We start from the raw sequence: 118,321 nt of genomic DNA on the forward strand, positions 1-118,321 counted from the left end.
CGACACCCATTGTGGTGCAAAAATTGACCGGGTGGCAAATAAACAAACGAAGCGAAAACCTGGCGCAGCCTGTCTGCATGCTCCTACACATATATACATGCAAGTACATATATTTGCTTGCTGTGTGTTGTTGCTTGCGCTTGCCTGTAGGTTTTCGCGGAACTTGGAACTTTTCTCCCATTCAATAAATCATTTATGAAATATGACTTTATTCATTATTTGATTTAATTTCTTCCCTTTTTCATAATTTTTTGTAGTCTTAATTGTTGTTGCTACCTCGTATGCATTTAGAAATGGAAAAATATACTTGTTGTCTTGCATATTTGTATGCCACATGAAGCTTCAACAACTAGACCGCTGTGCGCGCCACTTTGTGCAACGACTGTTTGGCGGCTTGGCTCGCTCCAGTTGCGGTTAACGCTCATTACGTTTGATTTCTTTAGCTTTTGAGTAATGCGAACAGTTGTTGTTGTTGTATCACTAAATTTGTGTATGGAATACACACGGTTACTGCTGTCTTTTTGAGTCTACTTAAAGCTTAGTTAGTTTAATTAACTAAAACAGAAATTAATGGAAGCGAAGTGCTTGTCTGGAAAAGATGTATGCAACAACAATAGCGATTGACGCGTAAAATGAATTAAACAAGTAATGTTTATTAAAAACAAAAATATATATATTTTTTTTGTAAAATATGTAAAGTATACACTATGCGATCAAAGTATTTGGCTCTTTGCTTGAGCGGTGTTTTAGGTAACCCGAGTGCGTAGCGTCTTCAGTCTCGCGGGACCGTGCATTAGTGCCCAATTCAGTTGATTAAACATTAATGTGACTCTAGCAACGGTAACCAAAAAACTATAAAGAACGGTAACATCAACTGCACGGAAGCTGCAATACCCTTCACAGGTGCATTTTCTATAGCTTTAAAGAGTATATAAGCGTCTTTATCTTGATTTTCAACGATCAGTTTGTATGGCACTTATAACCTATAGTAGATATACTATGTATATAGACAAATGAGCAGCTTCTTGAAGAGAAAAAGACGTGTGCAAAATTTCAGATCGATATCTCAAAAATTTGAGGAACTAGTTCACGTTTATACATACATAACGACTTACTGACATGGCTAAATCGACACAGCTAGTCACGCTGATTTTTTATATACATATTTTATTGGGTCTCAGATGTTTTCTTGTGACTGTTACAGACATCGTGGCACACTTAATATAGCCTGTTCAGCAGCGCTCAGAAATAATATGGTGCCTTGCGGTTTCTACTATATGCAAAGTTCGAAATTTTCTAACCATTTCATAATATACGAGTACATATGCATATCCCGGGGAGAACAAAATTTGAAACACATTTACCAACGCTACCTCTAAAACGAAGAAAGTTATAAATTTCGATAATCAATAATATTCAGTTTCTGTAACTTATTAAAAGTTCGAAAATTTGTGTAGCACTTTTAGTTTGCCGATTAAATAAAAAGTTAAGAGGCGAATACTTTTGTACACAAGTGTATACTTTTCCGGATGATGCTTAATGTACCACATTTGTAGCTCCTTTGTGTAGATTCACTCATACTTGTACATAAACTAAAATATTCGACTTGAAAATAAATGCATGCTCAAGCACTTAAGTTTAGTATCTAAGACACTTACAATTGGCATAAATTTGTCATAAAATAATCTATTAGCATTTAATGTTTGCAGTGATGATTTATCCAATCATTATAAAGAAGCAACATCAATGTCTAATAATTTTACAGATTTATGGTTTGATCTTCACAAATGCTTCTTCTTCTTCCACTTCTTATGAGAAATTGCCTGACTTAAATTGCTCAGGTTAGAGCTTTAGCCTTTCGCAAACGAAATTTACTAGTTACTGAAGGATAATAACCAAAAATCCGTTAAAATATTCTTGGATATCACTTAGGGGAGTTCGGATTATCGAAATTCACCTGAAAAAGCTGATTTAGATGTAGCGACATTTTCATGCTAACGACATCAGGATTAAATTGGAAATAGTAGACTGCTTTTTGTGGGGGGACATCTAGTCCATAGACCATTAAACAGTCTTTAATTAAAGCTTAAGCTGCTTACGTAGGTTGCGTTTTATTTTTCGAGATTGATGAACTTTAATAAATTTTTGGCGATGAAGTTCTATCAAGGAACAGTGTTTATTGATGGTATGGTGAATTCAATCGAGATCCTAGATCACTGCAAGACGATTTTCGATAAGGTCGAGCAAAATCAGTGGGAACAGCATATATGCAATAATGCATGAATATTTGTTTGTAAAAAAAGTTTGTTCACCTTGGATTCCATACAATTTGTCAAAGGTTCGTGTTGTTTGGTCGAGAGAAATGTTAAAAAGATATGATAGCGGTGCTTTGAAACACCTTTATGACATCGTGACAAGTGGTGTATCGTGGATTTACGCGTAAGAGCCCGAAAGTAAACAGCGGTCGATTGTTTGGGTGTTTCCAGGTGAGCCTAATCCAACAAAAGTTGTTCGCGCATGAAGCACTTCCAAGCAAAGGGTTGCCTGTTTTTTTGGAAAAACTAGAGATGTCGCAACTATACCACTAGATCGACGCAGAACAGTAAGTTATAAGTGGTACAGAATCATTTATGTGATATTTTGTCTTTTAAGAAATCAGGAAAACCAACCGCCGAAGACCAATCTCTCTTCACCACGACAATGCGAGCTCTTATTCACCGACAGCCGTAGTTTTGAGAACTAAAAACATTGATTGACACCGTGTAGTCCTGACTTGGCACTAAATTACTTATTTTTATTAACGTACGTAAAATATAAACTAGGCAGTTGATGCGCTCAGAACTCATGTTTTGGAGCTGCTTCAATCAGAGTGGCAAAAGTGCTTCGACAATCGGTTCAAATACATAAAAAATTGTATAGATCTTAGTGGAGAATATTTTTAAAAACAATAAAGCGATTTTAATATTTGTTTTTGTTCTTTAATCTGGAAATATAAAATGCAACCCTGGTATTAGATTTATTCGAGTTTTTTAAGTGATGGACTTAAGAAAACTGAATGTATGGTGTTATCTCATAACTTAAATATCTTGAAGAGAACCTGCAGAGCTATATAAGATAAATAAATGTTAAGTTAATAATGAAAAAATCTTAAATATTATTTATACTAATGTATTTGTTTAGATTTTAGAAAAATTCATAACAAACATCTTATTAAGTAGCTACACCCACAAGCAAACCTAACCACATTGCTTCAGGATGCGCTATGATCAATGCGATCAATGGCTAAGCTACAGCCTATAAGTGCCAACTATGACCACAGCGTGAATATTGCCATTACATGGTCATTACAGAAATGTTATTACGATTATTGGCATTATTATTATTACTATTTGTTTTAGCCTGCGGCAGGTTGACTACGCGATCACTTGATCGCTGCGATCGTTCTCAGTCATAACTTCAAATATGCTTAAAGCTCGAACAAAACTGCGCCAAATTGTTGTTGTATGTGGTTAGTCGTCGAGCGTTTGCGGAAATATGTTGCTACAACTGTAGGCATAGAAAAAATCGCAAAATAAAATGTATATTAAACACATAGTCTAACTTTAAATGTGGCTAAGCGCCAAGTACTTGAGACCGACAGACGGACCGATAGACGCAGCCAAACACCATTGTGGCGATCACCGATCGTGGCTTAGAGATCGCAACGCGTACTGAACGCTCTTGTACACAAGTAGACTGCCCTTATTGTGGCGGAGTGGTGCAACTGCTCTGGTTGTTCACCAAAAGGTGCGATGGCAGGCTGTGAATGGATTGAATTCTACCCCACAAATCCATCAATATATCGCGTGGCGGCAGTGGAAGTGCTGCGATGTTGGAGGTGTTGTTGGATTCGAAGGTTGTAGCGCCTAAACAACTACCACAAAAACGTCTCTACCATATTCCACTTCAAATATGTGCTTCATCTCCGCCTACATTGTAGCACAAAAATATGAAGCAAAGAAAAAATCAAATAGATCTTGCAAGCATTTTTTCTTTGCTTCGTTGGTTTGCGAAGACTACATTGTCTAGCCGGTCGACTGGGTGCTGGAGCGCAGCAAATACTTCATACCTCTATTGATCGATAGACAGCGTACAGCTAGAAATTGTATTGTGTCTTGCCGGCGCAGCATTTTCTCGTTACGATTAGCCAACTGCTTTCATTGTTTGTTATTGTTTGCGCAAATATTGAGGTTATGCTTTGATTTTTCTTGTTCAATGTTGTTTTATATTCTTTGCTGTTGTTATTGTAATGTTCAGCATTCGCTAGTTATAGCGATTATTTGTTGCTTTATTTATTTTATGCTTTCTTGCTTTGTGTTTTTGTTGTGCTGTTTTGGTTTCCACCCACTAAATACAGTTCATAAATCATCGCGATAACAAATTACCGCTTCCAATGGCGCATTCGGTATTTAGGTACTGGTAACTAACTACTCGATAACCAGTGGTTAAACTCTTCCAGTTAGTGGGCAAAATAGGCGCTATGTCGATTAGCTGCACGACGCGACGCCATGGCGGCTACGGTGGGTCATAAAAGAAATTAAAGTGAGTAAAATTAAGAAGTCTTTAACAGATTTAAGAGAACCATATTTTCCTATAGTACTATAACAAGTTCGCTTAGAACATTGCGTGCACCTGGTGCCTTACAATTTTTATATAAAATGATCGTCATCTGTGATCGCCGGAACCAACTGGTTGCTTGAGATGATCACCTTGAGTATGAATAATTTTTAAAGGGAGTAGCTTTTCAATACTCTACTTTTTAAAGACCAGGATTGAGCCTTGAGCTCTCCAGCATTTATTTGGCACCTTTTAGACCAAAGACCCTGAATAACTGCTTGCGACCGCTGTTATTGACAGACTGGTTAGATTTGATAAAACTTTCGTTCTCCTCGATTCTGTTGCCCACATGCGATCTACTCTTAGTCAGGTAGCATTACAGATTTTCAGGCGAAAGCTCAAACCGAAGAGGAAGGATAAACTTTTCAGGTGAACCATACATTTTTTAAGCAAAGCTATTTTTATCAATTGCTCTTTCCTTTCCGATCCTTGTTAAGTTGAGATGAAAGCAAATTGCTTCCTCAGAGAACTTTCGATGTAGTATTTATATATATATTGTATGGGAATTCGGTCGTGAAAGCATAATTTTGGAAACTCGTTGCTCAATTGCTAAAATTTGAGAAAGCTACTTTAATTTCTTTTTTAAAGAGATTAAATTTTATTTAAAAAAAAACTCTCTTTTTTTTTAAGGCTTCTGAGAGATGGTACTGACTTATATTATAAAAGACTAAAGGAGTAATTTAAGTATGAACCATTCTTAAATATGTCACTGTATCTCGTTGCTCTTCTTCGTATAGACTTAAGTTAAATATTTAGAATTGGAAGTTGTGATAGATCAATCTAATTTGCGCAAAACAGACACACAAGCTGAGTGAAAACAATGTTTTGGTCAGCAGTTAGAAGCAAACGAGCTTACAGAGAAAGCAACACGAAGGATGACGAAGCAAATTGGTATATGTAGCTCCAAATATAATATAAACCACTAAGCATAGAATATATCAATACAAATTGCTGTTAAGTATGAGCAAACTCTGTAAGTATACACTTCAAGTTTCAACTGGCGCGCGATTGACGTCTATCGCTTGGCCGTTTGGCTTCGGACGCACGATCAGTTCCTCTATTAAATTCGCAGTCAGTTGGTCAAAGAGTGTATCCGCTTATAGAATCTACACTGCGTACGCGGCAGACATACGAGACTGAGACTGAGACTGGCCGGTCAACACGACCCGGCGTGAGCCTCTAATACCAGCAATGCCAATTCGTAGCCAGTTAGACGGCTGGTCAGCGATTAATTTACTGATCAGCTAACGCTTAGAAGGCACCAGCTGAGATGCGGCGATGTTCGCACAGCTTTTGTGTAGAAGTGAGCGCCAGCGCTTAGACAAGACCACAATAACATACATAACATGCTGTTGTTGTAAGTGTGCCTGCTGTCCGGTAAACAAACTTACAATTTGGATTGAATTTATTTGTGCACAAACACGACTGGCCCCCGCTAACGCATGTAGGACTCCAAAGCTTTCAGCTTCACAGCTTCTTTTGCGTTGCGCTGGTGCATTGCTGTTATATTCGGCGTGTCGGTGCACGCTTCTACATTGAGATCTTCATTTCGCGATCTCTATGAGAACATCTTCCCCGTGCCGGCTTGTAAGCAGAGAGCGCGCGCCGAAGCGGTCAATCGATTGCTTGACCCCGAAGGCCATATTGTGCAATGTGTACGAAGCAGTTGCTGCTTGTTCTGCCGCCGTCGTTGCTTCGTCTGATATGCGCTCATTTGGACCGCGCTTAAATGCAGAGTGGATTTGTATGCTGCATTTAAACAGTGATTGATTTTGCATTGAGTTTTTTATTTAATTTGTTGTGGCTTTTCTTTATACTCGTACATTTTATCGCTTGATTATTTTTGTGAACTTTCCTCTGGTTCAAGTTTCTCGTACTACTTTTGCTTTTAGTTTGTGTGAAATCATTTCTTTCTATTTCGCTATTCTGCAGTAAACGTTATTAATTTCATTTGTGATGATCCAGTCAAACGGCGAGGGCATCGGCAGCGACATCAATCCTCGTTGCAGTCCCGAGCTCGCATCTCTCATTAGCTGCTGCATTTATCTTTTAATAAAGTTCAAAGTCAATAAATTTTGGCTAAATCAATATTTGATTTATAATTTAGTGTAGTCAAAGGTCGCTGGCGTTATGTTACTATGAATATGTGTGAATGTGTAGAAATTGTGAATATGATTAGATATATATTTTTGGGTGCTAGCAGCGAAAAATACTTGAGGAGAGTTAAATTATGGAGAATACATACAAGTTCTCGAAATATAGTGTAATTAAGCTAATCTGCTAATCAGCTAACATAAGCAAAGGATCTTAGCGAAGCGCTTAAAAAAGCTTTTAGAACTTTCGATAATTTTCATATCTGAGCGCATGCATACTTTGAAAAAATTGTTACTTCTTTACACTCTTGCAACTCTTTCCAAAGTGATTCGCGGCCAGTTTGTCATTAAGACTTTGTTGTGGCTTTAGTTTTATAAATAATTTTGGTTTTCCTCTATTGTTTCTCTATTGATGTGAGATATAACTCTTCGAAATGTCTCAATAATTTTTAGCGCGAATACCATACTGCTTTTTCTTGGTATATTTCTGCATAGATAATACAACAAGCTTACCCGTAATTTCTATATAATTTCTATATTATAATTGTACTATATTACAACTCTGTTGCCTGAGGTTCCAAAATTAATTTCTAAATTAAGAAATTATATTTAATATAATACTGTGATTTTAGTTTCGAAGTAATTTGATTTGAACTGAGATTATTAATAGTCACGAATGCAATTTGTATGTATATACTTATTATACTTGATATTAAAACCTAAAACGGATATGGTTAGTACTTATGTCGCTGCTTATGGTTCGGTCTTCGAGACCACAGTTCGCCGACATTCCATTTCTCTACAATAGAAGAATTCTTAGTTCGTGGTCTGGCACAGCAAACATAGATATTTTAGACCACTTACGGAATACAGTCTTTAAACATCACGATCCAGATTGTCACAAATTGAGTTTGATTAGCATAATCGGTTTTCTCGAGAGAAAAAGAGAGGAGTTGAGGTGAATTTAAAAACGGTTAACATCTTCCTTCTCAGGAATATGTCTTCTAAATCTCTAACAGTATTGGAGAAAAATATTCTTTAAGTATCTCTACATATTTCTTAAAAATCGTTTTAAATGAGTGAATTCAGCTCAGTATCTGTAAAAACTTGAATAAAGAACAAAGTTATCAAACAAGTTATCAGTTGGATTATAGGTACTTTAAATTAAGTCACTTGTCCACACTGCGTAATGAAGAATTGCAAAGCGGCAATTTCTTTTTTGTTACTATTTATCTTCGTCAATAAACTTGTTTCTCTTATGGCAATGCATTAAAAATTTACATAATAACAGATTTTTAAATTTATCAACGGCTTTCAAGCATACACGTGGATTTATATGCACACACACATATGTAGATATGTACATATATATAACTCAAGGCAACAGCTTACAGGTGACTCCAGTTATTGCCTGTGAGTGTTCGCTTTCAAGTGGTTGGGTTCATAATAAAAACCTGTAAACGCGGAAGCTGTGAGACTAATGACTGCAAATAACGATTATTAAACTGACGGCTGCATAAAGGGAGACACTGCGTAGAATTGGAAAATTCCAATGATGCTTAAAAAGGAAACACTATTTTTTGGTACATTTTGTGAAGCTGTAGAAGGCGAGATGGTGCTAAGATAAGCTATCAAAGAGCACATAAAGCGACACAAATGAGAATGGTTTTTCCAAAAGGTATCGAGTAATGCTGGAGCTTAGAATTATGATGTTACATCGAAGCTAGCTTTACTATACTTGTTTGGGAATAATCAAATTTCCTATGTTTTCAAAGATAAAATCAAATTATTTCTGGTAACAGAGCCTACAATTAGCGAGAACTTGGAAAGTGTCGAATCGAACAAGCAATTGGCATAAAAAGTCATATTGCTAATATTCAAGTAGTAAAACGAACGTAAAATATCTCAGTATTCTAGGTACAGGAAAGTTGGTTAATGCTTAAAAAATAAGGAAAATCAAGTTCAAATTGTATACGTTATAAAAGATTTCTATGTATTTTTCAAAAAAAAGAGGGCAGATCAGAGCAAGGTCTTTGCGTTCATATATTTTTCTGAGAAAATATCAGTATTCAGTTTTTTAATTTCGTTGTCATTACAAGTAGAATTGAATTCGACGGGGAATCCTGTAATAGCTTTCGAAGGGCCTAGTATATTTTGATATTTTGTCATGTTGGGCAAAGATGTACATGTGTCGAGAGACTTTAACGTTGCATTCGGAACAACTTATTAGCATCTTTCCTATTAGAATTTTTATTAAGGCCCCTGTTAAAGTCAACCCCTTAGCAATTGGTGTCGAAAGACTGTATGAAAAGGTTAAATAGAATGAGTATCTGAATGAGTGGGGAAAGCGGTCAAAATAGCTTATTAAGTTTAAGAGCCCACAGATACGTACATACATATGCGAAGGTAAATACCAGTAATTCTTTATTGGGAATCTTCAAGTACACTTCCAAAAAAGTGTCTTACCGGAGTGTACTAGATGTTTGAAAGCCAATGCGGTGGAATCTTCGATATATCTATTTTCTGAATGTAAAATCACTGACATTTTGTTGAGTTCAGAGGTCAGTGGCTTACCCAATAATAGCTCTAAATTTTTTGTACGGAAAAATCAATAAATAAAATTTATAAGTTCAGTTAGCTTCCTTTATTTCCAAAATACTATAAGTCTGCTGAAGACAAGTATAAAGAGATAATGAGCAAACTTTCTCGAAATTGATACCTAAATTCGTTCTGATAAAAAAAAAATGTACTTCAAGTCTCATTTGCAAACGATCTACTATCAAAACTATGTATGGATAACCTGTTGACATTGATCCTCTGGTGTGTGGCACACGTTTAACACGCCGCCTGTTTATATGTCACTAAACATTAATGTCAGCAACAAGCAGCAGAGTTGTACCCACACAAGAAGCGTCTGCGTTGCGAGGGAGTTGCGGTTAGCACATACTTGTATGTATATATATATTATAGCAACATACCTTTTATTGTTGTTGTGAAATATGATCTGGATATGAGTGAGGTGCTTGTTGTTTTGTCATTTGACTCACCGCAACGCACACGCGCCGCCGACAAACAGACAAGTGGCGAGATTATATAAAAGCGGCATAGTGAGGTTATGATGCAGTGTGGGGCGATGCTTTGCGCTTTATACATATGCTTACGCTTAATTTAACCGATTAAAGGAGCAAAACTGCCAGCAGAAGAACAAGAAGAAGAATGTGATCTTCACATATGAATATTAATGCAATAATAAAATAAACAACAACAACTTTAAATCAATTGTATGTATAAGCTGCAAAGGCTTTTAGTTTCATATACATGCATGTAGTATTCTTCTTCTTCTTCGCCTTCTATTACCAGCACACTGCGGTTAGCGGTCACAGCTCTATGCTTTCCCCTCACTTTAACTTGCAACATTCACTTTGCGCTCGCCACCGCTGCTGATACGTGTGTGGGCGATAATAGCGCCTGGCGCTTACTGAACTGCCACTGCCTTCAGTGTTAAGGATTTCTTTGAATTTATCGTGCGCTTTTTTTCACACCGCTGTAAGTGGCGCGCGAAATTGATATTCATGGCTCTCAATTGTCGGCCGCCCACACACGTTGCTGCTGTCAGCGTTATTCCTATGTAGTTGTTACTGATGTGGTTAGACATGCCGGGCAAGTAGCCATTGTCTGCTGTTGCTGTTGACAAGCTTTTGCGCCTTCAATTTGATCGGCTGTCAATCATTGCGTGCCATGTAATTGACCTGATTACTGGTCGATACTTGAATTATTTAAAGTGACTTTTACGGCGTTTCAAGGTTGTCGAAGCAACAGTTTCTTGTGTGTGATCGAATTTCGTGGTCATTGTAAATGTTCAATTCAAATTGTAGCGGAAGTGAAACCGTGTGGTTTGTGGTAGAGTTTTTGTTGAATGTGTAGGATAAAATACCTCTGAAGAAAAAGGATTCACAAGGAAGAAAATAAGAAGTATTTCTTTTTGAATGTGGGCAATTGTGTATCAGAAAATTATATACGAGGTGTGTTCAAAGAAAAAGGTGAATTTTAATTTTTCGCGGGCTGTAATTCGATTATCTATACACATATTCGATTAGTAGTTTCGATTAGTAGTATTTTTTTTAAAACAAAAAAGGTTAGTCAGGTTCTTGTGTGCTCAACGATTTTTGATTTTTGAAGTAAATAGATCAAAGAATATGTATTAAATTTTGCGTTAAAAATGGAATAAAGTGCTCCAAGACACTTGAAATGTTGACTGTGGCATTCGGTGAGTCCACTTTGTCTCAAAAAAGTATTTATAAGTGTTCGAGAAGATGTTGATGACGATGAGCATCTTGGAGGTGCGAATACGACAACAAGTGAAGAAAATATCGAAACAGTGAAAAATATTGTTCTTGAAAATCGTCGAATCACTATTCGGAAAGTTGCAGAGAACGTTGGCATACTAATCGGCTCATGTCATTAGTTTTTCTCGAATGTTTTAGATATTAAACGTGTGGCAACGAAATTTGTTCGGAAATTACTTAATTCTTTCCTATTCCCAAAACCGAAGCAACCACTGAAGGGAAAGCATTTTGCCACAATTGAAGAGATCAAGTCGGAATCGAAGAAAGAGCGAATTTAAGAAGTGCTTCGAGGATTTTCCAATCGTTTACACAAGTGTATTATATCCAAGAGGGATTACTTTAAGGGGGACAAAATACATATTGATGAATAAATAATAATATTTCAAAAAAAATCAAAATTTAGCTTTTCCTTTGAGCACACTTCGTATTAAGTTAGGATTAGCCGTATTTGAGATGGAGTTTCGGTTTGGCGGGCAAAATCGTAAAGTATTGTAATAAACGTAAGGAAAAATATTTATATTGACATTTTTATAATATCTAATAGACAAATAGTTCCATTGTAACGAAGTATTGATGTTAGTTTTGTACATGTTTACTATGTTATTCTCCCTGTCTTCTAGAAGACTTCAATAGCTGAGTACGCGGATTTATATAAATATATATAAAACTAAGCTTTATGTAGATCTTTCTTTGATTAAAATTTTACTGTAATCAAAAATTTTTTTTGTCTCGTTGGAAGTCATGCTTTTACATATAGGATTACCAGATATCCTTGTCTCGCCAAACTTGATATGGGCGTTTAAAAATTATTTTTATAATACTAATACAACTTTAGACTTCGATGCAAGCATGGCTTCCCTTTACCGTTACGGGTTAACGTTTTTTATGGTCTCTCTTGATTAAAAGAGTGTTCTCCGGAGCGAGTTTTTGATCAGCAAAAATATAAAAAACCTTCGGAAATTTAACAAATCTTGAATGACTATGAACCCCTCTCAAAATTCTGCCACAATTAGGGTTTAAGATACGGTGCAATATCAAAGGTCACACACCTATAAATTGTAGGCTTTATTTCTTGTGAATGGTACTCTCTTACAGATGGTACTCTTTTTCGGCAATTTTTTTAATTGAAAAATATATTACCTTTCTTTATATACCATAAATGTAGGTTAGTCCTTTTAAATGTTGTATTTGTATGTACATATGTATATGACTTGATTATTTTAGATATATTTGGTTTTACAAGGCGCTAGTATCGAAAACCTGTACACCGAACCTCTCAATTTCCAGCGCCTAAGTACTAGGACAGTCAAAGAAGAAATCGTATGTACATAATCCTTGCCGCAAGTATTTATATGTAAATGGTTCAATGCCGCAAGCCGAATATATTACACTTACACACACACATATAAATGCAAAGCATCGACAGCAGCGACAGTTGTTGCAACTTCATGAGAGTTGCGTGCAAAAATGTATTGACATACACCACAAACAACAATAATAACAACAAATATTATGAAAAAAAAGTTGTAAAAATGTTTATCTGGTAATGCAACAAGGGCACAAAGAAAATTACGATAATGCCGGAAAGTGGAAGAAGAAGTGAAAGAACGAAAAAAGAGGCTCAGACGAATAGTTAAGGGAAAAGCGAATAAGGTTCTACGGATGCATGTTCAATACCAAAGTCACATCGATGTGGCAACAATTTTGGAAGCACTTTAGCGTAGCAGATGCATGTGGTTGTACATATGTATGTCTGATATTGGTACATATATACATATGTATGTATGCCTTTATGTGTATACATTTATGTACACATACTATTTGTACCATGACTGCCAGCAGGAGCAACACAGCCGATGCGCCATGCTGTTGTCGCTGTTTCTGAGCGCATAATTCAAAAACAACTCTGACATTTAATGTTTAATGTGGAATACGATTGGCGGAGAGAAGCTGTGCACAGCCGTATGGTACATAATTCACTAGGAAACAAGAAATGGTGGAAATTTGTATATACTTATTATATATATGTACACAGGTATGTATAAATAAATATATATATATATATTGCCAAAATCGTGGAGAGGGAGTTATTATTGTAAAAATTTCCTTCAAACAAAAAATGTTACATACGACTGCACCGTTCACAGGTGCATTTCTTAGAGCAAAAAATGGTACAAAAGATCCTTATCCTGATTTTAATCGATCGATTTGTATAGCGCTATATGCTATAGTGGTTCGATTTAAACAATGTTTCAAGTTTTTAACAATTTTTTGGCAATAATTTATGCTAAATCTCGTGAAGATGGTTTCTTAAAACAAAAAAGTTTTCCATACAAGACTTCATATTGAGCGGTTAGTTATTATGACAGCTATATGCTATTGTGGTTCGATCTAAAAAAAAAATTTGGAGATTATAGCGCTGTTTTAGACTATAACATGTGCCAAATATCGTGAAGATATCTTGTATTTGAGAACAAGGACTTGACTTTGACCAAACAGTTTGTATGGCAGCTTTATACCATAGTGCTCCGTTTTCGGCGGTTCTGACAAATGTGCCGCTTCTTGGGGATCAATAGACGTGTACCAAAGATTTCAGATATATATCTATATATTCGATTGAACTCTAACCAAATATTAACTACAATATTTTTTTCAGTTTTACTTATTTTATTAGGTGGCAAACTATTGTATGCACATATGTCTAGCCTACTCTAATATTTACTCGAAACCTTTTTTTCTTTTTTAATATTTTTTGTTGCGTTATACTTTTTCGAAATGTGGCAACTCATTTCCAAAATGTATTAATTTATATTAATTATTTTCAAAAATGCTTTTCGTTTGTAACGTAAAATTATTAAAAGAAAAGTGGAAGAAATATACGATAATATAAGGAAAGACTTCCTCTCTTGTTCTGCATCTTTGTTTCTAATTTTTTCTCGCATAAACTCGACACTTTTTAAGCGGTAGCTATAGACGAGATTGTATAATCATATACATGTCCGCTTATAGAAATCTTCACATATGTTACATATACATTTTATATATTAATATTCAGATTTTTGAACTTCTTGCAATGGAAGCCTGCACATAAAATAATATATAATACATAGTTTAATTAAATTTGCTTATATTATTAAAAATGCTTTTCTCATATAGGGTGAATATAGATGTTTAATATAATCTCATTATGTTAATAGTATTCAATTGGAATGTTGTTGCCACAAGCAGAAATCTACTTAATTATGCATAATATGTATAAGCGATAAGGGCATATCATCAGCACTGGATCAGTTTCAAATTAGGCAAATAACTTCCTTTACATGTAATTATATGCATTAATGTTTATCGTTAATAGAAATCTTGGTGTGAACAAGACAAATCGACATTTTCAGTTAATGTGAAATAACAAATACATACACGCATTTTGATCCACAGTACCGTTTACAAGAACAGGTAACAGGTAAGGCATATACGTAAGCATGTATGTAGTTATGTAAAGGCATATTTAGATCTTTAATTACAAATTCAGCCAACACCCTAGCTGCAACTTCGAGTATATTGTAGTACACAAAATGCTTTCAAGCGAAAAATCTGATAATATAAAGTTTAGACTGTGGAAAAAGGATTACAATAACATACAAATGGGCTTTTATATGCTAAGCGGGTATTAGTGAAGTGCAGTGAAAACACTAAAATTTATTGAATGGAAAGAATACTGAATACACTAAGAAAGGTGAAGATGAGGTGAGGAATAAAACTTTTGAATTAAAAAAAAAGTATGTATAATATTTATGAGACTTTATATCGAAGATAGGTAGATAGATACATAGGTATAATTCCAAAAATAAGAAAATAAACCATGTAACTGACCTCCAGAGCATATTTAATTTGTATGAGAGCTTTTGAGTCATCTTCTTACGTTATAAACCTTAGATAATTATGTATCTTGTTCCAGTCTGTTAGCCAGAAATTTCGATGCGGATTGTGAATTTGCCTATAATTGGCCCAAAGTTAGGTTCTTCGTACACCTCGGATGTTAAAATTACATAGTTTAATGAGGATAAGACTCGTAGATGCCTTCCCAGTACTGTTAGAAATAATATTGGATATATCTATCTACCTATATCTTATTAGTAAATTGTATTTCTTGAATCGAATATAATTCTTTTGCGGTGGCAAACGCAGCATATAATTCTCACCGCAAGAAATCAACATTGTTGGCGAACCGTTTTCTTTTACTGGAAGGATGCCATCGACATCAGTAAGACTTCAATGAAGATCGATGAACCCTTATTCAAGATTTTCATAAAGTTTAGTTACCGTACCTCGCATAAGTGCTGCGCAAACTTGAAAGTCAAAATTTAATATACCCTTCACAGGTTATGTAGCTAAATATGTATGCATGTACATACATATGTATTTTTTTTTATAATCCAAATTAAAGCTTCAGCTTCGCTCTTCCATTTTGCAAAATATTTAAGCCGCTTGTAAATGGTTCTATCTGAAATTTGTTACATGCTAAACTAGCAAATGGATGACGAGGTGAGGCATGTCGCAGGAGCTGAGTTACATTAAATGTGCAATAAATCGCATACTTTATCAAAAGGAAACATGGAAAAAGTGAAAAACATCAAAATAAATGCACATACTAACATAAATTTGTATGTACATACAAACATGGACTCATGTCAAAACGACAAAGCAGACGAAAAAATAACACGAAATATCAATATTTACTTTTCAACCGTTGGCTGTCGTCAGAGCGTCGCTGTATCCGACATTGGTGCACGCCGCCATTACCACCACCACGAATGCCACTAACAACAACTGCAGCCGAACTACTGAAGCGTGATTTATTGCGAGCGAGATGCAAATGCCGAGATAAACTAATAAAAGTTAAGCTTGAAAAATTTTTAATTACACCGTAATTAATTAGTAGACCGGCGGGGCATAAGTCGGACGGTGCGGCGAATGCAGAAAAAACAAAAGTAACCAACAAAAATAATGCAAGTAGCGGCCATACATGAAAAACAGACTTCAACGATATCAACATCACATACCGATTTTTTGTTGTTACTAAAGCTTTTGTTGTTGGTTTTCTGTTACTTCCGCAGCCGTTCATTACTGCCAGCAGCAAAGCGGAAGCCACGCCCACGTGCTGTTTGTGGCGAATATATTGAGGCGCTTGGCAAAAAGTAAGTGTGAAAGAGATAGCGGAATAACAGTTCTGTTTTCGAAAACTTCCTGCTGAGCGCGTTTTGTAACCTGCTGAGCGCCAGCGTAAACTTGTAAGAGAGCGCGCTTGTATAAGCATCACTAGAATAGCTTCCATAATTGGTCGATTGCTTTAGTGCGACTATAATGTTACGCGCGAAACGAAATGAGCAACGGAACAGTGTTGTATTTGCCGTTGACGCCTCTTCAGGCGCGTTTCAACGCATTGCCATCTCACTTGTGTACACGTTGATTGCTATCCGTTAGTTAATTGCACTCTACCAACCATTTGCACTCAATCGCTGTACCGTAGTGAGAACGCGGCGCCTGATAGATCTATGGGAAATATACACCAAAATGACTCAGCCAGGCTTTGGAGTCCTGCCTGAAGTAACGCATTGCCTTGCAGACGCGCTCGCGCACACCCACTCAAGCCGCGCTGCCACTGGAATCGACACTTCCAATACTCAATTGTGTTAGCTGCTGTTGTTGTTGTTGTTGTTAGCCACTACTTTCTGTCTCGCGGTTTTTCGGTTACGTTGGTTTTTTTTTTGGCCAACACACAGGACTGGTTTTTTCTAATTGCTCAGTTCTTGTTGGATTCTCGAAGAGTTCGTATTGTTCGCCTGTTTAGCCAGCACCAGATCGTTTGTTTGTTTGCTGGCGTCACGCTAACGAGTCCGTGTGTTGTTTATGCGGTGAGTGCGCGCATCGAAACGACAGCCAGCACACATTTGTGCCGCTTTAAAGTTTGTAGAAATCGTGCGTCTCAATGCCAGCGGCTCATCGGCCGTCGATTAGCTGTTGTTTGTTGCAAGTTTCAAAAAACAAAAAGGAAGCTTGCCGGTTGCATATGTTGCTGCCGCTGCAGTCACTGACGCCGCTGTCGTTTTGCGGTCACTTTTTTGTTTTGTTCGAGGCGGCGGTTGTCGTTCGCGTCCAGTAACGCGTTGTTGCGTGTTGTTACATATTATTGCATTGTCATATGTTTCGATGCTTTTCGTGTTTTTTTTGTAATTTTTTTCCACTTGCGCTTAATGCGTTGGCACGCAATGTGTTAGACGGTAAATAGTAGTGCAAAAAACGTGTGATAAGGATAAATTAAAAATGAATACAAAATAATAACACGTAAACGCGGAGTGAAATCAAGCGAAAATATAAACAAATGTAATAATTAAAGATAACAATGCGTAAATGTGCAGTATCAAAGCTAAATGTGACAATAAATTATTGGAAAATAATAACACGCAACATTTCGTTTGTATTGGCGACAAGTAAAAGAGTGCAATAAATAAATATGTAACAAGTAATTGAACGTAATGTAATCCATGTTATGGAATATAATTAAACGGTAAAATATACAAAATATAATGTATTTTTATAACGAGAGTAGAAAAGATAAATTTGGGGAAAACATTTAAGTTTGTTAATAAAAAAAAAAAAAAAAATGTTTGATGTTATAAATTCGAGAAAATCGCATTTTTTATCGCAAAGATACTAAACAATTCACATACATACATACATACAATATGTACATGCATATATGTACATATGTATAGACAAATATAACTAAGAAAAATAGCTGTAAATATTGCTATTTTATACAATAAATGCCATTACAAATATAATTATATATCTACGGAAATATATCATGACGATAAAATGCAACATTTTTCACATTTCTACATACATACATATCTATATAAAAATATATAAACATATACATATGAACATATATTATTAGTAATTCATTGGTGAACAATATTATATTGTCTAAATAAAAACGAGTTTATTTCACATATCCGATGTTGTTGTTAGAAAACGTCTAAATAAACAATTTTCTGAACAAATTTACAATTCCTGTAAGAAGCAATTATAAGATACAAATAATATATATAGTAATGCATAATAAAATAAAAAAATATAAATTATGATTTATCAACTTTATTCTGCGATTTTATATACAAAATGTATACAAATTAAAAAAACGTTAACTTCGTTTGCGAACCTATATTACCCTTCACAAATAAAAAAGTTTTTCATACAAGGACTTGGTTTTGATCGGTCAGTTTGTATGGCAGCTATAGTGGTCCGATATTGACGGTTTTTTGGGGAGAAAAAGACCTGTGCAAAATTTCAAATCAACATCTCAAAAAATGAGCGGCTAACTAGTTCACGTATATATAGACGGGCGGACAGACCGCCAGACAGACGGACATGGCTAAATCGACTCAGCTCGTCATGTTGATCATGTATAAATATATGTATTTTATATGGTCCGACGCTTCCTTCTAGGTATTACACACTTCGTGGCAGCTTCATGGTATACAAATCAGATATAACCGAGTTTTGGCAAAAGCATAAAAAGATTCGAGCAAGTTGTTTGCTTGTAAAAACAAGATAAAAATTAGTCAGCAGTACAGGTTGACAACAAAAATTAAATTATAGCAAACAAAAATAAAATAAAATAAAATTTCGGTATTTAAAGGGATCAAAGAAGAAATACTCAAAACCTCTTACAAGGCGAGCGCCAAAAATTGCTAAGAGTACGTGATTACTACCTAATAGATTGGGGGTTTGAATGACTAATCTAAATTTATATAAAACGCAATTTATAAGATGAGGTCACTTCTTTCATCATAAAACTTCTCTACCTTTAGGAGGCAAGGAACTTCATTTGGCAAATAATATCATGACATATTCCACAAATAAAAGTGTTATTTAGAGATCAAATATGTTTTTTTTTATTATGCATATGAAATAATTAATTATAATTTTGATAATCAGAGTAGATGTAAAAAAAATGCTAGAAACCTATTTATGAATCATCTTTTCGAATAGAGTAAAAATAAGTTTTGGTTTTGCAAGTCATTCCACTTAAATTCCAATTAGCCGTCGGCCGCCTTGGTCACATCTTCTTGAATCGGATATAATAAACTGCTGTTAAGATGATAAAAATGTTGTGTATGTATTTTCTCGGTACATGCATATATGTGTGTGTACACAAGGGTTGCAAATAATGCATTAAAAACAAAATTGTATAAACATTTGCACTAAATTTTGTTTTGTTTTGTAATCCCAAATACGGGATTTGCGGGTTTCTACTGGAAAAAACAAAATTTACTTCTATATACTAAAATAAAAAAAGATTTGCAATTCAAATCATCGGATTGAAAAAAAAATGTTTAATCTCTTTTTATCTCAAGCATATAATTAAAAACTAAAAAATAATATATTTTCGAATTAAAATTTCTTCGCGTTCATTCAAATCAAAAAAAAAATATTTTTAATCGCAATATCGGGATTTAAAAAATTAAAATCCAATTTTTAATCCCAACATTATATAAAATAAGAATTTAATATTTAGCACAAAATTTTTTAATTAAAAAATTCACAACCCTGGCGTACACCACTATGTGACACCGCGTCTTAGTTTAAATATCATATGTGTATACGGGTCATACTGCGTATTAGGTGTGCACCTGACACACTGAAAGCACAATGGGCCTCTTAAAGGACCAATTACAATTTATCGGTACAAAATGTTTTTCTCAATTTTACTGGTAGGCATTCATTTATTTCATACATTATGAACAGAAAATATTGTTCAAACACCAAGAAGTGGTCTATCTCAAAAATTTCAAAAATTAATTTGCTAATAGCAATAAACCATAACCTAAAACTTGTATAAAATTGCAATGAAGCAGGATATGACATTTTTCAGATATTAAATTTTAATAATTTGTATATACATACATACGTATTTATGTACACATGTATGTATGTGGAATTCAAATTTTAACGGTAAAAAAGGTGAATTAAGCAGAGAAAATATTTTATAATTCGCAGGTATAAATGTTTCCTTAATTTGCCGTAATTTGAAAATTAAAAATAAAATCTAGTTTTCACTAAAATATTCCCAACATTTTGCTTAAATTCCCGCCGTCGGTGTTGCTACATGCACCTAAAGCACAGTTAAATATATTTTCAATTGTTCTAGGTATCAAAAACACACACATACAAAGATACAGTAGCAGTAGTAGCATTAGTAACAGTATTTATTGTACGCTTTAACCACCCCCGCACCACACCCTTATTTAAAGTTAAAGAAAAACGACCAACATTTATTCCAATGGCGCGGGCGAACTCACTCATTTCATTCACTCAAATCTGCGCGGCGCTTAGTCACTCAATTTTTGTTTTTATAGTTGTTTATTGGTGGCGCGCATGCCACCTACCAGCTAACGGTTTGCAACACACGCATACAGCAACGCTGGCAATCAAACACACTGGCAATCGTGCAAATCGCGCATTTTTCGCGTTTCTTTCTCGTTTCAATTGTAGTTGTTGTTATTATTGTGTGATTGTTGTTGCGCGGTGGAGTCGCGAAACGATTTCGATTCGATTCGATTCGACGACTGCTGTGTGCAGCCGCGACCGCTGCCGCTGCCGCCAGGCGTATGCCGCACGGCCAGGCCAGACCGCTTTTGTGTATTCGTTTCACACGCGTCAGACAGACCGCAAGTGCTGCGTGTCACGGCTGCCACACGCAAGAAAAATCAAAAGGAATTGCTACCAAACAATAACAACAATAAAAAAAATAAATAAGCGAAAAAGAAGAAAAGAAAAAACTGAATGAAAATAAAAAATAAAATTGGAATATACAATGCTGGTTCAATGGCAACAACAAAAATGTGTACAAAAACAACTGGAGCAATGTATAGTTAGAAAATAAAATGAAAATGCGAGCACACAAAAATATAACTGCAAATTTGTCGAGAAAAGAAATTGGTGCGAAAAAGTGCGAACACGCTTTTAAGCGACCGGGCGCCACGCTATAACAACAACAGCAGTTAACAACAATATTGACAATAAATTTGTATCTAAATGTGCACCAATAACGCAATCATCAACTGTGGTACACCATGTGTGTTTGTAAGAGCCTGTGTGCGTGCGTGTGTGTACGCCTGTGATTTATTTACAATTCCGCTGCGTGAAAAAGCGCTAAACAATAAGAAATAAATTAAAGCGCTGCAATATATTTTATGAATATTTATTAGCGAAGTGCAAGAACTCGAAAAATTATGAAATTGTTTGTGTGACAGCATATTCAAATTATTATTATAAATTAAATTTATTTAGCGAATAAACTTATTTTTGCTCTCTAGTCGATTTACCCGTCGGTAGAGTAGTATTGAAAATAGTGTGCTTCTTTGCAGGCAGTGAATTCTGCAGCAAAATGTGGCAGCTATTTTTTCTAGTTTCGCAATCAGCTAAGCTATATACATACATTTCTTTAAAGTGTTTTTTCTTAAAATTTTGTCTGACTCATTATTTTTTCATGTACGTTTTTGAGCATAATTTAAACTTGTTTATCGACAAGTTTTTGCTACGGGAATATAAAAATGTAATATCTTTATAACATTGAAAGTGAAATCATGTTCTGACGTCCTAAATATGTATATTTCAATTTAAATATTTAATATAATTTTATGTCCGATCGCTTACAAGGTTTTAGTTGAACTATTTTAACCGACTAAGTCGACTTGTAAACTTTTTGTCTGTCAGAATTGTAAAATACTTCTTTGCAAAAAGGCTAAAGGTTGTGTTGGAACTTAGCCTGTATTATTTTTATCCTAAAAATAATATAATCAAAAATAAGGGTTTTGAATTTTAAACAATATTTCGTACATTTTTATGGATAATAATATAAGATAAGTAATAGTAAACTGCAACGTATACAATTATAAAGAAAAATATTTTTTTTAGAATTATTAATGTTGCTTACTAACTTATGATACAAATTGAAAATTAATACAAAAAAAGATCATAATTACCTTATAAAATTTTGCCTTATGGGATGGAAATAACGTGTGAGGTGCTTTAAAGTTGGACTTAAACCAATATAATCAAAATTTTAAATTAACTTTTTAAAAAAATTAAGTTTGGAAGGTGTTTTATAATTAAACCAAAATTAATAATATCATAATTGTTGTAATTATACATAAACTATTTTTTTTAGTTTTATTTAAAAATTTAATTTTTCAAAAAACAAAAAATTTGGAAAAATATTGAGGTATACATTTTTTTGCTTTGATTTCTTTAAATTTTTTTAAACACTCTCCGGTTATTGTAGAAAAATATATTTTTTTTTGGAAATTTAGTGGGTGGAAAACTGAAAAAAAATTTCGAAACCGATGATATTTAGTTTCTAGCTATATATTATCTCAAAAAGTCAAAATATGAAATCTCAAAACACAGCCGCCGTTAAAGAAATGAGAAACAGTCTGTAGGAATAAAAAATCGTAAGAAAAAGTTTACATTTAGCATAAAAATTAAAAAACGCATAAATCGAAAAGGGTAAAATATTTTTTTTCCATATAGGTATATTATTGCTTTATTGAATTTTACTTGTCACTGAAATATTGTATTAGCGTCAAAACATACAGACTGATGCAGTTATGTTTTCTATTTATTAACCCATATTACCTCAAAGTAATAATCTTAAAAATATATTAACTCAAAACTTTAAAATGTTTTGAAAAAAAAATTCTGAAAAGTTTCAAAATCTTTTACATTTTTGCTTTTCATTGCATTACTTTGCAATGTTTTTTTTTTAAGTTAATTAATTTTTAAACAATACTCAAAAATTCCAGTAAATTCCAACAATTTATAATGACTTACTAATTAAATGCGAAGCAACAACAACAACTAGAAAATCGACAGCAAGTAAAAAAGACTGTAAAAAATATATAAAATCAATGAATATCAACCAATAAATCGTAGCCAATAAATAAAAGTTCAACACAGCAAAATAAATACATACATGTACAAAGTGATATGACAACAACAACAAATGAGATATATCTGTATGCCCAAAAAGTATTGAAAAATCACTTGCTAAGCGAATGTAGCTAAAAGCAGATTGCAACTGTAGATATAGCAAAAAAAAGGCGTCGTAACAAAAACAACAACAACCGCTAACAATACTAAAGCAACTGCTGAAAAAAGGCAGCCTTAGAAGCTGCAAAGTGTATTGGGTCGCGAGCTTATCTCTCAATAAGCAACATAAAGAGTAAAAAAACAAAGAAAACACACATAAATTGCCTCAAAGACACAGCCAACAATAAAACAGTGAATTTGAAGTGTGCGTGGAAGCAGAGCTTGCGGGAAGGTGAGACTTTGCAATTGCACCTTTTTCCGCTGTTGAAGCATCAACAGCAGAAGTGGTAGCAAACGCCGCCGCGCCTTTTTAAGAGGCGCTTGGGATCTGCAGCTACGCAGCGAGAACGCAGTCAAAACGGCGACCATAACGAATTCCTCGGCGTTAGCGATGAGCCAACTGGGCACCGTCTACGCGACAAAGCGTAGGCGACGCAATGGCAAAAGGTGAGTGGAGAAGCAAATCAGCTTACCATACATACTTATGTTTGGGTATATGAAATTTAGGAAGAAGAAAAAATAATTTAGATTTTCGTAAGACCTTTAGTTAGCTATAGTTATTAGAAAATAATAGCAAAACTTTAATATTTGCAACAATTTTAAAATACGTTAAATATACACAATAATTTTTTCAAGTGTAACTGACATTTTTTTTGCATATTTTTCATTGTATTTATAATTTTTTTTTGTTTTTTTTTTTAGCGTTTTCGCACTTGAAAGTGAAAAAATTAAAAAAAAAAAAAATTAATTTTAAGTTCAAATTTGTTTACAAAAGTTCCAAGTTTTCTTCCAAATCAAACAAATATAAGTATTTTGAAAATAAATATCTGCTTAATTGCAGATTAATCTTAAATGTTTTTAATCCTTTTTAATTTTTATAAAAAAAATGAATCTAATTTTGTTTTTAATAGAAATATTTAAAATAATTTTTATATTCTTCCGTTCACATGAAAATAATGTAATTAATTTGATATATTTTCTGTCTTTGAGTATTGCTTTCCATTGAGCATATATGTATGTATGTATGTTTTCTGCGCTAAAAATTATATTTTGTATTCGAACTTTATATAATATATAATATTAAGTTTGCCATGAAGTTTGTAATAAACAGTAGAGAACGTCGGATACCCTATAAAGTCTATACGAGTATATAAATGATCAGTGGGACGAGCTGAGCCGATTTAGCCATGTCGTCTGTCTGTATATACAGGAATTAGTGCCTCAGTTTTTCATATATCGTTCTGGTTTTTCCGTAGGAAGCTGCTAATTTGTCGGAACCACCAATATCGGACCAATATAGGTTATAGCTGCCATACAAACTCACCTATTAAAGTCAAGTCCTTGTTTGGAAAACTTTTTTATTTGACGAGATTATTGTCAAGAGACAACGATGCAATCTCCGTACAAATTATTCAGATCGCACCATTAAAGCATATAGCTGCCATACAAACTCACAGATCAACATCAAGTTACATATTGCATAAAATATATTCTTTTCTTATTAAGTAACCTTGATTCGACTTGTAGGTTGTTTATATCAAACCAAGTGGCTAAAAAGCACTGTTTTCTTATTTTATTTCGAAATTTGATGATTTAATGATTTGGAAAACTATTTTATTAAATTATAAATTGCGTTAGTTTCGCATTTTATCTTCATTTAAATACCATTTCTTTTTCAAAAAATAATTTAATACACTTTTTTGAAGCTGCTCTTTGTACAAGTTGCAATATCATAAACTTGAACAACAGATCACATGCATTCAATCAAGATAACTTCTGCATTACGAGTACAAGCACTTGCTTGATTTCACGCGCTTGATTGCTGGGAAGTGCGTGTGCGATGCTGCCGCTGTAGATAGACTCCGCCTTTATCTTATATTGATTTCAATCCGCGAGCAATTTTCATTTGACGGCCTTCTCGTTGCTTCTGGATGCTTCCGGCGCTAAGTGGCATGCCACCCGCTGCTTGCAACACCAACTATCAATCTACAACGCCTTCGTAATTGCAACTGATTGCAAAAAACAATCAAGACTTAGCATGAAAGAGTTGTTGCTTGAAGCGAGGCACAGCAAACGCTTAGCAGCGCGTACAGCAGCCGCTGTTGCCAACAAATTCTCACGTGGCGTGGCGTGGCTTTGACTGATTGCTGTATTTATTGGCAAATGTTTTGTTCGCTGTTTTTGCTGTTGTTGTTGCATAGATTGTATGGTGTTTTTATTTTGGCGCTCTGTCATTATTGGCGCGTAATGAGCGTTTAATAAATGGTAGCCATTTTCACGCTACCCACACTCGCGCTGCGCAGGAGCGGTTTTTTGTAAAAGTCCGCGATGTGCGTGTGTGTGTGCGTGTGATTAAGTCAACCTTTCCACTTGCTGGCAACGCATTAACACCCGCTTAATTGTATGCAATAAAAAAACTAGAAAATAAACGTTAAATTCGGCTGCACCGAAGCTATAATACCCTTCACAGCTGCATTTCTTATAGCATAAAAGGGTATAAAAAGATATTTATCTATTTATATTTATATATATATATATTTTGATCATCCGGTTTGTATGTAGCTGCCATAGTGATGCTATAGTGATCCCAACCGAACTATTTTTTTGGACATTGTACCGTTGTCTAAGATGACAATGTTTATCAATTTTCGTGAAGATACCTTGTCATATAGGAAAGTTTTTCATATAAGCACTTGATTCCGATCGTTCAGTTTGTTTGGCAGCTATATGCTACAGTGGTCCGATATCGACGGTTCTTACAAATAAGCAGTTTCTTGAGGAGAAACTAAAATGTGCAAAGTTTTAGAACGCCATCTCAAAAACAGTTTGTCACGCTGATCATTTATATAAATATACATATGTATGTATGTATGTTCTTTATAAGGTTTCCGACGTTTCCTTGTGGGTGTTACAAAATTCAAGGCAAACTTAATATACCTTGTTCGGGGTATAAAAATAAGTGGAAATGAATTTGGGGGTTTGGTATTAATACAAAAACAAGAACCAAAGCAACAACAACAGCGCATATTGTAAAGGATACAATATGTAAGCCTGTAGGCAAGCGCCTTTTATAAAAAATTGAAACTTTTTTATTTATAGTGTTGTTTTTGTTATCGTCCATATGTTTAATGATGTGTGATTGTTTTTGTGACAGTATTCATTTGTTTGATTTGCTAACAGCCTGGCTGATGGCTCGCTCGCCAAATTGCCTGGCAAATAGCCGCTACTGGGCGCTGCATTGTTCTCTCACTTGTAGTGGTTCCTGTTGTTGTGCCATATCTCATCTGCTCTGCCCAATGGGAGATTTTGTTTGCTGTCAGTTGACGCCACTTGAGATTTGTTTTGACTTTTCTGTTTGCAAGCTCATAAGTGCTGATTATTTAATATACACCGACAAAACCTTTATTTATGGTACATTTGAGTAGTTATGAATTAAGTTACGAACTGAAATTGATTATTTTTCATGTTTTGTGTTGACTTCAGCTTAGCTGGTGGCAAATGTTATTCATTTTTCTCCTTAATGGCTTCTTTAGTAGTCTGATCGCTCCCAGTGTGACCCGCTGACTAACTTCCTTTGTTAATATTTGCAGTATACTAGAAATAACTTTATTTATCGAATTTCTGGGATATTTTTTTTCTTTTGATACTTGCTTTTGCTATAATTTGCCTAATCCCCTATCTTGGATATCAGTTTTTGCATAATGATTTCCTGTATAGCACCCAATGAATTTTCCGTATCCGAATATCAATAATTTTAGCTTAAATTTTGGAGTTTTGAATAGTTGTAAATGTATGTCAGGTTGCATAAAGATCGTCGGGCTACTTTAAGTCTCTAGATTACTTTCAAATAGAGACTAAAAGTTGTGCGCGAACAGTAGATCTAAAACTCTACGCTTTCGGTATTCGTTGAAGTTTAAGTTTGCTGACTCTTGGAACTTCAGAAACGAATTTTGAATCCATTTAATCCATAGATATTATGTTCTATACCGAATGTTGCTTACAAATTTATCATAACCTATGAATTGAATTGCTTAGTGAGAAAACTATTATTTTTTTATTTCCGATAATCATAGTATAATATAACAATTGTATAAGAAGGTTTCACGTGAAAATATGAGTTCTGATAGAACTTTGAAGGTTCCCCCTTCTAAAAATTAAACTAAGAGTTTTTCTTATATTTGTATGCTGAACAGGGTGTATTAAGGTTACCACGATGTTTGTTACACCCAAAGAGAAACGTCGGAGAGCCTATAAAATATATATGTACATCTGTATAAATGACCAGCGTGACCAGCTGAGTCGATTTAGCTATATCCGACTGTCTGTATACAGAAAAACTAGTCCCTCAGTTTTTGAGATATTGATCTGAAATTCTGCTAACGTCCTTTTCTTACCAAGAAGCTACTCATTTGTCAGAACCTCTGATATCGGCCTATACTATAACTGTAGCATATAGCTGCCATACAACATGAATTATCAAAATCAAGTTTTTGTAAGGAAAAAACCGAGACTTACAAAGAGAAAATAAATATTGAAGGGGTTTGCGTTTTTATCACACGATTATGAATTTTGTATTGATGGTATAATCCATTATAAATCCAAGAAACAAGCACTTTTAATAGTGGAATTATTGAACTTGAAATGCAAAAATCTCAAAAACCATAAGTCAGCGGGAACTAAATGTATATACTTTCTTAATCTGTAGAACCACCATTCGCACATACTCATTTCAGCACGAAATTCGGAGATTGCTATTCCAAAATTTACCCAGGAAAAATTTCACAAGATATCTTCGCAAAATTTGGCATAAAATATTTTCTAAGGTGACGCTATAATATCCGAATAATTTTTTCAGATCGGACCACTATAGAATATAGGTGCCATATAAATTAAATTATTAAATCAAACTGAATTATCAATATCAAGTTCCTGTTTGGAAAACTTTTTTTGTAGAGATATCTTCTCGAAACTTGACATGAACTGTTGTTCACGGAAGCGGTACAATCTCCGAACAAATTGTTCAGATGGAGCAACTATAGCATAGTGAGTATTATAGCTGTCAAGGGTATTATAACTTCGGTGCAGCCGATGTTAACGTTTTTTCTTAATTTATGAGTATTTTATTGCTAAAATAATCGAAATTGAAATACATAAAAATTTCTTATAACCGGACCAAATATTTTTTTGATTTTAAGATCTGTAAAGTTTGAGGTTTAACAAAGGATTATGATTGAAATATAGTATCTTGGTTGCTGATTGTGAATGGTCGATTGTTTGAGAAAAAGAGTAAGCGTCAAGAGAAAGTTATTTTTGCAAAATTTTATATCCTGGAGCTATTTCAGCAGACGTTCTGAGTGCAAATTTCGGTGCCAATAATTTCGACTTTCAAAAAAAAAACATAAAAAAAAAATAAAAATATTAAATTATTGACTGATGTGCATTTAGGTCCGAGTATGGATGACTAAATAGCATCAAGTATGTAACTTAAGTGAACATTAAAGAATGTTCATCGCATTCCATACACGTCTCAAGGCATTAAATATTATAATTTTATAAGTTATTAGTTCTCTTGTGAACGCCAGACGTAAGATGTATATATACAAGAGTGTTTTCGTACAATTTTCCAGACTTATCAGCAGCTTGGCATCTGCCTCAAAGAACCCTCTCACTACATTTGTATGTATGTATATGTGTATTTATTTACTGAATATACAAAGTAGGCGAGTAGCCAACTTCTTCATTTAACCACACAACCACTAACCCTACTTTTGCTACTTGAGCAGCGACGATTTATGACTAAAATATGATATTAACGTTACAGCGCCTTTAAATATGCAATGCACTCACCATTAAACGATTTTCTTACTTCCTCTTCGCTCTCCTGCTTAACTATGCAACTGAAGCGCGTAATTGCGCGGCGAATAATCAACGAAAAAATTTGTTACAACAACAGTAATGAGAGATATTAATATAAACAAATAACAGCAACAGCAACAACAACAACAAGCTGCAGTAAAAACAACAACAAAAACTTTGCATATTTAATTAGCGCAAATATCGTTGCACAGTGTCGACGACAACAGCAGGTGTGTGGATTGGCGGAAAACTCCGCGGCATATCTACAAGCGGTTGGCAAAAACAATGCCACGCTGCACTTGCTTGCCGCCGCTCGTCACTCAACTCGCAATTATGTCAATAATCATTCTGGAGTGATCTACAAGCATCTGAAATGCAGCAGCGAGTAAAAATGGTTAATTTCCCGTTTCTCTTGTTGTTGCATACTTTGTTGCATTCAACGTGCGCGACAAGCGTAGCGCTGTATCGGCACAGTATGTACTTTGTGCTGCCACCTAAACGCTGAGTTTTAATAAAGCGCACTTGTTGTTTTCGTTTTTGATCCCAACGCGTTCGCAATTAGCTGCCATTGCGGCGGTAGGGGGAACCCGTCGTCGCGGCGTGTTTTTGTTTTTGTGTGCAAAAATGAGCGCGCACACATTTTTGCGAAAATTATGGTCAGTGAGCTCCGCTGTTGTTAATGCGCCACTGCATAATTTTTATGGATAATTTTTCACCTTGATGACTTCAATGTGTATGCGGTTTCCAGAGCGAGTATAAAGTAAAAAAAGTATTTACTTCGATTGTGTGAACAAAGCATATACAATATATATAATGTTTAAGTTATATGTAAATTTTTGTTTTAATTTTCTTTAAAAAAAATTTGTATACAAATTTTCCAAAAAATTAATGATATATATTTTTCATATAAAGGTGAATAAAATGCAGTAAACGATAAAAATATCTACAAGAGAATCCGCAGCTTTCTTTCTTTTGTACCGTCATTAATAAAGATAGTTGATCAGATTGTTGAATTTCTTCCTTTTTCGTTAGGTCTAAAACAACCAAAATAAACGGATACCTAGATGGCGCTGTTAACTTTATACGAATTACTTTATTTAATGAAACGATCTCAATTAGTTTTTATACACATTATAAAACTTAAAAACATATATATTATAAAACGAAAAAAAAATGTTCTTCGATGTTTAAATATGAACAAGAAATGTTACGAATCGAACAAGATGCTTTTATAACGCAATTAAATTGGCAAAAAAATTAGAGATATCCTAAAACAACCGTTTCATGAGATATTTTGTCCCATTTTTCTTTTAACTTTGTATATATTTCCACTGGTACCTCCTTTTTGTTAAATTATTATACATATATCATAAGAAAAGTTTAAAAAAAAAAATATTATTATAAAATAAACTGTATACGCGATCAATATTTTAATATTTGTATCGAAGGCCTTTGTTGGGTACCACGTACGCAATTATCTACACGATCTATGTAGATGTATGTTTATATATATGTTAGTCCACGTATGCAAGTTCGCCATGCTTGAGTGACGCAAAATTAGCCCACATACACCCGAGACACAAATAGCGTATGAGAGAACTTGCAGTGTCACCAAACCGGCGGCCTGCAATACTACTCCATAATTAAATGCTGCACACACCAGGCAGGCAACACATTCCCTTGCAATGCACATACATACATATGTATGTACATATTACCTATTTTCCTCTAACCTCCAACTGTTGGGTATCATTCACCATATCAATATCGCTCTGCTGACCGCTAGCGCTTTTGTTCGCTGCTTGTTGTTTTTGTTGTTATGTCTTTTTTTTTGCCACCATTACCGTCAGCATTGATGTGTGGCATCCACAATGACACTTCTATTCTAAATTTATGATAACTACAAAAAATGTTAAAACAAAAACAAAAAATATAAAAATAAATTGCATCAAAAAGAAACACAACAAAAAAATCGCAACGCTCGGTGTACGCTTTTGAAGCGCGGCCATTTGATAAGATCGATTGTTGTTGCGCAGTTATTGAAAGGGGTCGGGGGCTCTGAAGTGTTGTGAATATGCATACATTTGTAGGTGCTTTTAATACTTAAATGATAGATGACAGATATGCTTATAAAAATATGGCTACATTTAATTGTGTTTATTGTACAAAAACGATGGTATAGAGTGATTGTCCCTGGGTCACAAACCTTTTGACGACTTGACACACATATGCGCTATTATTGTTATGTTAAGTACTTTTCGTAATTATAAGAAAGCGATGGAAATGAAGTAGGAACAGACCAGTATTATTAATTTATTTCTGATTTTTTCGCTATATAATTTTTAAATATTATTCCGAGGCTAAATTGTGTTAAAAAAGGTTTATTTATCAGAGAAATGCTACTGTCAAAAAAAACTGCTTCAATTCGCCTAAGTGAAGTGAGAATGGCAAATCGAATATACAACTGGTAGAAGTCGCATAAATTGGCATAATTCATTGAAGGTGTAAGCAATTGTTGTGTTCAGCTTGTTAAATTTGTCGTTGCCTTCTTATAACAATTTTCCGATAGCAGATTCGAGTATAAAATCAGAGACTCCATCGTACAACATTCCTCGTCGTATCAGGGAAATGTGATTCCTATCTGCTCTCTTATGTACATCGGGTTATTAAACACTCTTAGAGGGTAGAAATAGATCGCATCGTAATATTCTAACCTCAAATTAAACAAGTTTCAGTTTTTTTTTGTTGAAAGTGTTTAGATTTTTTGTGTAACATAGGTTTGTAAGCACATTTGTTCAAAATAATAAATTATAATACCTAAAAAATAATAAATACTTAGCATTGCTTCATATCTAGGCCTTAGTATTATATGACAAATAAAGTGCTTTGGTTAAGTATATACACCTATATCTTTAAAATTATATACCAAGGTTCGAATATTACATTTTTAAATTTTCGTGATAATTTTGCATACACATGAACATAGGTGTCTGCCAAGAAACACTTATGCTCAACGAGAGTGTACGCTTCTGAAATTGAAATTTCAACAACTTAAAAAAAAAAAATTTCAAGTTCTAATAAAATATTCGCACGCAAACGCATCAAGGGAGCTGTAGAGCGGGTGGAAGAGCTGTGGAGCCGCAAGGTATTAAGCAGCAGGTAGTATTTAAAATAGTTTGTAGCAATAAAATTGAACGCAGTTAAGCTGACAAGCATAATAGCAAAAAAGCGACAACAATAAAAACTACGCAATCGTGGGAGGAATAAGCTTACACTAACATTTTGCACTGTCTTACCTTGCCTTGGTCGCAAGTGTTACTCACAACCGTTTTCCAAGGAGCTGAATGAAGCACACATCAACTTGAGAGAGTGTGCGTGTTACGCTGAAACATTAAGAAATTTAAGAGTGAATGTACATATGTATGTACTCGTATATAGATGAGTATTTAGCGCTTTGTTGCATGTGCGTGCTGCTTGCCGTTGGTGTGCAACACTTGCTTGCAACAATTTCTACTCGATTTTATTGCTTTTCTCTGCTGTGCGACTGAGGGGTAAGACAGAGTCTAAGCATATAAATTCTAGTATTATATAACTGTGTTGTACTCTTACATATGTAAGTACATAAGTACATAAGTACATATGTGCATATTTGTATATAGAACACTTGTATATAAGCGTATTTTGAGCTCCCTTTCAACAAGTAGATACTTAATTTGGTTTAATTTTTGTTCTTGTTTTTTGCTTTTTCCAATGGCACTCTCTGCCGTTTCGCTCTGCTGTCTTTAATGCTTTTCGCCGTTTAGCAAATTTGTTCGCAATTTTCATTGGTTTTTATTGCAAGCGCACTTTTTGAAGTGTAGTACCCTATTTTCAGAAATTTATGGAGCTTTAAATGTAAAATTATTACGACCGTGCAAGCTATAAAGTTCTACTCGACTATGCATTTAATTGTGGGAAGTAAATTTTTAAAGAAAAAACGATTTTTTCTGGATCTGGGAAAAATTTTGAACTCAATGAAAAAAAAAACCTTTTGAATTGAAAAACTCATAGTTTTGTAGGAAATTTACAGCTCTACAAAAATGGTTTCTCATAAAAAAAAAATGTTTTCTTCAGTAAATTTCCTATGAAACTGTAAGTATTGCAATACGTCAAACTTCAACAACAAAACCTATGAACCAAAATATTTTTTCAAGTAGTTGGAAGCGAACTATGATTTTTTTATCGAATAATAGGAAAAAAATAGAATACTGTAACGCGGAGGACTTTCCCGTTACAATTAAGAACTCATATTTGGAGAGATTTTCGTAGCGCTGTCTAATAACTTATTTTTCAGAGTACCAAGCGCACCCTCATGCCTATTTATTTAGTCTCCTGATTTTAAATTTTGGTTTCCAATTTGATTGAATTGGTTTGATCGTATGCAATTTATGTCGAATTTTTTTGTCTAGAAATCCACAAAACGGTAGACGATAAAGTGCGTAAATTGTAATGGGGTGATAATTTGGTATAAAGATTTATTGGGCTTAGGGCGAGGATAAATATCATTTTGGTAGCATTTAAATTATCGTATGGAGTTTTCCACACTAACACTGTTATTCCGTCCATTTCTTTTAAGCTATATTTATATTCTATGTTGAGCTTCATTTAAGTAATATTAAGGATTTAATTAATTGGAGACATTTTGAAAGCTTTATTCGAAATAATATCGGTTGCTGTGGATGATTTAAGTAATTATTCAATTAATTGATACATAAAAAATACCCTTATTTGATGTTCTTTTAGTGCTGTATTTTCTCGTATTTGATTTTATTAGAAAAATTTGTTTAAAAGGACCTCAAAAACGCTACCGCTTAGGAGTTTTTGAGTAACACAAAGGACGAATTTCTGTTCAAGCGAGATTCATCGAGTTTGGATCAACTCCCACGACCTAACCTGACCCAGAAAGTGGTTTTTATTAGAATGTAAGGTATTTTTTCATATTATCTGAACAAAAGTAATGTACATATATGTTATTTATACTATCAAGAATGTAGAAGTCGCAACAAACATAAACCTTACTGATTGTTAAAAAAAAATTTCTCCCGTCAGAATTTTTTTTTAATTTTTTGGGTTTTTTTCGAGTTACAGTCGAAATAAGATTTCCTTCTTATTATTTGAAATAAAAAAGAGAAGAGTGTGACATAAGAAGGTAGGTTTATACCAAATTTCATGAAAGAAAAAACATTTTTGTCCAAGATAAAAACAAATAACTCTAAAATATGATTTTTGAATTCTTCCCACAAACTTTGAAGTTATGTGAGAAAAGTCTTTTAACCAAAGTTATAGATATTTTCATTACCTATATCCTTACCTATCTTTATATCATTACCTATATCTTTGCCATATGAATTTTTTCTATAGGACTTGTAGTTTTAAACCCTTAAAAATTCATCTACGCACCTCCCCATCCTCCTCCCGACCACAGATTGCCAGTAAATTATATTTCTTTTCAATTTTGTTCTATTATTTGTTTTTTCCAATGGGTTTCAACCTACTAGAATTTCTTTCACTTTTAAACATTTCCAAAGGCTTCTGCACTGTTCTACAAGTATACCATATATAGGTATGTATATTATCCATATTTTTAATTCCAATAATATTCCAAATTATATCTATGTTATAGGAAAATATGTGTACCAAAAAGTATTTGTAAAACTGTAGTGGCTCACGAGTTTTCTAAATTTTATAGAAAACTTTTAAATATATTTCCAAATAGGCTCCAAGCGACCGCACCAATTATATATGAATTCGAAAAATCGATAAATTTTCGAAATTATACAACAAGTTGCTGAAAATTTAAATTGTTTACATAAACGTTCTTTTCAAAAAATTCTTACGAAATCTTTTAAAAGTGAGGAAGTTTGCCTTTATCGAATAATATTAGATTTCCCCCCTAAATGCGAAGAGAAAGTCGGACAAAACTTAACAACGCTATAATTTCCATATTAAATATTCATTTGGGTATGTGGTGTTCTAATCTGCTACGTTATGCGAGGTCACCCAGTCAACTTTGGAATACTAAAGCAAGTAAACTAAGCAAAATAAATCGTAAATCGCTCATTTGCTAAACGGAAAATAAAGAAAGCTGAGAAGCATTAACACAAAGCGGAGATAAATACAGTAAATAGACGTAAAGTTCCCCCATCTTAAATGAAACACAAACAATAGCATTGGTAGCTTACAGTTAGGCACACATACAGTTAAGCATACTCCATCCACCGAATGCTGCCCGAATGGAATGCAGTTTGTTTGAATGCATTGCAGTTTTGTGGTAAATTGCTGGTGGTGCGGAAGTGGCGCCTCAACGGCATTGGAAGTTTATATAGCAGACCACTTTGTATTGAATGTGTACTGGCTGGTGGGGAGACGGCTGGTGCAGGCATCAGACACTAGACAGGCTTCGATACGCCGCATTACGCAACGGTGTTAATTACCAACCGAACTAACTAACAACTGCCACTAAGCTGAAATAGCCAACTTAAAGTGAAGGCAAACAACAAAAGCAAAAAAGATAATGTAAATAGTAATGAAATCGGAAAAATTGTAGGAAAGCATAAGCAGATAGCGGTTGAAGGCGGCCGCAACGGGGCGACAGCTGCTATTAAACGCTGGCGTATTTTCATAGCAAATAAGCTTGCAAAGGCACATATATGTTTAGGTATATGTATGTATACCATGGCTGTATGGCTTACAAACTCAAGCGAAATCCACTTTTTAGCTAAAACAAAATTTACTTATTTACATACGTATATACAAGTATGGTATACTTAGCCGCCTCCAAGCCGTCGCGTCGTCATTGTTTGCGCTCTCCTGCTCTCCTGCATTTCACACCTGTTTAGTGTGGGTGTATACGAGCGCATAAGCATTTCAGCTGTCTTTCACCGTATTGTTGCTATTGTTGTAAGCCATTGTGAAAGCAGGACAGCCCGTCAAGCCGTCAAGCTGGCAGACCTTCGTTGGGGTCTAAACGCTGTGTCAGTCAAATGTAGTGAAGTGACTTTGGATTAATGAACCATTTTGTTTGCAACGGATTAGCGCCAGGTGTGGTTTGGCGGTGCGGTGGTGTATTGTTTTGGGTCGATTCGCGGGTGGGTCAGTGATTGAGACAAAAACCGTGCCAGAATAGGGGTGAAAGTGAAAGGATATGCAACTCATAAAAAAGTGCTGAGCGGTGTAGTGGTGTCTTATGGTGTATTCAGGGATTAAGTTAATTACAGTGGGGAGAAATCGTTTAAAATTAGAAAATCGAAGACAGTTTAGAAATTGTAGTATTAAAATACATCAAGCGTGACTTTTAAAGATTTTATTTAACTTCCTGAAGGAAATAAAGTGTTTAAAGAAGCGAAATACGAGACGGTCTGAAAAGTACTTAGTCAACAAAAAAAAACGGCAAGTTTTAGAAAATTTCTATTTATTTCTCAACAAACTCAGATCCAACTTTTTTGATCCGTTTCAAAAAATACGTTTACTGAAGTTCTACAAAGTTGGTCTTCTGCAAATTTCTGCTCGACTATGAATGACGTTTTTATGTTTAGCATCAAAAAAAAAAATGTCGTACCGAGCCAAATCTGAAAAACACTGCCGATGTGGCAGCAGTACGCAAGCTTGTTTAACCAATTACGCCTTAGTTACAGCGGAGGTTGTCATGGTTGAATATCACTTTTATCTTCGTTAATTGGGTCTATAATTCGGCGTCGAATCATCGCAATAATTCGGAATAGTAGACACCTGTGAGCATTTTTTGTTATCTTCCCAAAGCAGTGGTTATGGAGTCCAACTTATGAATCTCTGGAAACGGTGGCTGTCACTTTTCAGACTGATAGCACAGTCCGCGCCTTCTTTTAAGCAGGTTCGCCGGAGGAAGTCCACTGTTTTGACTCTTTCTTAATCTCTGGTGTGCCCCAATTGATACCATGTTTTGCCTCGGTCACGAAACGACGCAGAAATTCCAGCAGTATATATCCTGCATCACATATGACCTCATAGCCTCTTTCGGGCCACCCCAGTTAAAAACCAATTGTCGTCACGTTGAAAGTTGTTGAACCAAATTTCGACAACTGTCATCAAAAAAGGTAAATTCGATATTCAAAATTCGAAACACTGTTCCTTACTAGATTTTAAGTTAAATTCTGCAAAATTTGTAAATATGTATGCCTTTAGATATACTGTTAATATATTGAGCATTAAATTCGGAGCGTACAAGGTACTTAGCACATGTCAATAGACTTGATGATGAAAAAATGCTCGAATTAAGTAAAAAACAATGTAATTTAACAACAAAGGCGAAAAATTCTATAAAATAAGTGGAATTTCATTTGAAAAACGATTATAAAAATAATAACTAAAAATAAATAGTAAGTTACCTAATGATAATAAAATACTTAAGATAAAAGGAATTTTTATTACGCACATAAAACAGTTGACGTTTCACATTTGAATGTCACTTAATTAACGGTAAAACAACAAATGCGCTATAATCGCGAAAATGAGATAGAAAGTGCACGTTTTACTAGCTGTAGGGTAGCCACAACTGACGCGCGGACCGTAATGTACATATACACATATACTGCTATAAAACTGTATCATAGCTAAATGGTCAGTATCTATAGTCAAATATCTCACGAGCGACTATAATTAACTAAAATTCCATTTGACCCTAGTCACTCGGTGAAAATTTTTAATAAACCATTTTTAACCCCCTCTAACACTAAAAATGCAGTGGTGAAGGCTTTGTGGAAAATTAAAATTGAATTGCTTGCGTAATGGACTCAAGAATATGACAGAGTATCCTGCGCGTTGTTGGAAAAATAAATTGCAAAGCAACTAATGAACTTATGCTTGAACTTACATACATATGTATGTGTGTACTCATGGTTAACGACAGCATAAAGGACTTAACGGAAATTCCACCACCAAGCAGCCTCACTCGCCCTCCATTGAAGGGGTATTGCCTTCGCTCGATTGCTCGTACTTCAAATTGTTTTTAGGTGTGTTGCAAGTAATGTTGGCCCTTTTCTCATTGTTGCTGGTCATTTTTTGGTTAGCAATAAAAGAACGTAACAAAACGAAAACTGAAATTCGTAGCACAAAAATAACAGCTTTAACAGTATTAATACACATTGTAGATACACACATATATGTAAATATATATTTCGATATATTTCTTATTTTTCACACTGACCTTACTGGCGTTGTTGTGCTGTTGGGAAAATTTATTACAACACTTCGAGTGCAATATGGCATCTGGCCGCTCGACCGCACTCAGTCGCATATAGCAGTGTACACCTAACCATATACGTATACGTGCATATGTACATACATACACACATTTCTACATATGTACTGAGCACCTAATTAGCCTTTGCCTCTGCGTCCAGTTCCATCGTTCATACCCACCATCCATCTGTTGTTCTGCAGTTTGCGGTTTATCGGCCGCTGATCCTTTCATGCCTACCATACGACTGCAAATACCGACAGACCTACATACTCGTATACTCTGTCATTTTGTTGATGAATTGATTAGGTAAATTATTTACGTTCGCCAAGTGAGACTAATTATTTTCTCATATGTCTGTATATATGTGTGTGGTGTAGTTTAATTTTAATTATGGGTATTTCTAATGAAATCGAGTGGTGTTTTATACAGGGATATTAAAAAGCTGAATGAAATCGAGTTAAATATTTAATTATTTTTATTAAATATTTATATAACTTTTTGTTGTGTTCTAGACATAGTAGTAATATTAGTAACATCGGTTCATCTTTGGGTATTATGTAAGCGAATTAATGTAATTTTGAATTGTTGAGCTCAAAAGTCTTTGAAATTTATACAACTCAACCATGCCATACCCATCCAATAGTTCTGACATATACTTACTTAATAAATTAAACACTATTTTAATTTCGAACATAATTTTTTTTTATTAGTTTACTATTTACTACTATATTAATTTTTTCGTTCATTTTTTGTCACTAAACGATTTATATTGCAAAAATTGCAATTAAAACATCGATAAAATTTTACCGCGAAAACAATGATTTGTATCGATAAATTTACTTGTTAAATTATTGATTGATTGATATTGACTAATAACGTAGTACCGTACCGTGAAAAAACAATGTTGTTTTTATCAATAAATTTACTTGATACATACATTATCGATTAATAATATTGTTTTATTCCGCAAAAATTGCAACTAAAAAATCGGTGAAATTTTACTACGAAAAATCAATTATTTGCACCGATAAATTTACTTGCAATATTACCGATTAGCTAATATGGTTTTATGTATACTGTAAAAATTACAACTAAAAAATCTAAATAAAAATAAACGATATTTATCGAAATTTTTTTGCTGTTATCGATTATTTAATATCGAAAGAATATCTAATTTAAAAACAAATTACAAATTAACAAACATTTTAATGGAGGGTTTTTTTTTAATTCTCCTGATTAAATCAATTTAATTTTAATAAAATGTACACATAACCATTTAGGCACGCAACCTAACCCATTGTATTTTTTTTTGTAAATATTTATATGAAATGATAGTGAAAAACTCGTAAGGTATAAGAATATCTGCTGAAAAATTACCTTCCTGCCACAAAATAGTTATTAAAAATGCATAATACTTCAATTCAACGTTAATTAAACTTTTTTACTAATACATATTTCATTTATTTTTATGACACATGAGAAAAGTTGCGCATTTATGAGCTTTCGCCGAAAGAATGTTTTTGCAATAAAAAGTTGGCAAAATTCACAAATATTTCTGTGACAATTTTGTCAAAGCTTCATATAATAAGACAGTTGAAAAGAAATAAAAAAGTAAATGATTGGCTTTGGTAATAAATCATGGTGAAATACTCAAATGTCAAATTCAAGTTTCAATGGAATTTTACTCATTTAATTGCCTACAAAATAAGTTACATTGTAAATAAGAAAAGTATATAGATAGGTATATATATACATTACTATAAAATTTACTGCTTCAGAATACCAACTCATATTGATATTTTGGCGTTACCACTGATGAGAAGTTCATAATTTTTGATACTGTCATTGAGGACAAGACTTTAAGTTCGTCTTTCTGGTATTTACATATATACATAGTTACTTACCTATGTATATACATACATACATATATACAGCTAAATAGTTGGTTATTTCTTTAACATTGTTGGCATAACTTACTATCTGTTTTGTTGTTATTGTTCTTGCTGCTGCTAATATTGTATTCATTACAGTTTATTATGAGTTTAATATAAGCATTTGTTGTTGTTGTATTATGATTTTATAGGCCGCTGCTTTTGAAAAGTTACCGCCAACAATATACACTATGTGGTTGCTTTTGTCATTGTTGTTGTAGTATTTGATTTGTCATTGTCTAGCAAAACTTTGCGAAAAGTGAAGGCAAACACACACACACACACGCATGCATATAAAAGTTATAAAATAACTACGACAACTATGCTAAAATCTAGTACATAAATATGTAAATATGTTTGTAATAAATGAAAAAAAAATACAGCACAAAAACATAAATATTGTCGTAACGACTCGCTGCTTTGCCCAAACACTGCGAACATACATACATACATACATAATATACTTATTTTGTATATATATGTAAATAAGTGTGTCTGTATGTCAGTTGGAAGCGATAACAACAACCAATAACCACGTGTGCATTGTCAACAACATCGGCAACAACAATAATTTAAGCATACATACATACACGGGTAGGAAAAAAAACAATAGCTCGGAATAGTAAATGCCAACGCGACTCATTTATTTTATCGATTAAACATTCGCGGATTTTGCGTTGTATACGTCGTCATTGCTGACTTATTCGACGCTGTCGGAACACACACACACATATACACACAAACACATACCCACACACGAGCCAACAGATAGTCGTCACCCACCAATAGTTTGACGCGCCGCCTGTTCTCCATACTTTATTCCTGCTGGCATTAGCAATGCGCGCTCTCAGACAGGCGGGGCGTTAACGGTATATTAACTGAGCGTCTATTTTTTGTCTTTCATACATATCTTAATTATAAATCGAAAAATATGATAAATATGGCAGAAAAGTATGGTGAAATTAGGAGCTATAAACTTTAAATATATATTGCTCATATTTATTCAAAATACTATATATTGTATATATATAAGATATACATATAAAAATTGATAGTATATAAAAATATTTGACATTTAGACAGAACACAAACAAAAAATGTAAATTTTCCTTAATGCTTATAAATTACAAATACGAGGCTAATTAAAAAATCGATTCTTCAGCATTTTGTGCCCAAAAATAAGAAACCGCAGAAACATAGAAAAGAACTTTTACTGACGTTATATGAAAATATTTTAAGGTTATGTTAAAACTTGCAAAATTGTTATCCTTGATGATCTTATGACTTCTTCCAATTTTTTGTGAAGTTTTTCGAATCCCGAGCAGCGCTTCACTATGCGCCTCCTAGCCTATGTTTGCTGACAAAAAATAAGCGAAAATTTTTTATCTACACATCGTATTTGCAATTGCTCTATGTTTAGTGAACAATTTCATGGTAACTGATCTTCTTGTTGTTAAATCTTCTTTACAAATAGGTTTAATTATTTTCTTTCGCTTCCAAATTTACACGGCTATTGCACTCGTTATTCTGCTAGTCTTTTATGACTTAGGAAGATCGTAATGTGTTGTGATGCTTTCAAATGCACTGAACGTACACATGTGTAAACATATGTATATTCAAATACACGCTTTAAACAATGCCTAGTCCGGTGGTTCCATAGGAGAGTACGAGTTTAAGTGTAATGTAGCAGATTGGAGATTTGCTCTATGGCTCTGTATGATTTACCTTGCAATAAGCAAAATCTAAAAATTTAGAAAGTATTTTCCGGAGCTTAAACTAGGTCTTGCGAATTCAGACAGTTTGGAATCGCTAGAGAACTTGTATGAAAGGTCTCTCATACCTGAAATCCATTTGGGAATACAAAACCATTTTCTAACAAGAAATCCAATTTTCCAAATACTTTTTATAAGCCTCGGCTGGTACGGACTTCAGCGAATTTAATTTCTTCGTCTTCAGCTCATGTTTAGTGCGCCAGAAAGTTAAGAAGATAGTTTTTGACGTCATAGTACCCGCAGCTGCATTGTCAAGCATATATTATATCTCCTAGCATTGACACGCTTCGATTTGACGCAGTTTAAATGAATTAGTTCGGGTCATATTTGATCAGGTGGCGGAAGTTTAAAAAGTCACTTCTACATGTTTAGATCTATCAACAAAGCGATGAAGCCGCTATCATTCTCTTTTATTTGACATTGATAATGCCTAATTGTCTCTAACTTCAGCCTGTACAACTCGCGCTTTTTCAGCTGATATTCCAAGCTAAGCAAGAGAGTAGAGAATGTCTTCGAACTTTTGCTACCTTACCGTGACATTCTGCCTTTTTCAACTAGAGTTGAGTTTTTAGTCAGCGGATTACAATTTTAACTTATATATAATATGATTCGGCTCAAAATACTCGAACTTTGACTAACACATCCTTTGCCGATTAATACTTTCTACGTTTCTACTTTATTTGCCTTTTCGCATCCATCTCACTAATGAGCAAATTCAGTACCTCTACACTGATATTTGCATTATCTAACAACTCTACCGCCAGCTAAATTCCCTTTTTTTAGAACATTAGGTAAGAGAGATATATCTACAACTACAACAAATGCTGACCCGACACGTCATTAGTCAATCAGTCGGCATTGTTGGTCAAAAGAACACACCGCATTCACAGCCATCGTTGGTAATGTAGCACACCAAATTCAAGGCGCAAGCGTAGAGCGCAACACCAACTTAAGTCAAAGCACAACGAGTCAGAGCCTCTTAAATGAAGTAAAGTTAAAAGCTAAGCGCCATTTAAGCGGCTGTCAGCGGCCGACAAACAATTAACAGCTACCGTTGCGTCGATGCGCGGTTCGCCCTAAGCCAGTTATGCTACAACGTATCCCTTCGTTTGTTTTTATTGTATGTGCATATGTATGGCTTGGTTTTGACTTGTTTCGATAACTGACATTTCGTTTCCTCCGCCGTGAGCTTGAGAATGTTACGGCTGTGATTTAGTGACTCGAAAGTTTGGTCGATTTCTTTGTTGACACGTTTTTGTTGACTTTTTTGCGTTGCTGTTCCATTTTCGTAAAATTTCATATTCCAAAAGCACTTGAGTTGCACTTTAATCACAAAATGAACTTAATGCGTTCACGCATACGCTCCGTGCCGCAGCAAATAATACAACATGTGCAAATAAAATACAATAATAAAAACAAAACGCATACTTGATATTGATATTTATTGGAGTAAAGTGACATTCTTACAACTTGAAGGCATTTAAGAGCGCCAAGCTGTTAAAATTAACGACTTAGCTGCCGGCAATATCTTCACTCACTCGTCGTCGAAAAAGTGTGGTTATGTTAATCGAAGGCGAGGCAATGTTGACGGTTTTGCGCAGTGTTTTTTATCGGACTTATTCGAAATGAACTTGTCGTATCTTTAAAACTTGATAGCAATATGGAACTTTTTTACATTAATATGGACTGTTTTTCTTGACTCTTCTTCAAACTAGCGGTGCTGAAAGCAAAGATAGGGTTTACATTGTGAATATTTGTTGCTATAAAAGCTGATTTTCATAGATCCACTTGTGACTCAACGTGTTCTATCGTCAGCAGTTAAAGAGCAAGTCAAAGTTTTGTCGCGGAGAGCCTTAAAAACCACTAAAAACGAATGTTAAGAAACGAGTTTCAAGAAAACTGATGAGTAAGTGCGCTTCTTTAATATTCATTTTAGCTTTTTAAAGAAGTAGGCATAGTTTTGAAGTTAGTTGAGGACATGCGGACCTCAATTGAGCTCTTGGTAGTTGGTTCTTCCTGTGGAGTTCTTGATAAAAAATCTTTCGACATAAATATGTTTCGAACCCATGAAATGTGTTTTTGTTCATTATAGTAAAAGTTGCGGTATATGAGTTGTCTCAAAAACGATTTCTTGTTAACGGATAAGTTTTAATTCCGCTAAACAATCTCACATTAAAAAATAAAAATATATTCATTCAAGAAGTGTACAATAACTGCACTGGGGAATCATTTATTTGGCTCAACCATAGGTTGAGGTTTGTCATTTTCTGTTTGCTCCTCTAAACTTTCATCGGAATATACCGTATGAACTACCTTTTCGAAAATATATGTTTACTGATCCCGTAAAGACTTACTGATACATCTGATTCAACACAGACGGTTCTATGTATGATAAACATCCGGATTTTCATTCCCCTGAGTACTGTCTATTAGACAGCATTCACCCAGACTATTTGGGGAATGTTTTATACCTCTATAATAACAAAAATATACCAAATCAAGCTCTTGTTGATGCTGAAGGATGTAATGTTTTCAACTTCAGACACGACGAAGCCTCATTTCATAGTGTTCTTCTTCACTTGGAGTTATTTTTATAGTTTGTCGTTATAAAAAAAAACGCATTCATTTTCCAACTTTTGATAGCGCTCGACACGAAAGCAAGTAAATTTCTTTTCAGCAAGCCCAAATCAAGCACAAATTTTAAAACTTTTAAGGAATTCTATTATTGACCAGTTTTTAGAGATTATTATTTTTCATACCACTCTATTGAGCCTAATATTAACATTAAAAGATCCGAAAATCTCCATTTTGAAACACTGTGCCACATGTCGCTACCGAAACGTTTAATGCAAATGCAGTAAAATTGTCAACTCAATCGATGGACAGTGGATGGCTCTGGACGAAAACATTGGCGGCCATGCAGTACCTTAAGCTACACATATACATATACATGCTGAGGTTCGTGTAAGTTTCGAGCATCATCCATAAGAGGCCTAAAAGCCCGATACGAATGTGTAGAAAAAAGATCATGGGAAACATTTTTCTGGCAAGGGCGGCTGCTGCGGCGAGGGGCGTTACTTGCGCATGCGCTTCGCTAAACTTGAGTAGATACACCGCTTTTTATTGTTGTTGCAAGTTTAGCTAGTTGTGCCTGCATTGTCATTGTTGCATGCATTAAAATGCGAATGTGGCAAGAATGTGCGTCACTATCGCAAACAGTAGCGACCTTTTCGATTAAACTGCAAAATACCATTTATTGTACGACATTTTATTGCTGTTGTTGTGATTGTTATGGTTATTGTTATTGTGACTTAATTCATTGTTGTTGGCTATAGTGCAATTGTTATTGTTAGTGGTGTTGTTGTTGTTGCCGTAGCGATTTAAAAAGTCACCTTCGTGCCAAAAGTGTCAGCGATAACAAAACGGCTGCTGATAGGAGTCATCGTCGCGCGACTAAAGGTTCAGCGATTGGCGCGGCGATTGAGTTGGCGGCGTGACTTAGGTGCGGCGACTTAAGCGCACGCACACACAGGCGAATTGCATGCACTTTTGCATATGTACTTTGTTTCTTGTATGTTTGTGTGTGTATGTGTGTGCATGAAAATGTGACAACGTCAGGCCAGATTGGCTGCTTGCTGGGTCGGCGGTGGTTGGCTGATCAGCGACTCGCATATACATACATACGTACAAATACCTGCAGTGGCGGATACGGATGCGGATGATGCTTGGCCGCAAATTGAGTTGTCAATGTCGCATTTGCATTTTGTTAATGACACGAAAGAAAACAAAAACAGCAGCAGCTAGTGAAGGCAATAAAAGTGATGGGTTAATGTTGCAACAACAATGCGTTAAAAACTGAGATTTGTGGCTTGTAGAAAGAAATTGTATGTACATAGAAGTAATATTACTTAAAAGTATTGAGTTGCGAAAAATTTTGAAGTTTTTTAAAACACGATTTGTAATTCATTGGAGTACTTAGATTTTTGAACTAATGTAAATTTTAAAAAAAATTTCCGCTAACAATTTTAGAAATTTTTTAACTTTTTGTGGTCTTAGAAAGAGATCTACATCATAAGTTTATTTCAATTAATATAACAAGTATATCGAGCGAAGTTAACGATCTTCTATTCTGAGGTGTTTTGCACTTTGAAAAATTAAAAAATAAAAATAAAGTCTATTTCTCATATAATCGAAATTTAAACTTTTAAATTAATAAGTTTGTGAGTAACGAAGGGAAAAAGTTTGAATTAAAAAGCAAGAATAACAAGTCTTAATTTACTATGCGAATTTGTTGAGAATTGAAAACAAAGCAAAGCGGCTTAAAAAAATTGTAATCCCAAAAACCGGATTAAACATTTTTTTAATACATTTGTTAAGAAATGAAACCACTTATATGTATATAATCCTAAAGACCAGATTAAAAAAATTTCCGCACACCGAATTTATACAAATAAATTTTTAATCCCAACCACCGGATTGAAAAATAATAAAGAAACATTTTAATCTCAAGCATATAATTAAAAATTAAAAAAAATTTTGTTTTAGAATTAACATTTTTTCAAGTGCATTCTAATCAAACAATTATGTTTTCAATTTTCAATTTTTAATCTCAAACATCTTGGATTTAATAAAAAAAAAAAATTTTTAATCCAAAATTTTTGAATTAAAAAATTCGTAACCCTGTTGAAAAATAAAATGCATTTACTCTGCTTAAATATTTCGAAAATTATTATTAAATTTTTAATCAAAAGAGGCAATTTTATGAAACGTTGCCTACATTTTGGCGCAAAGCCAAAACAATTACATAAATATTCTCTAGAAATGGCAAATTTTATAATAATAATAATTCTGTTAGCACTTTTACACTTATATAGGTATACCTCAATAAACCACTGCCTATTTGGATATTTTTTATATAAGATTATAAATTTAAATGTATGTCATAATTTTTTTTTAATTCTGGATATGCAATTGAATGAATTGCTGGATTTTGAAAGTGAACAAATCACCGCACAATTTCAGCCCTCGAAAACCCGAATAAATAGATGATTATTCTTGACGTATCGCACAATATGGAAATTCCATATGAGCCTAAATGTAGGTAAAATCATTACCTAACTAAAAATGCTTATCATAACTAAAAATGCTTTCATAAGACGCCAAAAATAATTTATCTTAACATTATTTCAACTTAATTAATTAAATTGGAATACATTCTAACAGGGTTTTATTGATCAAAACAAAAAAAGTAGATATATATTTTTATTTGTAGATCCTTAATGTTACATTTATTGCTTCCTTCTTCATTCATTATTGCTGGTCTTGTATCTTGCAGTAGCCACGTGACGAAGGTGCGACAGTTTGTTGCAACAACGCATTTGCATAATAATTGCATGCCAACATGGCTACGCCGCTCCCATCGATTGCATAGGGATTTCGTTTGGATAAAATCAATTTTGAATTGATTTTAAATTTAAATAACCGTTGTTCAAATAAACCGTTGTTAAGTGTTAATGACGATAAGAAAAATTTGCAAAATCGCTAAATAAAGGAGCGGTAAAAACCAAACGAATGTATGCAGCGGATAAGTCAACAACAACAAGCAACAAATGTATTGTAAATGTGGCAATTTGCGAAATGTTGGCAATGTGGCATGCAACATTCAAAACACAAAAACAAATTACAAGAATGAAATATACAAATATATATGTGTATAGATATACATACATATGTGTGTGTGCCTGTCTGTCATGGCGTTAGAAATACGTTAAAAAGTAACGCCGTTACACATGTCCATATCCACAACTGCAATGAGTAGCCAAATGCTCGTTGCTTGAATGGCTGAGCAAATGGTCATATGCATGAATGAAATGCCGCCGCACTATTGAACGCCCACTTGCCTCAAGGAGCGCTGTCGCTATCTAATAGTCCGTTTCGTCACTTGCACTCTTGAGTTGTGTGCGCGTGTGTATGTGCGTGTGCTTTATGCGCCATTTTTTTATAAACAAATGACACGCAATTCCACTTTGAGTCACTTGCTGACATGCCTGCGTGTGTGTTGCTGTTGTTATTGTTTTCAATGGCGTCACTGAATGTCATTGCTATGGTCGAAATGTTTGATTCTTTGCATGCCAAACAGTTAAGTTCGTAAGTTACGACGTCAGAGCGGCAATGGGCTTTCACCTGGAATGTGTCGCTATGTGGCAGTGAATGAGTCAAGTTTTTCTGCAGTCAAGCATTTGTCTAAAGCGGTTTCCTGAGCGTTGATTAACTGTCAAAAATTATGAACTTCCGCTATGTAGCTGTTTCACACATAGATCGCTTGATTTGTGCGAATAAATTTTTAATAAAAGTTGATCAGAAGAAAATTGGTAGAAAAAAAATAATTTTTTTTTTTACATTTCGCCTTCCGGATTTCTCTAGGCAGTTCCGAAAACCATACTTATTTAATTGTGTGATAATGGAATAAGTGACACCGACTTCTCAGACAATTCAAAAGAGTTCGCCATTTCGTCGATTTTCAATACACTATAGACCACCGGTCGGGACTTTACTCAAGTAAATTTCTATGTTTCGAATAGAAACCAGCAGCTTGAAAAATATTTATAGAGTAGAGAAAACTTTGTTTTTCATTTAGCGGATGTTAGTGGGGTTATGTTGAAAAAAATTTTATTTTTAAAGCATAGATTATATGTTTCATTTACAATACCTTGTTAGGTATTTAATGTTAAGGCAAAAAAGCATAAAGACCATAAGAATTATGAAAGTCATTAAAGTCATAGTTTGGATTTAAAACTCGTATTTATATATGTATACAGGCTATTCAAATTAAACTTCAAATACTCACAGCTGATATTATTTGCCTAATTGTTATAAACCTGACCTAGTAAACTGTAAAAGAAAAGTCAGCAATTGAAAAAAATCGAATTATGTACAATAGCTGTAAATACTATATACATATATGTACATATATCCTGATGTTTAGCACGCTGCTAATTAAAACACACGCACGCGCGCCAACATAAACATGCGATGAACAGGACACACACACATATGTATATATGAAAATAAACCTCACTTAAGTTGTGTGCATTTAATCACGCACTAGTGCATACATGTAAATATAATAAATGCTCTAAATACATACATACATAGATATGTACAAATATATATTATATATCAATACACATGCACATAAAAATGCAACACTTAAATCCCACCAAGCCTTGGACTTAATAAATTGCGGAAATTATATATATATGTATACATATATATGTATGTACCTATAAATACTTATATATATAGCATATATAGTATGTGTATGTAGTACATATATAGATGGCAATAATGATAGAGTGAATGAATTGTAAAATTAACGGGTCAAATTGCGTTAAAAACAAGAAAATACATTAAATTCGGCTGCATCGAAGCTATGATACCCTCAACAGTTGCATTTCTTATAACATAAAAGAGTATAAAAATAATTTTAACTAGATTTTGATCGATCAGCTTGTATGGCAGTTATGTGCAGTTGTATTCCGATTCAAATATGTATATTCGGAGATTGTAGCCTTGCCTTCTTCAATAATACATGCCAAATTTCATATAGCTATTTTGTTAAATAAAAAGTTTTCCATACTTAATTTTGATTGCTGAGTTTGTATGGCTGAGGGAATAGTTCGTATATATACAGACAGACAGACATGGCTACAACGACTCAGCTCGTCAAGATGATCAGTTATATTAGTATGTAAATATATATTTTATAAGGTCTCCGACGTTTACTGCTAGGAACTTAATAAACCCTATTGAGGGTATAAAAAGTATTGTAGTATATTTGTATAAAAGCGCCAAAAAATTGTATTGAAGACTAAAACAAATTCACATGTATGTACAGCGCTCGTCTAACTGCGCCTGCGTGTGTACTTCAACGCGTTTTGTGTTTTTATGTGTGCGTGTGAGTGCGTAATGTTTAGTTTTCAAGCAATAGCGTAAAAATTAAAAAAAATTAACAATAACAAACTAATAGCAGTCACTGTGATTTTTCATTGTTGTTTTTGTGTTTTGCTTTTTTGCCAACTTCAGTTACTCTGATTTTTTCGGACACGCTACTTTGCGTTTCGACTGTAAAACACCCATTGACTGGCGTTGTCTAGGCCAAGTTGGCAATACCAAGCTCGTTACCGTTCGGACAGACAGACAAGCCGCTTACATACACACATACACTCACCAATAGCACGAGGCATGCAATTTACATAGCTATGTAGCGGCCATTAAAGTCATTGCACGCACGTGCTTCGTGGCAGACGCGCCTCCGCATGCGTGTGCACCTACACATACATATAAAAGTAAGCATATATATATATGTATATAAGTATGCCTGAGTATTTGGGTGCGCTGGCGTGCAGACACCTTTTCGTGCATTTGTATGCATATGCGTGTATGCATGTGTGTTCGTGTTTGTGCGTGTCCACCTGCATGAAAGCGAAACTGCAATCTAACCTTAAAAAAAGTACTCACGAATGCATGCAAAATGCAGAAATACGGTCAGGTGTATGTGTTGGGAAATGGTAAAAATAAGTAACGGAAGTGCCTAAACTGCAATCGAATTACTGTTATTGAAAACAAATGCGGTCACGGACACTAGCTTAACCAAGGCAGTCTTAACAGTAAACAACTGAAGGGAAACGCACAAATATTGAATTGATTTAGTTGTTGTTTTTTTCTTTAATATCATTATTGAAATTGATGCGGAAATCTATATGACCTTTAGTTTTAATTTGAATTCGCTTCAAGTGCATTTATAATCGAATCTTTAAATGGTTTTATCGTTGCTGATGAACTTTAGTTTCTTTTCTTTTGAATATTTCACTTTCCGCAAAGTCGCAAGGTGGCGCTGTTGGCAAAAAACTGTTGCAGTATTCAAATTTACAGAACTGCCAACATATTCTGCTAAAAAACATCTAATAATTTAAGCAAGGAGATCTAAACGTGACTTAAATTCCAAAAAGTTACGCTTTCGAGAGTGCTTTGTTTATATTTTTATTGTTTTCAGATTCTCTCTTTTAAGCTATTGCATAGTTTCTATCGCGGGCTTTGAGCATGGCGACTGAATCAGCAAATTCCGTTACGGAAATAAACCTTACACGATTACAAAGTATGCGCAAAATGTTTGCATACTTTTAGGCGTATTTTCTCATATCTCAAGCGAAACAAATCAATCGAAGAGACAACAGGGCGATTCAAAAATAACAATATTTAAGATACACTTTTTTAATGGCAAATAAAAATATAGAATTTAATAATAATTTAATTAATAAAAATTACATATTAATAAAAATTAAATCATTCATTATTCGGAGTCATAATATTAGTAACATTATTATTATTTTGGTAAATAGCTACCCCACCTTTTGGAACAGTATCTCGTTTGACTTGAACAATACAACTGAAATTAGGTATTTCAATCGGATTATCAATGGTAATAAATTTTCACTTATCTTGGCTGGCGATCTCAACATCAATTTCGCTTATAAATTATCAGAGCGGTTGACAATTTTTCATTCGGAAAAATTTAATCTGAAAATGAATTATGTTCTACAAGACTCCACAATAAAATATGGCACCACCATTGACGCGGTGTTTTCCAGATATTTAGAGTATTAAAAGTCTCAGACTTATGTTTCTTATTTTAGTTTCCATAAACCAATAGTTTCAATGACAAAAATTCCTGAATAACCTACTTGTATTGTATGATAATAAAAAGATTTTAAGCAATATTAACTTTTCATTTATTCAATAAAAGAAAAAAATGGTTTTTTCTTATCGGTCACCATGCTCAAAAAGTGTAACTTGAAATAATATCAAAGAAAAAACTTGAATTAATATCAAAGAAAAAAATTAAAATACTAAAAACTAACTTACTACATAAAATTAATTATAATTGATGATGGGTGTTCTACCAAGAATAGCAGAAATAAAACGTATGACAGTTTCGTTTCGTTAAATTAAGGCAGCATTTGTGTCTATCATTCTTGGTACTGCAATCTTAAACCCTTGATTTTTAACTCCAGAATCTAGGAGATGTTCGAAAAGTCTTAATTGTCGGCTGAGAAATGCAAAACAGCGCTTTTTAACTCCAGTGTCTAGATGAGGCTTTTTAGAACTCTATAGAGTTCGAAAAGTCTTAATTGTTGAATGAGAGTCTAAACCCTTATGTATTAGATGCATTACCGATTACAAGAATGTGCTAAAATATTGTTAAGCTATACTTTTCTATTTTTATGAATCATATTTAAAATTATATATTTGATTCGACTATATGAATCTATAGAGTTCTTACTCATTAAATAATTAAAAAATTAAATCGAGTGGTGTCAAAACGCTCGTCCTATATGTTAGATCAATATCGATCCGTGTGCTTTGGTTTTTCCAAAAAGCTCTTCGGTGATCAATAACTCTTGTGCCATTTAAACTGTATATAGCGCAATAGTCCACAAATTAACGTTGAAAACCGCATCTCAGCAGTGCCATTAAATCTCCCGGTTGTTTTCTTACTTGTCCATGAATTGTGATGGAGTTCTCAATTTTCGTTAATAACTAATAAATCACTATGTCTGTCACAGGTTCTTGAAATTGACTGGTTATCGTGTAAGCCCTTATATTATATACGAAAGAGTATAATAACAACACATTTATACATACTTGTATATTTACTATGCGCTTGGAACTTTGCTGAAAGCATGGCCGAGCTTCTTCATCTCTTTGTGGCACAACATTCGGATACTATCTGACAGTTAAGACTACTGCAAGTTAAAAAGTGTTAATGATGGATTTTGTAGAGACAACTTTTCATACCAGACTTTTCCGGTCAGTACCGAACGAAGAATGCGAGTGCTTTGAACAAATAAAAGTGAATTTCAGTTAATATTTATTTAATTGACCAAAATAGAATGCGTATTTTGAATGTCTTTATAGTTCATCAAGTCAAAATTCGTCTTACAGACAATATAACAGTACAAATCAAATAAAACTTCCAGTTCTTCTGCCGTTTTCGTTATTTTATGGTATTTCACTCTGCATAAATTACACCGCATAAAATCATCAAAAATGCGTAGCTTTTTGGTAAAAAAAAATTCCGCGAATCGCTTTCAAGTGCCGAATTTTATTGTGCGTGTCATAAAATCTGCCGAAAAAATTATAAAGCAATTTGAGTGCTAATATTCGTTAGCACACAAACACATACGCATATGCATATATATGAATATGTATATAGATGCATAAATGTCTGTGCCGGTCCGCTATAAAGCACCAAAACCACTTTGCTTCAATTATATGCCATAAACACTATAATAACGTCTATCTGCATTAGACCAAATTGTTCAGCTTAACTTTGAATTAAATACCAAGATTTTTATAAACATACACATAAGCACATAATAAATGCATAAATATGACTATAAAAATAGCGGTCATAGATGCATTTAAAGGAAGGAGTGAAACTGAGCACCTCTACTAATGGGCAATATATGTTTATAAATAGTAAAATAATAAAAATTATTAGTAGTACTAATAATTCATATTATTAAAGATATTTTTTTAAACATAAGATATTGAATTAAATCGGGAAATAAATATATATATTAGCCTGTACCACTGCAGTTCAAAAATGAAAACAAATTGCCACGCAACACCTCAGCTAGAATAACTTATCGAAAAACTAAAATCTTTTCATCAAAATTTCGGTAATTACAATCGTATTTTCCAACTTTATAATGTAGAATTTATACTTTTTATTATAAAAGTTGATTGTTCTTAATTTTACGAAAGATTAAAACAAGCTCTGCAACTGTTGGCTTGTTTGGGCCTCGGGCAAATGGTAATTTCGTCAGATTACTAAGTTTAGTTTAGGTTATGTAGTTGATTCTCCCCATATTTCATTTGAATAATTGCGCTTTTATTCTTTGTGATGCTAAAAATTCTTGTAACAGTGTATATTTTTATAGATAGAGACAGTCCCATATATGGAAAACTATTTATAGTTGTAGGCGAAACAAGCACCTATTTTAATCATTGCCTTCCCAAAAAAAAAAAGGAAGAGGTTTCATTTAATGATTCAACAGACAACACAACATTTCTTTCACACAAGACAAAACTCTGATCCTTTTAGACATACGAGTATGTGCCTTATCCCTCTTCTGAATCTGCATCGAACTTTAGGATATTTTACAGGGTGGAACTCTGATACACCATTATTGATTTATCATCACCAAGTCGAAAGGCTGATTTTTTATTACACTAACAGAAAAAGTTTAAAGACCATTGAAACTGTTAAATTAAAAAAAAATAAAAATTATGTTTTCAACAGTGAAGTGTTCTTAGTTTGAACACTTTTCAAGTTGTATCTTCACGGTAAACTAAGTTTAAATCTTCGACTTTTTCAAAACAGTATAATCCCAGCAGATTCAACCTAGTAGTCTAGGTCCTAGGTAGTCAGAACATAATAACGTCTTACGTAAACGTAAGAAATTCGTATTTTTCCCGAAACTATTTGACTACAATAACAACAAATGAGATAAGTTTTAATTGAGGACTACTACTACCTCAAAAACCTTTCGAATTTTCGAAAACTTGCTGCTTTAAGGTTATAATGGCTCTAGACACAAGCACTGTGAATATAAATTATATACAAAATTTGTGAAAAGATAAATAAATTTGTTTAGCACCAAAATAGACGTCATCAATAAAGTATTGAAAAGCACAATTTGTTTTTGCAAAATTTTGTTTCTATTTTTGTCAATATGCATAGATTAATTCCCGCTAGACCTTAACATAAATACGAGTATATTCAGTCGTTTGGTCGCTCCGGACTGCAGTCGTTTTTAGGAGTGTCTTGCTCACTTAATACGCCATTTAAACCTTTTTCTGTGACTGTGTATTTGTAGTCATGTAAAAATGATATCATTACAATCAGACAAAAGCGCTACAACCTGAAACATTATATTATATTAATATCTCTATATAAGTACTCATACATATAAAAACTCACACACATACACATTTGCGCGCTCGCTCGCCTATTTTTAGTCACTTCGCCAAGTAATTTCTCTAAAAGCAAATCATTTTATTATGGTCAGCAAAAGCGGCGAAACAAAATGGAAAAATTAAACCAACAACAGACAAGAGAAGCAACCAACAGCAGTTGTTGTTGTTGTAAATAGCTAGCGGAAAAGTGGGAAAAAGCGCAGAGTTGGGTATATCACTCGGTCCACAAAATGAAAGCAAAGAATTTAAGAAATTCACTATTTTGTAGCACAAATTGAAAATGGAGAAAAGCAAAAGTAAAAACAACAAAAAAAAAGATATGGCAGAGAAATAATATTATTTTACTTCATTACCCCCGGCAGCTACTTCGGTGGGCCATGTAAAGGCGCTGCCAGGCGGACGCGCTCCAAATGGCAAATGGATTGGCTGCCTGACTGGCGGTGTGCTGCAGTGAGTAGACAAGCAGTTTACCGTTTACCAGCAGACACATAAACATATGTACATACTTGTGTATGAGGGTACCATGTGGCGCAGATCCACGCTGGCAATATCCTTGCAAGCTATTTCTGCTTCATTTCCACTTTTTTATTCAACTGAATTTTTTTAAATATCTTATATATCCACCACATAAATATTTAGTAGCAAGTTGTGGCTACAAAAAAATACATACAGTTTCGCAAGCTGCTTCTTCAAATTATTTTGTGATTGTAACTTGTGCACTTCCCCGCACAAAGCACTCTGACTGACATTCTTTATGAAATTCGCTCACCGCAGAGTCCTTAAGTGACAGGCAGCGTTGTTGTTACCTACATATTCACCAAAATGTACATTTATTTTCGGTATACATAAAGTTTTTCATTAATATATATGCATATACATAAGTAGAGGTGAAGCTTTAGGGATTTTGAGTATTTAAAGTTTATTGTAATATCAAATAAAATTTTGCACAATAAAACACTTGTCAGGATCAAAGCATGCCAATAATGTCTACACAATACAATCGGATTATTGAAAATAAATATGTATATTGTATATATCAACAAGTCAAAACACCACCTATGACAGATGAAGATTTTAGTGGTTTACTTACATATGAACTAGCTGGCTATTATAGCTTGGCCTAATTAAATAAAGGTAGAATACCACATAGTTTAACGAGATCTCCACATACTCCATCAATTTGAATTCAGTTACTTATATAACTTAGTTTTCAATTTCATAAAAGAGTAGAGTTCAAGCAAAGCGACTGGAAAAAATTATTCGAAGACTGCTACTCTCGTCAGTAGATTCCTTGCAAAAAAAGTCCTTGAAGTTCCAAACAGCTATAACACGATTACAATGCTTTCCACTTTAAAAATAGTATCGTTAAAGCATATTTTTCAAGATCTTTTTTTATTTCATACTTACATATTATATATCTTTATGAGCGTATACTTGTATAATAAGAATATTTTTTTTGTAAGTATAATAACTAGAGAATGAATTACAGCGTTTTGTGTCCTTCAATTTCGACATTCTTGTACGATTTCTTTGTTTGGCGCTTACAAACAATTCCACATTGTATTTTTCAACTTTTTTCTCCATTCATTTTTAGTGCAGTTTTCGGTTGTTGTTACTTACTATCCTTCCTTAGTTGCTGCATACATTGTTGTTGTTTTTGTTGTAGTTGCCGTCGAACTTTTATAGATAATAAGAAAATTATACATTTTATACAACCCCCGAAATAAAAATGAGCCGCAATATTCTCGACTTGTTTTTATTGTTGTTGTTGTTTTTCTTTCATTTCTGCCATTATTGTTGTTTTTGTAAAGCAAACCTTAATTTAGTAGTAAATTATTTATGCCGCAGACTGCAGTAACGGTGCCACACAACGTTGTCGAATGAGCGGATTGTGACGAGTAGGAGCGAGAATTAGGGTGTGAGCCACGGCTCAATGGCGGTTTTGGTTTCGAAATGCAGTCGAAATTATTAACGGTAATATTTTTGAGGAGTGCCTGGCAGTTTGGGAAATAAATATATGATTATTGGACATGTGTTAGGATATTAGGGAAGAAGGCTGAGTATTATTGAATATAAAAAAAGTATATATTATATTTTTATACTTGCTAAGGTTCAGTCGTATCAGAATAGACAGTTTCAAATATTTGTTATGATTTAAAGTTGTAACGAATTTTATACCAAATTTGAGACATTTCCACTGTTTTGCTATGATAATTCATATATTTTCGAAAAATACCGTTCTAAGAGCGTTCACCAAATATGCTTGTAACAATTGTAGTAGTACCTAGATAATCGATTGTCAGAAATAATGAAATAGGTAGTGGAAGTTATTGTAGTATACACACTAAGGTCTGTTCCAAAATAGCAATAAGGTTAATTCAAAAGAAAAAAGAAAAAATATGTACCATAGCTTTCGAAAATGTAAATATTAAGCGGAAATTTCTAAATCCGGATATCTTAAATAATTACAAAATCGGTCATCAACCGAAAATTCATGTAACCCAGCTTTTATCCAACTTTATCCGAGTAACGGATGTTCGAATATGTGTATAGTTCTACTATATTTTCAATAAAATTTTTTCTTTTATGCGAAATTCCATTAAGATATCTCAAACTTAACTCGGGCACAATGTGTTAACGAGTGAGCATACGGCTTTGTTTTATATCGATTAGCATAGAACGTCAACCAATCACATACATACATATGTAGCTATAAGAAGAGCGAAAACACTTCTCCATATAAATTAGGAAACGTAAAGTACACATAACTCTTAAGTTCTACCTTACTTCTGTTAAGCTCACATCACAACAACCGGCTGTATTTGGCACATATTGAATTCTCTCAATTAGCTAACGGTTTCATTGCCGATTCTCCAACAGCTGATGACCTACAATTACCATTTAACTTCGCTTTTGCTCCGCTATAATTCTCTCTTATTATTTATGTACCATATATGAATATGTTTTCATACAAGCATTTGTTTGTGGCTGTGTGTGCATGTGTATGTTAGAATTCCCAGCTCTTCTGTCTTGCTTCTTCACTGAAATTATCTAATCTCGTCTTTCGCCCATTCATTTGCCAATTATTGTCTTTTACCTCACTTTAGTGCAACTAAGTATCAATTTTGCATTTGTTTTAATCTTTATGACTTCGTGGCGAAAATACATTAATTCTACGAATCTTTCTCTTTCCGAACTCTAAAATTACAGTTGATCTTGCTGCAATGCTATTAATTTTTATTCGATCACGTTTTTTCATTTAATTAAATAAATTGCATTGATTTGTTACTTTCTTGAAACAAAAATTTTTTTATTACTCCGTTTTGTATGCGTCTGTGTCTACATACTTATATGCATACATGTCTGTGGTGGTTCGAATTCTCTGCAGTATGGATGTACATATGAATGCGTGTATGCGCATTCCAACATACACAATTTCTCTTGATATATTCTGCATACCGTCCTAATTATAAGGTAATCATTGCTAAAGAACAATTTTCGAGTAAATATTTTAGTTAAATAACTGTATGAATCATATATATGTATATATAATATGTATCTAAATACAGTACAAGGTATAAATTTTGGTAATGCATGAACATATAGTCATTTTAAAAGCTACATACGTATGTACTTGAGTAAAAGTACAGTTTTGTGGTCACGGTAACTATAAATTTTATTTAAATTGGTTGTATAAATATATTTTAAAATACTAAAGTTCGGAAATTTCGTATAATGGCTCAAGTCGATATTATAGGTCGGAGAACGTCATAGCTTCTGGTGAATTTTGCAAAACTGACTAAAAACTCTATTTTTGATTTGATGACTTCATAGTCATATAAAAATACTATAACAATTTTTAAAAAAATTCTTAATGCAAAATTATTATAAAAATGAAGTGATTTTTTTGAAAACTTTTGGTCCTTATTGGGCAAACACTAAAATCATTGACATAAATCTATTTTAAGTAATAAAAATAATTCAAAATCGCACGAAAGTTTTCAATAACCTCGGGATGCCAATAAACCAAGCTCTGACTAACATCAGTATTATTTCCCAAAATAATGGGATGCAATCAATAGAATTTTTGTATACATAGATCACTTCATATAAGTTTTCTCGAAATAATCATAACGGTAGACACGTTATGCGTAAGAGGCACTATCCCAGATTCCATCAAATATACAGGTTTTGCTCACTGTCTTATTACATTGCAAGTATTATATTGAAAATTGAAAAGTACTACCGAAATAAAAAACAATCGCAGCTCTACGACCACTTCAGTCATTGCATTTAAATTTTTTTTATTTCAAGATTATATGTAGTTTCCAGCTACTTTTTTGTGCCAATACTCCGCTCATTATTCTCGAGCTCATGTATTTCAGTTGAATTCAATAAAAATGGGCATGTAGATACCTTATTAAAGTGGTATAACTTTTTGCTATTCTATTCCTATTTTATGCCAGTTTATGAGATTTATACCAGTTGTTTGTTCGATTCAGTTTATAGCTGGGAGCAAAAGTTGAAGCATATTTTTTTTTAATAAAAATAAACAATATAATTCATATATGGAAGTCCTTCTCACAATAGCAGAAGGCAAAATTTTAAATTATTGTTATTCAAATCTTTATTATGCGTATTTGATATTTTTTATCAGTTTACGGCACTACAATCAAAAATCTATTTTTTACAAAAACAATGAAGAAAAACAACAGTAAAATACAATTCTTAAATGCAAGAAAGAAGTCAGGAGGTAATTTTTCGATTTCATTCGTGAACTACTACATTGCTCCTACTTAAAAAGACCGCAATTACGGTTGGCATAAAATATTTATAAGTTATCTGACTTATAAATTTACAAAAACATGCACATGGCTATATACATTTTATATATTCATATATGTATGTAAGTATGTATATGTGCCGCTGTACAACAATTTTTCTTCCCCGAAATTACCGTTTCTCACATTTTGCCTCATTAAAGTTTTTCTTTCGTTTTCTTTTCCGCTTTCGGTTTTGGCATTGCTTTTGTCGTTGTACCAGAGCTGACTTCCAAGTTGTCTATCTGTCTATTGATTTCACACAGTGAGCATTGTTTTTGTGCAAAACTCATTGCCAACGGTCGGATAGCAGCGCTTGCTCAGCGGAATCTCACACAACTCCTAATTTTTTTGTTATATTTTTTTGTTTTTGTATCAAACTCTCTTATTTTCGTTATTCATTTTCTTAGCGATTTTCTCCCACCAGTTAATGTGTCGACTCCTCGGCTAACGTCGTCTTCTTATGATTTTGCTACGTTGTTTTCGCTTGTTTATGCCACAGGCAGCACCTCACCTCCCCCACCTACATTTGTAATTATGGGATCAAGTGGGCATGGCTAATCGATTTTAACCCCTGGCTGTGCCTTATGTGGCTACATTCCGTTTTGGCTCGGTCAACTGAATATCTTTTGAATGTGTTGTTGTTGTTTGTACGTTTGCTATGCTCTGTAGTTACGCATTGAAAAATAAATGCTGCCCCTGCCAAGGGTGGTTCAGTCAATACCTGCGATTTACAGAAATTAAAATCCCCTTATCCCTGCTTTACAAGCTGGTTCACAAGTAGCGAAACAATCAGCCAACCACAAGCTCTATATACACGCTTGGCACCAACTATGCGCCGTCTGTACTGTGTGTCAAGACAGACTGACCTCTTTTCCCGCAGGCGCGTAATCGATGAAGATAATAAATGCTATTATTAATTATGTATGCTACTCATCCTTGCTGCAACCCTCCCCCCACCGCACTTCTGTTGCTCGGCTTGACCATATTGCCCGCGTCATCTGCAAGCAGCCCAACTTCCTATTCTATTCTCAATACAGCGTTTAATCGAGTGCAATGACGCAAAGTGATTCCACTAATCAAATTCAACCGTGTGTGTGTTTTTCCCATCGAAAATTTCCAGTTTTAATTTTGGGTGCTCATACGTACCTACATGTTTGTTGATAAGACAGCTGTGAGTTGCCTAATTTTTCTTTAGGATATTTATAATTGCCAAACCCTTAACAAATATTTTTACCACGTAATGCTTTAATTTCATTGTTTGCTTTTAAAAGTCTTTTTAAACATTTTCGAATTTACCCACATACATTATTGACGATTTCAATTATCAATTCCCAGCAACGTCGAGGAAGTAAGGCATTATACTTGTAGTAGAAAGTTTTGGATTTCGATATTCTCTACATGTCCCTAATTTGTAAGTTGTTGTTTTGATTTGTTCGAATAACTGATTATGTAATTGATTTAATATTCTTTTCCATAATTAATTTATGCTCTCTCTTTGTACTTTGCTTACAGTTTAAAGCCACCGCCCAAGGATGGCGTCACCAAAAGTAATCCATCGAAACGCCATCGCGAACGTCTCAACGCCGAATTGGATTTGCTGGCCTCGCTGCTGCCATTCGAACAGAATATTCTCAGCAAATTGGATCGACTGAGCATTTTAAGGCTGTCTGTTAGTTATTTAAGAACAAAAAGTTACTTTCAAGGTAAGGCGTGTTATTCTTAATTAAACTTGAGTAAAATTTTGCCAATTAAAATCCTTAGCCCCTTGGTTGTCAAACAAAGTGTATTTGTTATTGGTATTTAGAGAGATATGGTCGGCGATTGCATAAAAGCCTTAATGCAATTCTTCATTTTAAGTCGTTGAATTCTAAATTTAGCGAGTATTTTTCTGCTGCTCTCTGACAAGAGATTGTGGCAGTCAGTCAATCGTTTTACTTGTAGTTGTTCCTAGTCTTCAGAAGTAAAAACAATTCCAATTAAAGAGAGCATTTGTTTAAACTCCCTTGAGAATTTATCGGGTTGTTCTCTGGTTTCTACTTTTAAAATATGAAATTATTAAAAAGGACCTTAGAATTTTTCCAAAGTTTCGAATTTATTTTATGCTGGGTGTTTTTTTATAGTTTAATAAACTTTTTAGGCTGTTCAAGCTTTTTAATGTTAAGTTTTATAACTTCTCTAATTTTAAGGATTTTTTCAATAAATAAATTTTTTGCAATGTAGGTTTCGAATTTTGCAACATTAAAAAGTCTTAGCGATATATAACAAATTTTCAGCCTCAAGTTATATTTCATAACAATTAGTTTTATTTTGTAGATATTTTTCTTGTTTTAACAGAAAATTTGTTGAGCTTTTTGAATTTCGATCAAAAATTTCCAAATTTCGAATCGGAACTCTCACTAAACATTTTGTAAGCAATCTGAGGATTTCGAATATGTCAAATCCAATTCTTGTACTTTCTTTTTATCACAAATATCTCAGCTTGACCTTTTAAAGCGTTAATAATTATTTTTCAATTCAAAAACCTTTAAGTTCCAGTATGTAAATATGTGATCTCTAATACTTTTACTTTCAAAAAGAATGGCCTACAAAATTGAGAGTTATCTAACTGTTACGTTTTTTCTGTAAGCTTTTAAGGGAACTTTAATAAAAAGACCCTTAACAGGACTGCAGCATATGTAAGTTTGGTAAAGAATTTATAAGAAAGTCGAACTCACATTTTCGGTCGAAGCCGATACTCTTTCAAATATAAACCTAATTAACCTGATTCTCCAATAAAATATTATATATATGTATGTATATTAGGCTCAAAAAACTACATTACGCTTGTACAGATTAGCTACATAAAAGTCACACAAACACTTTGACCTCTGACCAGCTGGCCACCAGAGGTCATTCACATACACGTTCTGGACCATTAACTCTTTCCCAGAGTGGTAAGCAACGACAAGGAGTAAATGTTTAAAAACACAAAGCAAACAAACAAACAAATAGATAATAACAAACTACCCGAAGCAAAAGGGGAAAAGTGGATGGAAATGTATACTGTTAGAGGATAATACACATGGCACAGGAACACTTAGCGACCGAACAACACACGCCTCGACACAAGCAAACAAACAAAGGATACAGAACAACTGACAAGGCAACAACAATGCAGATGAGAATTAAAAACAGGGGCATGGCGCGTGGCGAACACATTAAAATCGTATCAGAATTGTAAATATTTAGACTATTGTCGGTCCATCTACCAGTCGACCGGCTGCTTACTATGCTAACTGTGTAGGTTAGGGTTGCAGGTTACATGCGTGGGTGCGAATTCCAAAGGATCGCTTCAAAGTATATGGAAAATGTGCTACACTGAATTCCGGTTTTAAGTTAATGAAGTTATGTAGTAAATTAAGGAAACATTAAGCGGTCAAGATCGAAAAGGACGCAAGTTGTGTAGTGACGAAGTGAAGCAAAGGAAGCGCTAAGAATGTGAAATGTGTGATGACATTTTTTTTTTGGTTTGTTTTAAAAATGTTTTCCTATAATTTTTATTGACTTTGAAAATTAAGCGGCACGCAGGCGCCACGTGCCGGAGATTTGCTGGACTGTAAGCGTAAGTGCAGCGGGGCACAGCGACAGGATGTGCGACAGCAATTACCGAAAAAGGACAAACCTGTGCAAAAACAAAAGCAACAACAGCCGCTATGTATGTATTAGTGACAGGCTTCGACGAGCGCACGCACGATTGACCGCTAATTGTCAAAATATTTGTTCGACAAGGCACAAATGGTCAGCGATGATCGGGGGGATTCGTACGTTTGAGCGCTACAATTGCAAATAAAATGCCATTCGTGTCATCAATAAGCTGTTTTCTTTTACTTTTTGGGGGTTTTACATACTCTTATACTTTTTTTTTATTGTTTGTATTGGCAAAGCCGCTACACGGCACGTGATCGCGTAATTTATTAAAGCGACGTCGGCAGCAACGTTGACGGCGTCATTATTCTCTCAACGCGCAAGCACTTCATTTACTTGGTTGACATTCAATTTGCTGCAGCGTACGCTCCTCCAGCGAAACTTTTCGAGACTCACACCACTTTACACATAGCTTTAATCTTTCAACGCCCCCACCTGCCATCCTCCAGCTATTGTCCGCCATTGCAGTGCTATTGAGCTATTAAGTTGTCAATAAGGATTTGTTTTGGCCTCCGATATTGGGTGTTTGTGTGTTGCCAGCGAAAGGGTTGAGCTGAAATATTGAAATTAATACCAGTAAAGCTGCTTTGACCGACTCTGTGACTCTGTTACTGGTCATAAGCCATTTACCGTGTATTTGTATTAGCAATTTGAGTTTCTTGAGTTGATTTATTTGCTCGAATGTAATTAATCTGAAAAGCAATGTAATTAATTGAATTACTGTCTGTTTGCAATTGATTGAATGAATATTGTGATGTATGTACATACGTACTTACATATGTATGTATATAATGATACATAGAGGAGAACATCATGTCAATGTAAGAAGTAGAGCTTCTATAAAACTTAAATTATATCTTCATTCAATAACAGAACCTTGTAGACATTTCAATTAATCCATGATTTTTCAATCCGATCTTATAAGGAAATAAAAAAATTTACCCATTTCATAGTTTTATCGAAATTATGGTAATTAATTTAAAATTTTATTCTCGTCTTTCAACAATATTTTACCTCCCCATGCAACCTCGATATATGTTTTCTGGTATATCCTTGTACCCATTCAACAGTTCGGTTCTTGACTGATAAAACTCGTGTAGGATATTAGTAGTTGACGTTGTTTGGAAGAAAATGAGTTGGAAACATCTCAAAACTACCTGCTCCGATGTTCAGCTTTTGCGATACCACAGTTGCCATTACTGGTATCTAATTATTTTAGATATTTAGATGAATTGCCTTGATTTAAAAGCAATCATTTAAACTGATTTGTGATGGGTTGAAAGCACTTTGTCGACGCAAGAGGATTTATATTCATATTATACTCACATGGACTGGCATAAACAAGTGGAAATAAAATGGCAAGCACATTTTTACAATTTTGGTACTCTCTTGTATTGTCTACCACTGGGTAACGGCGCTTTCACTTGTAAATTTTTTACTAGTAAGTGGAGTTAGAAGATAGCAAGCAAGCAATAAAGTAACGATTCGAAGACGATCCTATGTGTAATATACATATGTACGAATTATTGAATCAATGCCATAATATGTTTCAAATAATTTTCAATTACTAGCATATCAATACCATGCATTTGGAATACTCACACATTGAGCAAGGCTGACTCATTTAATCGAAGACAAGAATAAAACATTTAAATGTAAATATATTATTCAAACGAACTTTCATTGAGTTCCACACGTGGCAAAAAGTTCACGGATTAACATTATACCGAATCATACCACGACCGAATTGGCGAGAGTTGTAAGGGAAAGAAAGAGAGTAAGAAAGGTGTAAATGTTAGAATAGACGGCAAGGGCGTACAAAAACAAAGGTGTGCTATAGTTATCCTTGCTCCTTTGTGGGCATTCACGCGCTCGTAAATATAATATGTGTAGGTATATATGTGCATGTATGTATGTCGATATTGTATGTATGAAGATATGTATGTATGTGCTTTATAAACTTTGTATCGAAATAAAAAAATATATACAAAATAAAATCGTAACAAATTTCGGGAAAATAGGAAAAGAAGCGAAAATAAGTGTGTGACAGCAGCGTAGTAAATCAACGAAAAGACAAAAATAAAAACCTTATAGGAAATTAAATATGTAGATCCATGTCGAATTGGGAAAACTAACGCTTACACATACATACATGCATATGTACGCTTGTGTATGTGTGCCGGTGAATCCTGCGAATGGAGGTAAAGCATATGTTTTCTCAAGAGAACCTTATTGACGCGACGCGACTGTGCTGATATTGTTTGTAGCTGTTTATTACTATTCTAGCTACACATATACCTACCCATTGGTGCATACAAACGTAGTACATACATACATATACTTGACGCTACAAAGCTAGTTCGTACAATATGAATTAAAAGGTAAGGCCAAACGCAAAGGTTGAGTGGGTACATACTTACATACAGACACATGCATAAGTAAGTTTGTCTGCATGTATGTATAAATGTGCAGTTAAGCGTCCGTTTTGTTAGCCAGCTGCTTGATTAGCCCCATGGGTTGGGCGCTTGGTTGAATGACTGACTGAAAATTTAGTAAATATGTATTATTATGTATAATATGGTATATGTACACATGTGTGCTTAGCTAAACATGTATGTATGCATGTGTGAGAAACGCTTTTGTTTGCGCGAAAAGGCGCTATTTAGCATTAGACGACACAAAAGGACGAGGTTTGCAGCAGTGCAAGCGCTAAAACACACACACTTATTTATTTGTATTTAAAACTATGTACATATGTTTATGTGTACATAACTGTTTATCTATATGCATTTATATTAGTAAGTAAGCGAGTATTTTTATTACACACGAGTTTAACACACCGAGGGCAATGACTCGCGCCACTTGGCCACACTGCAGCGACCGACTCATTCCAAATTTCCATGCGTTGCCAACAACTTTTGCTTTTAAATTAACAATGGAATTAAATGTGTAGTTTTGTGCTTTATATGTACACTTTAATATGCATAAGAAGTGCTGAAATTTATATTGATTGGCAAAATAAGAAAAAGTTTTAGATAAATATATTTGACAAAAGGGAAAGACTGTTATTGTTGTCTTTCAATTTTGTCAAATATATATACTGAACAATAATACTACTGATGACCGATGATGATGAAATCTGCTTAAACTAGGAGAAAAACCGCAGTTGTCGACTGAAAAGTACTAATATGGAAGAGTGCTCACGTTTTATAGATTTACTTATATGGTTTAACTAAATAAATTCATATTAAACTTTAACTAAATTAAATTCGATAACTATTATAATATTACTCTTCACAGGTTCAAGTCTTCTTACAAGAACTTGATTTTGATCGCTCGGTATGTATGGCAGGTATTTTCTATAATAGTTCGATCTTAACAATTTGCTCGGAGATTGTACTATTGCTTTTTACATCAATCTATGCGAAATTTTGAAAAGATATCTTATCAAGAAAAAAAGTTTTCTATACAAAAATATGATTTTTGAGACTAGTTCGCGTTTATACAGACAGACGAATATGGCTAAATCGAATCAGCTTGTCACGCTAATTATTTTAATATACATTTTATAGGGTCTCGGATGTTTCCTTTTGGTTGTTACCCTCTTCAGGGTATAAATATTATAAAAAATTTCAGCAAGTTAGAAGTGACATGGCTTTAAGCGAACGAAGTGATCTTCAAAGCAACTTTTAGCAACGTGCTCTCTTATTTTTTAGGAAGTCTGAAACCGTTAAAATACCCGATTAACCGACTTTTTGTTGCATTTTACAGCTTAACGACCTAATACCGAAAGTTCTATTTTCTTTTATCTCTCTTCGAAAGTTTATTATTGGCCTATTCATAAAATGCAACAATTTGATACTCAATATTAGTGCAACTTTTTGTTGTAGTTGTTATGGCGACATAAGACATTGCTCAAATTATTTTAAAAATAAGTTGATAGTACTCTGCCTTATAAAGAACCGTTATTCCGGTTATGTAGATTCGACTATTGTAGGTAGGCTAGTTTATATCTAGCGTCGTTTAGTGAAGGAGATATCTTATTGTTCTTTATTTAAGGTGCATTTTCAGCTCCCTTTTATTTGAAGAGAATCGTAAAGAAGTCTGAGTATTGTGCATCCTTCATATTTTGGTCCATTCAATTTCACGAGCAGCGTTATAAATTTACTTTTACCTAACTTAATTTATCAATTTTTCAAAAAGTATATTTTTTTCGGCCACAAGTATAAATTACTAGATTTCTCCAACATTTTCCGGTTAGTATTTAAACTGTGTATTCGACGCCCAAAAACTTTTGTCGATAGGTAATAACGGCTTAGCTTAAAATTTAGTACGCCATTGTCAGTTTACGAGTTGATTTTTGCATTCAAAATCTTGACTTAGATCTATAGACACTCAAATTTTTGTAGCTGAACTTTAAATCTGTTGAAAGCTGAATAAACAAATTTTTGGAAACACTTTTCTGATTTCGACCGACCTACATATGTGGTTATGCCATGAAATCATAGAAATATAGTCATTTAAATTGCCGCGCTTCCTAAAGTATGCTTCAAGGCTGGAACATGGAATATACTGAGTCCAATGAACTTTAATATATTCCGAAAATCAACTTATATAGTTTAATTATTAAACCGCGACAACATTGCATATTTTTAATGAGAACTAAAACAGACAACAGTAGTTGAAATTAAGTGATTACCATAGTCCAAGGTCTCAAGGGATCTGCAGATATTTCAACTATTATAATGCCATTTGGCTTGTAATTTCTTGCAACCAACAACAAAAATTCAAAGTAATTGTAATCAAAGAAGATTGCGGAAGCAATTTGTGCTGAATGACGATGTCAACGAGAAACCAGTGTTGCCAAGCACCGCAATGAATGCCTTGTAATTACGACGATGGCGGTTGTTTGTGGCATTTTGTTGTTTGGTACATTGCTTGTTGTTCGGGGACTTTTAAAAGTGCATCTTGTCAAGCAGATATGTTTGCAAATTATGTTATTAAAAAAATATCAAGAGTAAAGGAAGAAAATATAATTGAGAAGTAACGAAATTATAGAATGAGCCAAAAAGAAGAGGTGGAGAGAAGATGACAGATAAAGCGAGAGGTGACAGAGCCGTAGAAAAGAACAATCTCAGCCGGTTTCTTTTAATTAGTGCTAACATTTTAAGCGTGTTAAGTTTGTTCTTTTAAAATAAGTGCCCAACACGTATTTTCTGTGACAACAAGTTTCTAAGAGTACAATGCTGCCACACTTTTGCACAAGGTGTTGTTATTTTTGTTACGTTTTTATGTCAAATATTAGTAAATACTTATTTCCTTAAAAGAGAAAAGGCATGACAAGTCAAGAAGTTTAGCGTGCAACAGAATGTGGCATGCAACATATTGTGGCAAGAGTGTAAAATCAATGTAAAAGCGCGGAAATTAATTTTACTTTCACATGAAACACGTTCACACATGCAAAAAAAGTATAATTCCGAGCAATAGCAACAACAGCAATATAGATTTTGTGTATTTTTCGGAATCCGCGCAAGGTCATGTGTGGTCAGGTATGGCGGCAGGTTTGAGACTAAATTTAGACCTCACACACAGCCGTTGCGGTTAAAGCGTTAACTATTTCGTAAAGAAATGGAGGCCAGCACTGAATGAGTGACTGCCTAACCGAAGAATATCGAAACACCGCACAGACATCTGCGTGTTTTCAGTTATTATTGTGGCGTTGTGTTGCTGTTTCACTCTCAGCACGCGGTAATTTGCCATTATTGGTGTTTATGCTGTTGCAACAATATGCAGCTCCTATGTTATATGCATATTCTTACGTATATTTACGTATATGTGTGTAACTACCTAACCTATAAACACGTCAGAGTTTTCGCAAAGCCGCGCGAGCTTTCGTGCGTTAGTTAAATTAACCGCTAGCAGGCGACGCGACGCGACGTGCCACACCGCCTGATTTGTAGTACCGTTGTCTGCGGCCTGCTACCGTTTTGCTCTACAATTCCATCACCCAACTCTGTGCGAGCTTTAGTAGGTCTGGATTTATACGTTTGGTTGTTGTTGTTTTCCTTTTGTAGGTTAGGGCTACCGGAGCGGCCTATATGCATGTCAGTTGGTCGCGCTGCTTGCAACTCTAACACTTTCCATTTTACCGCCACCCGCCGCATCATGCACCAATACACATGTAGCGTTCGTCAGCTGTTTATGCCGTGCTTTGACATGCAGATATATACACATATACATGCATATGCAAATATGTATCTGCATATATGCAATTTGTTGCTCCCCTCCCCTTGCGAAGTATGTACATAAGTATGTATGTGTGTAGTGCGCCCCCAAAAAGTGGGCGCATCATTAACGAAAGCATGGCATAGCTATCAATCTGTTGTTGAATTGTGTTTGTGTGCGGGCGCGTTTAAAGACAATGTCCGTCCGTTACGGCGGCGATTGTTGTTTGGGTCACGCTATAGCGCGTGTCTTGCGTGACTTACGTATGACGTATGACGTACGTGGGTATATGCAATAATAATGCTGCAGTGCAACAGTGCTATTACAACAACAAAAAAGTAAGAACAACAATAACAATGCAGGGTCAAAAAAGGCTGCGGTTCGGCAACAAATGCCAATAATAATGGCGTTAATGATATTGACATGCAAACATGCCGCATTAACGATTATGTAGTTATGCGGTCATAGTTCTATACATATGTATAAGTAACTGTAAATCTATGAAAAAAAATTATTTTTTTCAATTATAATACTAATGTGAACGAGAAATGTTGCAAAAAGCAGTGTCTTCTGACGCGAGAGCACTTAGGTTATCTTCAATTGAATGCTGTTCGCTGCTTACAACATAAATGTTGCAGTATACAGTAAACTCACTTTAACGGAGACTACGATAAATGTAGTGATTTTTAATACTTTTTAATAGATATGGACATTTTTAACTTTCCTTTGGTCTATCGAGCTCATTTCAATAAGAAATAATAAAAATGTTGAAGTCTACAGTAAACACACATTAAACGAAATTACGAAATACTTGTATGTATTGATTTTGAATACTTTTTGATTTATATTAACAGTTCTTTGGCCTTTCGAACTCATTTGGTTCACCAAAATTGTAAGAAAAAAGTAAGGGTTAAAGGCAAGATGTAAAACAATTGTGTGCTATTTTATAAGCTTAGTCTGTACTGTATAGTATAATGCTATAGTTGTAGAAAACATCTCTCAAATAGTTTTGATGAGTGCTGCCTAGTCGACAGTCCTTGGACGGTTAAAAAATCGCATATTTTACAGTTACATAGGTCTGACTGTCGGTAAAACGTTATAGTGTTCTGGATATTTGGCTATACAAAATTTGACTCATACAAACATAAGGTGTTGCTTTATCGCCGTTTTTTTTGTCTTCTAAACTCGCTATAACTATCTAAGTCCAACTGAGAGAAGAAAACTTTTAAAACGAATATATTCGTTTCAAAACCGCTGGTATAGGTGCTTTTAGTGCCAAACGTGTTCGACTGAAATTCCTAGCCAGTTATTCTAAACATACCGACATACATAATAAACCATTGTTTTATGTATTCTAGGGTATTACTGTCATGACAAAAAACTTTTCATTAGTCAGGAATTGTCAGGAAATAATCTAATTTGTGATACTATAAACTACTTGTATGCTCTCTAAAGCAAAGGTGGACGTGTTATTTGATCTGTTTCACCCAATAACCTAGGGTGATGTTAAATTACAAAGCGCGGAGGGAAGCTGGAAAAGTACAAGTTCATAATCGCATACAAATTAAGCTTCAAAATATTAGCGACCATTTATGCTAGAGTTATAAGCTTCCCTAAGTGATAAGATGCCGGTCTAGTTTTTGAATTACATTCGAAAAATTAATATCAAATCAAAATAATATTACGCTGCACCCCATTTTCTTTGCTTCAAGACATTGCTTCTTCTCCCTCATCCCTTCGACGGAAGTGTGTGCATCGAATGAAAGCTTTTCAAGCTTACTTTCTCAAATGGCGCTACAGCTCAAATAGATGAAAACACCCTTAGTTGTGGCCGCCCTTCCAGCTTATTGCTCAAATAGTTTTTATCGCTTTCTTTTGCAATGTATTTTCTTGCAGCCATCTTCTTCTTTCATATCTGCCAACGCCATTAAGCTGGGAGAAACATATCTGTATACATAAGAAAGGAAAAATAAGGTATATAACGGATTCGCTAATGGCTGCGTTTATGCTGCAGGCGAAATTAAACGAGTTGGAGGTTATGTCGTGTTAGTAGAAGTTTTTGGATGTACATATACATATATGCTATATTATGTACTTTAGTATATAAAACATTTTTTATAGAAGTTGTGATTGCTGTACACAAAATATGGCGGTTATTTTCCAATTCAATTGTGGCAAAAATGTTTAGAGTTGCTTTGCTGACTTTTTGGGAATTCCATAGATGAATAAAAAACAAGGCTATCATATCGCTTGATTTTTCGGTTTAATTTTTTTAAAATTTTTGTGAAAACCACCTCCTTACTGAAAACTAAATATCGCTGATAGCGATTTAATAATATAAGCGAATAAATATAAAGCTAGAAAATAATGTAATAACAACAAAAAACGCAAAAACATAATTCCTTTATAACTCTTCACAGTTCATAAGTAGCAACAAAATGGCAATTTCTATTTGCTCACCTTTCTACCGACTATCAGTGTAACATATTATATAACGCCCAGTGGGAAAGTTCCGCTAAACGTTTGGGTGGGAGTGGAAAATAGCCAAATTGCCCATTTGGGAATAAGTAACAACCGCTAGGGGATGGTGTTGGGTAAGACAACAGAGATGGAGAGAAAAGCAGTTTAGTGATAGAGAAAAGTATTTGGCAAAGAGAGTGCAATAAATATTATACTTTGTATTTCTTTGTCTCTGCAGTAAACTGTAAGACATTAAATTTCCATTACGAGCATACAACTTTGTTATCCTTTAAATTTTTGTTATTTAAGCATATAGTTCTACAAATATTGAAATAAAAATTATTTTGACTGATTTTATACACTTAAAATACATTGGAATAAAATCTAACTTACCTTGCTTTTATCTTAAAAGCCGAGATATACATTAGCCGAGATATATGTAAAAGCCGAGATATACATTAGAATAAAAATGCTAATTTATATAAACCGTTAAATATATTATAATTACAATAAATTAAAATTCCGCAGCACAATAACTCTGTAACAAAATAAGTTAAATCAGTTAATAAAAGTTTCGAAAAATTTACACTGGGCTCTAATAGCGTTACAGCACCTAACACATACTAAATTATTTGAGATATCTCAATCATATTTTACGAAAGTTGTTCCCTGTAACTTCTTATATTATTATTATGAAGAGAAAAATGGCGAAATCAGTTGATAACCAAAAAATAATACCAGAAAGCTGAACACTGTATACTTGAACTAAGGGTGTATCACTGCCGACTTTTAGGTTTCGCAAACTACTATATCGGCTAAAATTAAATGTGGCATTAAAAATTGTCAAAGTTGTCTTTAAAATGAACCAAAGCCTATAAGAACACGGGACAACGCCAAAAATATGTGAATCCGTTCTATATCTGCTCTCGGCCTCATTAAACCAAACATAATAATCTCCTACTCTTCGCTTTACTTTATACGCTCTATATGGATTAACAAGTCAGTTATCTTCGTAAAATGCAGTGAGAATTCTTCGCTTATTGCTTCATACCAAAATTCGATCCACATCTCACTCATGTCTCCATATACCGAATATCTCCTTACACAAGTAGCATAAGCACTCTTTGGTATCTCTGCAGTGTTTGTTGTTTTGCCATTAGTTTTTGTTTTTTTTTGTGTCTTTTACTTTTATTGCCATTAATTTTTTGCTATTATTGTTTTTGCTTTTGACCCTGACTTGCGCAGTTTTTCGTTTAGCAGCGAAAATACATAGTATTAGTCGTTGAAAATTTCTCTATACGCCAGCGAATTCAGCTATTCTCGCAACTATTGCTATTGCATACATATATATTTTGGACATATATACAGAAAAAAGTATATATAAAGGTAAATGTATATACTATGGAGTATATATATACATGCATATTGTAAAGTACACGATTTTTTTACCTTCATCTATTCAGTATTTTTTGCACATTTCTATGCTGCATACGATTTCGCCCTCATGAATATTCGAATCTTTTTACTCATATATGTGTTTATACTATATATGTATATATGTACATATTCATTCACACATATATATGCACAACGGAAATACGTTTTTTTAGCATGCTTAGTTTCTCAGGAGAAAAAATAAGCAACTGCGACAAACGCCTCCTTAAAAAATTTAACTGTTATCAACCGTTTTTGGCTTAGCAAAAATAATGAGCGGCCGATTATGGATACAGGACTTTGAGAGTTTCAAACTCCCTAATAATTAATTCTGATATGTTTTTTGAGTGGTGAATATGGGTCTTCGTTGAATTTCGTAGGTTTAAAAATTAGGCAATACTCGTAAAATGGAATAAATCAAAACAAACATAATTCAAAACATAAGATCGATAGGACTTATCCAAGTATATTTATTACTTCTGTTACTCTGAATAGAACTCAATAATGTTGACACTATTTGAGAGGAAGAAAGTAGCAGTATATCTGCTTAGATGATATTACCGGATTTATACGAACTCATAGTTTAGGCTTTTCAATAGGACTTTTTAAAATCCCTTACACTCATACCTTGTCGTTCTTAGGCACTTTCTTCGCCTTCCAGTGTAACAAGTCAATCCTACAAGCAATTCCTTAGCGTGTGTACAAAGCTGTTTATACTATTTTATTTTCAAATCATGGTAAATTATTGAACTTTTCTAAAGCTTTCGAATTTCTCTCTCAAAACAAAAATAAATGAAATTCTTGCAAGTATTCTTTAATTGATATGAAACTTCACACTAATTGAGTGATTAGCAAAACAATAATTGTCTGGCGAGAAAAAAAACAACCACCTGCTTATATGTCTAGCTCATCATCCTTTTACGCACACCCGCCGCCGCTCTTTTGCACGCACACGCAACTGCTCATCAATAACGCCCTGAGACATTTATAATTGTATAATATTCGCAATCGAACTCAATTTAATTGATGAGTTTAGCAATTAAGTGCAAAATATTTGCTTTTAACCGCAATTTAACCTATGACCTCAGCGCCACCTAACTGGTCATTACATGCGTTTGCATATATGTATGTATGCTAGTAGGCTTATATGTGTGTTTGTGTCTATGTGTGATGGGTTATGCGCACTTGTAAGAGTATTTTATTTTCAAAACACTTAAATAATTGTGTTTGTTGTTGCATTGCAGTGGTAATTTTAGTGTTTTGTGTACAATGTAAGATAGCATTTACAAATAGTTGCTTTAATAATTTATTTCGACACGCAATTGCATTTAAAATGTTATTATTCATGTTATTCATAGCCTACTTGTATCTAAATGACGAATTTGAGTGTATAAAAGTGACATATTAAAGGTGATTTACTAAAAAGAATGTGGGGTTTTTTCAGTGAAAATATTTAGTATTTTTCAAATAAATTACTTGTGCTGGAATTATTAATTCTGAAATTTATCAGTCCAGTTGTGTTGAATTTGAAAATATTGTGTTAATATTTTTTAACTTTCATAGGTTTACCATTTAGTTTAAGTGTGTACGACACATTAACGAAAATTTTAAATTTACTTAATATAGTTTCAATAATTAAAAATATGAAAAAAAATATCCAGCAGCTTTCGTAACAAAGGTTATATACATAACTTTTTGGCAATATATATATAAGTAGCTTAAGTCAACTTTCGTCAAAGACCACCTTGAGTTCATCTGACAAATTTCTTCAAGACTCAACTTTTTATCTCATCTATCAATTCATCAATTTCATCTTAAATAATACCCTAACATCGTTAGATTCAAATTACGGCAAAACAGAGTTAGAGGATTTATTCAAACATTCATTAAAATGTATAATACAAATAAAGCTTAAGTTCATTTAAGCTATTTTAATGCACTGTAGAAAAAGATCTTTTATCAATGCCAGTGTGTCCTTGTAACATGTCTTCTTGTGATTTTCAGTAGGACCACTACTTCTCAGGAAGAGATAGACTAGTTATAGAGATCCTGATTCGTTCAATTATCTGCAAGATCGCAAGTTAAACTCTCACATATCCTACTTCCTGAGAATTTTTTTACGTTAACTAAAAGCATTTGAGAGAGTAAAAGTTAAAATAAAATTAAAAATAAGTTTGAAGCACCTCAATGTACATATGTATGTGTATAATTTATGACGCAATACATTGCTTTTAAATCTCAAATCTTCTCGCATATGCTAATTAGCTAATTAAATGGTTAATTAAAAGTGTAAGGGCTCGTTAAAATGTAATAATTATGAAAAAATTAAAAAGGAAAATGTTTCATATAAATATATAGGACTATATGTATGAACATGCAAAACTAAAACATATATTTTTCAACTCTAACAAATGGAGACAAAAACACGAAAATCCTTGCAGCTAAATTTACACTTGGTGACAGTATCATTTCATATATATACAGGTTGGTTGAAAAGTGTATGCGCGCGAAATAAAAAAATACTTTTTTTTTGGTATGAAATATTTTTTTTGTTCAATATAATCTCCCTTAACTTCAATACACGTATACCACTGATCCACCAATAATTTTATGTCATCCCTATAATGACTTGTCGGAAGCGCTGCAAAATACCCGCCTACGGCTGTAATAGCTTCTTCATTCGCCGAAAAACCGAAGCCCACGGAATTATTTCAGGTTTCTGAAGAGGTAGTAGTCGTTGGGCGCCAAATTTGGCGAATACGGTGAAGGCTCAAGCAATTCGTACTTTAATTCGTTGAATTTTGTCATTGTTAAAACACCTTTGTGAGCAGATGAAAAATGATTTGTTTGTGCTGCAAACCAGGTCTTTTCACACGAAATTTTTCATCCAGCTGTTCTGCAATAATATTCAGGGTTGATTATTTTACCTTTTTGCAGATAATCAATCAACAAAATTCATTTTGCATCCCAAAAAACCTGATAACCCTAACCTTCTTTGCTGATCGTTGTGACTTCACCTACTTTGGAGCTGAACAACCAGCTTCAGTCCACTGTAAACGTTCTTGTTACAATTTATGATCATGGTGGTCGCTCCAAGGCTCATCCATAGTTATAAAACAACGCAAGTAATCGGTTAAAATGCTCCCAATTATGCTGAGAAATTTGTTTTCGATCCAGTTTTTTTTAATTGTTAACGTGAGCGGCACCAACTTTTCTAACAAAAAAGATTTTTCATATCTAATTCTCCATGTTAAATATGACATACTTGTTCGTCTGAGATGCCTATGGCGTTAACAATTTCACGCTTAGTAAAACTTGGATCTTCACTAACAATATTTTAAAACCTTTTAAAACAAAGTATCTAATCACTGAACGATATTCATTTTTTCCCATATTAAAAACATTCTCTGACACGTCAACTTCAAATGACTTGTAAACAAATTTGGTGCTAGTAGTGCTATTTCTTGCTGAGCACTACTTAATTTTCAACCAACCTGTATATATATACGCATGTGTCTATGTTCTCTGTTTGAGTAAACACATATACGATTGCATTCAAGCATTCACGCTAAAGACTCTGCGGTAAATCTCCGTGCTTGACCAACGGCTAAGCATGAATTACGCAGAGATTTGCTGCGCCTTTTAGTTTATTAAATACGTACACAGCCATATACATAGATAAATATAAACAAAAGTATCGCGTTGATGTCGACTAAAGTGCGGTCTACTTAAGTAAAAAGTATTTTAATGAGTTTGTGCACGTAAAATAATAAAATAAGCGCAGAGACGGAAAGAGGTATGAAAGTGTATGAATATATTAATATGTATGTTTGTGTGGGTGAATAATCCCTCAAAATATAAGAGTGTAATAAAACTAGAAACAAAAAATCAAAAGCCGCTTTGTGGTGAATGCAGCGACAATAAGAAATGAAATGGTAGCGAAGATTTTTTGGGAATTAAATTTAATGTCGCGCTTATTAAATTATGAATAATTACATGACAGCGTGGCAGTGCTAATGCAATGGCGCACATGTACAAGTGTACGTATAATTTTTATAGTTTACTGCCGAAACACGCACATTTTTAAAGTAATGCAATTCAGAAATAATAAATTACTGGTAGAAATAGCGAAAAATATCTGTTTGTATATTTGTAGTCATATATAGGTTATAAATTGGTGCTTTGTATTATTATAACCCAAATTTTGAAGAATTATATTGAGTAATAATTCTAAAATTTATGGTCTTCTTATCCTGAATCATTATTATAAGTGAAACAATATTTATAACCATTCTTATACTCATACTCATATTTTTTAATATAGTTATACATTGTCACACTCATGTTTATTTTCATATTAAAATTCATATTTGTGTTCAATAAATACTCATATTTATATATGTAACCAATTCTGAACTCATACTCCTTTTTAACTTGGTGTTAAATACGTAGTAATATTCAAATTACTACTCATATATATTTACAATATAACCATTTCTATACGTATTCATACTTATTTTCACATTAGCATTCCAATTATTGAAATATATGCTTATTGAAATATATGCTTAAAATAATACTCATTTTCATATTTATAATATTTTTTTTACTTATAATCATACTCAATATTATTCTCGTACTTCTACTCATACCTATTTTCATACACATACATATTTGTATATAACATATATACATATTAATAATCGTATTCATGTTTATAATATTAACCATTTTTATATTCATACTCCTCTTACACGCACTCATAATCATATTAATTTTTCCTTTAAAGTATGTTCTCATATTGAATGCAAATTCATAATCATAACTACTGTTTTAGACATACATACATAAAAAATAGTACTCATATTCATATCTAAACTTGTACTCTACATATATACCGGTGATTTCTTATGTTTATGCATATTTTTTATACGTATATAAACTTAAATACTCATATGCATATTCATATATACATGAGTACATATATTCGCCCATTTAATCAGATTCAGATTCATAATTATATTCATACATTGTATATTCATATACTAAAAAAGACATTAGTTTGTAATACATATACATACCCATATATATATAAAAAGCAGATATATATATTTTAATAAAATGGCATTCCCATTCCAACACTTAATTTTCGCTTCCCCATGCTTAGCCACGGCGTATGAGTGCTCTTAATGAGTTTGAAAAATTATGAAATTACGTATACGCACCGTCGAGCCGCGGTGAACTTAACTACATATGTATATGGCATACGTCAATTAATTGCGTTTAGGGGCACGAATGCGTGTTTGTGTGCGAGTTTAGTGTGGGCGACGCCTTGGCATGACCGCTATTTGTTTTATCGCACTTTCGCTAAAATGAACCACAACAACAACAGCAAACAAATTTTCGTAACAAGAACAACACTGTACAGGTGGCCATATATTAAAAATACACCCCATCACGGGCCATTGTTTGCGTTGCGCACATTTTGTTAATTTGATAAAAACCAACAACACCTGAGATTAGAAAAACGCCAACTAAATCAGCCAAGCAACTAACTTAAAAAAAAAACAACAACAGAAACAAAAATAGTATAATAACAACAACAGCAGTTTTCCACTTTTTCAGTCGCTAATTGAAATAAAAGCCCGACAATGGCGTCGCCAGAGTGCGCCTGGAAAGCTTTGTTTTTCTTTTGGTAATTTTTCGGTTGTTTGTGGTAAAATGTATATTTTGTGTTTGGAGCGTATTAAAATTCGTTTGTGGTTGCTGAACTCATTGTGATTTCAAGTGTAAACCATTTAACTTATATGAATAATATGTTCTGAAGGTGTGCGAAAGCGAGACTCAGCTTATGCTCGTGCTCATGGTCAGCCGGGCTTCTACTTGCCGCTATGAAAGTGGAATTTTTGCATACTTATTTTTTGTTGATAAGCCGATTGTAATGGACTCGAGTTGGCAGCCATTTGTAATTTGAGCATTTAATTTCTCACCGGAATGCAAGGTGAAGCCATTGATGCGTAGGGAAAAGTAAAACAATCTAAAATCTGCGGTTAATTAAATTTTCGATATAAATTTCTATAGTTCTTGAAGATATACAGGGCAGCCAAACTATTTTTGGAAAACCAATTATATTTAAGTTTTTAGTAAATCTGTTAGAGATATTTCCTCTCAAAAAACCCTACCTGTTCTTGCCGTTTCAGGTATTGAAGAAAAATCGGCAACGACCATGGTTAGTGTTTTGTGTAATAATTCGACTAAAGTACGACTTATCGATTGAGGTTATGTAAGCTCATAAAAATATATATAAAAAAAAAAATATATATATATAGGATTTTTAGTAAAGTTTATGCTGATTTAACACTTCAAGTATTAATCTATAATTTCATTCCAGTTGCCATGTATCCCAACCAGTGTAAAGCAACACCCTATATTTATTCAAGCACTTCCTTCGAATTGTTAATTAAATATTTTCTAAAACTTTCGAACTCTGCGACTTCAAGCTCACTTCCTGTAGGTACCGACGATCGCTCATGCATGAACCGTTAGAATTTTTCATATTTTTACAACTGCTTGCAGCTTAGAGTAAATTATTTCATAGAATTCTGACATTTTTTTGCGTTTTTGGTTGAATTACTGATAGTGATCATAATTTATGACAAACAACCCTCGAAATGTGAGCCGATAAGAAGTGCGCGAATATGAAATGAAAGTAGTGGGTAAATAGAACGAACGAATAGCGAGTAATAAATGCGCTGCTATGAAAAAATTACCAAAAAAAAATATTAATTACAACAACAAAAAATATTTAGTTGCTTGTGTGTAAATATTTTTGTAAGTCTGCATCGAACTAGTAGCAAGCATACGCCAAGTGGCAACATTAAATATGCTTCAAAACAAATACAACAAAAACAAAGTAAACCATAAATATATTGCAGCAATAAACATGCTAAAAGAATTCGCTCTGAAATTTTAATATAAAAATCTGTTAGCTGTTAGCTGATAAACTTGTGGTTCTGCTACAACATTTTTCTTAATAAAACTAGTTTATTTAGTTGACGCTATTTTTTTCTTATTTTATTTTTTCTAGGTTACACAAATTATTTTTACACTTCCTTTACATTTATTATGCTATGCACACCCTTCTCCCAAGCCCTTTTTCCATGTGCCTTCATTGAAACATGCCAGGACCTCGCTGCGCTTTCGTTTCATTTCATTTGCTTTTCATACCCACCCCTCACCTGATTTTTCGCTCTTCCTTTGCGACTTAATTTTTATTTGTTTTATCGCTCGATCGGCATATAAATCAATTTCTATGACAAATTTATTATAAACATCGCAGGTAAATGTATTTTATAACTTCCACACCACCACCACCACACGTTCTAAGTCTAAGTAAAAAGTTTTTGCCGCTTGCTCTTATAACTTTGGCCGAAAAAATGTGCTACCACCGATTCCGTTGTTTTCTACTTTTATGTTGTTTTTTTCACGAAAAAGAATTTGTCGCAGCAATTTAATCAAATGTCGTAATGCAGTGAAAATATTTATGATATCGTGTTAAATACAAAACCAATAAAAAATGGTATGCCAAGCTCACCCTCCACCTCCGCTGCAGCCTATATAGAAATAAATTATTAAATAAGAAATATTTGTTACAATTGACACCATAAAAAAGGTCGCCTTTTATAGCAAACATAAATTTTCCATTTGTTTTTCCGTTTGGGTGTCTTGAGTCATAAGTTTAGTTGTAAATATATATTATATATTATATTGTATATTGCTTAAGAATTACATGGTTGTTGTTGAATTTATTGTTGTTGTCGTAAAACATATCGCTTTTGTTCCACTAAGTTGTGAATAGTCCAGTTTTATTGCTTTTAGTTGTTGTTGCCATAGTAAATGTTGTTATGCTATTGCCTAGAGTTTCATACAGTTAACCAGCAAGCTGCTGCTTATTCTTTTTATTAGTTATAAATAAAGTGTTTTATTTCAAAAATGTTTGAAATAATATTCCTTTCCATGTCTCATATTTGTTTTTATTGCCCTAAACTATTTTCAATTCTCAATTATGTCTTAATCCATTCTGGTACTAAAAAAGTTGAGAACATTTTGATTTAATAAAAATCTGCATTTAAAAATTTGAAATGATCAAATCGAAATGGATGAAGCAAATAGAGACATACATAAAATGTGAAAAAATCGTTTTGAATTACGAAAATGATATTTTGAACATGCCATAAATTTCTTTGGTATTTTTGCGCTGCTAAAAATACTACAAATTTTATTCTTTTTTAACTTCCCGCTAAGAAAATTTAAAATTTTCTAAAAATCGGGAAGATATTGGTTTCACCCCATTTTGCAAAAATCGAGTTCTCAACAGATCTCGACGTTTTGAGGGTCGAGGAAGCTTCGCCGAACATTTCTACGATGATGTCCGTATGTCTGTATGTATGTGTGGATGTATGTGTGTGTGTGTGGATGTATGTGACCCTCTTATAACTTTTAAACGGCTCAACCGATTTGAATAAACTAAACTAAACGGCATTCCACTTGAATTTCGTGTGAGTTTGGACCCAATCGGACCAGTAGATTTTGAGAAATCTCAAAAATAAACGACTTGACCGATCGACACCAAAAACACAAAAAACTAATCAGTTCTAAACCTTGAAAAAACACATCGTTTGCCGCAAACCGGGTCAAAATCGGTTGATTTACTTGCGAGATATCGAAAACGAAAAATTTCGAAGAGCTCAAAAGCAGTGAAAAAAGCGAAATTTGAACGTTAGCGTATGAAATTAGCGGGAAGTTGCAGGGATGGCCCTTGAGGCCAACCGTTTTCCACATTTTTTAATTAGTGGATGTTCTTAATCGTACTACGACGGTTAAATCTTAAGAATGTACAATCTGGATTAAATGGACCAAAAAAGTTTATGTATTTTTGTTTCAATCAGAGAAAAAAATTGTGTGATATTTGATTATATGAGATTTGACTCGATCCCCGCCCCCCCTTAAACATCTCACGTAACTTATGGACGCCCCCTAAAGTGATCACAGAAAAGTACTGCGGTGAAAATCAATATATAAAAATTCCGAAATCTAATTGTTAAAAATACGGAACAAGCTGGTATTTTTCAATTTCTAGTATTTCAAATTTATGCTTCAACGACTTTTTTTCTTATCGACTAACCTTTTGTGACAAATATTTTAGAGATATCCTATCAGAATTAAATTATTAAAATATATATTCAAAGTGCGATACTCAAAACTCTCGAACATCAAGTTGAGCTGTTTGCTTCGATTACAAGTTTATTTATAGTTTTCTTCTATAATTTGTCGCTTGGCATCGTAAATGTAAGCAACGTTTTTCTTTTATGATAATGTGTACTTTCTTTGCTTTTGCCTTCTTGAAATATAGTAATGTACTGATCCTGCTCTTGATGTAGCTGTAGGATTTACTTTCAAATTGCTTTTAGAGAAGATATATTGTATATAGCCTTCTGGAAGGTACAGACAAACTACTGTTATAGGCCTAGACCAGTAGTCTGTATCAAGCATTTACTAAACCTTTATCTGAAAAAATTTTGCAAATTTTTTTTTCGAATAAGTAGACATTAAATCGGCTATTAGTTTTTTTCCAGCTCTTTTGCTTTCATCAAAGCTTTAGAAAATAAGAATTTGCAGCATTATACAATACTAAAATCATTGGGGACAGGGAAATGGAAGTGCTGATTGCATCAATTTTTGACATTGATCAGGTATACTTGAGAACTTATTTTCATGCAATTACATAAATAGAGACGTATATCAGTAAAGTAAAGTCAGCCGGACGTTTCAAAATCGTGTATATCAGGTATATGGGTTCAAGTTTTCGCCCGATTTTATCTATTTTGGGCAGAAAAATATACTCTGTAGCAACATGTTGTAAGAGTATAATAAAGCAGGCTAATATTATGTTTTTTATAAACTATTTTATTTTTTGTGTACATATTTCATTAAACTTTTTATAGCAAATATTCTTCCGGCATTCATTAACTACTTTTTTTCTACTTATTCCTCAATCAACACATTTCTCACTCTTATACCCATTTATTATTATTCTTTAATTACAGTTGTTATGCATAAGGATAAGGAGGAGAATGGCATGTTGCCACACATACACACACACGCACACGATGGCTATCGAACGCGCGAATTGGGCGCCTTTGAGCATGGCCTACTCGACGGTGATATGTTCCTGCAGGTGAGTGACAAGAAACTACCCAATTACTACATTATATGTATGCGCTTGCATATGAATTGTGATATTAATTACTTATTAATGTATTCAATTATATTACGGTAATGTGTAATCATTATATAATAAGAAATTCTTGTTCATATCATTCTTCTAATATCACATACCCCTGATCTTAATAGCGCCAATTATCTATATTTATTAAGACAACTTAATTTAGTACTTGTCACTTCTCTTACCAATTGTGGTTTTGATATAACTGTGGAGCATGGTTCGTGTAATCAATATGTATCTATTTAATTTGATTGAGGCTACATTTGATTGGGCTTAGCAGGAATATAATAATATATATGATATTCATATTTGTAAATATGCCTATCAAACTTAACAGTGGCGGATATAGAATTTCCTTCTGAGAGAATATTCTACAGAAAAATTTGCCCTCCAACATATTTTTATTAATAAATTCTGAATTTTAGTAAAAATTATTATTTTATGATAGTAGTAGTAGTGAATCGATCTAATAACTACTTTGCACATGTTTGTCCCCCAAACCCAATTCCCTAGGGATCCGTCACTGAAACTTACAGATTACCACCCAACTAGAAAACAATATGCACTACTCGTATAACATAGAATGACCATAATATTTATAAATAGCAGTACAAATTTACTTTTATATAGGTATCGTGAACTCAATCTAGAGCGGCTAAGCATGTTTCATGCCATGATATAATATTTTCATATATCATTATGTATGAGAGGAACGCGTGAGCGGAAACGCGGATAGTATTCAGAGGCGCGTAACAGTAAAGATTTGACAAAACTCTCTCACTTTAAATTAAAAAGCTGAGAGCTTATCTTAAAGTTCTTCAGCTGAATTTTTTTTAGCACATACATTAAAAATCTGCTAATATTTGCCTTCTGAAGGGTGGCAAGTAAAAAGCGTTATTGTGCTACAGGCATTTGAAAAGAGTTCTATCACAACCTTAAAGCTTTCGCAAAGTTACCAAAGCTTACATAGACAACAATTAAATATTAAACTACACAATGACTCTCAAACGAGGTTTTCTACTATTCTATCCCGATTTCCAATTCAAAATGCTGTTATATTATATTTAAGGTTTTGAAAATTAATTTGAAAAGCTCTTTACGTTGGTGTTTATCTTCACTGACCTTACCAATCAGCTTCGAACAAACCGTAATATGTATGTCAACAGCATCTGCTTTCCAAGTGATATAAATGAGCAGGGGAAATCATATCCATAATACAGTATTCAGTGCGTACGAGATGCAACAAATACTACGCAGAATATTTTTCTGCTTCGAGATATCAACAAAATGTTGTTATCACAAATATTTTATAGAAGAAAAACTCAGCTTGCTGCAAACTCAGCGCTTCCCAAATATATATGGGGCAATTTCCATTAAGAAAGCCATACAAATTTCAACTACAAAGCTTCGGAGCTGCCTACATCCAATTCATTACTTCTACATGCACACATCCATACACACACATATTAGCTATCGGCAAATCGTTGCACTTCAACATATTGCCATTGCACAGTTTAATATTTATAAATAATTCAATTTCTTCAGTGCATAATTCATTCGCAAAATATTTTCGCAAGTGCAGCTAAAAAGGACTTGCGTGTCTGCGAATAATTGCGCGAGCAATTTCCAATTTCAATTCAGCTGTGCAAGCACTCAAAGTGCAAGTACTTATGTACCGCTATAACCGTTAAATACATGACTAACCAAACTGCACAACGCCATAACGCTACAACAGTGCAACAACAAATGCACATACTTTTCTATAGCATGAAATAAAAAACTACCAAAGTTGAGTTTGCAGTTAGCAGCGGTTTTGCTATGCATTTGCATTGTATAAAATCAAAATTATTTCAAAATTTCTATAGAGAATTACTGCTTTAAGATATGATATCTAAATTCTGCAGTTAATAAATATTATTTTGAGCACAAATATTTCAATGTAAAGTGCTGAATTTCAGAACTTCATATAACCGACTTAAGCTATTTCCACGTATCAGCAGCGCTCATATAAAAATAAATGCGAGTACATTGCATTTGGAGTGTTTGTCACACCGAGCTTGCCCACTTGTCAAATGCACGCGTTTGTCCGTCCGGTCGACGATCGGGAAACGCGCCTTTCATGCGAAGTTTTCGCGCATTCCCTGCAAATGTTGTTGTAGTTGTTGCTATAGTTTTTGCATGTAACTCTCTTTGAGCTCAATTTTTTGTTTTTTGCTAAACTATGCAGGTTTTAGGCTTGTTAGGCGGCTGCATTTCAATGTCATGACCTAGGTTTTTTATTTGAAGTAAGGGTGGCGCAGAAAATTTTCTCAAAACCGGTAGTTGTTTTTGGCCAAAAAAAGCACTCGGGGTGTTTGACAACCCCTAAAACATTTAATTTTGCGTTTGTAAAAATTATACAGGTGCGTTGCTGTTATATCAGAGCAGGCAAGAAAAACGCACCTGTCCTTATAGCGCTTTACATATTTGCACATTAGGGCTGCTGGAAATGTTTTGAAACAGCTGAATTATTTCCAGATTTATAGTTATCTGGTTAGAAATAGTAAATAGATGAGTTAAATATGAAATTACAAAATTAGCATAAAATAGAGACGGGGTTGCCACCAAATTAAAAAAAAAATATTCAGCATATAAATAAAGACCACATATTAAAACGATATTATTTGAGCAGGAAATTTAAAAATACTTATCAAAATATTTAACCAACATTGCCACTTGGTTAAAAAATGGAAATATTGCATAGAATATTCTAGCATATAAGTACTAATCGGAAAGCAATATCCGCAAAGCAAGTTCAGCAGCAGTAGAGTGTTTATTTACAGTTTGTGAGTTTTGAAAAGAGTTGCCAACTGTGCGAAAATTAAAATTCAATTTATTATACAAATAAAGAATGTGAGATAAATTTAAGGTATTTGGGACCTCTATATTAAAATAATGTTAAACAGCGTGGCCACCACCTTAAAAAAATTATCACAATTTCACATGTAACACTCCAGTATAGGTAACCATCAGGAAGTATTTTTAGTATAAATTTATATAATATATGAAGTCAGGAATGTTTTAAAAGAGTTGCCAAGCGTCTAAAGATCAAATCAATAATTTAATTTTAAAGAAAAGTATTTTAAAAGCATTTGCAGGAACTTCTAAATTAAAAAAAAAACACATAAACAAAGCTGCCATCTTCTTAAAAATGACAAACTTATGAATAAATTATCTATTTTACAATAAATTTTATAAAACTGGTGCCAGTCAGCGGGTGTATGTATAAACTACAGCCAAAAAAATTAAAATTTCATAAACGGGGTTGCCAAATGTTAGCGCTAATAAAAAAATACTTTGCAACTTTAATGTTTCTCTATGATATATCAACGAGTGTATAGGTTTTCCAGTAATATTAAAATTTATGAGTGATTCTACTATATTTGTTGTTTATAACGTTTCTTCTAAATTCATATGCCATATTTTTACTTTTTACAACCACTCTAACATTGTACTTGTATTTTAATGGCTCAACTCCGTAACATTCCCAAACAATTAGTCCTTAACCCACACCTGACTACGTTGCCACCTGTACGTTCCGCGACTCTTGCCACATTTCACCCTCGCCGCGGTCGCAAATTCGCTTGCATTTCTAAGTACAATTTGACCAATGTTGCATTTTCAATGCATTTCGCACCTAATTTTTCTTCAACACTACAACTTGCAATTTGCTCGTACATAAGCTTTACGTATGTGTACATGTATACACACATATGTGTGTGTGTGCATTTCTTGTGTTGGCAGTGCGGCAGATAATAACGGCGTTTTGGCACACAATTTCTGAATTATTAGTGCGCGGCAGTAAACAAACAAGCTCGCATGGAGCGCACTTGCATTTCGCACACACACACACACACAAACATATATATATATATATGTATATATACATGTGAGTACATATATATTTACATTTAGATACATATGTGATGTATTTTTTGCGCATATGTGCGATTGTGCAAAGAACTTTCGTTATAGAAATGCGAAGCTTTTGCATTTAGTTCGTCCTTTTTTGCTTTTTATAGAACAATAACAGCGACAACAATGAAAAACTCGAACAGTGACTGTTTGTTGGGCTAGTTCAGTATATAAGTATCTTAGTGGTTATATTTGCTCAAGTGCCAACATTGACTGACAAGTCTCTATGCGCGCAATGTGTACAACAATGAAATACAACAACAATACGCTTGCATGCATCTAACTGCAATTGAAAAGCGGCAATACTCAAATGAATGACACGTGCTTAGATATTATTACCCGCGCTACTCTATAATTATTAGTATGTTATTTAGGTCCCAATGGAAAATCGAGAGATGTGTTCTAGAATTTTTCTTGATTGTTCAATTAATAAAATTTTTGTGATTAAGCAAATTACTTATCATTTTTAACTATTTTTATTTAATTTTTGCTATTATTTATGAAAAACTGGATACTATTTTTATGCCAAAAATGTCGCTACACATACTTTGAAATGTCAGAGAGAAATTTCTACAACAAAAATAAAATAGTTGGAAGATTTAAAATTATGATTTTCCTGAGTATAAAAAATATTTTATTATTGCAAACGTTTGTGGTCTATTTTTTATTAATTAGCGCTAAAACACTGTTAAAAATATTTTTAGAATTCATATTGAATGAAACTCCGCATGTGATTGCCTCCCAGATTGTTTTTTTTTTATATTAAAAGTTTTAGTTTTTATTTATAACATTTCGTTTGGGGTGAGAAATCCTTCTTTGTAAGTCCTGCATAAACATCATATTATATATTAGTTACGAAAGTATTGTTGTTCTGACAAGGAGTGTGATCACAAGAAAGGATATATTTATATATACAGATAGCCAAGCAACTTTAAAATCACTAGAATCTCCTAGGGTTTTATCAAAGGTATTGAAAGAATGCCTTGATGTCTTAGTGGATCTAACATCCTATTTCACGATAAACCTGCAATGAGTTCCAGGGCATAGTGACATACCTGGTAACTGTGAAGCAGATGAACTACCAGAACAGGCGACACCCTATAATTGGGCTCCAGAAACAAAGGCCGAACGAACATGTTATAAAATTAGCTGAGTCTCGGTAGAATCAATGGGCAGACATGCAAGCAAACAAGGCCATACAATGACTATTGTAGAAGCTGCCAGGAGGTAGAAGAAGAGAAGACGGTAAATATCTTCTATGGGAATGCAAGGCTCTTTACAGTAAAATTATCGCAACTATCGGTCGGGGATTTCTTGATGACGTTTCAGAGGTTGCACAAATAAAACTTTTTGTTCTGATGAACTTCATCAGAAGCACCGGGTGGTTCAGAAGGGAGACAACAAAGTGGGCGGATATTAGCCCCGCTGGTAGTACAATGGGCCACCTAAAGGCCTAGGTGCGTTGTCAGGAAATGACAAGATAATTCCACCTCGCTTTCCCCCATACAGCTTTGGCAAAAAAGGTCCGACAGAATATTTAGCCGCACCGCGTGTGAAATTATTGAACAGTGTCCAGTCAGAACACCTACCTTTGTGGCGAGATTGACTTTGCTAAGAGCTAATAGTTCGGGGGACCTCTTATGGTTCACTTTGGGTTAGAGAGATCTCGCAGTCGCACATGTTCTGGTTGTTGACCAGAGGGTCAGTGATAAACAAAATATCCGAAGTTTAAGATTAAAAACTATAATTTTGGTTAAAAAATATAGAGATATCAGCCACCAAATGTAGCTGCTCCTCCAATTTTATAATATGGGGTCGTTCTGTAGATCTTTACAGTCATAGGAACACAAAAATATGTTGGATGTTAGTTCTTGGTAATTTTTTTTTTTTTTTGAAAAAATAAATTTATAAAAGTTTTGGGCTTAGAGCACGACTATGTTCTGATGCCTTTCATTCGAATTATAATAACTTAATGCTTAATAAAATCCGTTGACCATTCGTTCAATAATTTCTCCGTTCGGCATTAAAAAATAAAAAACGCTGTCAGAGTTATCATATCGGGCACATTTGTATGCCCGCAAGTTCCTATAAACCTTCTCAAAGAGCGCTTCCACTTCGCATGCTACAATATTTACTAGTTGTCAATGATTTAGTGACAGACATTGAGTGACTTCCTTGAGCAAAACAAAATATAAACTCGCCACGGCAATGTACGCGATGGAAATGTGCCAAAATTGTCTGCACCGCTAAAATGTCAGCGTATTGCAAACACCACCTTCTTGCTTAACACTCTCCCCTCCATATCTTTCTCTCTTTAAGTGACGTTGTAACGCATGCTAGGCACGTGAGTGTGCCACAAGTCCATTACTTCAAACTATCGCGTTGCAAGTGCAATATTTTTGTGACTGCCCTTTTGTCGCAAATACACACACACATACACACAAATCCAGAGACGCACACACATTCAATAAAAGCCTGCTTAGTGTTAGTTGTGCATTCGTTGAAGTTCGTGTGTGCACACTGTCGCTATTGCTAATTGCCGAGTTGCACAATTGTGCACTTCCGTCGGAGCATACATTTCACCAGGCATTCGTGTGGCCCGCTTCCCCACACCCCACCTTTGACACTTTTTACCGACATTTCGGTGACTTGCATTGCATTTTGCTACGGTCAAGTGCATTCTTCATGGTGGCGCCTGGTTAGCTTAGGTGCTGGCGGTTTTTTGTTTTTTTTTTGTGTGTACGCCGATTCGCTGGCGTCGAATGCATTTCGTGGTTATGGGCCCTTAAAACTTTCGGATGCACTTGTTATGCGCATTTCCAGCGATTTTGCAGCCTTTCACTTGTTGCTTATGTGCAGTTTTTGTTATTCTTGTTGCCTAAAAACGGTAGTAGAAAACTGCTCCTTTGAATACAACTGGGATAACTGAGATTCCAAATTTTAAGGCTATCTTTTAAGCACTATAAATTGTATGAAGAAATTTTTCAATACTATCGCATTCGATCAGCATAAGCTCGCAAATGTTCCTAAATTTTTCGTTGATAACTCCATTGTCTTCAGATATCACTGAGTATAATATTGAAGGCCAGTATATAAATTGCGAGCTCCACTAAGAAATATACTGCATATAAATCGGGTAGATTATACAGCGAGAACCTGAGAGAAAGATTAATGAATTTCGCTTTCTCTTTCAGTTCTGTTTTTTATAGTTTGCCACATTTAGTATAACAATTTTGAAGTATATTTATTTTCAATGTGAATCCAAATGGCTTTCCGTTGGATGAATACCATTTTAGAACGCTTGCATACATATGTTTTCATTTCTTACCAAATTTATCCAGTTTTCTTACTTCTATGACAGCTTAACTATAAAAAGGCGTTAATCATTTAAGCTTTTTTCAAGCTTTCTTAGCGCTTTTAAAATAAGCCAAAAAGTATGCTATTGCCAACGTGGAATTTTAAGTGACATTAAAAGGCGTGTGTTAATATTTGCCAAGCTTGGTTGAAAAAATTTTCGTTTGTAAATAATAAAGTGGATTTTAGAGAATTTACTAATGCAAATTTTAGTTGTATAGACAAAGAAACGCATGCTTGTATGCCTTAGGCTAGACAAGATATGCTCGTACTGAATTGTGCACATCTTTCCACTAAGTTATACAAATTCTCAAGCTATGTGCTTTAGCACTTCATTTATTATTATTATTTTTTTTTTACTGTAATGTTTTAATACAGTTTTTAGTTTATTATGCAGTTTGCAGCGCTGACAGAAGATAAACTTAGCTGGGGAAAAAGTTGGTTTACAAAGGCAAATAATGAAAAAGATGTTGGGATGATACTCTTCAACAAACGCTTGAGTGTTTCTATGAGCGATTATAACTGTATCAAATCTATAAAATATACTATATATATAATGTAAAATGTAAATAAAAAATAAAAAATATCGGAAATGGAATCAACATATAAGTTAAATAATGGTGTCTTCAAAAGACTATTTTTAACTATTTTTAACTTATAAGGGGAATCTTATCTCGGCCAATAGAATCATTTCATTTGATATCAATCAGTACATAATAATATAAATCCTTAGAAAATTTAAACTAAAAAAATTAAAATTCAGTGTTTAAACGAGTCCCTTGATTGTGTAAAAAACTTGCTAAAGTGACGTCACTAGAAACATTTTTCCCAAATTTTTTTAGCATTTTTTAAATTGTATATATATGTATATATTTTAAATTAGCAATACGAAATTTCTGGAGTGATGCGAAGTCTGCAAAATGTGGGCTTGGTCGTGGAAACGAACAGTAACTTACTATGGCCTATAAGAAGTAATACACATTGGTTTAATCATTGGTTTAATCAAAAATACTTCATAATTTTTGAACGAAACTTAGCGTTGATACTACGATACGGTAAGTCACTACCCTTAAATAATAGTGAACGATTCTTAAGAGGGTCTCACTCGAAGTTGCAGCATGTTCTCTCCAAAAATTTTAATTTGTACACAAATTTAAGGGGGAAAAACGCCTTCAAGAAAGGCGGCGCTTCAAAGTGACAAAAACTGCTGTAATATGCAATGTAACTGCGACATGAATGATCGCAGCAATCAGCTTTAAGGATCCGCTGAGGATCCATCACAAAAGTTAAAGATAAATTTAATGAATTTTAATTGCACGATGAGAGTAATTTGTAAAAACTTTCAAGTAGTTGTAATTAATCTGGGTGTATTTAAATATCACTTTGCCCATAGCGCCCATAAGTTCAAGCAAATGGACATTGCATACAAACACAGGCAAATTTATAACGGCAAACATTACGGCGATCTTCAAACACTGGGCAAAAGTCAGCGAAAACACCTTGAGCAGGTCCAACAATGCTGACTTAAGGCGCGCTGTGCCGAGCAAATGAAATGCAGGAGACAAATTAGCAATGACTCCCCGAAGCCAAAGTGTCCGCAAGAAGCACACAGACAGACATGGCGGAGATGGATGAGATCGGCTGCGTGAGAGGTGGAGTATAAGCAGCCGTAAATGCAACTAAATGCCACACGCAATGCATGTGGAAAATAGTGGAGATCCGACGGGCGGAGTGGATGGGGCTACTTTTGCGTCATTAATGCAGCGGCGGAGTGGCAAGCCGCAGCGCAGCAATAATAATAGCAATCAAAAGCGGAGTGAAGTTGAAAAAAGCGCTAGCAAGTGCCGAAGAAGCACAAGGGTCGCGCAGAGGAAGTGCCGGTGGAGGTAAGGCGGTAGTGTGAAACAAGGATGCCAACGCATTTATATAAATACATACACACATAACTACATACAGGCACATAAAATACTAAGTGGCGTCATATTTTTAAATGCATCAGCTATTCCTCAACAACAACAACAAAATAGATGTCATAATAACAACAGACTCTCATATAGGTATGTATGTATGTAAGTATATGTATTGTAGTACATACATCCATATGTATGTACATTCATGTTTAATGATCAGCGATACTGCCTTGAAGACACACACAAACACACGGAAATATTTCATGCGTTAGGCAATTCGGCTGCTCTGGGGTGGACGCAGCTCATCAATAATCATCACAAGGATCGCTGTCAGCCAGTCGCTCAATGCTCTCTTCCGTTACTCCGCCTTCTTACTCGTCGCACTGCCCTGTACGCCGTCGGCTGCCCTTTGCTGTCGCTGCCAACCAACATAGTATTCCACTCGTTTCCACTCAAGAGTGACCGTCGTTGCTGGCGCTGCTCGTTGCATCTTATGTGGCGCTGACTCTGAGCCGCTTTAATTGTTTTTCTCAGCACTGTATGCGCTTTGATTGTGGCAACTGCGCCTGCAGACAGCATTACGACCGGTGTATTAACTTTTTACTCATATGTTTCTTAACAATTTTTTTAGTATTTTTTTTTTCGTCGATTGCTCGTCAACATCCGCCAACTTCGTCGCCAACTGCTTCGTTGCAACAACAAATAGAAAAGTTGAGCTAATTAAAATTGCTTCAACTGATATTTTTGTTGTCTGTGTTATTGTTGTTGTTGCTGTTGTGCTCGTTGCCGCTTTGATGGCGCATTCTAATGCGATTTTAATAATACACGCCTGTGAGGTACAAAAACAACGGCAAAATACGAATATGATTGTGTAATCAACGATGTGGTACAAGATGCTGGCGCGAATAGATTACTCGCACTGTAAAGGGTGGTCCAAATACAAATTTATTCGTTTAGATGTATATTAATGGAAGTAGAAAAGTTTTTTGCTATTTTATTAATATTCTTGCATAAAAAGGATACATTTAATTTGGCGAATTTCTCGTAACAACGAAGCCTTAATTTCTTAAGTGATTTTAGATCGGCGACGAAAAAAAGTATATTAGAAAAGAAACGTAGCGTTTTAGAAGTACTTTTAATTGAGAAATTTTTTGAAGTACTTCCAAAAAAAAAACGCAAATTTTTGACTAATTGCACCATCTTTCTGAAACTATATTCTGTGATGCAAACCCTTGCAATTCTGTTCTGAAGACAGTTAACTTTGGTAGCACCCTTTATAAACTGGTTGCAGGTAAACTAGTTTTGTTTTATTTCCGCAAGAGCTGGGTAGCAAAACGAAATTTTTTTTTCTGCCTTACAAGTAATTACTTCATAGAGAGAGTTTTTCTAGACTAAAATTATGGATACTTAATCTAAAACACTTGTTTGACTTTTGAAGTAAATTTTCGAGCTAACATATTTACATGACGTTTTTCTACATAAATTTGTAGTTTCTTATTATCTCATTCCCAAGACATAGTTCTGAGGCTTAGGAGTTCTTCTTCTAATGAGAAAAAGCACCACTTAAGGAAAATGTTGCAATCATCAACATTCTTGTCAATGTATATAAATGTTGTATGTTTATATATGTAATATGAAAATAACAACAATGTTATCAATATATAGGATTATGTGAGTAACTAAGTATATTTTATAACTAATAATATACGAGTAATATATAACTAATTGATTATACCAATCCAATTCGTTTATACCAGTTTTATATACGATTCGCCACTCGGCAAGTTTTAATAAAAAAACTCAGCCAATATTTCAACTTTCTTAAGCTTGCTAGGTCTAGAAATAAAAACATTTTTTTAAAGCTTAACTATTCAAGAATATGCATACAAGAGGATTTTTTGAAATTCAAATTATGTTTGGAGATATAAGTGCATGGAGATATTGGTATACGCGAAACTTTAAACGCGTTTTTGTGGAAACTGAGCCGATTTATCTGAAACTTTTAGAGAGTCCTCTCTATAGACTTGTCTATGTATAAAATTATTCATATCCCCAATATTTACAATTTTTTTTTTAAAATTCGAAATAGTAGAAAAAGTTTTACAAAAATTGTTTTTTTAGGCAGTCGCCATTTTCTGAAAAATTGTTGTGCCAAATTTTTCCGTAGAACAGAACATTGCGACATAATACTATATATAATTTGTGTTTTTTTTTGTTTCGGATTACTAGGAGGATTGAAATCTTGGGTATGGTCATCTACCAATTTTTTTAAACACCCATTTTATCAACTAGTAATTTTTGAAATTATTACCTTTTTTTATTATTTGAGTTTTATCCTGTATTCTTGTGATGTTAGTCAATAACTAATAAAATAATGGATAGTAAAAATACTATTTGCCTTTTTTTACGACACTTTAAAAGTTACCTAAAATGCATGCCTCTAGAGTAGTATACCCCTTAAAATGAAAGCTAGAAATTAAATTTTGTAGAATTTGCAAAATGATTCTCCAAAAATATGACCGCCACAGGCTGTTTATATTGATCAGTATTAATTAAGCAATCATGTTCGTAAATTTTAAAAGTTGAAAAAAAGCAAGAAAAAACGTTAATTCCGGCTGTACCGAAACTATGGTATAATACTCTTCACAGGCATGTATGCTATAGTAGTCAGATCTGAACAATTTCTTTGCAGATAACAGGGCTATCTTGGACAATAATTCCTACCAAATTTCTTAAAGATATCTTTTTAAATAAAACAGTTTTACATTCAAGAACTTAATTTTGATAGTTTAGTTTGTATGACAGCTAAGTATATGCTATAATGGCCCGATATCGGCTGTTACGACAAATGAGCAATTTCTAGGGGAGAAAAAGATGTGTGAACAATTTCAAATCGATATCTCATTAAATGAGGGACTAGTTCGTTTATATACAGACGGCAATGCTAAACCGACTCTGCTCGTTAATCATTTGTATAGTCGTACATATATATTTTATATTGTCTCCAACATTTCCTTCTGAGTGTTAAAAACTTCGTGGTAAACTTAATATACCCTGTTCTGGGTATAAAAATAAAATTTCTAAGAATTCAAAAACTATCAGGCCGCAGCGTCAATCAAATCGACTGAAATACATATAATATATAAAATGTATTCTAGGCATGCGTGCCATTTGAAAAATATATTCACAATTTCTTGGAAATGCAAAGTTGCGCATGCGCAATGCGCACAATTAAAATAAAAATCATAACTTATGAGTGCAATAAGAAGAATCACACAAGCAATCTGCAAGTGGGCCGCCCACTTTTAACGCCTCACATAGCAGGTACATAGCAAATACTTATACATATATGTATTTATATGCACGTTTGTATATGCTGATTTACTTGACTGAGTTTCAGCTCAACCAGTCAACAACAATAACTGCAACAAACAACGAAATTAATTTGTTTTTGCTTTGCGTCATTTTTGGCATTCTTTTGCAACTTTTAGTGCAACAGTGCAGTGTACATATGTATGTGTGTAGTCTTATTATTGGAGGCATCAATTGTTGCTGCGTATAAATATTTATGAAAATTATCAAAGCGAAAAATGAGAAATAGAAAATACGTGCATGCCAGATATGTGCACAGCGATGACGTGGAGGTAATTTCGAAAAACTGCAGACAAGCTGCGGCAGGTGCGCCTGTGCGACGGTGCAGGCGCGGAAGTAAAAATATAGAGCAATAGAAAATCATCGCTTGAACGCATGTAAATACACAGCGAGCATAAATTGGTTTTTATTGCGAATTTTGTTTGTTGTTATTGCTGGTCATGTTGCATGCCTAGCCGTTTATTTGTTGGCTGTTGGCTGCGGTGCGGTTCGCATGCGCCAAACCAATTAACAGCTACTTAAAGATTGCGCGCTGTCCGCAAATGCTGAAAGGCGAAAAACGCTAAGCACAAAAACGCACACACGCACGCGCTTTTAAGGCGGAAAAGCGAACAGATAAAAAATAACAAATATTAAATAGTAAAAATGCATTGCGAAAATGTACCAAAAAGCTAAGCGCCTAACGCAGCAGCTCAACTAGAGAGCAAGCAGCAACAAATAGGCAATGGAAATGAGGCGAAAAATATAGTGACAAGCATGCGCATACACTTGCTGGTGGAAAATTAAATCGCTTACACATAATGTATGCATTAAATTGCAAATTTACAAGCGTGCCGTGGAGCAGCTCGTCAAACTTACATACACATATGTACATATATACATATATACGTATATAACTGCATATAGTAAGCGCAACGGTGTTTGAATGGCAAGCCTACAAGCTGTGAATAATGAAAAAAAACGAAATAGTCGTGTACATTTTCTCGCTTCCCCACGCGTTTGGTGCGTGTGACGTGAGCGCGCTGGAGCTGTTGCGTCTGCGCTTGCACTCTATACGCCTTTATTTGATTATGTTGATTGTCAATGCGTTGTTGCGCATGTGAGATAAGCAAAAAAAGAAAAAATCGTTGCAATGTAATATGAGGAAGAAGGTTTTTCTTACTGAATTAAAATATAATTAAAATTGCTAAGCTTTTTACTCATAACGCTACTCACCAAGACATCTTTCACATATAAAAATTATATATATTTCATACCGCGTAAACTAACTGAGATAGTTTATTCGAACTATCCTTATTTTTATCTATAGATCAAGGTCCAAAAAGCTGTCAATATACCAAAACTTCCTCAAATAATTATCTTGATTGCACAAGCTGCGTAAGTTTACGATGCTAATGTATACACTCCAACTGAAATTTTATATAGAAGAGCATCCAATTTTTCAAGTTCTATAAGGATTTTTAAGCGCTTAAGCTCTGTCGTCGTCCCACTTTACCTTCAGTTAGAGGAGAAAATGTATATATTTGAGTATAACAAAATAATTAAGCAGCCCTGGGTTTTCCAGTAGGCTTACTTTGTAATAAATAACCATGACACCTATGACCTCATAGGTCACCTATGACACCTCATAGATCACAAAAGTAAGATACAATTTTTCGTCAGCTTTGGTAATCTGAAACAATGAAAATTGAAATAAGCATAGAGATTCCGCCTGTACAATGAAGTAAGCGACCGAAACTATAGGCATTTGTACCAAACATATTTTTATAAAAGAAAGCTAGCTAAAGGATGGGCTCCACGATTGCTCTAGAACTAACTGCAACACGGTGATGACTTTAAAAATTGTATTTAAAACTCAGAACGTCTCTACTAGTAAAAGTAGAAATGCAACCTCTAGCAGTTTGTTTTTTTTTTCGACCGTACCGATAAAATATCATTATTAAAGCAACTCAGATTCCACTTTTTAAGAGAATCCAGCGAAACTATCTGATTAATTTGATCGCCTAAGCAAAAGAAAATTCGTTAATGTACAAAAATGTAATATAATCTCAGCTATTTTTTGATTTTACGTGGCTTGAAAGATGCCTTTTTCGGAAATGAGCCACAAAAGCTAATTATATTTGACCTAATATTTTTTCAATTATTTATAAGCTTTGAATTATTCTGCAAAGAAATAGTTTTGTTGTTTTCTAATTAAAAAAATTTATATACAAACTAGAGCTCTTAAAATTATTCGCATAACCCGACAACCGATTATTAGAATATTTGGTTTGTAACCGCTCGTACGAATATTAACCTAGTACTATTCGGTCGTAACATTGCGAATATTCCAATAGTTGCTCTGCTGCGAGTATTTGAATAAATGAAAATTGTTTGAAATCCAAGCAGTCTTTGATTATTGTTTTATTTGTTTTTGTTTTTTTGAATGAACCCTCACTATTCGAATAGTCGACAACGAACGGTTAACCGAATAGTCGACAACTAACGACTACCCGGATAGTGAGAACCCAATATTATTATTCGAATAATGCCCTACCCGGATAATCCGGTTTTTCAATTAGTCGAATACCAAGAGCTTTAATATAAACATATGCATATGTATATCAAGATATTTTTCACAAAAGTAAATCTACTGAAAATTTGCAGTTCACTTTTAATTTACTCCATATTTTACAATTTACCGGAAATCGCAAGATTTCACCACCTCTCACATGCAACTAACCTTTGGCTGACCTAAATCAATTATTTAGTGTACAAAACAGTGAAAATGCGTAACACCTTCGAGTTTTGAACCATCAAAATTATGAATGAAAGCAAAAGGGAAAAATTAAGATAAAGATGCTTAATCAAGTGTCGGAAATATATAAAAGCGCGTTGGTTTCGGTTAAAAATTGTACATTTGTTTCAAAATGTGTTTGTTGAGCTGTGTTTTTGTGTAACACGTGTGTATAAAGCACATAAATAGAAAATGTTCAAAATTGGAATGACAAGTGTAGATGTAAAAATTTGGTCAGTCTCCACAACAATAACAACAAGCACTGCTACAACCACATCCTCAAAAACTTTGCCCTTGTCAAAGCCGATACAAAATATCAGGTACTACGACCGCAGCTTCCACTCTGGCATATATAGTGGAGTTCATTGCTTTAATTGCTTGCCATTTCCTGGTTTCCCCGTTTTATGTAGACCTCTGCAGGGTGTCGCTTCTACCTACATACTTGTATTAGTAGATATGCATTTTGTTTGTTTGTTAGCACATGGCTTTTCAACGTCGACCTTAATGAGACTTGTGGCGCTTAAGCCTCTCTTTCATTCATTCAACATCTCTTCACTCACTTCTTTCGTGTTTTTTTTTTTTGAATTTGAACAAATGATGGATTAATCTTTTTACAGCCGTCAATGGCGGCAACGACAACATGAATAAATATCGCAGAAGAGTATGAGTGTTGTGATTTGCTGCGCCTCTTGTCGGTAGCGTTCTGCTCGACGGCGATCACTTTGACGCTGTGGTTTCTTGGGTTTCTTTGCGGCAATTATTCTGTCTTTTGTGCGTCAAAAAGATAATTTTTTGTGACTTTTTATTAAATTTTTTATTTGAAATGAATTTCTATTCATGGTTTTGAGTGTTTCTATCTGTTTATTTTTTTATACTCTCGCAACCTGTTGCTACAGAGTATAATAGTTTTGTTCACCTAACGGTTGTTTGTATCACCTAAAATTAATCAAGTTATATATAGGGTTATATATATATAAATGATCAGGATGAAGAGACGAGTTGAAATCCGGGTGACTGTCTGTCCGTCCGTCCGTCTGTCCGTCCGTCTGTCCGTCCGTCCGTGCAAGCTCTAACTTGAGTAAAAATTGAGATATCTTTATGAAACTTGGTAGACATGTTTCATGGTACCGTGAGACGGTTGGTATTGCAGATGGGCGTAATCGGACCACTGCCACGCCCACAAAACGCCATTAATCAAAAACAAATAACTTGCCATAACTAAGCTCCGTAATAAGATACAAGACTGTTATTTGGTACACAGGATCACATTAGGGGCATCTGCAGTTAAAATTTTTTTTTTAAAAGTGGGCGTGGTCCCGCCTCTAATAGGTTTAATGTGCATATCTCCTAAACCGCTAATGCTATAATAACAAAATTCACTGGAAGCAAATGTTTTTAGCACTTCTATTGACGGTGTGAAAATAGTTGAAATCGGGTGGCAACTCCGCCCACTCCCCATATAACGGTACTGTTAAAAACTACTAAAAGCGCGATAAATCAAGCACTAAACACGCCAGAGACATTAAATTTTATCTCTGAGATGGTATAAGATGACTTTATAGGAACCGCGTTCAAAATTAGACAGTGGGCGTGGCACAGCCCACTTTTAGGTGAAAACCCATATCTTGAGATCTGCTTAACCGATTTCAACCAAATTCGGTGCATAACGTTCTTTTCATGTTTCTATGTCATAGTGCGAAAATGGACGAAATCGGATTACAACCACGCCTATTTTCCATATGACACCATTTTAAATACCACTTGATTCTTTCACTTTCCACTATGCAAATCAAGCAACAATGATTATATCGGCGTAAAACTTTGCGTGAATAATACGTTTAAAGTATGCCACCTTGTGACCAAAAATTGTCTAAATCGAACCAAAACTGTTCAAACCCCTAAGTACTAAATTTGTGGACCCCAGTGCCTATAGTTGACCTTCTACCGAAAATATCAGTCAATCCACAAAGAAATCTCAAACGAGTATACCATTTGACTTTGCGAGAGTATAAAATGTTCGTTTACATCCGAACTTAGCCCTTCCTTACTTGTTTCTTTTTTATTTATATTATTTTTGTTGTAACGAGCTTTAATTGTAATTGAATATGGCTGCTGCTCTCGCTTTATAGCCAAAATCAATAAGAATAGATGCAAAGAAACTGCCATTAAGCTATTTAAAACCATGAAACATTTTTAAAGTGAAATAAATTTTTCGAGACTGGATTTCTTCGAATACGAAATTGTACTATATTATATATTTTTGTTAAAATGAAAATGAAAATAATGGCCAAAAAAATTCCAAAATTTGTTTACCATAACCTTGCACAACAACTCTAGATTACTCTTGGCGGGCATTTTCAAACCTTCAACTACTTCAAAAAGCAACACAACTCAACTGTTTTAGGTAGATCTATTTAGTATTAAATGCAATTTCCGATGCCATTTCTTAAGTATACTTTGAGCAAGATAGGCGACAAAGAAATGTGAATTTCTCATGAAGATCAAACTTAATGTTTTATTTATTTCTTATTATACCTAACCTTCAAAAATTCAAGTTGTGTGCGTCAACCTTATAGAATATTAACAATATATATAATACGTATTTTTGACTTAAGTTGAACTGAAATAAGCACATTTACTGTACTTGACTCCCTTACAAGCCACATGCGGTGCTTGCTCACTTTATGCTTTGTTTGGGATGAACTTTTGAGGACTAAATTCTACCAGAAAATGAGATGATTTTCAGTTTCTTTTTCAGTAGATATAACAAAAATGTTCTAATAAAACAGCTATTTATGAACAATGAGATTTCTATTTGCTTTTAGCAGTCAGCGTTTTCCTTAGGCACTTCAATTGTTAAGCTCCGCAGAACATTCTTAGACTATTCTGAAAATATCAGTGATTAAGATGCTCACTTGGTCATTGCTTATTAATTGACCATGCATCGCGATCAGTACTAGACATAAATGATAGACATACCTTTGAACGATATTTTACTTTCTGTCTAAATCCTGTTGACCAGAAATCGAAGAGTTATTGAAAGAATGTAACTTCTTTCGAAATATTTCAAATTTTATCTGTTACCAAAATGAGTATTCAAGAAAGAATGCAATCCTGAAACATCACTACACAACTGAACATATTTGAAACCCATAAAAACAGATATATATTTTTTTGATTTAAAATCCAAACAGTACCGAAGCATCTATCACTTTTCTTTCTTTCTAGTCCCAACTGCCAAACGCCGTTACTCAATCTCAGTTTAACCCTAACAAACTCATCATAAAATTCTTCTAATATCAGTTTATTACAGTTAAAACTTATCGTATATATGTACAATTGTATATATTTCATATATTACATACCTTTGAACGATATTTTACTTTCTGTCTAAATCCTGTTGAGCAGAAATCTAACAGTTATTGAAAGAATATAACTTCTTTCGAAATATTTCAATTTTTATCTGTTACCAAAATGAGTATTCAAAGAAGAATGTTAATCTGAAACATGACTACACAATTAACATATTTGTAACCATAAATATATACATATATATATTTTTGTTTATTTAAAATCCAAACAGTACCGAAGCATCTATCATTTTTAATTTTTCGTCTTATTTTTTCTTCAAACTCATCATAAAATTCTTCTAATATCAGTTCTAATACAGTTAAAACTTATCATATATATGTATATATTTCATATATTTTATGATTTATTCTAAGTTTTCATTTTTTATTGCAGGCCTTAAATGGATTTCTAATGATTCTGACATGCGAAGGCGAAGTTTTCTTTGCCACGCACAGCATCGAGAGCTATTTGGGTTTTCATCAGGTAAGTGAGCGCAACAACAAAGCCTAATACAGTTACCTGAGTTTGAATAAATCAACATTTTTGATAGCATTACAACTTTAGAATTAAAAAAAGACATGCATATATACAAACTTAAAACAATTTCCAAACTCCTGACCACTTTTACCATCTGCAATCATTTCAATATTTTCCTCAAATCGATTAAATAGTTATTTGGTGATTTGATTGACTAATTTTTTCATTTTCATTACTATTTGTTATTTTTTCTTTTATATTTGTTGTTGTGTTTTTTTTTTGTTTAGTTTTTTTCTATTTTTTTTATAGTGGCATTTTTGTGAATGAAACCCATGGTTTGTGGCAACAACCTGACATTACTTTGCTTGCACTTGTAACTCAACTATCTCGTGTCCGTCCGTATAATTAACATTTTTCCTCTTTTCAAAATCTTTAATTGCTGGTGATTATCAAATGCGCTACCGTCTTTGGTTTGTGGTTAATTACACTTTGAACACCAACAAAGTCGGTTTGTTGGTTTCGGTGTTTTTTTGTTTTTGAATGAAAAATAATTAGATATGAATGTGTGTATATGTGCTTATAATAAATATATAGATACTATTCTATAATATAAATATATATTTGTAAGTATGTGTGCTCATTAATCTTCCAACACGGGGTGAGGATATCATTTTGCTTGCGGCTTTTGAATATATGAATGGAAAATTAGAGAAAGACAAATCTTTATTTGAGAAGTTTTCAAAATATGAACTGCTATAATTACAATGCTTCACACAAGTTTCCATCGAAAAACAAGAAAAAACGTTAACTTGCGTTGCACTGAAGCTGTTATACCCTTCACAAAAAAACAGAAGATTCCATACAAGAAGTTTGATGGGTAAGTTTGTATGGCAGCTATATGCTACATTGGTTCGATCTGAACAATTTCTTCGGAGATTGTACCGTTGCTTTGGAAAATAATCGTTTCCAAATTTCGTTAAGATATCCCATCAAATACAAAAGTTTTCCATACAAGGTCATGATTTTGATCGTTCAGTTTGTTTGGCAGCGAGAAAAGAACGTTTTCAAAATTTCATATCGCTGTCTCAAAAACTAAGGGACTAATGCGTGTATATAAAGGCTAAATGGAATCAACTCTCCATGCTAATCTGTTATATATGTACTTGAATGTGATAGGGTCTCTGATGTTTCCTACTGGTTACAAACTTCGTAGCAAACTTAATATACCTTATTTAGGGTGTAAATATAGTCTCAAATCCGTAAATGGTCTTTAGTTTGTTTTAAGCTTGAAAAATATTTCAAGAAATGCCCTATCTAAGCAATTAGTCTTTTAGCTTACTTTGGTAATTCTTTACTACGCCTATTTTTGATCTGAAAGTGATCTTCGACTTCTTTGCAGACAGTGAATTCTCTACAAGCTAACTCAGTTGTGGTAGTCTCAAAGCGCTTCGTCGATTTGTAAGGGTTTGATGATCGATATCTTAAATTTTTTTAGAATCATGTGAGATCCTGCGTTACCTTTGGTGCAAGGGTCAGCTCTACGTTCTAACCTAGCCTAAACCTAAACCTTCAGGCGAATTTTTGTCATGAAAAGGCTTCTTCTAAATACCAGCAGCCATTCAGAGACATTTCAAGACTTATAGGTCCCTCTTTGGAGCCTTTTGTCTTCTTTTAAGAGAGAGAGGGAGCGCGTGGCTGTTCGCCAACGCCATTTGTCGAACACATTGTATAAATGACTAAAACTTTTAGGTGATCTGAGCTATTTTATTTAAAATTATTCAAATAAATCAAGTTTTAATCAAAAAATTTCAAAAATACAATTTGAAAAAAAAATTAAATTTGAAAAACTTAAAAAAAAAATTATTATTTCAAAAATATTTTTTTTCAGGTATTTAATTTGTTTATGCAACATTCGTTTTTAATTTTCTACATTGTGATTGCACCCCGATGCATGTACATCTATAATATACTTAATAAAAAAGAGCTGCAGAATATGCAGTCGAAGTTTTAATTTTTAATTGAGATGCCAAAATGGGCGGTGCAAGTGTCGATTTATACATTTACAACTAAATTAAAAATTGCGCACACTACCAACCAAACTGGGGTGCGCGCATGAGCGCAGTGGTTGTAGTGGCATGCGCTGGCACAATACAAATATTGTTTTAACAATTGAATTGCAACGAGATATTGTTGTCAGAGAGTGGCAGCGCGGGCAGCTTAGTAAATGTGTTGCAACCCAAATCATGTAGCAACAATTTTTTTTTGTTATTTTGTTTTTACTTTTGCACATTTTTTTCTTTTTTTGCTACAACAGTTAAACAAACAAGCAGACAAATGTATTTGCAATAAAAAAAGTACTGCAAAAGAAATCACAACAAAAACAAAGCGTGGCAAATGTGCTGAACTTGCTCGGACCAGTGGCTCTTGGCAACAACGTTGAGTCAAAGCACTTCATTTCATATGTTTGTATGTATGTATGAGCATTTTTGGCTGCGCTTTCATATATCTATATGCGGGATTAGCGCAGAGCAAACAAACACAGCCCACCTGCCACAAGCTGCTCGAGCCAAGACAACAGAGGCAGGCGCAGGCGCATTTGCACAGCTTACAAGGCGAACGAGAGCAAATGGCTGCATTTGTCGGAATTCCCTTCTTACACATGCGTACGGCACTATTTTCACATACAATTCAATTTGATTCTCCAGTTCGATTCAATTTGAACGCTGCTAGCAACAGGAATCCGCAAATGCGTTCGTTTTAACGCCATTCAAAGGCAATAATAACAAACAAGCAAATATAAGTAAACATACAGACGAACCTATCTTTATATACCAGCACATAACATTACAAACATTTGAGTATAACCGATGAGCCAACAATCGATTGCATCTGCCCGGTGTTGTTCTGTGTTTGTTGTTTCTCGTTTCCTTGTTGTGCTTTCATTTGGCCCTTGTTTTTTGTTGTGCTCGCTGTACAATGCGATTGCGCAATCCACCCGCTGATCTGATTTTTATTTATAGTCGTCGATCGCTTTGGTTCTGTCGATCTGTTTGGCTATGTATTATTGTTGTTGTCGTTTTGCTTTCAAGTATCAGCTATTTACAAAAACAAGTCAAGACGGTGTTGTGCTGGCAAACCTCACCCTGTTTTATAAGTCATTTCGGCGGCGTACAGTGAGTGCACGTTGTTGAATCTTCCATTGACTCTATTTAAACAATAAAACTTCTTCCCAGTAATTGATAAAGTCAAGCTCATTGAAGCTGGTGAAAGAAGACCTGAGAATAAAAATACGTGAGGTAACTGAGGTAATATATATCGCTATGTCTGGTACTCGACCATAAGTAATACTTTCAGATGATCCATGTTCAAAATGATCGTTTGAACGTGGAACGAACCCGACACTAATTAGCAGCATTCTTAAAAAAAGTTTTTTTATTTGTGGGGTTCCCGAGAAAATATTATTTTTGGATATGTCACTAGAACTGACAAAAAAAATTTAATATTATTTGCAAAGATTTTCTTTTAACTATCCAAAACTAATCAGTTAGTCGATACAAGATGTTATGAAGTCTCGAATCCCTGTTACCAATAAGTCGACTGAAAACGTATCGTAGAGCTTCGAGTTGAACTTCGGAAAGGATAAGAAAAAAGAACCGTTTGGTGAATTAATAGTCGGGCATATAAATTTGAAATCAAACTTACAGATAAAGTGAAACGAGACCAGGTAATTATTGATTTCAAATTTATATGCCCGATTAATAATTTTCCGCACTGTGTTCAGCCGAAACCAACCGTCAAGAGAGTACGTCATTAAAAGACACTATTGAGAACAAATACCGTAAGCACAAAGAGGGTCTATGGAAAACAAAAAAAATTTGAGACATATCTACTCAATTTTCTGTTTTCTTACTTATAACGAAACAAGAACAAAGATCCCAACAAAAACAATCACATCACTTCATGTACGGCCACCACAGGCTTGCGCATGCGCAACGTTATGCTAAACCAGGTTTACAATTTGTCTGTTGTATCATTTATAAACCATTGCGCCAGTAAATAAATCAATAAGCAAAACTAAAAGGCAAAGCGAATCCAATAATTAACAGAAAATTAAAAAAAAACCATCGAATTAAAAAAACACGACTAATGACCCCTGATGTCTTATCACATGACTTGCTTATTGATTGCCACTTTTTTTCTTTTCTCCCTTGCACACTACTTCCAGTCAGACATCGTGCACCAATCCGTTTACGAGCTAGTCCATTCAGAGGATCGTGAGGAGCTGCAGCGACAGCTGTTGTGGAACTCATTTCTTCCCGCCGACATGTCTACCATACAGCTGGCCGACACATTGGCGCCCGATAAGGCGCTCTATTTGGAGCGTAGCTTCACTGTGCGCTTTCGTTGTCTGCTCGATAATACTTCCGGCTTTCTGCGACTGGACATACGTGGACGCATCAAGATACTGCATGGCCAAAATCGCAAAACCGAAGAGCCACCACTGGCGCTATTTGCCTATTGCACACCCTTCGGGCCGCCTAGTCTGCTAGAGATACCGCACAAGGAGAATATGTTCAAGTCGAAGCATAAGTTGGACTTCTCACTTGTCTCCATGGATCAGCGGTGAGTAAGGGGTGAGCAAATTTATTTTTTTACGAGACTAATATTTTTTTTTTATTGTAATTATAGTGGCAAACATGTCTTGGGTTACTCCGATGCGGAACTAGTCAATATGGGCGGCTATGATCTGGTGCACTACGACGACTTGGCCTACGTGGCCAGTGCACATCAGGAATGTGAGTAACATATTGTTCGAAGTGCTAAAATTTTTAAAGAAAAACTAAAATTTTGAAATTTTTTAGTACTGAAAACTGGCGCTTCGGGCATGATCGCTTATCGGTATCAAAAGAAAAATGGCGAATGGCAGTGGCTGCAGACAAGGTTTGTGTTTATTATAATTTTAATGGTGTGGCTTGTGATATCTCTTGTGTCATTTAAAAGCAAGCCCCCTTTCTTTAATAAAAAAATTAAGAGTTACCCGAATTATTAGTAATACCGTTAAAAAGAGTTTCACAAAGGACAATCTGTTATATATTTATATACATGTTTAAGGAGTCACTGATTAATTTTTTTTTAAATTAAAAAAATTAACAGCAATTGAGTGAGAGATAGAAATAGAGAGAGGAAGGGAGAGAGAATACGCCTAAAAGTATGCAAACATTTTGCGCATACTTTGTGATTGTGTTAGGTTTATTTCCGTTAAGGAATTTCTTGATTCAGTGCCCGCGATAGAAGCTAAGCAATAGCTTAAAAAAATCATTAACGAGCTTCATATTCTCCTTTGCAGCTCGCGCTTGGTATACAAAAACTCCAAACCCGACTTTGTGATCTGCACACATCGCCAGCTGATGGATGAGGAGGGGCACGACTTGCTTGGTAAGCGTACAATGGACTTCAAAGTGAGCTACTTGGACACCGGTCTTGCGTCCACCTATTTCTCGGAAGCCGATCAGTTGGTGGTGCCACCAAGCACCTCACCGAATGCGTTGCCACCACCAGTGACACCAACGCGGCCAAATCGACGCTATAAAACGCAATTGCGCGACTTCCTCTCCACTTGCCGGACCAAACGTAAGATGCAACAACAACAACCGCAACAGACTTCTTCACTGGGTCAGGTAAGTGCGCCGCATTTCAAATGAAGTCGAATGCTTGAGACAACAGTTGATTTTCCAGGTCACCTCACCCGCGCCGGTTGTTGAGTATCTGCCCGATCCCGCTGTAGCTGTCGCCGCCGCCTATTCGAATCTTAATCCCATGTACACCACCTCGCCCTATGCAACCGCTGCGGATAACATCTACATGGGCACCTCAGTGCATTCGACCAATTTCTATCCGGTAACCGAGAATCTCTTCCATCAGTATCGGCTGCAGGGCGTAAGCAGCTACTACACGGACTACCATCACACGGGTGCGCCTGCTTCTGCCTATGTGAACGGTTTTCTGCCCTACGATGGCTATACGATTGCACCCAAAGACGACAAGTGGCAGGAAACGGGGAAATACTATAGCGGCTATAGTAGCGGGTATGGTAGTCCCACATCGACGCCACAGGTGAGTCCGTGCTACTTTGGCGGCCATTTTCACGCTCACAACAACAATGTGTTGCACGATTCGTTGTAGCAAGTTCCACTGAAGACGCCGAAATCCTCGCCGCACATTATGGAGGTGGTGTCGTGCTCATCGGACGGACCGTCGCCGATAGATGGGAGCGCTGCCGTCGCCGCCGCTGCTGCTGCTGCGCATGCCGCTAGAGTGGGCAGCAATACAAATATAATAGTGAATGGCGGCAGCGGTGGCGGTGGCAGCGCTACGCCGAAACTGGAACTGAGTGCGACACAGCAGGATCCATATGAGCGACAAACTGTGTTGATGTGGGGTTCACAATCCAGCGGCATTCCTATTAATAGCATTGGCGGAGGCAGCAGTAGACGTCATCACAGCAATGCTGAACGTTCGCCACAGTCTACCCCGCTGACCAATGGGCTTAGTTACGCTAACAACAACAACAACGAAAATGAAGTGGTAAGCACCAAATGGAATGGCAGCGCCACCGTGAAGGATGTCAAAAACGCTGCAACACCGGACAGTTATCAACTGCAGCACGATGATTCGGGGCTGTATTCCTCTTCCTCTCACACCACTTCTCCGCAACAGCAGCAACAACAACAGGTAGCGCCCGCAACGCAACAACAATTGACGCAACGCTCCAACGGCAATTCGGTGGCTGATCAACAACTCTCTAATACCACTGCCACACATTTGACGCACCCACATACGCAGCAGCAGCAGCACTTGCACGCCCACATGCAACACGCAAGCGCCAGTGATATGAACACCCCTACCACTGCATCCGCCAACAATCTGCCATTGCACTCAACGCGCTTAGCACCGCCAGACGTTGGCTCGACACCAACAACAACAGCCGCTGTAGCAGCGGCGGCGGCAGCTGCTTCAGCTGCACATCAACATGCACAGTCACAGCACGCAGCGGCGGCGGCAGTACATCACCATGCACATCATCATTCTCAAGCGCACGCGCACGCGCATTCCCATGCACATGTGGCGCACGCGCATGCGCACACTCATCCTCATCACCATCATCATCATGCGCATGCGCACGCCGCTCATGTAGCGGCGAACGGTAGCGAGGTATGGAGTCCTGCGTACTCACAATACTCGCATTCGTATTTCACTTATCACCATCACCACCATCACCATGCCACCAACAACAACACAATCAGCACTGCAAACTCTGCTTCTTCTTCTTCTTCTCCTTCCAGCACTGCACATAATGGCTCACATATTGTGACGGCTGCAGCTGCTACGCAGCATGTAGGAGGCGCTCTGTGAGCCAACTTAATTGAAAATACACAAATTACGTAATGTATTTTTTGTAAATGTAGTTTGCAGACAAAGAGGCGTGGTCAAGCAACATAAAATTTTCTCTTTGTCATCACTGTAATATTAATTAATTTGTGTAGGAAATTTGCATTGTTTACACTACGCTTTGATATCAACTATTTTACTACGTTTGTTTTTCTGTGTATATCGTATGATAATCAGAGAGACATTAAAATGTTGCTAAAACATGTTGCTAGATAGATAGATAGATAGAATTCAATTAAATTTAAATTGCCAATATTTTATTTCATTGCTTTAAATTCTTCCACAAATAAAAAATAATAAAAATATTGCTAGCAACATGTTGCTGAAAACTATTTAATGTTTTAAGCATTGAATCATTTGTGATAACAACATCATTTTCTACTTTCTGAATATGTAGCAGAGTTGATGAAAAATTTTCTTAGCAACATGTTGCCGACTGTTCTGTAAATGATAGAAAATATGTAATTCATTTGGAATATATTTTGATTTAGTGTTTTTTTAGTTTGTATGTTTGCTCTATGACATGTCCAGCAATTTTGCAGATTTGTTCTAATAGCTATTTATGCAATGTATTTGCCATACCTTGTTGCTGTACATCAAGGACAGGCGCATCTACTTGTCGAAAGTTCATAACAATCCTTTATTTATATATTATATTAATAGTAATAGATTCTACCACATATAGAATTTTCAATTATTTTATGTTGCTAGCAACATGTTGCCAAAAACATTTCGAAAAAATTTCATAATTTTACTCACCTGCCAAAATACTTGCAATAAACATGTCTTATGTGCTCGCAACAAATTTTCTATAAAAATGTTGCAGCAACACCCGATTTGTCAATATAACATAGAGCACATTTTAGAATAAGTAAAACAGTTGTTGCAAAATAGAATTGAATGTTGTAGCCCTATGTAAGTTACCTTCGGTCAATTTTATGTTGCTTTCGCTTAACTTCATTTTGTTGTAGTAGATATGTAAATTAGTTACAGCACTCAAACCACTTTTATACAAACAAAAAAAAATTTACATTTCAACTATATTCAAAAGAAAAAAGAAAATTTGTAGGTTTTTGTTGTATATCGTTATTGTTGTTGCTCTTACACAAAAGTTATTATAAAATTTTGTTGACAAATATGTGCCAACGCACACCATCATTAGTATTATTTGCTTACAACTTCAATGTGACACTTAAAATACAGTTTAGACAGATACGAGGATACATATGTTTGTACGGTATATGTATGTCTGTATTACTTATGTAAACCAAACTACCGAACTCAGCTACTAACAATTAAACTTTCTTACCTCCTCCAAAAAATTAACAAAATCTACAACAAAAAAAACTATAGGTATTGCTCAACCACCACCACCAACAACAACAGCAGCAGCAATTGGAACAGTTGGAACTGCAACAACTGAGCTACACCAACCAATTGCAAACACTACCCGGTTGCAATTCCACAGCTTCGTCCAGCTCATCCCCGACGTGCCACTCCCCCAGCGCCGGCAGTGGCGCAACAGCGTTAACCAACTCTGCCGCCGCCACGGGGCACATTGCGCTCCTGAATGGCGGCGGCAGCAATGGTAGCGACACAGATATACCAAACTCGAGCGCAGCTGCGACCGCCACTGTAGCCTCTGCCGCCGCCGCCGCCGCTGCTGCTGCCTACCATCATCATCACCAGTTGACAATCATAGCGCCGATAGTTATTACACCAGCATCGATGATAAACGGGAGCACCGCAATGCAGCCCATACATGCCAGCGAAGCTATCACAACAACAACAACAACAGCATTAAATGGGCTGGACCACAATCTAACGCAGCGCCCCATCGCCTCGTCGCAGCATCACGCCGCGCATCTGCTGTCACAAACGGCCCTAGCCTATGCACCCAACGCTGCCACAGCCACGTACTTGATCAGCGGTAGCGGCGGCCCAACTGTGCTCGGCGGCAGTGGCAACACGCAAGGCAGCATTATCAGCAATGGCATTAGTGATCACATTATGACGAACGTAAATCCGCTGTGCTCCTTCTCGGAGGTGACCAACACGCTGCTGAATCAGTAGGCAGTTTGCCCGCGCGTTTCATATGGTAATGAGCCAAGGTATTTGTAATAAAACAGTGTTGTGCAAAGTTTTAGTAACACTTTATAATAGCAAACTGTATAAAAATTGTCTGGACTAAAGAAATTTTAGAAAGAGGAAAAAATATATTTGAGCAATTAAAATAGAGTACCGTTAGCATATATCGTACAGATATCTCATCAGTCTTCTGAAAACTCTTCTGTTCACATATCTTCTAAACTTTTCATGACTCTCTATAGACCTTTTTTGGTATTTTCTATGCTCTTGCTTATTTTTTTTTGGAAATTGGTAGCAAGAAAAATGTTTGGGCATTCAGTTTTACTAAAAAATACTAGATAATGTCAAGCCATCAATAAAATTTTGAACAAAAAAAAATTTTAATTTTTATCTTCCTTTTTTCATCTCGGTAATTAAAAATAAAAAAAATTAACGCATGAAACCCTGAAAAAAATTTCGACTATTTTCAAAAAAAAGTTAACATATATTTTTGATTATGTTTAACATAGTTTAAATCATTTTTATATAATATCAACCAAATATACAGGGTTTTAATATATTTTGCCTTAGTACACCTCAAAATGTTGCTTAAAAATGGTAACAAAGTGTTTTTTTCTAGCATTACAATCCAAATTGTTACGAAAAGTCCAAAACTCCCTTACTGACTTCTAAAAAAGATTAAATTTTTAAAATAATTAATTTCTAGAAAACATTTTATTATTCATTTTGAAAAAAATTGTAAAAACAAACTTTGATTTAATTACAACATAACCTAAAAATTTGTTTATTAGATGCAGTTTTGCTAATTTAATTTGAAATAAATTATAGTTGCTTTTTTATAGTTCAAATTAGTTTCAAAAACTTGCTTAGCTTTCAGTATAACTAATTAATATGTTAGTTTTACTAAAATTTCCCCAGCATAAATTAAATAATAAAATTTATATAAATTTATTGATATACCAAAATTATAATTTTTTTAATATTTGGAAAAAGCAAACTTTCTCCCAACCAAAACATCGAAATATGTATATCCAAATGTAGAAAAAATAAATATTTAAAGGCAGATTCAACACCACCCAACCTAAATATGAAAGTAAAACATTTTTTATTATATTGTATATGCATAAAAATTATGAAAGAGTTAAATAAAAAACCGTTTGCCAAATATATACTATCCAAATCTTCCACAATCACGTTATTGCAAAAATTATAACAAAAAATCGTAATAAGCGCAAGAAATAGTAAACATATGTTTCGTCTGCATTCTTCTATTTTAACAAAAGACTTAAGGCACGAACTTCTTCAGATATAGTTTGTAATATTTACTATATTTAATCAAATATATACGCAAGTAACTATAAATATCACAATCAATTTATTTGTTGCTCATATACGTAATTCAACTTTATCAAGCATATAAATATCTATGTACACGACCTAGGATGGCTTCAACAAAAAGTGTGTGCCTTAAGTCTTTGGACTCGCAAGCGATTTATTTTGCAAATACGAGCTCTAAACTGACAAACAAAAATTTGTTTTACATTTATTTAAATTTATTAATTTAAAAATTGTAAAAGCAAAAATAGAAAAATACATTCCAAATTATATATATTAATAAACCGATTAATGACTCATATTTCTTTCGCTTTTAAATAATAAGTAAAAAAATATTTTCCAGTACTAAACAGACATACTTGCTTCACAAATAAAGTACTTCCTTAATAACTGAAAAATTAAAATAAAATATAAAAAATTAAAAACAAATTATATATATAACTATACAAAAATATTAAACCTTCAAAATCATAAAGTTATTCAAGTCAGCAACAAATAATTATTCAAAATCAAAATTATGCAATTAACAATAGCAACAACAACAATAACGGTACAACACCCGCAATGATAGCTAAATGCTTTTTTTTTTACAAAAATATTTTATTATAAAAACAACAAAAATAATGTTGCTATGCTTTTTTTTATTAAAAAAATTGAATCAATTTCTGCAACTTTCGCCTTTACATATCTTCAAAATCTAGTTTATTTTTATCACATAAAATATAATATTTAAAAAACCAGAACTTAGAAACTAAGAGTGATCAAAATGGGAACAGTAGTTGTAAATACAACCAAAGAACTAAGCTTAAATATGTATTAAAAATTAAAAAGAAATAAAAAACGTTTATACACAAAATCATTGAAAAAAATTGCACGCGTTGAACTTAAAAAATAAATTATTACTAATTTTTAAATTCACAGCCATTTTATAAAAATATTTATTTTCAAAAAAAAATTATATATAGTAAAAAAACCAATAAAGGAACAAAAAAGTAAACTAAAATAAAGCGCCAACGTTCTATTCGAATACTAAAAACCTACTTAAGCATTGAAAAAAAATTTTGTAAAATATAAAAAATTACGTGCTGCAATTTTTTTGAGGTTGTCATGTCAAAAAAGAAATTATACAAGTATAATGCAATTGTAAATTTTATGCACTCTAAACACTAGAAATATATATAAATACAAAGCATTATAATATTTCCTTTAACTCCGGAGGGAGCGTAGGGCCAAAAATACACAACATTAAGCATGCAATATGGTGTATTGTACATACCAACACACACACTAACATACTACTTATGTATACAAATATAACTCAATATAAAAATAATAATAATAATAAACTAGAAAAAAAAACTATGATACGATTTTGAAAATTTATGTATACTAGCAAAAACAATACTAAATTAAATTAACCTAAATTAAATCTAGTAATTTACTAACTTAACTCTATATTTTTAATTAAATTCAATAAATATGTACAATGTAATATAAACTTTGGTATATAAAGAGTACAGTTTCCTATTGCTTTAGCGCTAGTTATTAATAGATGTTTAGATAAAACATTAATTATAAATAATTAAAATAAAATAAAATAATAATAATGAATTAAAAAAATATTAAATATAAGAAATAAATGCAAAAAATGAATAGTAAATAAAAATCGGATTTTATTCGCATATCTAGTCGCAAATAATTAAAATTAAATTTAATGTAAAAATATATATTGAGTTTGCAACTAAACGCCAATAACATTATTTATATGAACAGAAAAATTGTAATAAAACTATTTTCTAAAATTTCTGCACATTCATTGTAAATAGCATGAGCTGGTGCATATAAATACACAAATATACATACAAGTATGTATAACTATAAACTATTAACTGGTTCCAAAAATTACTAATTATAGCAATAAAGTAAACATAAAAAATTATAGCAATTCCAGTGACCAAATTTAATTTAATAAAACAACACAAAAATATGATGTGGCAAAAAGACGATATTTAATTTTCTTATAATTTTTTAATTAATTGGCTAAAAATGATAAAAAAGTTAAAAAAATTAATTTATTTTTTATAAAATTTTTCGATTTTTAAGAACATATTTAATGCTAATGAGATTGAAATTTAGAAATTGGCCATTGAAATGCTGTAATTAAAATTTGCAAGCATATTTCAATTAATTCTAGGTATATAAACCAAAAATAAAAAATTTTAAATTAAATTAATAATAATAATGAAAACAAAGTATGCATACACGTTTAATTTAATACTAAAAAACTTAAAAACTAAAATAAAGCATTAAAATTATGAAATTATAGTATTTCGATATTTTATTTGTATTTAAATGAAAAACAGCAGGTAAGTGTGTAGCTGAAACTGATATAGAATAGAAAAAAATTTAAATATATTTATTGCTTAGAGTTTGTATTATATATTAAAATTTAGTATAGTTTGTAAATTTTGTTATTGTATTTATAATAAAAAATTTATATAATCTTAGTAACTCATTAATTTCTATAAATTCACTATATATTAAGATAGCTGAATATTAGGGGGGGTAAAAAACAAAATTTTTTTCGCTTGGTACTCTAAAAAATAGGTTTCGAGACGCCCTTAAGAAAGTCTCTTCAAGTATGAGCGCTTAATTGCAACGGGAAGGTCCTGCGCCTTAAAGTTTTCTATTTTTTTTTATTATCAGATAGGATCATTCAAATATCGCTTTCAACTACTTATAAAAATTACTCCTCTTATAGAAATTTTAACGCTCTATAAAAAAGATCTATTACGAATTTTCGTAAACCTAACCGTTTAAAAGTTATTAAGGGTTGAAGTTTGTTTATTTTAAAGCATTTTTTTCTTATGCAATTAGAACTCAATGAAAAGAAATAATTTTAAATTGGAAAACTCATAGTTTTGTAGGAAATTTACTGCTCTACAAAAATGATCTCGTATAATTTTTCGATTAAGTTAAGCGTTTACAAGATGTTCAGTGCCTATCAGAGGAAAAGAAAGCGAAAAAAAGAAAGCAGCTGCTTACTTTATGTAAATTGAGTGTTAACTTCAAATGCTTCAACTTCAAAACTATGTTTTTTGAACTGGAACACTGTAGCTCGAAACCAATGAAAGTTATACAACTTTTTGAAAACACGAAAAACTGCTGCGTGATGAAAGGATTTTTTTAATTCCGATTTTTTATCAACTGTAGGTCTGGAAAAAATGCAGAAGCCACCATTTCGATTGATTTTAGATGAATCTCCAAGGATTAGTGGTGGAACTGGATCAACACAAATCATCATTACTTTTTAAATTATTAATTGTTTTTTCAAATTTCTGTCAATTCGAAACCTTAGTTAATAATGCTATGTCTTTATTTTTAGAAAATGAAATAATTTACTGGCAAAAAATATAGTTTAAAACTGTAATTATTTCATATCTCTGACTACAAGTAACCCTTGATCTCGCTTGTCCTCTGGTTTGACTGCGCTTCCTTCTTAACTTTAAAAACGTAGAACAACTCATTAGAAAATAGAGAATCCTCACTACACTAAGGGTACCAAAATATATAGGCTAAGTCATTAAACCAAAGGGGTAGAATGTAATTAAGCGATTATAACCCAAATCAGACCTTTGAGCTGTAGTGTAAATAGATATAAAGAACTCGTATAACTGCTGTTAAGAAATTTCAATTTTTTGTAAGGTGTGATGTTTTTGCTTTGTAACAAGAAACACATGTGGCTTTATAAAAATATTTATCCAAAAAATATTCTTATAAGATAGATACACTAATATGCAATTGTCGGTGACACATTTTTTACTGAAGGCTAGTAAAGGCTCGTTGACATGCATTTTTTAATAACTTATTCATTTTCTCTTGGCTTTCAGTAGAAATATTATTATCTCTACAAGATCGTTCGAGATATTAAGTGATCCAGCCTAACCGTTACGTACCCAAAGTTTCACAGTATACTTGTACTTACCTGTCTCTACTCTGACCCTAATCCTACACTAATTAATCTAAAATAAACCATAAATTGAGGACTCATAAGTGTAAACAACGGGTGTAAAATATTATTAGCTGAGCACACAAAAAACTATCTCATGATTTATATACATATATATACATATTCAGATATATGAATAAATAATATATCAAATACAGATTTAGCATAAATAAATATAATAAAAATAAACTTGATCGACATTGTGCAAATCTTCCAATAATTTAT

At 34.0% G+C, this 118,321-nt stretch overlaps 1 protein-coding gene across 2 annotated transcripts; it reads left to right on the plus strand.

Annotated features, from left to right (window-relative positions):
* Positions 1–22,929: 22,929 nt before the first annotated feature.
* ss (spineless) lies at positions 22,930–113,546 on the plus strand. 2 transcript variants are annotated; one of them, XM_070110242.1, is made up of 11 exons: positions 22,930–23,698; positions 61,446–61,636; positions 83,843–83,973; positions 103,132–103,221; positions 107,441–107,838; positions 107,905–108,011; positions 108,078–108,156; positions 108,563–108,893; positions 108,952–109,329; positions 109,399–110,427; positions 112,018–113,546. In XM_070110242.1, the coding sequence occupies exons 1-11, from the start codon at positions 23,643–23,645 to the stop codon at positions 112,735–112,737; spliced, it is 3,510 nt and encodes a 1,169-aa protein (XP_069966343.1). In that variant the 5' UTR covers positions 22,930–23,642; the 3' UTR covers positions 112,738–113,546. The 2 variants fall into 2 exon arrangements, with proteins under 2 accessions (XP_069966343.1, XP_069966340.1); XM_070110239.1 differs by having other exon boundaries at positions 109,399–109,947; positions 112,018–113,545.
* The last annotated feature ends 4,775 nt before the right edge of the window (positions 113,547–118,321 follow it).

This window comes from Bactrocera oleae, chromosome 2 (genome assembly GCF_042242935.1).
Source record: "Bactrocera oleae isolate idBacOlea1 chromosome 2, idBacOlea1, whole genome shotgun sequence".
Classification (NCBI taxonomy): Eukaryota; Metazoa; Arthropoda; class Insecta; order Diptera; family Tephritidae; genus Bactrocera; species Bactrocera oleae.

Bases quoted from the DNA above. Each gene is read 5' to 3' on its own strand.
- ss (XM_070110242.1), top strand. From the start codon at position 23,643: ATGAGCCAACTGGGCACCGTCTACGCGACAAAGCGTAGGCGACGCAAT. The intron at 61,637-83,842 runs GTAAGGCGTGTT...CTTTAATTACAG, and splicing joins AACAAAAAGTTACTTTCAAG to TTGTTATGCATAAGGATAAG. The intron at 107,839-107,904 runs GTGAGTAAGGGG...TTGTAATTATAG, and splicing joins CTTGTCTCCATGGATCAGCG to TGGCAAACATGTCTTGGGTT.